The sequence below is a fragment of the Ylistrum balloti genome, unplaced genomic scaffold (assembly GCF_031769215.1).
Source record: "Ylistrum balloti isolate Yb309-2 unplaced genomic scaffold, AGI_CSIRO_Ybal_v1 Utg370198, whole genome shotgun sequence".
In the NCBI taxonomy this organism is placed as follows: domain Eukaryota; kingdom Metazoa; phylum Mollusca; class Bivalvia; order Pectinida; family Pectinidae; genus Ylistrum; species Ylistrum balloti.
In genome coordinates, this window is record NW_026782174.1 from 321,359 (window position 1) to 465,537 (window position 144,179).

At 34.9% G+C, this 144,179-nt stretch overlaps 4 protein-coding genes across 4 annotated transcripts in view; 1 reads left to right on the top strand and 3 right to left on the bottom strand.

Moving 5' to 3' along the window:
* Nucleotides 1-4,124, bottom strand: part of LOC132551444 (ferric-chelate reductase 1-like) — a 9,680-nt gene extending 5,556 nt beyond the window's left edge. Inside the window, exons 1-6 of the mRNA XM_060215582.1 lie at nt 4,070-4,124; nt 3,737-3,880; nt 1,511-1,659; nt 1,262-1,353; nt 837-987; nt 92-289 (exon numbers count right to left, since the gene is read on the bottom strand). Of these exons, the coding sequence (XP_060071565.1) occupies nt 92-289; nt 837-987; nt 1,262-1,353; nt 1,511-1,659; nt 3,737-3,880; nt 4,070-4,124 (789 nt within the window). The remainder of the gene's footprint in view (nt 1-91; nt 290-836; nt 988-1,261; nt 1,354-1,510; nt 1,660-3,736; nt 3,881-4,069) is intronic.
* Nucleotides 4,125-6,733: 2,609 nt separating this feature from the next.
* LOC132551445 (L-rhamnose-binding lectin CSL2-like) lies at nt 6,734-11,264 on the top strand. The gene is made up of 6 exons (XM_060215583.1): nt 6,734-6,791; nt 7,120-7,416; nt 8,452-8,587; nt 10,046-10,185; nt 10,704-10,909; nt 11,256-11,264. Exons 1-6 carry the CDS (start codon nt 6,734-6,736, stop codon nt 11,262-11,264), a joined length of 846 nt encoding a protein of 281 aa, XP_060071566.1.
* Nucleotides 11,265-11,303: 39 nt separating this feature from the next.
* LOC132551446 (uncharacterized) lies at nt 11,304-13,716 on the bottom strand. The gene is made up of 2 exons (XM_060215585.1): nt 13,251-13,716; nt 11,304-11,359 (listed from the first exon to the last, which is right to left on the bottom strand). The coding sequence occupies exons 1-2, from the start codon at nt 13,714-13,716 to the stop codon at nt 11,304-11,306; spliced, it is 522 nt and encodes a 173-aa protein (XP_060071568.1).
* Nucleotides 13,717-34,877: 21,161 nt separating this feature from the next.
* LOC132551460 (sodium/potassium/calcium exchanger 4-like) lies at nt 34,878-95,805 on the bottom strand. The gene is made up of 11 exons (XM_060215600.1): nt 95,649-95,805; nt 62,429-62,626; nt 52,898-52,998; nt 49,281-49,367; nt 48,719-48,819; nt 47,436-47,659; nt 46,243-46,308; nt 37,116-37,337; nt 36,674-36,775; nt 35,537-35,665; nt 34,878-35,077 (listed from the first exon to the last, which is right to left on the bottom strand). The coding sequence occupies exons 1-11, from the start codon at nt 95,803-95,805 to the stop codon at nt 34,878-34,880; spliced, it is 1,587 nt and encodes a 528-aa protein (XP_060071583.1).
* Nucleotides 95,806-144,179: the final 48,374 nt, after the last annotated feature.

Sequence of the window (144,179 nt, forward strand, 5' to 3'; positions counted from 1 at the left end):
CGATTGATCAATTAAAAGCGATTAAAGTTTCAAACTTGACATGAACTAACCATATCTATGTTATGACATCAATTACGAAAAACATCCGTACCATAGTCATATCTCCTGAAAAGCCGATGGAGACATAGTGTTCCGCATTGGCCCACATCTGAAAGGTGACATTGTCTTGGTCAGTGCTGAAGGTGACTCCCGCTGTACAGTCCGGTCCACTGCAGTAGATAGGGTACAATAGACACCCTAAGTTCACTCCGCACGCGACGTGGTCAATCGTGATTGGTTCAACAAGGATCTGACGTATATGTAAATTTAGATATTTTCAGTTAGCATAGCAAATGGTTTGCATGCATAAGACATAATTCAATGGCTGACGATCTTCCTATGATAATAATTTCTTAAAAATAATGTTGTATGTTAGTGGATCATAAACCAATTTTAAAGAATTAATCATGTTGATTATCATTTAATTGAATCATTAGAGTTTATCGTCAATTACAAATTGACATTACAAATTTGAATTGGTCTGCCAATAATAGCATGCTTTACAGTCCCCCAATACTAGCGTGTTTCAAAGTCTCTCAACAATAGCTTGTTTAACAGGATCACGATAATATCGTGTTTTACACTCTCACAACGGTAGCGTGTTTTACAGTCTAACGATTTTTACGTGTTTAACAGTGTCACGATTATGGCGAGTTTTATAGTCTCACGATAATAACGTGTTTTACTGTCTCATTATAATAGCGTGTTTTACACTTTCACAATGATAGCGTGTTTACATTGTTACGATAATAACATGTTTTACTGGCTCATGACAATAACGTGTTTTACAGTCTTACGATAACTTTGTGTTTTTCAGCCTCACGATAATATCGTGTTTTGCATTCTTTAGTTACCGGGTTACTTATTGGCTGCTGAATGAAAGTATCGGACGGCAGCTCTGTCGTGACATTCCACCAAAATACTCTGAATGATTCCAGAAATGTCGCCCTGAAGAAAATATCAAAAAGCACCAATGATTTAATTACTAAGACTAGTAAAATGATACATTATTATAATATTCCCTCGGTCTAAACGTTCTGTATGTTTATCTAAGTTGTCCATCAATGTTAATTCTATATTTGTGTTTTGCAAATTACATGTATAAACAAAGAAAGGAACACTAACTTATGACGTAGATATATAGAAAGTCATACTAGATAACTAGTAATACATAGAAAACATCTCTGTTATAATGATTTGTTATCGTTACCTATATACTTACCTAAACGTTACGTTTCCTATTTCTGAATCTGGTGCGTTCCATGTCAGTCGGATTACACTCACTGGGTCGTTGTTTTTGTGTGTGATGTAATTCTAGGAAAATAAAACCCGTTGATCCATTGTGACGATTTTAACGAATGAATACAAAAATATTTATATCATAAAATATAAAACACATTTACCCACAATATGCCGGATATATATAACCTTATACCAAACAGTAAGCAATAGTTTTCTATTTATCACTCACTGCCTCTCCGCCAAGGAAGTTCCCTGTCATAAGCTTATCCTGTGGGAAGTTGGTGAAGCTTCCCAACACCTCCTCCCTATCGCCGGACTGCCTGTGTACCACCAGAATGATCCCGATAAACTCTCGTCCATCAGAAGCGTGCAGACTAACTAAATTGAAAGATTTGCACGTCAGTAGCCTGTAGAATAACTAAAATGAAAGTTTAGGGTGCTAGTAGCCTACAGAATGATTTGAATAAAAGTTTAGGGCGCCAGTAGCCTGCAGAATAAGTAACATGAAGTGAAATATACGTTTATGACGTCCGGAGCTTGCAGAAAAACAAAAATAACAGGGACATCAGTAGCCTACAGAAAACAAAAATTAAAAGCATAGGGTGTCAGTAGCCTGCAGAATAACTACAGTAGAAGTCTAGGCACCAGTATGTTCCTGAGTCGCCTTGGTTTCAACTATTCAGGCCATTAGTAGCATCGATGGGAACCGGAAGAACGAAACAGCTGTTAATGGAGTTCGTTTTATTATTTCATACTATCATCTAATTCTTTATTTGAATTAAAAGTTGTTAATGGATGCCATTTGTGCAATCAGCGAATAATATTGTTTTCTTCTATATCAGGAAAATGTTTTGTTTGTTTCAACAACCAGCTATGCAGTAACGTTTCACGATCATACTTCGGAAATGCTTGAAATAAATACATTTTGAATATTAAGTATAGGCTACATTATCACGGATTGTTATTCTGTCGAACCAGAAACTGTAAAACACATCCCAATGTTTTGTTTTCAAATTCCACCTTTCAATCTTAATGTCAAAGCGTCATTAACTGATCTGTCCACAACGTAGTTGCTTCATAATAATGTTTTAATTATTGATTAATAATATTGATAAATTAGTGTAACATATGTGAGGGAGTAATAAAGCACGCCTTACATAGTCCCAAATGATATCTAAGAATTAAACTGCATCATACAGCTGTTTCGTCCTTCTAGGATTCGTTTGTGATACTAAAGGCCTAATTTTGAAATCAAGGAGACGACTGGTAAGGTGTCCTCGTTATCATTTACCGTATATATTTCTCTAATACCAAACGAACAACGATATATCAAGAAATAAATAAACAAAACATAACCTTTGTGCCATTTTAATTGTCCATTAGTTTGAAGCCAAATAGGCGACTGAGCAAAATCAGAAGTCAGAAGTCAAAATCTAGACGAGATGTACAATAGGATTTCATTTATTTTCATTTTTCAGATAGTGAATCACCAGTGTAATCTTCACCTTCCACGTTACAAATGTGTGATTTCAAAAAGGGTAATTGATTATAAAACTCCTTCAACTGTGATAAAACAATGGTCGTTGAAATACTATACCATCATGGGAGTTACAGTGACAGGAGGAAGTCATGGTAATGATCATGTGTGGACAATTATCCCAATATCACGTTACCGTCAAACATCCTTGTGTGTCAATAATTCCTCCTTATTTGTATGACAACAACACTGGGTGTGGTTCCCAGATAAAGTCAGGTAGTTTAAGTTATTTCGTCTGATGAGTACACTTTACCGAATTTGATTGATGTGTATTGTCAGTAAATTATCAAGTAAATAAATAAATAAAACAATAAATGAATAAATAGATAAAAATGAAAATAGCAATATATATATGAATAAAATCAATACGTCAAAATATGTTTGAGGTTTTTAAAGATACCTCTACTAAAAAAATACATTTTGTTTTCGTCATGCTTAAGATGTCTAGGATGTATTCATATAGATTATTATCCCTACTATCAGCGTTGTTTTGATTGGTCGTGGAACATCCTATGTGTAATGAACATTGGTTTATTATATCATTAAAAATAATGATAGTACTATGTCAACCTATACTATCACATTAAAAATGAAACCGGATATCTATCTACGTTAAACAATACTTTGACATACACAGTACTGTTCAATATATGGAATTTTACTTTTATATATAAACATACTTAAATATATTAAGCTTATACTTTGACATATAAAACACACCTTGATATGTTAATCATATACTTTGAAAATAACTATAAAACATTTCTGTTATATAAAAGCTGATATTTTGATAAATGAAACATAAAAATACTGATATTTGAACAGAATATATTCAGAAGATTTTATATTACAACAGTGTAAATCCTGCCCAATTAAGATAAATTTTAAAGACAAGAACTTTGGAAACTTTTAACTTACTGTTTACTTGATCTGAGGGACTGAATGAAGACTGATTCGTTTGTATAACAAACGGTGACGCAGACCTTTGTTGGTTAGCATTTTGATGTTTCGGGAACATTGTAAGGACGGTTCCAGCTGGCGCCCCTTGTGGATAACACTGGACTAAAATACCATACAAATTACAGGAATACAATTGTTCCATACACAATACCTATATCAGCTTATCTTATAACTAAGGATCGTTTGTTAATTTGAAAAATATTACAGATAATATTTTAGGCTTACCAGCTTTAATTTTCTACGTTTATCACACTGGTAAAAAATCTGACTAACTACTGCGATATCACTTACCTATTCCCATGCAAAACCCCAGAACCACAAATACCAGAAAGGATTTTATCGCCATGTCTGAAAGATAAAACTTTCAAGTCAAAACCGTTTTAACAGATTATATTTATTCCAGTATACATGGTTGGAATGAAAAAGTTATCAGAAGGATAAGAAAACACGATGTTGATGTTTTGTCATACGCTAAATTTATTACGAAAAAAGAAAATAACGTCGATCTTGACAATACATTCGCCTGTTGTGAATTATACACATAACAGTATCTGATTTAAGCAGATTCGTGTTTATCCAAACTTATTAAAATACTATCCAGTAATCAAAATGATATGCCACTGTTATTCAAACATAATTATGTTTATTAGTCCGACACCAATATAAAAATCTTAATCCAGACTAAAAACAAAACGTACCTTGTATCAGAATTAAACATCAGATCTTCGTTAAGGAAAGAGAAAGGTGTGCACAATAATACGCCTGTCGTTTAAACTTGTTACACTTCCTTGAAACGTCTTTTGTATAAAGAGAGGAATAAATGAAAAAAAAATCGTACCCACAGGTCATGTGACGTCTGGCAACATCCTCCGTCAGTCAAGCACAGTCTTATTTTTGATGATTTTGTAACTCTATATTTAATTAATTTCGTCTAGGGTGGTGGGTATACGGCGATGCTATCACTTCACAACAGAACATCATACTGATGATTCTGATCGGTGCAAATTCGTTAAACGAAGGGGAAAAGTGAACAAAATAAAGATATTTAAAAGGAATAACACAAATAAGCACAAAAATTAAAAAGAGAACAATTTTAACCAAGAAATTTTATGTTCTCGATCATACAACCAGTGTTCATGAAAGTAAAACAATCTAGCACACTATCTAACACTTATAAAACATCAAATTAACTAATTTCATCATTCCCGTGTTTTTTAGTGTGTACTTTGCTCATTCCTTTAGGTTTGGGTTTACTTTTGTTCTATTGTACCGTGTAGCTTCTTGACAGAACACAGAAAAAATCTTTTTGCAGGTGGTTTGGATTATTCATACTGGAAAACTACCTGGCCTGAACAGTAATGTAGTGGTTTAAAAGCTATCAGTTTTGTAAACTCTGGAATACCAAGAAGTATTCTAGCCTTCAAAGAAGCGCGATATTTCTGATTTGTGGGGTAATCAACCAATAAACATTATGATGTGGCGTCTCTTTAAAGTAGCCGACGAATACCTCATTGATAGTCATACGAAAGGCACGTCAAAAAAATCATACTCAGCATTTGGGGGAAAATTGGACGATCCGTTTGTCAGTGAGACTAACTCACTAACTACTGAGTTGTAGCGACCCCATGAGAGAGTAAGAACCATTAAGTGTAAATTCACCCATCTTACATATTACTGTTCATTTAATGAATCACATTTTAAACTAATGTCAATCACTTCATAAGTCATACTGCTCCATCATCACTTCTCTTTAATAAAACTGAGCACATTTATATGAAAATTAAGAGCAATTCTTCCTTATTTTCACACGAGTTTTACATTACGGTTTAATTGAAATTTCAGTGAATTAGATTATGTATTTGTTTATTCATTTTCTCATGTTTCAGCCAATTATGATGTTGTTGTCGAACTAACCTCTACTTTTTATTACCCTATTGAGGCTGTAAAACGCAGTTTATTTCGTGTTTTGACAAACTTTATTGATTAAAAAATGTTTATTTATTGTTCATTTGAATGTTTTGTTTTTATATTTACATGGTAACCTGGTATTATGTCCTCATTTAAACAGTTTCTCCACAAATTGACATTAGTTTCGTAAACACCTGGTCTTATTCCTTTTTTAAGGGAAATTACCTCGTAAATCTTTCTTTTTATCATAGTTTGCCTTAGTTTCATTGAATTTGACATTGAGTTGAGATTCTGCTTGATTTTCTCTGTGGATAAAAAAAACAACGACTAGGAAGGAGGCGTATTCATATTGAAACAATAAACAGGACCTGTCGTATTATACAAAACAGAAATATTTAATCCGTAGTAATTGCTAAGTATTATATTTTGGTCGAAATTAATTTTATAAGAAAAAAGATATATTAGTCGGGATCAATAATTTACGGACATCCTCTGCTATTTACTTAGCTGTAACACAGGGTGATACTTCAATACATATTTATTTACAGATGATACATCAAACACATAAATGTGTGATGACGATGATGATATTGCTTACACTATGTGAATACTTAAACAAAAGCCATGATCTCTCGTACAATTAGATGAGAATGCTGGTATGCATTATTTATGTAATATTGCCGTACAGAACTGTATAGGTTTTTTGTTGCCTTTCTCCTCTGCTACTTTCTATTAAATGCATGACCTCATCTATTTGATATGAACAAGTGTTTTACGTATATACCTGATATGTATGTATCTATTGCAGAGCTTTTTACTTTGCTGATATGTAGTACAAACATATGTTAAACTGAACGAGTGAAACGACCATGCTTTATCCAGGTGTCCCCCATACAGAAAACTTTCATATAATCGAGACATTATAGACAGGGTTAAAAGCATCAGGTGAACGATAACACGAAATGGTGGTCGGGAGAGTTAATTGCTAATGACACACACGTATATAAGAAGGAAACTGCTGTAATTTTCTGCAGGATTCGAACAAACATGGAGATATCTTCCATTGTGATTTTGCTAACCCTCCCGGAACTCGTTTATTCGCTGGGTTAGTATATTTATTGCTATATGGTAGGGAAACTGTGAGATATGAAGTTATTATTAAAACGTCCAATGTAACGTAACAATAGTATTTTTTATTGCCAAGATGAGATATATGTTAATTCTAACGTCCATAAAATAGTGCGTGGACAAACGGACCTCAATGGTAGGTATAAAGAGTATCAAAGTATAGGTTATGCAATTTAAAAAAGTGAATGCAACTTGGTAAAATCATTTATTACAGGTCATTGTGTTTTGAACATGCTGCATTTTAGAATATAACGATAGAATAGAATAATATATAAGATACCGTGTTCCTATATTTACTGATATAGGTTTGCCGAATCAGCACCAAGTGGCATGTGAACACTCGCTCAACAACGCAATTCACCTGAGGTGTCCGTGTGGGAAAGTCTTGTACGTACAAGCTGCAAATTACGGACGTCTGGACAGGAAAACATGTGGTTACCATGACAATGAACAATGCCGGGCAACACGGGCTGTAGATATTGTCAGAAACCATTGTAACGGAAAACCAAAATGTGACGTCAGAGCTCATAACGGAGTCTTCGGAGACCCCTGCCGAGGCGTTCCAAAGTATCTGGAAGTAGTTTACGACTGTGTGAGTCCAGGTGAGACGATACTTTACCTTATGTCAATTAATTGATTTTCAGGGTAGAAATTATTTGCACAAAAAAGGTACGTAACAAAAGTTTTAGGTTAATGTGATGTGATCGGCAAATGGTAGCCTTTCACAAAAAACTGTATCCACAAAAATATATTCATGGATAATCACTGTCAATTCAATGTTCTAATAGCCCTATTACTAACCCTGACATTTCTTGTACAATCAATATAACAATTAAGTTCGACCACAGTGAATTGATAACAAGAACATCCTACATTACATATAATATTTAAATAAACAATGTAGGAATTGCTGAATTTGACCGATTTCCATCCCGATACATATATCAGGATTACTTATAATTTCTTTATAAAAGTATTTTCCCCAGAAATACCTAAGAACAGTACATCACAAGTTGTTTCCGTCATTTTTTTCTTTTAATCATGTTAGTCATAATTTCTTGATCTGTTATTTACAAAATTTACTACATTTATTCAATATGTATTTGAGATTTGTTCATACAATATGAGGACACACAGGACATAGTACAGTGTTTCTCAGTATTAGTATGAAAAAGATCGTATTAGTGTTTCTGCCGAGAAAACTATTTTGTCAAAGAATTTACTGTTTTGCTCTCCTCTGGTGTCCATGCATCCTCGATATTTCAGGGGTTACGATCACTTTCGCTCTATGCACCCCTGGAACATGTCTTCGGAAAAATGAATGATTAGTTTGATCCTTTGATGTACATCAAACGAATATCGAGGCCGCACAACGGTATATTGTAATAGGTTTGAAGTTGGGTGTCGCTCCTTTGTAATCTCCAAAAGGAGCGTTTCAACCTCTAATTGGTCAGCTTTTCTTCTGCTGGAACCAATCAATTTACTTCACTTGTGCCTTTAAGGTGAACAGACAAGGGCAGACAGCGAAAGTGATTGTAATCCCTGGAGTATCAAGGATGGTGTCCCTGCAGATTGGTGAAACATGTTTTTTACCACTCGCTGATTATACTGGTATCCGTGTTCTTCACATTTGACAGGCATGAGGTCGGCGATTGTGTGCGAGAATCAAAAATCCAATATCCGCTGCCTACCAGGTCATAAACTGACACTGTTAGGTGTTGACTATGGTCGTCATGATGAAATCACCTGTCCTAGTCCAGCCATGCACAATTTGTAAGTTTGTTTCAAATCATATCATTAAACTTCATGTTATATAATTTTTATGTACTAAAACTCATAGACAAGAACAGAGATAGCAATGTTCCACTGGAAACCAGAATATAAAACCGACAAGAACTTGCAATGACAAATTATTGACTGTTTTACTGTCTATTTCCATCACACGTACGGCAACATTTGAAAATGTTAAAATCGATTTTATAAGGTTTGAGATAAACTGAAAATTATTTTATGTTGGTTTTATAATGTAATGTTTATTTCATTTTATTTGAAATGAAACGTATAATAACTGCAGTGTGTCTATCAACATTTGAATTTATTGATTTATTGAACTCGCGACCACTTACTACTTCAGTTAACTAGCACAACTAGATGTTACACTGCTGAAATATGCTTAGTCGCCATTTCCAAGTTTTTTTTTTTTGTTTTTTGTTTGTTTTTTGTTTTTTTTGTTTGTTTTGTTTTTGTCACAATTCTCCACAGTCAACAAAATTTGTTAAAATTTATCTTATGGCAGTAAGGTAACATGGAATCTTGTTTTGTTACACTGGAATCAAAAAAAGAACCAGAAGGTCCAGATGTTGCTTCCAAAGTACACAATTTTGAACTAATTTTAATATGGTGAATAATGAAACCAGTTTTACTTACAATGACGTCCATTAATAGGTAACAACAAAGTTGGCATACAAAAAACAGGTTGAAGACGATAAAAAGACAGCATAATGATGCAAATTAACCTGAGTCATCCGATGTGCCATTTTCCAGTTGCCCAATATTTCCATAGATTTCGTTATTTTCAAGTATGTGATAAGTACATGTGTATGTTCTGAAGTGTGCCACTATTCGAATTAACAATATTGGGGACTAAAAGTCCACTAGCACTGTCTACTACATGCAGCTTCAAAGACTGCACAATAGACACAAGTGAATAGCACATTTCAATACGAATTTAGAATTAGATACAGAAGAGCATAGAAATACATCAAACTGTATGTTTCGTCCTTCTGGGATAATGTATAGCGCATACCTTTACTAATTAACAGTCTGTGTCACGCAATCCTAGCCAGGAATGAGGCTGTACAAAGACTATCAAAAATTGAAATTAATCCATTAACATAAATACATATAGGACAGCAAGGTTTTGTTTCCAGAAACTAATGCTCATTTGTTACATTTTTCATCAATAAAAATGAATAAGATATCATTCTTGTTAAAGGTCATTTTATCAATTACATGCCTAAACATTGTGACGCTACAATTTCACATTTTTAACGTAACGTTGATATGGAGAATGAAATGCTACTTCGGTAACTATATATGGCAAGAAATTAAAGACGCGGTACAAAATGGACAAGAAGTAACATAATCACGATAACGTTATTACTGTGATGTAAAACGACCGGAGTCATCCCATCAATTATTGGCTTTTTAGTATATCTATTTATATTACAGGACATGCCATAGCAATGTAGCCATGAAGAAATTACTCCATTGTAATGGAAAAGAATCTTGCAATCTGGTTGCGAAAAATTCTGTGTTCGGAAACCCTTGTATGGGTACCTACAAATACATGGAAGTCAGATACAGATGTGGTGAGTTAGATAAAACAATCCGTCTCCAATTGTAATGACTACATTTAAAACATCAGGACGTATTTGAGAATTCCTTGATGTTGGTTAAAAGTCAGTATACGATTTTTTATATATGTATAAGGTTTCACACGTGATCCGAATTATTTCGTGTAGATATTCTGACATATTATCATCCGGAGGTGCATCATGACTTATTTTCCTTTCTCTCGTATTATGTCTTCTTGCTTTCCATAGATTCCATCGTCTTAGAATGTTAAGACTCGTGCATGTCCTCGCTTTGTGTAGATAATAGTATCTATCTGTTGATGTCCAGGTTTACTTTGTTTTGTCGATGATGTTTAGAATGGTTTCACTTCGTGTGTTTGTCCTTGTTCCGTAATATGGTATTTCTGTCATATTAAACTACTGCTATCGATTCGATTATTTACTATTGTTCTGAGACCTTTCGATTTACATATTGCTTTAATTTCAAATTTACTATGCACGTGTTGTTATCACAATTTTTTTTTGTTCTTCAGAAAAAACAAAGATCATTGTGTGTGAGAGCCACAATTCTAAATACCATGAGTGTGAGTTTGGAGGAGATTTCGATACAATCACACTTATACAACAGAAGTCACAGGCAAACTGCATACACGGTCTGAGATTTGGCATCAACGGTAACAGTGTATGGGTAGACCAAGCTTGCTATGGAACGTTCCGTCTCTCTAAGACGGTGTGTGACGTAAGTAACGTTGCTAGTTATGTTGTTTCTGTACACATTGTCTTCAAAAAACATGTAAGTAGACACATTGTATATAAACAAAGTGGTTTAAGGTCAAATAGAACCACCCGTTCATTGTTCATATACTTGCAACATAATGTCTAGTACAAAATATAGATATCAGTCTGGCTTGCTATATCTGATAAAAATAGTCATTTTATCATGTTTAAAATATTATCAACAATCCAAGGATGGTGACACATTTTTAAAAAGGTATTAACTATAGAGATTTTAATTTTATCGTTAAGGCATATTTTCTATTAGAAGGACTTTTTGTAAAATTGTGAAATTCGTATTATATTTTCAGAACGACTGACACTTTTTGGATTGACAAATATTACATCATCCTGTCAACCTACTGTTTTAGGCGATATTTTGTACCGCCAGATGACTCGGAAGAGATGTAATATTCTAAAATCGATCAATACATATGTTATGATTGAATTCTCAAATCAAGAAAAAAAAACCAATAAAGATGTATTTTAATTCTATGTATCATGCAAATTAAATAAAAGAATCCATTGATTTGATTGTTTATTAGTGTTGTTGTTGTAAACGTTATTTAGATAGGAAGGTTCAACACCTTCTTGTCTTGATTTTAACATCTCTCTTTTGTTTCCTTCTTTTTATGAATACTTGTCTCCGTGAAAAGAAAAATGAATTAACTTCAAAGTTATTGTTTAAAGACGGTATAAATGATTCACATAAAACTATAAAAAAAGGTATATCGCACAAGTTCAGATTTCATGTGATGCTTTTTTAAGAAAACTATACAAAATGATCTACTTATGTTCAAACATACAGTATTTCATTTGCAGATGTTTTTAGTTCTAACTAGATCGATTTACAAACGTTCGCGCGGCCATGATTTCGTCATAACAGGTTTGCGATGTTATAAGCCGAACAGAATTAGATATTTGTATAAATTAAGAAATAAATCCAATCAAGTAATAAAATTGCAAAAGTCAAGTGAACAGCATACACACTTGTGTATTTATCCTATAAAATATATGAACCAGTGACATGTCAGCTAAGGATTTCCCTATGCGCTATTTCCACCAATTTCGCCCGAAGAAACTGACCACAGGAGAGATATTTTAATGCAAACAATAGTTTAAAGGTCATGAGAATGAGCTCTTAGATATATCAGAACAGCCACAAGTTTTCCAACCTGAGCGAGCACAAGTCTGTATGAACAGCCGGTTGATTTATACTTCCCAGTACATTTCAATTATTAATTTTCTATCCTATATTCTTGGTCCGTTGATAAATAATTGGCAAGGGATAATTTTACACTTTATACAATCGATTTTAAAAGATCAACAACAAGTATTGTATATTTCCTCATTGAATCATGAACTATATTTAATTTTACTGCATCTTCCCGTCTGATTTTCGATATCTCTTTCAACCATTTTTATTTTTGCTGTCACCTTCTTGGTTCCAACGCTTAAAATTATTGACATCAAGAACGAGTCCTAAAAGGACTAAATAACTGTTTGATGCAGAACAATTCATATCTAGCTATTCTATTAGATTATACAAAAGAAACCCCAGCTAATAGCAAGTCTCAATACAGATTTAGAATTAAATAGGGCAGAGTGAGATGATGAATAAGCTGTTTCATACAGCTGTTTCGTCCTTCCAGGATTCGTTGGTGATACTAAGGGCCTAAATTTGGAAGCGAAGGAGACGTCTGGTTAGATGTTCCAAATATCATATAGACACCGTATATATTTCTCTACTCACAACACCGGGATATCAAAAATAAATCAACAAGGCATAATTTTCTATGCCATTTAATTGCCTATTACAAATTACAATTTCTACATTTTGTAAATGGTAAGATAGCGAGGTCGTGTTCTCCAAACGGGCCATCACTTGGTATTTTAGTAGCCGCCCATCTTTCGGTAAGACGATCCGTGGTATCCTGGAAAAGGGGGAAAGCTATGTTGAGCAAGCTTTATAGAAAAACATAAACAAGTCTTACATATAAACATATATTTAATTTACTTATCAAACTGGGGTAAAAGTTACAAATAGTAATTAAAAACTAGAATCACATACATATAGCACCAATGACGAACATTTTTTGAGTTATCCCATGTCCGGGGCTCGAACTCAAGGTCTACGACACCAAATTCACTAGACTTATATTTCATATATTCTAGGTACTACATTATCTTATCAGTAGTGAAGGACAAAATCTTTATAAAATGGCACAGATGGAGGGCGACAGCATTTACAGCTATATCTGTTATGTAATGATATCATAGAAAATCATGAAACATTTTATTCTTACCTCCGCCCATGCCTCCAGTGCCGCCCCAGCCACTCATCCCATTCATTCCTCCCCAACCGCCCATACCACTCATTCCGCCCATTCCACCCATTCCTCCCCAACCGCTCATGCCACCCATTCCGCCCATTCCTCCCCAACCACTCATGCCACCCATTCCGCCCATTCCTCCCCAACCACTCATGCCACCCATTCCGCCCATTCCACTCATTCCGCCCCAACCGCTCATGCCACCCATTCCGCCCATTCCTCCCATTCCGCCAATTCCACTCATTCCCCAGGGAGATCCAGAGCCGCTACTTCTGTATGATCTGTAGTAGTACGATCCGCCTGATGGCATGCTCATGCCGCTCATTCCACCCCAGCCGCTCATGCCGCCCATGCCGCTCATTCCGCCCGTTCCATACATGGGAAAGGTGCATACAGCAGCTCCGACCAGGCAGCTGAGCAAAATGGCGATGATCTTCATCTTTAAAAAAAAGATGGGAAGCTAGATGTTATAGATACATTTACAAAACGTGTATAAAGCATTTTACTATTTATTATTCAAGAAAATAGGAATAAGTCCGTCAACACCAGTATAGAATTCTGTTTCTCACTGGCTGCACTATCCAAAGGAGTATGTGGCCGGTAAATAATAACCTTATTTTCTTGATTTAAAATGAGAATTTACATAAGAGGTTTAAGAAAAGGTAAATTCAATCATTGGAGCATGCCATGATATTGCTTTGGTGTTTACAGCTTATATAAATGGTATAGCTTTGCAGGGAAACGGGAAAAATTACAAGTCAGAATATGCAAGAATGTCATTTTCATGCTTTTTGTAAAACGCTAGAATCTGTAACGGCATGAAATATATCCGAGACCATTCTTAAACAAAAGCAACAAAGAAAATACCACCATGTCAAGCGAATCTTAGATCAAAATAAAATTTTATGAAACTAGGTCAAAATTAGAGCGAAGGAAAGATTTGCACGAAGACTTCTGAATAAGAACAAGTAGGATAGGTCCGTCTTCATTAAACCGTGCTTACCCTCGAATACACACTTGTCCTCAGGCTCACAGGCTTTTGGAAATAAATGTGACATATAAATAAATACTATTTACAAAACTTGAAGGAATTCCGGAAGACCTTCAAGTGTAAAGTAAAAGTTGGGTTGAGCACAGACTTAATGATGGAGCATGAAAATTGCCTCTGTTGTTATAGAAGGGTAAGCGTCTGATGCTTCAACGACGACACCCGCCAAGTAAGCAATGACACGTTCCAAAATAAGAACAGGTTAAACAACAATGGAACCACCGGCCACGAGCACTAAACAATTACAGCTTTATATTGCATAAGAAAATGGAATATATTCTAGTGAGATCCTTGTTACAACCGTAAAACGTTCCCATAATCTTCACATATCTTCATCTTTAGTAACCCAGCGTTGTGTTTGTCAGGTGTCATGATATCTTGAACAGGCCTTAGAATATCGAATAAACTGCGACATGGCAACTATATATTCCAGGGATGCAGGCACGTTAAAAAATTCACAATAGGGAAATTTGAATTACCACGTTTCATACTGCTTAGTGGAAAGCTGTACCTGTTGGTTTCGTTATGGGAAAAACAACTGATTTAGAAGAGTCTATCGTGTTCTTGATTTCCAATCCTGATGGGTATGTATGACAGACATGGTCCATGAATCTCTTGTTATTGAAAGACAAGTCATTAATACGTAAAATAGTGAAATTTGTGGACTTCGCAAGATCTTTGTAACCTGTTTTGATAAGTTCTTCAGTAAACTCAAACTCGTACAAAAACAAGTCATCCAACAGAGAAGCTCAACTAGTTCCCATATATTGCAAATAGTGTTTTGGAAGATCTTACCACCAAGCTCGACGAAGACGTTGTCTATCAGAAATTTGAGCATGTTAATTATATTGCCCGCCGTATATTTCTTCTTTGATTGGGGCGTATTTTTCACGAAACACGCTTCAGTAAATTTCATCACTAAATATTTGTATCGCCTTTCACTTGTCTTCTCATAACGATAGAACAAAGGCGTTCTTTCAGTTGAGAATGGGGTCTAACTGTATTTGCTAAAGCATTTGATCAAATACTCGTTTATGAAGCCAGCTAATGAGGTACAAAATTGGTCATTGGTGATCAATCATTTGGACAAATTAGCGAATAATTGCCTTTTTAGATGTTAAATCAAAACATATATGTTATGACCCAGGGTCAACATTATACAATTATTGACTCTATATGAGATTAATACAAGGGTTTATCAACCCGAGTAAAGTAATATTCACTGAGAGCGAAGCATACAATAAATACACTGTATTGTTCTCGTTCTAATGTCAGGATGTGGCAGCCAGGGTCAAGGGATCGATGTTTGGGTGTAGCTACCAGGGTCAAAGGACAAAGGTCAGCAGATAATATTCTCGTTCTGATGTCTGGATGTGGCTGCAAACGTCAAGGGATCGATGTTTGGGTGTAGCTACCAGGGCCAAGGGACAAAGGTCAACAGATACTATTCTCGTTCTGATGTCTGGATGTGGCTGCAAACGTCAAGGGATCGATCTTTGAATGTGCCTACCAAAGGCAAGGGACAAAGGTCAACAGATAATATTCTCTTTCTGATGTCTGGATGTGGCAGCAAACGTCAAGGGATCGATGTTTGTGTGTAGCTACCAGGGCCAAGGAACAAAGGTCAACAGATAATATTCTCGTTCTGATGTCTGGATGTGGCTGCAAACATCAAGGGATCGATGTTTGGGTGTAGCTACCAGGGCCAAGGGACAAAGGTCAACAGATAATATTCTCTTTCTGATGTCTGGATGTGGCTGCAAACGTCAAGGGATCGATGTTTGAATGTGCCTACCAAAGTCAAGGGACCAAGGGTAGACATTGTCTTGATCGGGCACCCATGGCAAATCAGAACAGATTGTCTAAGTGACACAACACCTACTGTAGATGGATGTCAGAATATTGTAATAGTACCACTTTCTAATTATAATTTCGATTTACTTCATTCCTCTATTTGTGACATGCTATCATCATTTTCAGAGTATCGCTATCGGTTGTTGACATTAGAATTAAACATAAGATTGTATCAAACATGGAAACATAGGTATCGTTATAAGAAAAATAAACTCATATTCTAAATCCTGTGATATTTAATATGAAAACATTTATGATTTAAATGTGTGTCTACCAACTTAACGAAGTGTACACATTCAAATCTGGCCAGTTAAATATATATATATACACACCAATTTGTAATGTTCGAAAATGTTTTTAGAAAAAAAAATCTCCAATGAAGAAATATATTTTAAAGTACTTACCTTGATTTGAGAAGTGCTGCACAATGCTCTGTTACCAAGTCTCGTTTGAAATGAGTGATATATAGGGTCATTCTGTGACACAGTCAGGTATATATAGGATATGTGTTCGTTTGTTTCGCGTCAGTTTTACTTGTTGACAGGTAACATTCATGTGTGGTAAATCATTTAATGTAAACAAAAACATTGCTACCTTAACATTTGACAGAAACAACATCACAGTAAACATAAAAAATTAATTTGTCACAATTAAATTAATATAGTGTCAGGTACCAGACGCTTGTCTATCAACGAAAACAACCATTCTTAACATGGCCGGAAATGTAAAATACACGCAAAAACACGTTATTTTCAAAAAGGTCACAGCATTGATTGGTTGTCATATTGCAATAGAAACGGAAAATAAAAACAAAAATTACATGATAAACAACGAGAGTTCAACGTGACTTAGAACATCCTGACAATACACATGTGTAACTTACATATTATACATACTTACATACATGACGTCAGTATTCTTCTGTAAACATTGATAATAAACATTGCATAAAAGAAAATCTTTTCTAATGAATAAGTGACACTACTTGAAATTCCTAAAATATCAAAACGCTCTTTATAACTGAACAGAGAAACAGAACATAAAACATCCCATATTTTCGAGATGCAGTGTTGTTGCTATTCAGAATTGGAAAATTCGTACCAGGGAAAATAAAATCGTCATGTTTATCATATAATCCGAATATCGACTCAAGACCGATAAAAGAAAGTCGGTAGAAGAGCAGAATAATTCTGTTATTATACTCCTTGCAAAGTTTGGTGTTAAACTGTCCCAGTTAGTTACAAAAAAACTAGGACACCATGATTCATATCAAAGAGTATCGGATATGTATAACTGTTTTGAAATGAGATCGTAATAACGGATATGTTTCTACGCTTGTACTACTTTAATGATATTCGGAATTTCTAGAGTCTCTGTGTAAAATGTTTTACAATCTATATATACCAAGACAATAGTGACATTTGATAGATTAAGTCCAACATATCAATTCAACAACGTCACATAGATATAAAAATACATAAAACAAAATATATAGGAATATAGATAAGTGAAGCGCAAGGGTAACTTTTATTGCAAAATCGGTAATAAGGTAAAATGGTAAACGGAAAACAATTTGTCTCTTTGTTTCAAATTCGAATTCCTATCTCCACGAAATAGTATAAAGTTAAAACTAATATAAATTTTATTCCATTCAGATTTCGTGAACACGTCACAGTTCATCGACGAATTCAAGAGCTAACGAAATATTAATCATAAATTTCAGACCACAAATATACATATGTGTGTCTTTTTGTAGAGTCCAGAGAAAATCACCGATGTTCATGATATCAGTCTTGATGTTTTGTGGTGTTCATTGATTTTATCGTCTTTACTGTAATATTGATATTTCACCGTATCGACTTTTGTTTTCTAAGTTTCAATTACCATCACTCTCTAGATTAAGTTAAAACACAATTAGTGTCCATGTATTATTCTAAACCCTCCCTCCCCTTTATCTCCATTACATGATATGTATTGCTTAACCTGATGTTTCAAATACCTAGTTTGACCTTAATTCACTCACACGTGCTTGTTACGTGCAAGCGTACGCACAATATCCATTGGTTATTTAAATACAGTCACGTGATCATTTGTTTTACATAACCTTCAAAAGAAAGCTGGGTGTGACAGTCGTTGAGTTTGACAAGGAAGTAGAGACAAGGGGTAATTAAGCCCAAACAAGTCTGACCTAGGGGAATGGCCTTGATTTGTACAAACAAAAAAATAATTTAGTTTTTTTCTGATATTTTCATGATGTATTAATCATTCGAGGCTGTGATGACACATATGTCTGTTTTGTGTCAATCTTTAAAGATATATATTTAATAAACAGAAAGCTGAGCAGCTAGTATCGGCTTTGTAACATGCTTTTTCTCCATTTTCACAACCTTTGACTTGTTACTTTTCATCATGATCTTTATAATTGACAAGATTTCGATTTGTATACAATACAACATTTTCATCTGTATTCACTACATCTATTGATCTGTAAACAGCAAGAACAGTAAACAGTGGTAGGCCCAGTATCGCCCTTATAGTATCCTCTCAATGATAGTCCGATAACTAACACAGGCAGGTATCAAAAAATTGATTAATAAATTTTGTTTATCTTACACAAAAATACATTTAGAACTACAGGTAGGTTCAATGAACAGCTTATACCTATATTGACAATTACCACGCATTTTCATAGAAAAGTGAAACTGCTGTGAAATGTGCCGGAAACAGCATCCCATGTTATAAAGCTGATTTTAAGGAATTCACTATAATTTTAAATGTTTTTTTCTCACTTTTATAAATTAATGTAATCCGTTATGTTAGACATCAGTTAAAAATATTGTGGGCTTAACACAACATACTTGAAAAAAGACCTTCATAAGTTTATCTTTGCTGGCGGATATCAATTTACTCGTTCGCTGAAATGTCGAAAGGCCGTAATAGTGGACGTAAAATCCGTAAGATAGATAAATATCAATTGTCCAGTGTGAGATCAACCGCTTGGAACATTGCCGAGAATTTGTATTTCCTTGTTACGCACTTACAATTATAGCTGCTAGTATCAAGGGTATTTTTTCAGAATACAAGTATAAAAATGTAAATGTTTTCATATAGCAAAGGAAAGGAATGCCTAGAATATACTGAGAAAGAAAATCCGGAAAATTTACGTTTCAGCAAATATAATTCTACAAAGAAAAGTAAATTTCTTCGCCAGTATTATCTTCTCTTGCTTTTAATGACACCGTACAAATAAATACACCCTGTAATAAGGATAATCCAGAGTATTGATATGGTCATTTCGTGGATGTAACATATTAAAAATTGAAATATTCGCTCCAGATTAAAAAAAATCACGATATCAAAATACATGTATAAAGACACAAGATGTGTTTATGAAACTTAATGCTTCCGGTTGAAAAGAATGCTGAAGTAAGACATTAAAACTGTACAGTGTTAGCCATGTGCTAATTATATGCACACTTTGTGAAATATTTGTGTCTTCATTGAGGTAATTTTTTTTGTTTGTACTTTCAAATATAGGCCGAAGGTCAGGATCAATGTCACATGGTAAAAAAGAATGATACCACCTGCCAGATATGAAAGCCATACTTCTTATGATGCAATATGACCAATCTTTTTTTTTCAAATTTAGGTCAAAGATCACGGTCAAGGTCACACGGTGAAAATGTTTAGTACCACTGGTTAGGTCTTGTCACAGGGAACTCACATTTTAAATATGAAAACCCTACCTCTTACGGTGCAATAGTAATGGGCAAGGTTAAAGTTGACAACAGACAAATAGACAACACAAAAACAATATGTCCCCGATCTTTCGATCCGGGGGGGATATAAGTACTTCACATCATCTCTGTAAATTAGTTTTATTCCAGCTAAGATAGATAGTCATATCACACACAAGTGAAAATTTAAATAAAAGCCCAGAAAAATAGCTGAAACAGCATTATGTACATGTTTACAAAATTTTATGTATAAGACCTTCATTATGAATAAACTATTATATGGAGTCTTTGTTCAAAAGATATTCTTATGTTATGACGTTTAAATAGAAATAAGAACACAAGTCAAACATATATCACAAGGGGCTCTCAATGGTTCATAAGAAGTCTGACCCCTGTGACCTCGAATATAGGTCATTGGATTTTTCTTTTCGCAAACTGTGATTATGACGTCATCCTAGGAAATTTCCAATCAAATATGATGTATGTAAGCCTTTTGGTTAACCAGGAATTGTTTGAAAGTTTGACCGAATTGACCCCTGTTACCATGAATATGGGTCAAGGTCATTTATTTTCATCTTTGTCGGTTATTGTTCCAGGAACAGATCCAGCCAAATATCAAGATTCTAGGCTTTTTTATTCACAAAAAGGAGTTGTTTAAAAGTCAACACAACACTCCCACATCCCATACACACACTTAAGTAACTGGGGGATGGGGTGGAAGGAAGGGGTATATCCATGGTAACCATAGCATCATGCTACCAAAGTCTACATTGGGTTAAACTTTTTGTGGACATGACTAAAGGTTAAAAGTTAAAGGTCATCCTAGAACACTTTGATCCAAGGGTGAGGGTATTTGTATGTGAAATCACTTTTTGTGTACACACAGTCAAGGGTAGATAACTCGCGGTAGTTTTTGAAGTTAATATAAATCTGACGTGGAACGTTTCCTAATGATCAGTATCCTGTAACAAATGAAAATAATGTAGAAATTAAAATTAAAAAAACAAAAAAACAAAAACAAAGAATAGAATATGAGCATTAATTCAATACATTTTTATTTTTTTTCCAAATAAAAAATGCCAAGGGATTACTCGGTAAAGATTATCTGGGTAGTTTGATCGACATTCTAAACTTAAGTGTCTTTGTCTATAGATTATAGTAAATAAATACTTAACAACGATTTGTCAGGTTTAGTTAGTAGAGATAAATATAACATCTGAATTTATCAACATCCATTTGTAGTATTGAATCCTGAATATAGTGTTTCCCATAAATTGTATATCAGTATAGCTGGCAGATATCAGTAATTTGCTTCCACAACATCTCCCGCCGTGGCTATTTTGACCAATCCAGGTAAGTAATGTCACGCTTTCCGGTGAGAACAAGGTTAGCAACGAGGAATATGTTAGACAAACTAACGAGCACCGAACATTAAACCACAGGGTGAGATAGAATGCTTGTCTGTTCAAAGACAATGTAAAAGTAGAATTGAAAGAACTTGTGTGGTTTGTCTGATCTGTTTTGATAAGTTCTTCTTTAAAAATCAGCCTCATATGAAAACAAAAACAAGTCTGCCAAGAGCCTGGCAGTTAGTTTCAATAGGTATACAACTACTCCATTGGAAGATCTTACCACAAAACCCTTCAGTTTTGTTTGATTTTCTTGGCTTTATACTTGTTTGTTCTTTCCCTTGTTACCAATCTTTTTCTATTTCTATGTCACAATCTATGTACACTGCTATCCCTTCTAGTTCCTGTAGATTCTTAGTTTAAATTATTGTTATTAATATTCTTTTTCTGACACTCCAACACAGTGTTTGTCCTGGGGGAATTTGATTTCTGACACTCCAACACAGTGTTTGTCCTGGGGAAATTTGATTTCTGACACTCCAACACAGTGTTTGTCCTGGGGAAATTTGATTTCTGACACTCCAACACAGTGTTTGTCCTGGGGGAATTTGATTTCTGACACTCCACCAGTGTTTGTCCTTGAAGAACTTGATTTCTGACACTCCAACACAGTGTTTGTCCTGGGGGAATTTGATTTCTGACACTCCAACACAGTGTTTGTCCTGGGGGAATTTGATTTCTGACACTCCAACACAGTGTTTGTCCTGGGGGAATTTGATTTCTGACACTCCAACACAGTGTTTATCCTGGGGAAATTTGACTTCTGATACTCCACCACATAGTTTGTCCTGGTGGAACTTGATTTCTGACACTCCACCACAGTGTTTGTCCTTGAGGAATTTGATTTCTGACACTCCACCAGTGTTTGTCCTGGGGGAATTTGATTTCTGACACTCCACCAGTGTTTGTCCGCGGGGAATTTGATTTTTGTCGACATTACCACTGTCCTGTACCTGCTATGAAGTGGTCTTTTCAAGATGGCTAACGTAGACGGCCACAAAACGTAGGTGTTCATTGAATATTCTAGCAGAATAATGTTCTGTTAGGGTACCTATGTTCAAGATTGCGTAAAAGCTTTTCTGAATAAGATTGTAATCCTGGATTAATACAAGTAACAATGGAAGTAAGATGCCTGGATAAAGGTTTTGTAGGTACCCAGCAATGAAACATTGTTAATCCAATATAAACAAGGGAGGTCCATATTCTTATCATTAACCGGCATGTAGTAAGGAAATATGATCAGCTAGTATTTTGTCTTTAGAAAAATTTTTAGGTAGTAACATTACAGTTTTACTTTACAATATCCTCTCCTTTAAATGACCATATTTGAAAGTGCTTTGCTGCTTGACCTTAACATCAATTTTGTAAACATTTGAGCTTCTCCCAACTTGAGTATACAAATCATTTGGGATATTGTGTACTAAATTAAGTGTAAGGCTTAAAATAATTGCTTAGTGCATGTTTTCATTACAGAATGATTAGTAGAAAATAATTTGGGGAGATTTAAATTGATCTCTTTGTGGAAAGTAAGCAGTAAAAGTTATAATCAGTAAGAAATTAAAGTGCTTGTTGGGACTCGAGTTATACAGTTTGTACCATACAAAAGACTGTAAACATATCAAAATTAAATGGCCCTCAAATATTAAAATTGTACCAGTATACACAACACAAATCAAAGTCAAATTTCACCAATATTTTATTTCTGTGATATTCCAGATACTTTCTGATATTTGTGAATTGAAAGACATCTGATAATTCTCATAATGATACCAAACATGTATAGCAAAACACACGTATACCAACACACAACAACACTTGTTCAAACCTCTGGCCATTGACAAGGCAATCATAGCAATATCCTAACAGGAAAATATATTGTACATTTATGTTGTTTTAGTTTTTGTAAATATTTTTCAAATGTGGTTTCAAAACTTTTTTTTTCAATATTAAAAACACAAATTAGCAATATCAATAATTATTTAATGAAATCACTAATCAAAATTACTAATATCATTAATTCAAGTGATTATTATCAATAATTGGAATTAGTGAAATCAATTAATTATTCAACGATATCAATAATATGGATTAGTGATAACGCTAAATGAATTAATGATATTATAATTCAATTTAGTGATATTAATGAAAAATTTGAATTACTGATATCACATGTTGAAGATAAATACTATAATTGTGCCCCAAAAGTTACAGAACAAAGACAATTAACCACTCATATCATAGATAATTGCCCTTCTCTTTGACAAAATGATCAGAAATCCCCTCCCATAATATCCTGTACTTTGACGAAGACACAGACAGCAAGAACCTACATGTTATAGTGTAGATACAATATAACACATACATTATGTAAGAAGGAAAGATGTGATAAAGATTTCAGAATTTTAATCTCTCTCTCTCATCACACTTGTGCATGTTTCAAGAGGTCAGATTTAAAAAACAATACACATGGCAGACAGAGTAGAAAATTGATAATACAATGGTATATATTGAATACATAGTGGAATATAAATAATTATAATAAAAAAAAACAAAGATTAAACCTGTGCATTGATATTCATGTACTGTAGATGCTGTTATGTGCAAATTGTTATCAAATGATATTTGTGAAGGAATTATAAGGAATGCATCTTTAATGTCAGCTTTCATAAACAAGAAATTATATCTTGAATTAAGTCATTTTAAATAAAATGAAATTCTTAATAAACATTTTGTCATCAAATGATCAAATTTTTAGAAAAATCCTCTCAAAAGTTTGATAAATTTATACAAGTTTATAAAGTCTGTTAACCTGAATGAGAATTCTTATTCATGAGTGCACGCTATAAAACACAGATATATTTCTGAGATAAAAGTATGTGGAGATGCTTTACTTCACAGAGATATTTAATATCGTTGGTGAAGTAGTTACTTAAACACATTGAAATGGACATTTAGATATAAATCACATATTCTGACTAATATAGAAAAATATATTGAATATATTTATCTGTATACACCTAAACCATTCTACCTAAATGAAAAAATTTCAAAAATATGATTCAAATAACATCCGGTACACATTTATCTGTTAAGATTGAAATGTCTATCTATCACATCATCACATCTGATAAAAGCGAATTAGTTACAAATGATAGATTATATAATAAATCACATTAGTTAGATTTAAACTGAAGAGAAATTATATAAGATAGCTTGGTTGTTTTTGACTTTAAAACACAAAGCTGTACAGTTCCCATCAATTAATATTCAAACTAGAGAACAATGAGTTTGGTCTGGTTTATACTTCTTTTAACATCCTCTTAACAGCCAAAGTGATTGAAGTATCTGCCAGATTTTTGTGGTGGAGGAAATCCCAAAGGAAAACTACTGACCTGTGGTCAGTACATGGTGACTGCCCCTCATAGGCCTCCTACCTAGGACAAAGAGGTAGAAGGCTAGTGATAAAGATGCTCAGAAGCCTTGACCACTTGTCCCCTATGGCCATTCAACAATCAAACAATTAGAAATATAATGGACAATTTGTAAAATATGGTGTACTTTATTGTGAGAGATCTTCAGAACTCTATTAAAATAATTTTTATCTTACTCTCCAGTGTTGTGTATATTTTCTGAACTCAGCGTGGTTTTCTGTTACATTTACAAAACGATATGATTAAGTCCTTTATTAGGACTCAAAATTTCTGTCAGAAATACACAACCAAGTCAATTATTGTCTTTAAGGTAACACCTAACAAGTACTGGACTTATAATCTAAGGTATCATGTCACTAAATCAACGTCCATCACTGGCTCTCAAGTCTAGTCTTGGAGGAATCTTCGAATACTGAAGTAAAAAAAAAAATGTTTAATTGGTTAATCATCCCTTAACCAGCAAGACAATGTTAATTTTTCTATGGTGGGGTTCTCCTTGATGTAACTAGTAGCTACCTCACAGAACATCGTGCAGGAGGCCTGCCTTATGCTATCCTAGGCGATTAGGGGTAAAAGCTCTTGCCCAAGGACAAAATCAGCTTCCTCAGAAAATTAAACAGCTCTGAGTAAGGATCATCAAATCACACACTTCAGATTTTCATGTGATAAAGCCCTACTGACTGAGATATCCAGTTCACTTCTTACCACAGAAGTCTTTGCTGTAATATATTACATACATGTAGAAAATCACTTAATTTACTTTTTCTTTTCTATGGTTTCTCCAGACCAGGCTTGAATTAATACCTAAGATTTCTCGTAGACCAGACTGGAATAGGTAAGATTCGATCCTCTCAGACCAGACTGGAATACCTAAGATTCAATCCTCTCAGACCAGACTGGAATACGTAAGATTCAATCCTCTCAGACCAGACTGGAATACGTAAGATTCAATCCTCTCAGACCAGACTGGAATACGTAAGATTCAATCCTCTCAGACTAGACTTAAATACCTGAGTTTTCTCTTAACCAAACTCAAATAACTATGCTTTGTTAACACAACACTAAATCAATTGAAGGACAAAATTTAAGTAACCCACCACTCAGTCTTCTCTGTTTACGTATCACATTATGGACAAGGGATAAAGATCCCTTATTAAAATACACATCTTCAATCTGGCTAAAAGAGTCAGTTTCCTGAGGTAACATGCTTTCAAAAATTTGACTAGAAAACTTCTTAATATAATACACTGCCCTATAAACTATTGCACCGTTAGCACAATATCCAAATATTTAAGTTTTTTGGTTATAAACTTGTATTTATACTTAAAAGGAAAATGGTGGTTTAACTAGTAAAACTAAAAATATTCAAATTCACCCTGTTTTTCGAGTGTAAATCCAAGTAACCTTACAATAAATGTGATTTAGGAAACATCTAATAATTATCCTGATCTAAAGCACAGTTAAACATTTTCCAGTAAAATGTAAGTGACTTTCAGCAAGAGTTATTGGCCTTGATCCCAGACAAAAGAAGAACCCAACAAGTGCTTTAATGAATTACAGGGTGTCATATCAAATATCTGTTAAATAAATCCAATTATACAGATTAAACATCTCTTTAATCTAAGGTCAATGTTACTGAAGTGTACATACAGACTGATAAACATGCTACAAATTAATGTGTTCAGACTATCTATCCGCAATTTTATTTTTGTCTTGGTCACAACAAATATAAATAAAATTGCAGATAGATGACCTGAATCCTTTGGACTATGCTACATAATGAATACCTTATCTAACAGTTCTTATACTATATACTGACTATCAAGCATCCACTTACATTGTACATAAAAATCATGACTAGAACATGTAACATATAAAGAAAGAGGCGAGAAAAAAAGAAAAAATATACATTGATATGCTCAATACAAATTACAGACTTTTGTAATTGAATCATATGATCACTGACATATCAATATTTACATTGAACTTTGGACTTACTAATATCAACATAAAAATGAAAACTTTATGATTATGTATACAACAACACAACATCTGATGTTTCATGCCTGTCAAAGTCATGGTTTGGGAGAAGATGTAAAATTAAGATATTGGCAATGTTAGTATGACAGTAAAAACAACACTTGTATTAACCAGTTGTATATTCCCTGTGTAAAGTAAAACCTGAATACAATCATACAGTGTGAGGTGTTGTTCTATACCTGCCTGGTGGCTATTTAATATATGTCAGTCTGCAATGATACATATCCCTAAATGTCTAGAACCTTAAATTAAGATTTGATTGTGTTGAAATTGTAGGTATGACAACGATGTGATTGTATATTCCAGCAGTATTATATCTATATTACACACCTAAATAAATCACCATCCCATTCTACTGACATGTTCCTGTATAATTATATAGTGTGCTCACATTTCTCATCAAACACACACAGTATCATATGATATCACACACATACACATGATCATATCCTATTCTATTTTACATATATCTTAAGAGGTCTGACCCACTCATCGGTTCACTCTATTTGAGGAAGTTTGAGTGGCTTTCGGTGGGGGAAGTGGAGTGGGGAATCACAAATCTCTTGTTTTTCCCCCTATATCAACCAATTGTAGACTGATCTAACACAAGGGTTTGGTTCCAAAGGTTGAGGCAGAAAGTGGCATTTCATAGAATACCAATTTACTCTGTGTCTCATCACTGTCAATTATTCAGGTAATAGCCAGCATTTCTCACACAGACTCGACCTGTAACAGTCAGTGTATCTCACACAAGACTCCACCTCTAATATCCAGTGTATCTCACACAAGACTCCACCTCTAACAGTGTATCTCACACAAGACTCCACCTCTAACAGCCAGTGTATCTCACACAAGACTCCACCTCTAACAGCCAGTGTATCTCACACAAGACTCCACCTCTAACAGCCAGTGTATCTCACACAAACTCCACCTGTAACAGCCACTGTATCATACAGACTCCACCTGTAACAGCCACTGTATCTCACAGTCTCAAACTGTAACAGCCACTGTATCTCACACAGACTAACTGTAACAGCCACTGTATCTCACACAGACTACCTGTAACAGCCACTGTATCTCACAGACTCCACCTGTAACAGCCACTGTATCTCACACAGACTACCTGTAACAGCCACTGTATCTCACACAGACTACCTGTAACAGCCACTTTATCTCACAGACTCCAAATGTAAATGCCACAGTGTATCTCACACAGACTCAACCTTTAATAGACACAGTGTATCTCACACAGACTCAACCTTTAATAGACACAGTGTATCTCACACAAACTCAACCTGTAACAGCCAGTGTGTCTCACACAGACTCTACCTCTAACAGCCAAAGCGTATCTTACAAAGACTCCAAATGTAACAGCCACTGTATCATACAGACTCTACCTGTAACAGCCACTGTATCTCACAGACTCGACCTTTAACAGCCAGTGTATCTCACACAGACTACCTGCAACAGCCACTGTATCTCACACAGACTCCACCTGTAACAGCCACTGTATCTCACAGACTCCACCTGTAACAGCCACTGTATCTCACAGACTCGAACTGTAACAGCCACTGTATCTCACAGACTCGAACTGTAACAGCCAGTGTATCTCACACAGACTACCTGCAACAGCCACTGTATCTCACACAGACTACCTGCAACAGCCACTGTATCTCACACAGACTCCACCTGTAACAGCCACTGTATCTCACACAGACTCCACCTGTAACAGCCACTGTATCTCACAGACTCGAACTGTAGCAGCCACTGTATCTCACAGACTCGAACTGTAACAGCCAGTGTATCTCACAGACTCGAACTGTAACAGCCACTGTATCTCACAGACTCGAACTGTAACAGCCAGTGTATCTCACAGACTCGAACTGTAACAGCCACTGTATCTCACAGACTCCACCTGTAACAGCCAGTGTATCTCACAGACTCCACCTGTAACAGCCAGTGTATCTCACAGTCTCGAACTGTAACAGCCAGTGTATCTCAGAGACTCGAACTGTAACAGCCACTGTATCTCACAGACTCCACCTGTAACAGCCAGTGTATCTCACAGACTCGAACTGTAACAGCCACTGTATCTCAGACTCCACCTGTAACAGCCACTGTATCTCACAGACTCCACCTGTAACAGCCAGTGTATCTCACAGACTCCACCTGTAACAGCCAGTGTATCTCACAAACTTGAACTGTAACAGCCACTGTATCTCACAGACTCCACCTGTAACAGCCACTGTATCTCACAGACTCCACCTGTAACAGCCACTGTATCTCACAGACTCCACCTGTAACAGCCAGTGTATCTCACAGACTCGAACTGTAACAGCCACTGTATCTCACAGACTCCACCTGTAACAGCCATAGTGTATCTCTCACAACTACATGGTAATGATATGAACATTAAAATTTTATAAAACTACCTGATGAGTCACATTATTAAGTATAAAATAAATGTAAACAATCCCCTCAGCATAAATTACCAACAATGATATAAGCAGTCTCTAATAGCTCAGCATAAATTACATGATAAATTATGTACCTCAGTATTACTTATGTTAAATAATTACATAATAAATAGCGTTAATTACAAACAGTGATATAGATACTCCGACAAACAGCTCAGCATGAATTAAATTTTGCTGTTGTAAAATAAATAAATTTTATTATTTATTAAATTTAATTTCTCAGCATTAATTACAAACATTGATATAGGCAGTCTCTGACAGTACAGCCTAAATTCTATAAATAATTGTTTATTTCAGCATAAGGTACGAAAACTTGTGAACAACCTTTCATGTCACAGTATTACTCACACAACATATAAATGTATACCAGGCAAACTCACTTTTATTAATAACTTCTTATTGAAAAACTTGAAAAAGTGTTATGACCTTAAAGGATATCTTAATGAAATTTGACGCATTTTTTATAAAAAAAAGAAAAAAAAATACAGAGGTATTGTAATGGATAAAAATGACAAATTATGAGTTGCCTAGAACACTCAAAAAAATTGCTCAAGATTGAACTGCAGATATGTAATATATTGTTGCAGCACCCCACTCTATGACCCTAACCCTTGACCCTAACCCCTAACCTCAACTCCTGCAACCTTTGCCTTAACCCCTACCTCTGACCTCAACCAACAGCCTAAATCCCTGAACTTTATACCCTGATCCCAACCTCTGACCTCAACCACTGGCTTCAATCTCTGCAAACCTGACCTCGATAGCTGACCTTTACCCCTGACCTACACTCATTTAGGATGATGAATGTTGGTATGGTTGTAATAACCTGGCAGGCATAATAGCAAGTGTGATAGCTAATTGAAATTGTAATTTATAAATCTCTTCCATAGGTCAAACTGGCAATATAAAGTAAACAAGAGACCCAAGGACATTTACGGTCACCTAAGTTCTATAAATAATTTTGTTGCAAATATGTAAGTAGTAGAAATCATTATGTTAATAAAATCAAATATGTTGATTGATATTGTACATCTAATGCAAATATTAAATCTGTATAATTTTAACTGCCATCCCACGTAATTAAACAAATTATGCTCAAAACAGTAATTTTCCAATATACCAATAGCAAACTTTTCCCCTTCCACAGGGGAGAATATGAGAAATCTGGGGTCATAAAATTTACATTTTTGGTAAAGCACCTTAGGAACCTCCAGCCCATGTAGATTATTTGATTCTACCATACCTGGATCTTCAGAGGAATAATTTGAAACTTGAGCAAAATTCACAATTTTGGTTCACATTGAATCAAAATTAGTTCAGAGGTTTTTGAGAGATCAAAAACTTCCAATGACTATGGACAAAAAGCCATCACAATAGGATACCTAAGATTTCATTAAACTGACCTAAAAAAACTAATTGTGGGAAAAACTGGTGGAAAGTATCACTTCCTCTCATAAATTATTTCACAATCAACATTCATCATACACCCTATTTATGACAACAATATTTCATAACTACTGGTGGGAATATTTCAAAACATTTTCAAAGCTTACTTAAGCTAACAAATGAAGTAACAAATTTAAATAAACTACCATCATTTCCGACAAATCCATAGGAATAATTACGAAATTGTACTTTTCGCTTATCAGTTCGAGAATTGGACTGTGAAGAACAGATATAGGTTCTTGGATGGACCAAGGTTTAAAAGGCGAGTGTTGTCGATGAAGCTTATTCTTCCGGAACACCTGGTCTTATTCTCCTTGTATTTTTGCAGGAATCTGAAGTTTGGGTTACGATTGTGTTGTGATGTTGGTATTTTCTTTATGTTTTTTATACCGATGAATCATAGACAATGTTGTGCATCGTTAGTAACAAGGAAATGTAATATTAAAAGGAATGTTACATTAAGAAAAATATCTAATTTGGTAAAACAAATGACACGTAGTATCAGCACAAATTAAACCATTGTGTTATATTATGATTACTAATTATCAAAAATCAACAAAGATTTCTTTTTACATTATTTGTATCTGTTGCTATACATGTAGACGTTAAAACTGACCTCACACTTATTTCAATAAAAAGCTTCATCACAGGTGTAATCCTTTAGAAGGAGGAAATAAAATTAGAAATCAAATTTCAATCAATCAACTGAAAGAAGATTATCTAAAACGTCAAGATCAAACATTGTTTAAATTAAGACACAATCATGACATCAGACAATGTGACGAAAGAAAGGAACCCATGCTTACATCAACATATAACAATAAAAAACAATTAAAAATAAATACATGGAGACAACATCTGATTAGCACTCGGGTCATAGCACTTACAGAGAGGAAAATAACAGTTAATGATACAAACATAATCTTTACAGATTCAATTATTTGATAGAAAAAGCAGTATTTTAAAGCAATGATTTTTTGAAAATTTGGTGAATTGTGTAACAAGAGCTAAAATTGAATTTATGGTGATGAACATCAACCAATTTGTGACAGAAAAAAAAAGTGGTTTGAGTGAGAAAGTCAATATCAATCTAACATACTGTATATACAGGGATTTAAAACTACCATTAATGCACAGGTAAATAATATGAGGTAACATAAATCAACATTAAACGAGAAAAAACTTATATCTATGATGTATTCATTTAAGCATGACTAAAAAGGGAATGACAAACTAGTAAACACATCTGGACAAGCACTCGCACTGACTCACCTGACAAGTGCTGACAACGACTCACCTGACAAGTACTGACAACGACTCGCCTGACAAGTACTGACAACGACTCGCCTGACAAGTACTGACAACGACTCACCTGACAAGTACTGACAACGACTCACCTGACAAGTACTGACAATGCCTCACCTGACAAGTACTGACAATGACTCACCTGACAAGTACTGACAACGACTCACCTGACAAGTACTGACAACGACTCACCTAACAAGTACTGACAACGACTCACCTAACAAGTACTGACAACGACTCGCCTGACAAGTACTGACAACGACTCACCTGACAAGTACTGACAACGACTCGCCTGACAAGTACTGACAATGACTCACCTGACAATGACTCACCTGACAAGTACTGACAATGACTCACCTGACAAGTACTGACAATGACTAACTTGAAAAGTACTGACAATGACTCACCTGACAAGTACTGACAATGACTCACCAGACAAGTACTGACAACGACTCACCTGACAAGTACTGACAATAATGACCTGACATGTACTAACAATGACTCACCTGACAAGTACTGACAATGACTCACATGAAAAGTACTGACAACGACTCACCTGACAAGTACTGACAACGACTCACATGAAAAGTACTGACGACTCACCAGACAAGTACTGACAATGACTCACCTGACAAGTACTGACAACGACTCACCTGACAAGTACTGACAACGACTCACCTAACAAGTACTGACAACGACTCGCCTGACAAGTACTGACAACGACTCACCTGACAAGTACTGACAACGACTCACATGAAAAGTACTGACGACTCACCAGACAAGTACTGACAATGACTCACCAGACAAGTACTGACAATGACTCACCAGACATGTACTGACAATGACTCACCAGACAAGTACTGACAATGACTCACCAGACAAGTACTGACAATGACTCACCTAACAAGTACTGACAATGACTCACCTGACAAGTACTGACAATGACTCACCAGACAAGTACTGACAATGACTTGGGCCCAAGAGTCACAACATTTCTATTTATCAAGCCCTAGAGTCAAAGCATTTCTTCCAGTTGTCAGTAATCAATCAAATTAATATAGCACTGCATTTGAGTAAAAAAAGAAAAAAGTTTTTTCGAGTTAAAATCCTCAAGCAATTTGATATAGTATTTGTCCTTCTGGTTACAACTCAATCCTGAGACATATTTATATAGAACCATGATGATGACCGACATAACACAGTGATATATCATATACACTGACAGGTTAAATAATTCTTGTAACCATCAATATCTTCAAATATACTGAAATACATACCTGTATCTATGTTACAGATTCATGATACTTTATCATGATCATTTGTTAGCAGTTCTCTCCCTTAGATTGTCGTTGACATTTTGCTTTAACACTTACACATTTTCTGCATTATCCGATACCTAACATGTATTATCCGTAACTGAACAAGCACAAGAACACATTTTACCAATATATTCAATATTTGTCTACTTCAAAGGAAATTAAATATGCTTCTATGAGGTGGAGTAAATACAGAGTCAGGAGTAAATACAGAGTCAGGAGTAAATACAGAGTCAGGAGTAAATACAGAGTCAAAGAACAAATAAAGAAAGGAAAAGATAAGAAATGGAAAAGGATAAAAAACAGTGTAATGTGTCATGATTTTTTTTTCTTTTCTAACATGATCAATAAATGAGTAAATGATAAAACAACAACATTTGACAAACAAACCTTAAAAAAATTCACATCATTTTCTCTCAATATTTCATAGAGCAATTATACAGAACTTCAATAAAATAGAAATGAATTAAATCAATCATAACTTGGTGAATACACTAAAAGAAGATGATGAACCGATTTATAACACATAAAACTAGACACACAGCACAGTACATTCACACATCTGTAATGATATCATTTTTTAAGGAATGTTTGGGTAACCATGGAGACTACAATGAAGACCATATTAGGAAGTCAGCTTTCATGTGAATAAGTACTAATTAAGAGTAATCTACATGAAGCAAAAATGTCAATATACAGTAAACTTTAAATCATATCTGTCATGTATGTTATTAAACTTAAAAAGATTATCCCTCCAGTAAAATACGAATGTATAGATAGAGAAACACAAAAACTTTTGAAATAAAATATGTGTAAAACAAAACAAAAATGAACACTCCTTAAACCATCACTTCAGAATAAACATGTTACCTAACATCAAAACGTCTGGTAATATAAGCTTCTTATATGTATGTACATATACATAAAAATCTCATTTCTCATCAGTATCTTCATCTTTTGTGTCATTCATCAATACCAATCAACATATTTTCTAATAAAAATATCAAACCCATTTAAAATTCAAACTTCCTGAATTTTTATTTGTACCTAAAATGATGCCCCATCAACTAAAACTCCCACAGTTTTGTGATAATCAGAGCAACAGGAATTTGTAGATTGAAATATTAGCATCCACCACGAACAGTTTTGAGGTATCAGCAGTAGCCACGTGAAACCAGGTTTCAAGTAACGTCTTCATTCTGATCACAAAATCTAATGCAAATTTTTATATCAGTGATACTCATCACGAAATTCAACTATTAAGTGGATCATCCAGAGAAACCAGCACTTATCAGAATATCCACAGTTTCATGAAGGACATAAGAAGTAGACATTTTTTTGACATCCTATGGTTTCTGTGATATAATCACTACCAAAATGTCCTTCAGTATTGTGAATGTCATCAGAAGCAACCTTGACATCAATGATGTCATCAACACCTGCAGGACGCCCAGCAGTAACGACTCTGACATCAGGTATTTCTATGATGTCATCAGTCGTTAGCAGATGTCGACAATCACCAGTTTCTAGGTTTCCCTCAGTAGTTGCTAGGGCATTCCTTAGGATGGACATAACCAAAGATGTTTAGTTCGTAAAGGGAGGTAAGCACAGTGAAAAACACATAGATGATGAGGAGCACTATCCCATATGCTTTGGTTAAACGCCACTTGTTGAGGTGGGTAATCAAGAGAAGTAAAAATACTGTGGCTAGCAGAGTGAATGAGGAGTACAAGAGACCTGTAAATCAAACAACAAGGTAGTATATACATATATGATACAATTGTCTGTGCAAACATAATATATACAAAATCATTACAAACCTGCATTTAACATAATATAAAAATCATTAACAGCCTGCATTTAATATAAAATTAACGAAAATCATTAACAGCCTGTACTGAAACAATGCAACACATAATAACATTATAAATGGCAGTCTACACGAATTAATGTACCAACATCACAAACATTGCTATAGCAACAAAACCCGGAATTAGAGATGATGACATGATTTCAGTTCAATTTGTATTTCTACTCATCTCTGATCTCCAAGTCAATAAATTTACTGTTTTTAATTATCTCAAGTTCTGAAGAATTTGTTTTTATTTTTTGGCTGATAAAAGCTGATTTGCTTGCAGGATAATATCTTATGATTAAATTGTTTAGTGACACCTTCAGAGTTTGACCTTGACTCACCTTCACTGTAAACCTCAACAGGTTTTCCCTTGTTGATGATGATCTGTAGTAACCATGGTACCCCCATACATATAAGTATATCAAAAACGTTACTTCCTACAGCATTAGAAACAGCCATATCTCCATGACCTATGGAAACAATGTTAATCTACTGATTACAAGTGACATTAGAGCCATGTATACATACATAAACAAAAGATCTAGAGGATGTTGGTGTCCATCATTGTTCTTCATTTGTTCTTTAAAAGCTGGACTTTTTCCTTCCTTTATCTCCTTTTCTCTGATTGTGTTCTACAATGATAATCTTTATCAGCCAAATCCAAGAAGTTCCAAAATCAGTAACACATAACTATGGATAAAGGGGAACTTGCAAAAAAAATTTGAGAAATATCTATGCAGACTTTTCAAGAAATAGTGAAAACCAACTTTCATAAACAAAATCCAAGATGGCCACCTATCAGTAAGTTATTTTTTCTGATCAGTCCCACAATTAAATGGGCATATTTAGGGACCAAAAGGGGCCTATAAATGAAATCTCATAGTATTTCTTAAGAAATAACGATAACAAACGATTACAGTCAAAATCAAGATGGCCACCTGCCATCCGTTTTGTTTTCAGGATTAGTCTGAAAGTGGGATAATGCATCAAAAAAGACCAAACAGAGCCTACAAATGAAATTTGAAAAATAATAGTCCAGGGCTTCTCAATAGAGAGCGGTAACCAAAATTGTTCATGGAGAGACAGATGAAAGACAGATGCCAAATGATGGACAAAGGGCAATGTGAATCTCTATCTGATGATGGTAGGCTAACAATGAACATATACAACCAAACCTTGTTAACACTGGGTCTTGTAACACATTGTACTTGTGCTGATAAGATCATGCTATGATAACGATGGTGATATATATATAATATTATCTAACATATTGTTATATAACTTGTGCATGCATGTATACATTTATGTAGAAATTGAAATGCTGCATTCAAATCGTATATATATATATGAAACTATTGTTCTTAGTTTTGAGTTTCTGTGAGTGAACCTGGTTTTAGCAGCCACCTGTCTTAAGCACCCAATTACTGTTGGGCCCTTGGGCGACCTCTTAATGTAGGTTTAACTGTATGTATACTTACCCTCTCGTACTACAATTAGACTAGCTATTACATCTGGCATGCTGACCCCAAAAGCAATGAAAGTGAGGCCCATGACTGTATCAGGGATGTCTGCAGTGTATCCTGTAATATTAGAAAGTTTACATTGTATCAAACAACTGAAGCTCATTTCTGAAGATATTGAATACTATCAACAAAATAGGATTTTACAGGCCTTTACTTCGTCTCCAACATAAACTGGTCTAGTCTCCAGTTCTGAAAACTTGAATACATTTCAGTAAAAATTAGTATGAAACTAGATATATTTGTAAATAAAGTCTGTTATTTTTACCTAAATAGATATAAGATATATTTTTTATTCTTAAACTGAGTTAATTACAGTAAATTAGACTTGCAATAGATTTATTTAATACAAAAAGTTGTTGGCAACTGCCAAAGTCCTAGACCCTGAGTTAATACTCACCTATAACGGTTATCATCCAAACCATTATATATGATAGGATAGTTAACCAAATGAGACACATGATGAAAGTGACGATAAACCAGCGCCTCCATCGTGGTTGACGACAGTCGGGTATAGATATAAATAACACTACTTTCAGTGGTACAGCTATAACCCACAAAGTTTTTTTCCACCAGACATCTGGCCATGCGAACACAGACTCTGGTTCTTCATTGTAATTAGCTAAATTGGTAAAAAGAAAAGTGTCAGTATCAGTCATTCATACCTATGCTTAAACATGTTTAAAATTACAACAGGTAACACTGCTAAACTACAACAGGTAACACTGCTTAATTACAACAGGTAACACTGCTAAACTACAACAGGTAACACTGCTTAATTACAACAGGTAACACTGCTAAACTACAACAGGTAACACTGCTAAATTACAACAGGTAACACTGCTAAATTACAACAGGTAACAGTGCTAAATTACAACAGGTAACAGTGCTAAATTACAACAGGTAACACTGCTAAATTACAACAGGTAACAGTGCTAAATTACAACAGGCAACGCTGCTAAATTACAATAGGTAACACTGCTAAATTACAATAGGTACCACTGCTAAATTACAATAGGTAACACTGCTGTTTTGGAAATTATACTTTAATTTATTAAGTCCATTCCTGGTAATTAGTCTACCCATACATATTGCAGTTTCAGAAGAAACACCCATGAAATTATAGCATGGCACCATAGTAAGCCTACATTCAGTTAATGATAGTGTGTTGCCTGGGCTTACGGACCCGGGCTTACAGACCCATAAACATGATAAAATAAATTTACTTTTATCTGACTTTTCTCTGTCTTTGGTGGGGACTTTACATAACACTGTATCAGAGAGAAAATTTTGGACAATGCTTCTTTTTCTAATATTGTTGAAGATTCATTAAAAAGTAAATGTGGGATACAAGAATCAGTTTTATAACTTCAACTATTATTACAGTAATCTACAGCAATAACATCCTGACAAATTGTCTTGACATTTAATACAATATATACAGAACAGGCAAACACGAACAAAGATATTTAATCGGCGGTCAAAGTTGTAGAAATAGAGATATGATAAAATATTAATTGATGCCATGTAATATTATCAAACAACACTAGTTACAGTTATCATTTTCCACACTGACATTTTATATATGATTTTCAAATTTCAAACCAATAGGAAAATAAGGCTCATGCTACAAATATGAAGTTAGTTTTTGGAGAGTTTTTGAAATTTTTGGAGAGGAAAATGTTATGCTATATCTAGTAAATCTACTGGAAAGGTGAATACACATATACACTGTACAAAGACACCAGTTCCAGAAAGAAAATTATTATTAGCTCAAAATTGGGGGGGAAATTAAAAATTAGCACCTGGAACCAAGATTAACATGCACAAAAAATACTATTAAGAGACTTACATTACAGAAAGTCAGAATAGTTTCAAGATATTTTCAAATTTTTTTAGTTATGGTTAAAAACAGAAGAGTGACAGTACAAAATATCAAAAGGTGAACTACAAAGATTATCTCCCCTGATAGGAGTGCGTACATTTTTTGATAGAACAGTCAAAAAATAATAATACATTTTGGAGTATAAGAATGTTATGATATCTAAACCTTTTTTCAACACTTTTGACTTGATTTATTGTCACCGTTTCCTTTCATCCAAATTCCTGCAGGGTACTTGTGCTACAAGCATTTAAAAATATAGAAATATGAAATAACTGTCATACAGATAATACGAAAATGAAATATGAAATTCCAAGCTAAGTAAGCTTAGCTACGAAAAGTATTAGTTTTATTTAGATAATCTTTAATGTAAGGACAAATAAATTCTTTACGTTGTTGTTTAGTATCACAGACTTGTTTATATAAACTGTAGACGGACCTGGGGTTTTGTACAACTGTTTATACTGAGCTTTTGTTGGTATAGTGTATTATATATCATTACACAACACTTCACACTGTAAGTATAAGAGAGTTAAAAAAAAAACATGATTCAGAATACTTTGAGGAGTACAGTTGAACTTTCTGGAGATAAAGACCTTGTGCTATACACTCTAATACGGACAGACTAATGCACACAAAAAGAAAATGGCACAAAATAAATAAGAAAACTGGATGTCAAGATTAAAATTGAAGTAACTACAAGTACTGGAATTGAATAAAATATAAACTTTATTTCTATCTTAACAATTGGGAAACAAGCTTTAAGCTTATATTAATCATTCAGTGCAGACGAGAAGTCTTCTTGTATGAGGAAACCAGACTACCCAGGGAAAACCTATGTGGTCAGACAGGTGACTCCAAACGTATTCACCATCCTGCTGGGAATTGAACCCCAGACACCTAGTTGAAAGACATGTGTGTTACCACTGCACCAACCCGGAATAGTCCATGTGTTTTATATTTTGTATTGTTACACCAGGTCAAGTCTAGCACCTACTGCAAAGTTCTGTCCAATAAGTCACTGGGTACACAGTAGATCAGTCCTACATGGTTTTATCACACAATTAACATTCACAGTATATAGTATAACTATGATTGAAATCATGCAGGACTTTGTATATTACATTTCTGATAACACAGTACTCTGGTAGTAGTGACTACAAATAGGCAGCTTTTTTACACAGAATTTCATCAATAAAACTTAAGCAGATTTTATGATTGCTAAATCAATGAAGTTGTCCAACAGATGTAACAATGTACAAAATAAAGTAGCAGATGGCAAAAGGTATGAAAGTACAATATGAAGAAATTCTACAGCTGGAACATCTGTGCAGCTACATTTTCACATTCAATATATGCGGAGTTATGTCCCCTTGAAGTAACAGATTGTTTTTCTTATTAACAGTACTCTGTATACTCAGATCACTATCGGAGAGCATGATGGTAAAATCTGCTGACATCAGATATTTCTTGAAACGTATCATTTCAAAGGGATATAAGACTTTAAAAAAAGGTGATATAGAACTGATTGTTTGTCAACAGCCAAGATCTTTTTGAGGCACGGTCTCCTTATAGCAGCTGGTTGTTACCTCTTTGAATAACATTATCTGAGGCCCATCACAAACCAATTAGTGTTTTGCCCAAGGACACAATCACAAAAGTACATACTGGTTCATTTTCTAGTTTCCTGAAAAACACAAACCACGATGGGTAGGAAGCATTGAACAACACTTTCAAACCTTCACCTAAGGTTGCTTAGGCAGGCGCTCTACCAAATGAGCTATCATGGTCCCAGATAAGGAATTGAATCTTAAACCTTTATCTTCAACTGGTAACAATAAAGCTGTATACCAAATATAAATCAATTATTGGTATAGGAATAACAGCAAAAAGGAAAACCTGAGGTGGAGACAAAAGAGATATAGACAGAAAGAAAACCTTCAGTCCTCTGCAATATCACTAGTAAGACCAATAGCTCTGTCACATCAGACCAAATATCACTAATAAGGCCCATAGCTCTGTCACATCAGACCAAATATCACAAGTAAGACCCATAGCTCTGTCACATCAGACCAAATATCACTAATAAGGCCCATAGCTCTGTCACATCAGACCAAATATCACAAGTAAGACCCATAGCTCTGTCACATCAGACCAAATTTCACTAGTATGACCCATAGATCTGACATCAGACCAAATATCACTAGTAAGACCCATAGCTCTGCCACATCAGACCAAATTTCACTAGTATGACCCATAGATCTGACATCAGACCAAATATCACCAGTAAGACCCATAGCTCTGTCACATCAGACCAAATATATAGTAAGACCCATAGCTCTGTCACATCAGACCAAATATCACTATTAAGACCCATAGCTCTGTCACATCTTATCAAATATCACTAGTAAGGCCCATAGCTCTGTCACATCTTATCAAATATCACTAGTAAGACCCATAGCTCTGTCACATCAGACCAAATATCACAAGTAAGACCCATAGCTCTGTCACATCAGACCAAATATCACTAATAAGGCCCATAGCTCTGTCACATCAGATCAAATATCACTAGTAAGACCAATAGCTCTGTCACATCAGACCAAATATCACTAATAAGGCCCATAGCTCTGTCACATCAGATCAAATATCACTAGTAAGACCAATAGCTCTGTCACATCAGATCAAATATCACTAGTAAGACCAATAGCTCTGTCACATCAGACCAGATATCACTAGTAAGACCCATAGCTCTGTCACATCAGACCAAATATCACTAGTAAGACCCATAGCTCTGCCACATCAGACCAAATTTCACTAGTATGACCCATAGATCTGACATCAGACCAAATATCACTAGTAAGACCCATAGCTCTGTCACATCAGACCAAATATCACAAGTAAGACCCATAGCTCTGTCACATCAGACCAAATATCACTAATAAGGCCCATAGCTCTGTCACATCAGATCAAATATCACTAGTAAGACCAATAGCTCTGTCACATCAGACCAAATATCACTAATAAGGCCCATAGCTCTGTCACATCAGATCAAATATCACTAGTAAGACCAATAGCTCTGTCACATCAGACCAGATATCACTAGTAAGACCCATAGCTCTGTCAAATCAGACCAAATATCACTAATAAGGCCCATAGCTCTGTCACATCAGACCAAATATCACTAATAAGGCCCATAGCTCTGTCACATCAGACCAAATATCACTAATAAGGCCCATAGCTCTGTCAGATCAGATCAAATATCACTAGTAAGACCCATAGCTCTGTCACATCAGACCAAATATCACTAGTAAGACCCATAGCTCTGTCAAATCAGACCAAATATCACTAATAAGGCCCATAGATCTGTCACATCAGACCAAATATCACTAATAAGGCCCATCTGTCAGATAGACCAAATATCACTAATCATAGCTCTGTCACATCAGATCAAATATCACTAGTAAGACCCATAGCTCTGTCACAGTTTAAATATCACTAGTAAACCCATCACTCTGTAAGACCAAATATCACCCATAGCTCTGTCACATCAGACCAAATATCACTAGTAAGACCCATAGCTCTGTCACATCAGACCAAATATCACTAGTAAGACCCATAGCTCTGTCACATCAGACCAAATATCACTAGTATGACCCATAGATCTGACATCAGACCAAATATCACTAGTATGACCCATAGCACTGTCACATCAGACCAAATATATAGTAAGACCCATAGCTCTGTCACATCTTATCAAATATCACTAGTAAGACCCATAGCTCTGTCACATCTTATCAAATATCACTAGTAAGACCCATAGCTCTGTCACATCAGACCAAATATCACTAGTAAGACCCATAGCTCTGTCACATCTTATCAAATATCACTAGTAAGACCCATAGCTCTGTCACATCAGACCAAATATCACTAGTAAGGCCCATAGCTCTGTCACATCTTATCAAATATCACTAGTAAGACCCATAGCTCTGTCACATCTTATCAAATATCACTAGTAAGGCCCATAGCTCTGTCACATCTTATCAAATATCACTAGTAAGACCCATAGCTCTGTCACATCTTATCAAATATCACTAGTAAGACCCATAGCTCTGTCACATCTTATCAAATATCACTAGTAAGGCCCATAGCTCTGTCACATCTTATCAAATATCACTAGTAAGACCCATAGCTCTGTCACATCTTATCAAATATCACTAGTAAGGCCCATAGCTCTGTCACATCTTATCAAATATCACTAGTAAGACCCATAGCTCTGTCACATCTTATCAAATATCACTAGTAAGACCCATAGCTCTGTCACATCTTATCAAATATCACTAGTAAGACCCATAGCTCTGTCACATCTTATCAAATATCACTAGTAAGGCCCATAGCTCTGTCACATCTTATCAAATATCACTAGTAAGACCCATAGCTCTGTCACATCAGATCAAATACCACTAGTAATAATATCACAGCTTTAATAAGCCAATACCGGGTATTAATCTGAATATTATGTGTTGGTCCACTGGATCTGACAAGGTTTTCTTTGGACATTTAATCCAAGCAAGTTTAGTTAATGTACCACACCAGGAATGTTATGCTCCAGATCTGTTCCAGACCAGTCATGCAGCCAACTAATGTTATTCTCAAATACATTTCATTAAAAATGCCCATGATAAAGATTAGTTTTCAGAAAAACATACAGTTTAATTAAAAGTTTGTGTATTTCAATTTCAAACTCTTCCCAGATAAAAAGAACATTAAGTTGAATATTGCAAGTCTTAAAGTCTAATAGGATAGCATCTGACTGAAGAGCAACATTCATCTTCAAACAGAAAGGATGAGGAATTATGTAACTCAGGATCAACTCAATATATCTTCTAGTAAATTGTTCTGGCAGTAACAGTAATTACCTGTTTCTGAAAACGTCTACAACTTTTTCAATGCTGACTGCTGTCTCTCCTTTTAATAAGATATAAATGGGTTCCTTTCAGAGACTTTAAACAAAACTTTCAACAAGAGGCTCACAGGGCCTGTATAACATTGATTCATCCAAACTGAAGGAAAAGGATTTTAAGGTGTCAACTAAATTTGTTTAAAATACTTTCATCTAAAGAGAAAGATATTAAAGTTACAATCCCCCCTCCTTCACCTCCCTTCTACTGAGTCCACCCCTGTGACCTGTGACCCTAACAGGGTCAGACCTACAACTTACACAAAATTGAGTTCCTTTCACCCAAGGTAATTGACCAATTTTTAATGAAATCTAGTCATTTCTGGAAAAGAAAACTTCAAAGAATTTGGTAAATTTCCCCTATCCATCCCTGTCACTGCTGTCCCTGACCTCCCATTTATACAAAATTTAATCCTCTTCTTTGACAAATGCTGCTGCCCAATTCTGGTAAAAACAAAACATCTTCAGTCCAACAACAGAAAAATTTCAATTCTTCTCCTCTATACCACTTATGTGGACTACGTCCTCTCATCCCTGGGGTGGGTGAGGTTAGACCTATCTTTTATACAAAACTGTGCCAGTATCATCGAAGTTCAACTAAAGATGGTTCTGACCAAACCTGGTCAAAATACCTTCATCTCAACCCCAACAGCAGAAGGATATGAGGCTTTTCCATTATTTTTGCTCCATTATGAGAAACAACCCATAATATAACAGATAACACAGCATTGTAACAAAAGGCACATAATACCAATATACAAAACACACACATATACCATATTTTACCGCAAATAAGCCCCCCCACCCAGTTCAAGAAGACTTGTCAAAAGAGGGGAGGGGGCTTATTCGCGGGCAATCTCCCTGTTCTTGGATTTTTCGTCATAAGGAACGATAACTTGGTCTATCTGTCATCAAAAATAACCCAAAGACGAAAAAAGGATCAGTAATTTTATTAACAATATAACAAAATACATTTTATTTTCATCATCGTATTCCAACGCTGAAACATTGTTTCCACCGGCGTAACCATCCATTGGAGGCTATAAAGTTGTCAATGCAGAGTTGGCTGGCGAGTTTTCTCCCCTTAGAATGCAGCTGATAATTGAAGACGGCTCGACCCTTGGCGTGTTCCTCATCGAACCAGTCGAACACAGCATCATCAAGCTTAATGGACCAGGGCGCTGGGTTGGTGCCAAGCTTCTTCTTCTTGGAGTCTGTTCCTTTCCCATGGCCAAAGAGTTTCTCAAAGTCTCTGTCCCACTGTCTGACGAGTTTCCTGTCGACGGAGAAATCTCTTGCTGTCTGATGGAGATTTCGGCCATTGTCACAGAACCAGTTACGATGTCCAACTTCTCCTTAACTGTGTAACGTCTTCGTGTAGCATGCATGATGATTTGAGTCATGGTTGGATTTTTACTCTCTAATTAACGACACTGATATGGCTTGGGACTCAACGTTTCAAAGTCGTCAAAGCGACACTGTGTTGTTTTAGCGTGTTTTGAGCATGGCCCTCTCGCTGTGATTGTTAGCTAATTATCACAAGTTGAAATAAAAAATAAGTGGACACCTGTGAACACTAAAAAACAAGCCCCTAATGATAACACCTGGCAATTAAATGTAAGTACTGCTTTATCGTTGTAAGTGTTGATTTTTTGTCAAAAAAACGGGAGGGGGGGGGGTGGCTTAATTGGGAATACCCCCCTATTCCTGGCAAATTGGAAAAAGTGGTGGGGGGTGGGGGGGGCTTATTTGCGGGAGGGGGCTTAATTGCTGTGAAATACAGCAACACAACACATAACGCCATAACACACAACACATATATCACAACAAATATAATAACACACAACACATAACACACACAACACATACAACACAAAAACAAATATAATAACACATATAACACAACAACTATAATAACACACAACACATATAACACAACAACTATAATAACACACAACACATATAACACAACAACTATAATAACACACAACACATATAACACAACAACTATAATAACACACAACACATATAACACAACAACTATAATAACACACAACACATATAACACAACAACTATAATAACACACAACACATATAACACAACAACTATAATAACACACAACACATATAACACAACAACTATAATAACACACAACACATATAACACAACAACTATAATAACACACAATGCATATAACACAACAACTATAATAACACACAACGCATATAACACAACAACTATAATAACACACAACACATATAACACAACAACTATAATAACACACAACACATATAACACAACAACTATAATAACACACAATGCATATAACACAACAACTATAATAACACACAACACATATAACACAACACATATAACACAACAACTATAATAACACACAACACATATAACACAACAACTATAATAACACACAACACATATAACACAACAACTATAATAACACACAACACATATAACACAACAACTATAATAACACACAACGCATATAACACAACAACTATAATAACACACAACACCTAACAGACACAACAAATCTTCGTAACAAACAACATTAAGATCATTACTATGCCAAATATAATTTACATTTTAGTATGAATCCAGCAAAGCCAAGCACAAAATATTAACCAAGCCCTTAAAAATAAAATCAAATACAATATATGAATATTTACCCATTTTCACAGCATGACCTTCACCGGGATCATCTGAATCAGAATCTGTTAGAGCTGTCAATTCATCTGCTTAAAAAAGAAATGCACCACAACATTAACCATAATTAAGAATTTTAAAAACCAAACTTACATAGATGATTGGAATACAATTTTTACACCATGATAATTTAGGCTCTGACTCTCCTGATCCATTGTTTGTACAGATGTAAATATGTCTGATTGTAAACCCTATACGTATACCTGTACTCCAAGGCTTTGTTTTGTACTTTGTTTTGTTTTTGTTTTATCCATTACAAAAGTCCTTTGTTTACATTAATGACTTGGACAATGGATATTATTTGGTAGTGCAATTTCAGTAACGATTTGAGTTTTATTTCTTCAGTCATTTAAAGTCAAACTTTATGTGATGGATATTTTCTATTGAAGATAGCAACAATGTGTCATTTTTCATGTTAAGAGATGAAAAAAGAAGTAAATCTGTACCCAATTGATTATTTCCTTGTATTTTTCAAGATATTTACATCTTCAATAAGACCTGCAAATATAGAGGACCAGACAACATCCCTAGGAAGAATTAAAGCTGTGTAATAGTTGACATGTTTCGGCATACTAGGTATGCTGTCCTCAGAATTCTTCCTACCAATGTTGTCTCGTCCTCTATATTTGCTGTTTACATATCTTTGAACCGGACTCCTGTATTCCACTAGGAATCCATCCTAGGAAGACTGCTGATATTACTGAATCTACCAGACCGGATCTCATTTTCTTTGTATTTTGTGTTCTTCTATTAGAACTGTAAGTCAGAGGCTGAATTAAACCTGATCATGCCTGTACATGACAGGTGATGCTAAGAAATAAATAAAGGGGCATAACTCCCTGGATAATTGCACTAGTTGTGGATTTTGTGTATTACTTTCTTTGAAATATATTGTAGGGCAATAAGTTCACATAATCAAATGATCTGTTAAACAGTTTGATTGTGTATTGAATTATAGTGTACAAATATATGCACACTTACAAGATAAAATATTTTGAAAAATAAAACAAGGATGTAGTAATTCATGTCAACCATCAAAGAACAGAGATGAAACATTTGAAAAGGAGAGTTAAGTTTTGGAAAAAAAAAATAAAATGAAAATTCAACAACAGAAATTGGCACTAAACTAACTTCAAAATAGAAGCTCTGTATATACCTGATAAAGTCTCTGACATACTATTGGCATTTTGTATTACAGCCCCATTGCTATTGGCATCTCGCAACTTGTCATAAAGGACGATGGATTCTGGTTCTTTCTTGCGTACTGCTGCCTGACCACACCAGTTCATCTTTGGCACAATCCATGCCTCTAGCCTACTATTGTAGTACATTATCACTATATACACGAAGTAGAAAAGCACCAGGCCTAATGCCTCATACCTGTAAGTAACAAGCAACACAGAGAAATATTCAAAACAAGCCAAACAAGCCACAGAAATCAGACATTCTGTAGAAGGAACAGATATTTTATTACTAAAATAGCAGGAATGAGAGATTAAAAGCACAAGAAATTAAATACAAAAAGAGCAGGTCAGATAGGGTACCTCCACTTCCTCCGTTTGTTTTGTTAAATCATTGCATCTTATTAAAAATACATCACATTTGTCCGGGAAGATGATTATTGCTGGATGGTTGAACTACAAAAAATCTAAAGGACACAGTTTGGTGTTCAAGTTCCGGTGTACTGAAGGTCATTCATAATTAGCTTTAAAAAGTCTGCAACAAAAGTCTCCCCCAGCACAGACCTGTGAAAATGTGTGACATCATCAATACTATTTCATTATCCTGTGATAGTCCCCTTTAATCATGATTTTTAATTCAATACATAATAGAATCAGAAATCAAGGAGATATGCTAACAATCTCTTCTATATCAGGTTTTTACCTTCATCTTTTCCTACATCAAAACAAACCTGAACACATCCAAGTGGTATTGATAAGCAAGGTGATTTTGATTTAACTATTGTGGTTTTTTCCCTTTCTAGATAGTAAACAACCTCACTCCTAAACAGAGAGTGTTTATGTCACAAATGATTTTTTTGATTTTTTTCCCCAATATCAAGATTTCTGTGAAGGATGTCATCAGTTGACAGGTCACAGAGTTTCAAGAAATGTGTATGTACAGTGATGAAAATTCCTGGTCATCATCATTAAGATTTCATTTAGAAATGTTCTATTTCTATGCTAATTTTTGGTACCTTATGATGTTTTATGTGCTTAGCAATCTATAGCCTTACCTGCCAAATCAACAATATAAATCATCATACTTATCAAATATGAGCCATTCTAATTACTAGTACTGATCCTCAGGTGTATGTGCTTGCAATAGGTACATTTTACAGGTCTGGCTCAGGTGATTTAGAAAGTAAGAGATATCTTTTTTTCACACACAGTAGAATAATGTATCAATATGAGAGAAAATTATAGATAGTAGAATTACCAGTAGATGTTTTCATCGAATATCACGAGCGCTAGGGCAGCAATACTGAGTAAGTAGAAGACACAGTCCCTGACTAACGGCCACCAGGTCAGGTAAACTACCTAAAACATAGGTAAAAACATTCATAAAATCAGGTGTTCAGATGTAAGGAAATACATTTTAATGTAAATGATTAATGACACAGCACACAATACAAACAAGAGATCCAGGAGGGATTTTGGCATCCATCATTGTTTGATCTTTATTTGTTCTTTAAAAGTTTTATCTTTTCCCTTCTTCTCTCTTCTCTTTGCTGTTTTTGCTTTTAATGAAGAGAGATTTGAACATTTCTTTGCAGACTAATCGCGATAATAATTCTAAACTTCCAAATCCATGATGGTCACCTGGAAGCCATTTTGTTTTTTTGGTCAGTCCCTAATTGAAAAGGACACAACTAGGGATCCAAGTGAACTTATAAATTAATACCAGGGAAGGTAATTATAGTATGTAATTCTTAATCATTAGTTGTTATGCTTTAATTGAGCACAAATAATGATGACATCACTGCTAGTGTCACACTTACCATACCAGCCAGTAGTGCACACACACTGATGACAAACATCACATTATACACAGCTGATCCGACAACTGTTCCCAGTCCAATGTCATCCTGTAACCAAGAAACAAGCAGTCAACAATTATAACACACTGTAATTTTTTGTCAATTATTTCTAAGTAAATGTTCAACATTTAATAGCTCATGGAGATACTTGTTATTGACCAATTAAACTTATTAAGTTGAAAATTGAATGAAATAGGATTACTATTTAAATAAGTTTTCACATTCAGCAGAACATTGTAAATGAAAATTGAAGATATTCATCATAAAATATTAAAAGTTCATAAACAATTACTGCATGAATGCAAACAGACATTAAGATATGACAGGCAATAAATATGTACACAGGTGTAATGATTATTTTGTACAGGTGAGAACACACCAGGTGTATAATCACAGGTACCCATTACAGACAGACAAGATCTTACAATATAATAAAATGACCCATGTCAGAGATATGAATGAACGCTGCATGTGCAACTATCCCTATCTCTCTTTATTTTTACAAGTATTTATTGAGTGCTCATCAATATTATACAGACATAACGTGCACAGTGTCAATCCTTCATATCTTTTGCTAATTCAGTATACAGGAAGAGGACGACAAAACCTCAATGATCTGTATAAGAAATTGGGACCCATAGGACTTGTATTGAAAACCTGGATCTTAAAGCCCAGCAATGGTATACATGCCTATAGGTTGGTCAGTCACTTTACCTCTTTGATGGGGCAAAGTCCAATAGGTAATGTTTTATATCATGACCGTCTTTCTTGATGCCCAGTAAGAGCTTACACGGTTATGTGGTTGGCTAACTATGTCAAAAATATGACCAGAGATGATGTCCCTAGCGGTGTACCACACCCAAGGGTCAATTCTTGATTAACAAATACATTTACCTCTTGATGCCAAGCAATTATATATATATCGTTATGGGGTGGGGATTTCAAGTGTTCCAAAAGATAACCCATAAATTAAGTCAAGAGGAGCGAGGCCATACCGAAAAGCCAGTTCTTACATCCTGATTTTGTTTATCTCAAGATCCCCAACAAGCAGCATATAGCTGTAGGGTGGTGATCTAAACAGCTTCAATGATGTAACAAGGGAACTAAGCCCCTGGGGATGGGGTGCCAGATCCCAGTGCCAATTCTTACATCATGACTGTGTTTATCACCTGATACCCATTGTTGCTATATAGTAATGTTGCGAGGATCTCAACTGCTTCAAAGATATTACCTAGAAACTAAGTCCTATGGGGTGGGCCACACCCAAGGGCCAATCTTTCCATCATAAATGAGTTTATCTGTTGATGCCTAACAATGCTACACATGGCCATGGGGTGGAGATTTCAACAAATTGAAAGATACAACCTAGAAATTAATTCCAGAGAGGTGGAGCCATACCATAGTGCCAGTTATTACATCATGAATATGTTTATCTCTTGATGGCCATCATTGCTGTATATGGTTATTGGTGTTTCAACTGTTTCAAAGATGCAACATATTTCACTTTTGAGCCCATCCTACCCTCAAACATGCTACAGACCAAATTTGGGAAAAATCCGACCATTCCTACAAGAGAATTTGCCCTAATTCCCTTATTAGGCTCACCCCTCCCAACCCAGGGGGCCATGATACCCCAAAACTAATTCCCATTCACCCAAAGATACATCTGACTAAATTTGGGCAAAATCAAATCATTCCTACAGGAGGACAAGGATTTCAAAGAATTTGCTCTACTTCACTTACAGGGCCCAATCCCTCCTCAACAGGAACAGGAGGCCAAGACCAACTATTAATACAAAACTGATCTCTCTCCATCCAAACATACTTCAGACTAAATTTGGACAAAATCCAATCACTCCTACTAGAGGAGTAGGCTTTTAAATACCTTTCAAAACCTCACATTTTGGGCCCTGACCCTTAGACCCTTGAGGGCGAGGACACACCATTTATACAAAATATTTTTACTTTCCCTAAGGATTCTTCTGATTAAATTTGGTCAAAATCCCTTTAGCTATTCATGACTAGTAGCGTTTTGTAGAAAAAGTTAACAGACGAACACCCTTTGGGCTAGGTAAGCTAAAGAAAAGACAATTTTGCGAATCAGACTCCCCAACTGACAAATCATCTTGCTAACAGTATGAAGATCAAGTAACAAAGTAGTGTGGTACATACAGTGTTTGATGTAGGTCAAAGGTCAAAATTTAGGTAAGATTGACCTACTTTTGATACACAATACACTGCCTCATCAAGGTGAACTCATACCCCTGGTATAAAACTCAAGTGAAAAGTAATATTGGAGATAGAACCTGGGCAAGTTAGTTAAACAATGGATAGGTGACATAAGGAAGGACAGACAGACACAACCAGGTTTGTGTGGGAAAATAATAAGCTAGAGTAGATTGCTTACTATATAAAATTATGAAAAGTTATCCTCATGCAAATATGTGTACAATCCAAAAAATGCTTGCACTTGCGCACTATTTAAGAAAATAAGCCACATCTTATTTTTGAGTTTCCAGTGCATGTATCACACAAATGAAGTATTAGTATCTTCACAGTGCATATCGCTTAGAAATGAAAAAAAATATCATATTCTCAAGCAATTTTCATCAAAAACAAGCCCTGAAGTCTTAATAATGATTGAAATCTTTTATCAACTGGATCTTGTATAAAGAGAAATTTAATTACAACCCTGACTCAAAATTGTTCAAAGTTAATTTGCATAATTCTTGTGGTTATCAAGTGTAGATACACCATGTTTAACTGGCTTCCGTTTATAAACCAATCAAGAAATCTTTAATTAAATAAGTTTTGAACACTCAACTTTCAAATTTCATAATTACTGAAAATGTTTGACAAATATTTCTTTTTAATGAAATTATATGAGAAAGATGGCATTATAATTGAATATAAAACACGAGACATTCATGTAATTGCATGTTTCACTTGTTATGCTTTGTTATTTCAAAGGAAAATACAAAATACACAGAAATTTATGTCCCCCTCCACCTCCGGCCCCCCCTAATATCAAATTTTTCCAAGTTCATCTTAATTAATTGTTTGATTTATTGTTGCTTTACATCCTAATAACAGCCAGGGTCATTTAAAGATATGTTAGGTTTGGTTGGGAGAGAGAAGCAAGAGTTACCGGAGAAAAACCACCGACCTGCAGGCAGTACCAGCCCCACATAAACCTCCAACTCATGACCATGAGGTGGAGGGCTAGTGATAAAGGTACCCAGAGGTCTAAAGCACTTGGCCACGATGGCCCCTTTTAAATTAAAAATACGATGGATTTGGTGTTTCCTTGTTTATACAGACGCGTTGTACAGTCGTTACATTTGTACAATTCAAAAAAGCCTGAAACAGATGCATTCAAATTTACCGAATTTAATACCAAACAAACCTAAATTCCCACAACTTTGAGAAATTGTGAAAACTGAGGTGTGATCATTGAGCCAACACCAAGAAAACATATTGAGAAAAAAGATAATGATCTTGAAACTTTATCCCACCTCTTGATTAAAATTCATATTTTAGAATACTTAAAGAGCTAATGAACAAAAAAACAAGCAAACCTTGGCGATGAACACAGCAATAATGGCTGTAGCAAGCTCAGGGGCTGAGCTGCCTGCTGCCATGAAGGTCGCCCCGGCAACGTCAGACTGGATCTGTAAAGCTACCACACAAAATTTTACAAAATAGTGAGAAATCTTTAAGGAACTTGTTAGGACTAGTATAAGGCTACATTTGGACATTAATATCATTTATACCTTATATCAATCATGTGATATGCAACAGTTTTGTTGGTGTTCTAATGGATTCATTCACTTTCACTAACATGCCTGAAAAAATGTAGGCCACTCTGGAAATATTATGATCTTCTGTAATGTTTTTTCTCAGGTCACCTACCCAATATCTGGGTTTTTTCCAAGTACTCTGGTTTCCTCCTACTAAAAGACTTCTTGCATCTTTACATCAAGCTGATTGATAAGGAGGTCCATGGGCCTTAACAGTCACCTGAGGTCTTCAGGTTTTTGGACAGTTTTAGATCCTGTTTATCAGTCCAAGATTATGGGCAGATAGATCAGAAATGACATATGCATACTTACAAAGTTTTTCTTGTTTCTAAGTTTGAAGGCTTAATTATCAATTAAACGGAACTGATAACACTCTCTTTTGTTGTAGTTTAGCATACCTGATCCCTGTGACCTTGAATGAAGGTCAAGGTAATTCATTTGAACAAATATGATAGCCCTTCATCCCAGTATGCTACTGGCCCAATATCATGTCCTTGGATCTTTTCGTTATTGAGAAGAAGCTGTTTAAAGTGTACCCTGAGAGGTCAGCTATGTTGACCTTAAAAAATGGTTCTGCACATAAAATACACATTGCCATAAACGTGAATGCCGTGGAATGTTTCGTTACTGAAAAATTGTGACTTTTCTGAAAAACACACCTTTGGATGAGAGGTGTTGACCTTGTTTTTGGGCACCCACACTATGACGTCATAAGTTCAATGCTTTTGCTGATGCAGCCATATTGTCTTTACTGTGCTACATGTGAGTAATTTCTTTGTTTATTTACGTGAAAGTACTTCACATCTTCGCAATATTTAAGGTAGTGAACGAGGGGTTGGTGAATTAGCACTTAAATCTGCTAAAATGGCTTCCTATTGAGGGGGGAAGCGGTGTGCAGCGGTCCTGGGAATGTTCGTACCGAAGAATTTTCGTTCCGGGTATTTTCGTCCTGAGAATTTTTGTACTACTATTATATAGTAGTACTATAGAATAGGTTATATGGGTATAAGGAGTGTATGTTGTGTGTATAAGGCTAGGTAATTAGCGTCTCTGTGGCTTGAAAAAACAATGGTGACACGTGTGAGGTGACACGCCTGTCGGCTAACAACAGACGCCTACCAGTACTTGGGTAAAAACGAGTCAAATCATTGTATAAACTTCTAAAACATCAAATTTTTATTATCAACACAGCGGAGGGTGTTATAATTTGTTGTTGACACCTTATCTATATATATCCATAGTGCTATGAAAATTCCCTGGAACGAAAATTCCCCTCAGACGAAAATTCTTTGGTACAAAAATTTCTGACACCTGTGCAGCGTACGGTTGTCCTAACACTAACACTGATGGGGTGTCAATGCATGCCTTCCTATTAAATACCGTAAATTTGCGGGTATAGTGCGCACTCGGGTATAGTGCGCAGGTACTTTTTTGGGGTCAGATTAAAAAAAAAAAAAAAAAGATTTTCTACAGAAACATTAATTGATTACTGGTTACCGCGATGAAACAGTTGTGGTTTGATCCATTGATAATTAGGAAACTACAATCATCATGACCCTAACATATTTAATTACCTTATGTAAACAAATTCATACAGGTGCCTGACTTAACAAGCATGAAAGGCTTGGCTAACAGGATAATTAACGGTTCTTAACAGGTAACAAACACGTTGAGTATGAGGAGATTGATGACACCCGGCTTCGGCTGAACGCGTACTAATGCTCAGAAAACGATGTTGTTTTAACTGTCTGAAAAGTTTCAATCATACCTTGTCCCCATACCTGTACCTACCACGGTATCCGAAGGTACTTAGTTATAGATTGTTTACACCGACTTCGACGTGGGGAAACAGAGAACACCATTGGACTACGCCGAGAGACTTGAGTTTCCTGCCGCCAGTCGCCACTTCGACATTCCAGAGTGAAATATCATGGCACAAAAGAAAAAAGAAGACCGTCTAAAATCCCAACCACTGACCAGAAGGGCTAACATTGAAGGGCTAAAATTGATCTTATTTTATTTTTTGTTGTTGTTGTTTTTATCTCCAGACTATCATATAAGACCGACGACTTTTACATAAAACTATGTGAAGGGAGGTAATCCAATATGGCGGACGCAGAACTCAGGAATGATAACAACAAGAATAGCATGTTCCTGCATATAATGTGCACCCCCTTTTTGACACGACAGTTTTAGCTTGAAAAAGTGCGCAAACAATGGATTCAGTTTGTCAGGAAGAAGAGAGACATGTGGAAAGGTTCAATGAAATATTCATATTTATGTTCAAAACACTTCAACGGAACTTCATTTTGAATTCGGTATAGTGAAATGAAAGCAATGGATCGTACTCCACTGAAACGATCGTCACTTTCCAAAGGGTTAGTTTCCTCCTCACTGTATACATCATCTTGTAATTCTGGTTCAAATTGGTAGGGCTGGATTTCGTCTTCAGAAATATCATCCACACCATAATCAGACTCCTCAAAAATTCAAATCGCTATCAGGTGCGGAGTCATTGTGACTGTCAGTCATGTTGGCTGCCATTTCTGTTGACTGATGACATCACGAGTAGAAGTGCCACGATTCCGCAAAAATGATGATTACGCTGATTAGATCTGAGCGGACAGGTGAAAATTGACAACTTTGAGCTTTAATAACTCAACACTGGGGCGATGGATTTTGACGGGGTTTTCGCTATTATTATTTTATGGCATTCTAACATTATAATTAAATATAGAATTAACACTCAGAGTACACTTTAAAGATTTTGACATATCTGATACATGTGACCTTGTAAGTAGGTCAAGGTCAATAATATAAGCAAACTTGGTAGCACTTTATCACATAATAATACTGGCTCCATATCAGCAATCTGTGCCTTTCTTTATTGATAAGAAGACATTTAAACTTATTTCATCCCTGTGACCTTGAAAATGGGTCAAGGTCATTAATTTTATTGAACTTGGTAGCCCTTCATCCTAGCATGCTACAGGCCCTATTTCATCACTCTGGGCCTTTTGATTATTGAAAAGATGTTTTTTAAAAGATTTCAACATATTTGACCTGGTGACCTTGAATGTGGATTAAGGTAATTTATTTTGACAAACTTGGTAGTCCTTTATCCCAGCATGCTATATGCTCAATATCAACACCCTAGGCCTTTTAATTAGTTTAGTTAATTCAGTCTCAGGTGACCAAATAAGCTTTCTCAATTGATGTAAAATAAATAAAATTTATCTTTTGATAATGAGCTAGCAAATGATTCTTGACTTAAATAGCTCTTCCTTGAAAATTATTTTTAAAAAAATGGAGTAGGAAAATTATCTCGGAGATGGTGAAAACTTGAGACTCTTGTGAATGAAGCATGAAAACTGTGGCAGAGTATACATCCCATGTGTGACCAGGAATCAAGAATAGATATAATACATAAATAATGTCTACTTATTAGATTAGTACAGAGTGGTCATGTCAGGTATTGAGGCCACAGAAAAACAGGGAAGGTTAATGCAATGGCATAATCTGAAGAGTGGGGTGGGACAGGGGAGGTAACTGTGGAATAGGCAAAGGAGGTAAGTATAAATAAGGAAGTTATTAATACATTAAATATTGTGAAGTAGTAGATTAAGTGTAATTTGGCTACTTGTAAGGTTCTATAAATCATTTTGTGAAACTGATTTACCTATTGCTTTGTATTCAATGCCTTCAAATTTTCATCTTTAGAATAAAACAAAAAAATGTCTGGTGGACAAGTATGCCACTACCCCAATAATATAAATATCATTTTTTGATGAATATACAAGTCCCTGATTACCAGGGCTATATCATGCTGTAAGAACAAGGACAATACCATACAGTGAGTACCAGGACAATACAATACAGTGAGTACCAGGACAATACCATACTGTGAGTACCAGGACAATACCATACAGTGAGTACCAGGACAATACCATACTGTGAGTACCAGGACAATACCATACAGTGAGTACCAGGACAATACCATACAGTGAGTACCAGGACAATACCATACAGTGAGTACCAGGACAATACCATACAGTGAGTACCAGGGCTATACCATACAGTGTGTAGCAGGACAATACCATACTGCGAGTACCAGGGCTATACCATACAGTGAGTACCAGGTCAATATCATACTGTGAATACCAGGACAATACCATACAGTGAGTACCAGGACAATACCATACAGTGAGTACCAGGACAATACCATACAGTGAGTACCAGGACAATACCATACTGTGAGTACCAGGACAATACCATACTGTGAGTACCAGGACAATACCATACCGTGAGTACCAGGACAATACCATACAGCGAGTACCAGGACAATACCATACAGCGAGTACCAGGCGAGTACCAGGACAATACCATACAGTGAGTACCAGGACAATACCATACAGTGAGTACCAGGACAATACCATACAGTGAGTACCAGGACAATACCATACAGTGAGTACCAGGACAATACCATACAGTGAGTACCAGGACAATACCATACCGTGAATACCAGGACAATACCATACAGTGAGTACCAGGACAATACCATACAGTGAGTACCAGGACAATACCATACAGTGAGTACCAGGACAATACCATACTGTGAGTACCAGGACAATACCATACAGTGAGTACCAGGACAATACCATACCGTGAGTACCAGGACAATACCATACCGTGAGTACCAGGACAATACCATACCGTGAGTACCAGGACAATACCATACAGTGAGTACCAGGGCTATATCATACTGTGAATACCAGGACAATATCATACAGTAAGTACCAGGACCATACAGTGAGTACCAGGACAATACCATACAGTGAGTACCATGACTATACCATACAGTGAGTACCAGGACAATACCATACCGTGAGTACCAGGGCTATACCATACAGTGAGTACCAGGACAATACCATACTGTGAGTACCAGGGCTATACCATACAGTGTGTAGCAGGACAATACCATACAGTGAGTACCAGGACAAGACCATACTGTGAGTACCAGGACAATACCATACAGTGAGTACCAGGACAATACCATACAGTGAGTACCAGGACAATACCATACTGTGAGTACCAGGACAATACCATACAGTGAGTACCAGGACAATACCATACTGTGAGTACCAGGGCTATACCATACAGTGTGTAGCAGGACAATACCATACAGTGAGTACCAGGACAATACAATACAGTGAGTACCAGGACAATACCATACTGTGAGTACCAGGACAATACCATACTGCGAGTACCAGGGCTATACCATACAGTGTGTAGCAGGACAATACCATACAGTGAGTACCAGGACTATATCATACTGTGAGTACCAGGACAATACCATACAGTGAGCACCAGGACAATACCATACAGTGAGTACATGGACTATACATACTATGAGTACCATGGTTAAACCATACTGTGAACACCAGGACTATATCAATTATCTAAGTACAAACTGTACCCATTAATTATAAGCAGGAATGTAATCCTAGAATTCTAGGGCTATACATTAACCATCCACCCCCACAAGACCAGTATTCAGAATTGTTGTTTTCATCATTGGCTATGACATTTAGCTGGTATCATAATCCAACATCTTATTGTCAGCTGCAAACAGTAATAAATATAAAACCTCTCTCTAACACGATTCCATCTGCCACCCCCACAACTTTATAGCACATTACTCTCACCATTGATCTGGACCAGTTTAATATTACTGAAAGTTGAAACAGATGACAGAACGACAAAAATATGCTGCTCTTGGGTATATTGATATCAAAATGTATGAGGCAGACTGAATCTCATTACATTGCTGTCCTTGTCATCATTTGAGGTCATAGTCCAGTACCTACGCAGGTGATAAATATGGTTATGTAGTCTTTGGCCATCTCTAATTATCTGTAATGATCTGTATATGATCTGCTAGCCAAGTCTGCATCCTGTGTTATTTTATGACGGTGTTGGGTAAACCATATAATAGCCATTGTTTAACTACAGCGAGGAAAGCTCAACATTGTTTTTAGAGAATCTAGAAGACACCAAAATATTATTCATCATAATAATAAAAAAATCTTGATTTCAGAATTGCTTTAATTTAACATTTGCAGAGTATTTTTCATTATCATATTTTCATATTGTCATTTTTCTTTTCTTTTTAAACAATCGTTTTGGAGAATCTAGAAGATATCAAAATATTACTCGTCATAACAATAAAAAATTCAGATTTCAGAATTTCTTTTAATTTACTATCTGCAGAATTAAAAAATAAAATGTTTTTATTATCTTTTTTTTCTATGTCAAGCTTTGAAATGTGTTTATATAAAAAAAAAACGAAAGTTGATATATATAAATTAATAGGCTGTGTTGTGACAACAGACTAACTAAATCAGGTGTGATTCCCTGAGATAAGGATCTGAGCCTGGGGATACACAATAATTGTGTTATAAAGATATAGCAATGGTTTGTATGTATACAGTACATGTGTTTGCATTGTTAGGATACAAACAATGATGAATAATATAACCAAAATTAATTAAATCAATGGGGAGATTTTTACTTGCCTTCGTTAGTAAGTAAGGGAAACAAAATGCCTGATCAGATTACTGTAAATGTTGAAATTTACGTGTGGGGAAATTTACAATGAATATCCAGAAGTCATTCAGCCGCATACATTTCACACATGCATATGAATTTGTGGTGTATTACATACATACTGAATTATAAATTAAATATGCAAAGGTGTAATGATCATAAAAATAACCTCCATACATTCACTTTGCCTTATGTAATTGCAGAACTAAATCCCAGCGGAAATAAGCACATTTACACTACCTGACTCAATGTGAATAATCTTATACTAAATACAAAGCATCTTTATTGATCTAGTGATTGATAATTCAGTATTTAATCAATTGTTTTGAATATTCCTGTCTTTAATGACCCAGCTTGAATAACCAGTGTTAAATGACGAAGTGTGACTAACACATTATCATAATGATCTAGTACTTAATATTAATCTAATGTCTGATGACAAGATATTTAAAGACAAAGTTTAAAAGCATTTGCATAGCAGTTAATGACCAAAGTTTAATGAACCTTTGTTATTTATCAAGAATTGGATGACTTAGCATATAATGGCCCAAAGTGCAACACCCAGTGTTTAATGACCACTGTTTAATGACCATGTGATAAATTACCCAGTTCTCTTTAAAAGAATCTGTGTGACTAACCCAGACTTAATGACACAGACTTAATGACACAGAGTTTAATGACACAGAGATTAAAAACCCTAAATTTAATGATCTAGAGTTAAATGATCCAGTGTTTAATGACCCAGAGTTAAGTGACCCAGAGTTAAATGACTCAGATTAAATGACCCTGAGTTACATGACCCAATTTTTATAGACCCACAGTTTAGTGACCGAGAGTTTAGTGACCTAGAATCTAATGGCCTTTTGTTAAATGACACTGAGTTCGATAAAACGGAATTAAATGACAATCATTTTAATGACCTAGATTTGAACAGATTTCTTAATGACCTTTTGATCATAAATGCTGTTAGGCTGACCTTTTGTGAATAAACAATTGTACTTACTGTCTAAAGTGACTGAACTTACTGATCTAAAGTGTAATAACCAAGTGTTTAATGACCCAGAGTGTAATAACAAAATGTTTAATGACCCAGAGTGTAATAACCAAGTGTTTAATGACCCAGAGTGTAATAACTGTAAGTGTTTAATGACCCAGAGTGTAATAACCAATTGTTTAATGATCCAGAGTGTAATAACCAAGTGTTGAATGACCCAGAGTGTAATAACTGTAAGTGTTTAATGACCCAGAGTGTAATAACTGTAAGTGTTTAATGACCCAGAGTGTAATACCTGTAAGTGTTTGATGACCCAGAGTGTAATACCTGTAAGTGTTTAATGACCCAGAGTGTTTAATGACCCAGAGTGTAATACCTGTAAGTGTTTAATGACCCAGAGTGTAATAACTGTAAGTGTTTAATTACCCAGAGTGTAATACCTGTAAGTGTTTAATGACCCAGAGTGTAATAACTGTAAGTGTTTAATGACCCAGAGTGTAATAACTGTAAGTGTTTAATGACCCAGAGTGTAATAACTGTAATAAATGTAAGTGTTTAATGACCCAGAGTGTAATAACTGTAAGTGTTTAATGACCCAGAGTGTAATAATTATAAGTGTTTAATGACCCAGAGTGTAATACCTGTAAGTGTTTAATGACCCAGAGTGTAATACCTGTAAGTGTTTAATGACCCAGTGTGTAATACCTGTAAGTGTTTAATGACCCAGAGTGTAATACCTGTAAGTGTTTAATGACCCAGAGTGTAATAAATGTAAGTGTTTAATGACCCAGAGTGTAATACCTGTAAGTGTTTAATGACCCAGAGTGAAATACCTGTAAGTGTTTAATGACCCAGAGTGTAATACTTGTAAGTGTTTAATGACCCAGAGTGTAATACCTGTAAGTGTTTAATGACCCAGAGTGTAATAACTGTAAGTGTTTAATGACCCAGAGTGAAATAATTGTAAGTGTTTAATGACCCAGAGTGTAATAACTGTAATAAATGTAAGTGTTTAATGACCCAGAGTGTAATAATTATAAGTGTTTAATGACCCAGAGTGTAATAATTGTAAGTGTTTAATGACCCAGAGTGTAATAACTGTAATAAATGTAAGTGTTTAATGACCCAGAGTGTAACAACTGTAAGTGTTTAATGACCCAGAGTGTAATACCTGTAAGTGTTTAATGACCCAGAGTGTAATACCTGTAAGTGTTTAATGACCCAGAGTGTAATACCTGTAAGTGTTTAATGACCCAGAGTGTAATAACTGTAAGTGTTTAATGACCCAGAGTGTAATAACTGTAAGTGTTTAATGACCCAGAGTGTAATACCTGTAAGTGTTTAATGACCCAGAGTGTAATAACTGTAAGTGTTTAATGACCCAGAGTGTAATAACTGTAAGTGTTTAATGACCCAGAGTGTAATAACCAATTGTTTAATGATCCAGAGTGTAATAACCAAGTGTTTAATGATCCAGAGTGTAATAACCAAGTGTTTAATGACCCAGAGTGTAATAACTGTAAGTGTTTAATGACCCAGAGTGTAATAATTGTAAGTGTTTAATGACCCAGAGTGTAATAATTGTAAGTGTTTAATGACCCAGAGTGTAATAACTTTAAGTGTTTGATGACCCTCTTTATTTAATGACTCTGTGTGTAATAATGTTGTGTGATTGACCCAGATTTTAATTTTAAAAAAGCAGTACTTACTATCACAGATAATTTCAAGAGAAGGCACAAAGTAGTCATCACAAAGATAGGCAAAACCCAGGAACATGTAGAGTGACACAAGGATGTGAATGGTGATTCCACCCCTTAACCGCTGCTCCTGGTTAAACAGCCCCCGAGGAAACTGCTCCACAGCCCGTGGGGTACAGTTTTCCAGGCCAGTCAAGTGACGAGATTCCACTGAAAGACACAAAAACATAATAAGAAGGGTATCATACTGATGAAAGTTTATACTAGAGCGATGTTGGGATATTTTCTGTTATATGTGAAATTTTTATGGTAACAGACTTAAGAATTATCACATTTCATTTACTGTAAAGTCCTATATTTTCATGGGAATCTATTTTCATGGTTTTTCCATTAGGATTTTATTTCACAGAAACTTGATTATGGGGATATATCCACTTACACAGATATTAAAATCACACGGATTTATGAGTTTGAGGATTAAGAGTATTCAGGAAATCGATCAATATTAATCTTACAACAAAAAGTTTATATGTTATATTTCTGAGTGCATGTATAATGAAAAAAATGCTTTTAGCATTGTATATTATGGATGGCATGCCTGAAAATCTAAAATCACATCGCATGAAAAGTTAGTAAAATGTAATTCATTTATCAGTTGTAACTAGAATATTTCATTGCTATTTCTGTGAATTTCCTTCATACTGATCTGCCTACATTCTATATACCACTGTTGAATAGATAATTTATGGATTTTTCCATAGTTTTTAATTGTGTCTTGGGAGTGTTTTGTACTATTTCGCCCTTATAATTCTACAATCTTTTGATATTTGACAATTAAATACCACCCATCTAATCTGTGATCAGGAGTATTAGGAAGATCAAATGTGACATTTCAAAATATCAGTAAAAATTGTTGTTGCCGAGATCCATGCAATAATCTGTAATGTTTGATCTTTACTCTAATCCATAACATGTAAATTAACACTCAGAAATCCCAATAACAAACTTCATTAAATATCTCATTTTTCCAATTAATTCAAAACATTTTGAAAAAAAATCTTTGAAATCCAATAACTTGTAAAAAAATGAAAAAAAAGCAGTTTTTCAGAATTGATGTATTCTACAAGACAAATTAAAAAACATATGTCTGTGAAGATGATCAGTTTGAAGATATTAAATCCGAAGCATGTAATATCCATATGTTTGATTGTTCCTTATTGTCAGGATAAGATAATGACTTGTAGGAATTGTATCTGATACCAAGAGGTAGGTGACAATGCAAAGAACCAATTCATTATGTCTGCATATGAAATTTCAGTGATATTGATTCCAACATAGAAGACATTCGATTATATAGTTATTTCCTGTCCATTAAAAATGTTACATGAAGAAAAGTCTTTAGCTACAGAATACAGGAAGTTGAATCTAGACTTCACATTAAATCTACAGCACACACATGAAAAAGTAACATTCATACGCAATGTGAGACAAAATCATGACCATTATTGATTTTGTGGGGCAAGAAATCACTATCAAATACAACCGTCGATACCAACATCTTAAGACAAGCCTTGTTTAATTGAATACGTGGTGCCTTCGCGATATGCTGCCTAGTTGTATTACCAGATTCTACTTGGAATTTTTTGCCACTTTCTTTTATAATCTTTCTCTTCATGTTCACAAGTGTTATGGTAGATATTGACAGCTATACAGACACATTAATTCACGAAGCTTATTCGTATGAGACAACATTTTCAGAATAATTCTGTATTCAAAGACCCGTATAGATTAGGTAACAATGCGAAACGGCAACATCTGCGAATAAAGTGTCTCCATTACTGCCAGAAATCATGCTCCATTCATTTAATGAAAGTAACCTTTAGTTCATTGAAATTCAAAACAAGACGCCCTAAATCATGGTATTATCTTGCATTCTGCGCTCTTAAAGGAAGCAGCTCAGACATTCATACTGTCGCTAAATTAAAAGCCATAGTAGTCTCTCATTCTAATGATATTTTGATGTAGATTCTCTGTGTTTTTCACCGTTCGGGATGTTAATCTGTCCATGAGTAAATGAATTCTTTCTTTAGGTAAATCATTTACACTACATATTGGGTCAGGTGGGGAAAAAACATTTCTCTTTCGTCAAAAGGATATCTGTACATCTAAATTAAAACTGTTTATCATTTTCTAAAAAGGTAAGGATACAAGTACAGGACCTAATTTATGAATGATCCTTAACTTAAGGAAATTTTAACTATCAAAGAAAAGCATTTAAAAGTTCAGGGAAAACTTCAATTTAAGGAAATTTCCTTAATTTAAGTAACACTTTCCTATGGTCAATTTCAAGTTAAGAAAAATTTCTTAGTTAAGGAAGATTCATGATGCTGGGGCCAGCTCTCTTACCAGTCATTAAGTAATATACACTGCATGTAGTAACTTCAGAAATGAACAATCAACCAAACATACTGTATTTAATGTACATTTATATTCCATTCTGTCTTTATAATGCAGATTATTAAAAACATCAAGAAATACCAACATGGCAATATAATCACAATTCAAACTCAAATTCTATAAAACTAGGGCAAAATATGAACAAAAGAAAGATTTACACAGAGACACTCCTGAAAAATCTAAAAGAGAATAAGACCAGGTGTTCCAGAAGAGTAAGCAACTTCTGCTTCATTAAAAACACCCACCATGCAAACTTTGGTCAATCCAAGTAAGTAATGTCACATTATCAAATGAGAACAAGGTATAGAACAATGGAACTCATAGGCAAACTAAAGAGCATCAAATATGTCCAGCTTCATGTCACACAAAGAAATAGAGTATTACGTTGATTTCAACTAAAACAAAATAATTCATAAATGACTCTAATCTGCCAAGTGGATTAGCTATTGTGTACATCCACTCTGTAATCTGCCAAGTGGATTAGCTATTTTGTACATCAACTCTGTAATCTGCCAAGTGGATTAGCTATTTTGTACATCAACTCTGTAATCTGCCTAGTGGATTAGCTATTTTGTATATCCATCCTGTAATCTGCCTAGTGGATTAGCTATTTTGTATATCCACTCTGTAATCTGCCTAGTGGATTAGCTATTTTGTACATCAACTCTGTAATCTGCCTAGTGGATTAGCTATTTTGTACATCAACTCTGTAATTTGCCAAGTGGATTAGCTATTTTGTACATCAACTCTGTAATCTGCCAAGTGGATTAGCTATTTTGTACATCAACTCTGTAATCTGCCAAGTGGATTAGCTATTTTGTACATCAACTCTGTAATCTGCCTAGTGGATTAGCTATTTTGTATATCCATCCTGTAATCTGCCTAGTGGATTAGCTATTTTGTATATCCACTCTGTAATCTGCCTAGTGGATTAGCTATTTTGTATATCCATCCTGTAATCTGCCAAGTGGATTAGCTATTTTGTATATCCACCCTGTAATCTGCCTAGTGGATTAGCCATTTTGTATATCCACCCTGTAATCTGCCTAGTGGATTAGCTATTTTGTATATCCACCCTGTAATCTGCCTAGTGGATTAGCTATTTTGTATATCCACCCTGTAATCTGCCAAGTGGATTAGCTATTTTGTATATCCACCCTGTAATCTGCCTAGTGGATTAGCTATTTTGTATATCCACCCTGTAATCTGCCAAGTGGATTAGCTATTTTGTATATCCACCCTGTAATCTGCCTAGTGGATTAGCCATTTTGTATATCCACCCATCCCTGTAATCTGCCAAGTGGATTAGCTATTTTGTACATCCACTCTGTAATCCGTCAAGTGGATTAGCTATTTTGTACATCCACTCTGTAATCCGTCAAGTGGATTAGCTATTTTGTACATCCACTCTTTAATCTACCAAGTGGTTAAGCTATTTTGTACATCAACTCTGTAATTTGCCAAGTGGATTAGCTATTTTGTACATCAACTCTGTAATCTGCCTAGTGGATTAGCTATTTTGTACATCAACTCTGTAATTTGCCAAGTGGATTAGCTATTTTGTATATCCACTCTTTAATCTACCAAGTGGTTAAGCTATTTTGTACATCAACTCTGTAATTTGCCAAGTGGATTAGCTATTTTGTATATCCACCCTGTAATCTGCCTAGTGGATTAGCCATTTTGTATATCCACCCTGTAATCTGCCTAGTGGATTAGCTATTTTGTATATCCACCCTGTAATCTGCCTAGTGGATTAGCTATTTTGTATATCCACCCTGTAATCTGCCTAGTGGATTAGCTATTTTGTATATCCACCCTGTAATCTGCCAAGTGGATTAGCTATTTTGTATATCCACCCTGTAATCTGCCTAGTGGATTAGCTATTTTGTATATCCACCCTGTAATCTGCCAAGTGGATTAGCTATTTTGTATATCCACCCTGTAATCTGCCTAGTGGATTAGCCATTTTGTATATCCACCCTGTAATCTGCCAAGTGGATTAGCTATTTTGTACATCAACTCTGTAATCTGCCAAGTGGATTAGCTATTTTGTACATCAACTCTGTAATCTGCCAAGTGGATTAGCTATTTTGTACATCAACTCTGTAATCTGCCAAGTGGATTAGCTATTTTGTACATCAACTCTGTAATCTGCCAAGTGGATTAGCTATTTTGTACATCAACTCTGTAATCTGCCTAGTGGATTAGCTATTTTGTATATCCATCCTGTAATCTGCCTAGTGGATTAGCTATTTTGTATATCCATCCTGTAATCTGCCAAGTGGATTAGCTATTTTGTATATCCACCCTGTAATCTGCCTAGTGGATTAGCCATTTTGTATATCCACCCTGTAATCTGCCTAGTGGATTAGCTATTTTGTATATCCACTCTGTAATCTGCCTAGTGGATTAGCTATTTTGTATATCCACCCTGTAATCTGCCTAGTGGATTAGCCATTTTGACAATGTGCCTTTACCATTTTTTATGCCTATAACACTTCAACATTGTAATTCATATACTGGATGATATTTACTGTATCACACAGTTTTCTGGTTGGGTTATACATAAAGCCTCATAAGTAGTGTGTAATGCTAAATACACTGTATAACCAACAAACAATTCCTGTTGAAAGTGACAAGAACAGGAAATTTAAGCTGTTGTTTCATATCTTATTCCTGAATTTTAAAATTGTTTAATTTTCACGTTTATTTTAAACGAAACGATGTGCTACAATGTAACACATCGGTATGAGTTTGATTCTTTGATATATTGCTTTAATTATCTGTTGTTCTCTGTGCTAAAAAAGGCACAGTTAACTTATATTTCAATGTTCAAATGACTTAATACGGCAAATAACTTGAATTTGTCAAATGATAAATTCCTATATTCCTTTGTCAAGTTACCAGTCAAAAATATAGCCCTCTATCCCACTGTGACAACCACAAGATATCTCCCTATATCCCACTGTGACAACCACAAGATATCTCCCTATCTCCCACTGTGACAACCAAAAGATATCTCTCTATATCCCACTGTGACAACCACAAGATATCTCCCTATATCTTACTGTGACAACCAAAAGATATCTCCCTATATCCCACTGTGACAACCACAAGATATCTCCCTATATCTCACTGTGACAACCAAAAGATATCTCTCTATATCCCACTGTGACAACCACAAGATATCTCCCAATATTCCACTGTGACAATCAAAAGATATCTCCCTATACCACACTGTGACATCCACAAGATATCTCCCTATATCCCACTGTGACAACCAAATGATATCTCCCTATATCCCACTGTGACAACCAAATGATATCTCCCTATATCCCACTGTGACAACCAAATGATATCTCCCTATATCCCACTGTGACAATCAAATGATATCTCCCTATATCCCACTGTGACGACCAAAAGATATCTCTCTATATCCCACTGTGACAACCAAAAGATTTCTCCCTATATCCCAATTTGAAGTCACCAATGTCAAGCTAAGTCAAGTTGCCATCAAGTTATTCCACATGAAAGTTGATAGAACTACAGATGAAGAAGGACCTGTTTTTGTTTAACTCAGATAGGAAGTATGTCAGCGTTATTAGCTGACCATACTGTCACATCTGGGATTGTGTAAGGCTACATTGACAGGCTGTGGGCATGGAAATTATTGTAAGACTTCAGATGATGAAAGTTTTTTCTGCTTGGACAGAAATCTAGCAGGGTTAGCTGCATCAGCAAATCAGATTTTTATTCTGTGGGTGGATATTTACATTTATTGTGATCTACTGACTCAAAGTGAAATCACTATGTATACAGCCAATGCCAAGAAACCTTACATAACTTATACCAAGTTCTGCACAAACATGCAACAAGTATGTGTACATTTGACAACTCAAATGATATTAGACATAATAGAAGACTTCATGTTTCGAAGATCTTCCTATCTATTACAACATTTAATTATCTTTAATTTCTTCAAAGTGTCATTATGTTACAAAGACTAGTACTGCTTTGTGATTGAGGACAAAAAATCTACACAGCTAGCCTTCTTATCACTGTCACAAGTATCATCTGAATTTTTTTTTTTTTTTGCAGAAAACCACACATTTTCAGAGCAACAAAACCTGGAGTTTCCCCACTTATAAGTAGTTTTAAGTATAGTGCTTGGTATGATGGACAAACACAGTATGTTTCAACTAAGTGTTAAATCACAAAAATCAATATTTGGTATTTTTGACATGTTTTGAATTAAAAAAATATATATCACAAATGAGAAATCCTTGAAAGCAAGAGACACTACATTAAGTTTCATACAGAAACATGAAGCTATTTTTGGAGATACACTATAGACACTTAAGTCCCAGCCTGGAGGAAATCTTGAAAGAGAGGTATACAGGTATATTTTTTTCTTGTAAAACAGACATTAGACCAAAAATCTGTAACAAGCGAGGCTCACAGAGGGGGTAAAAACATGCAAGTCTGTAACAAGCGAGGCTCACAGAGGGGGTAAAAACATGCAAATCTGTAACAATCAAGGCTCACAGAGGGTAAAAACATGCAAATCTGTAACAAGTGAGGGTCAGAATGGGGGTAAAAACATGCAAATCTGTAACAAGTGAGGGTCAGAATGGGGGTAAAAACATGCAAATCTGTAACAAGTGAGTGTCAGAGTGGGGATAAAAATATGCAAATCTGTAACAATTGACGCTCATAGAGGGGTTCAAATGTTGAAAACTCTTTTGCTGTAAAGTTGATCTGTTGTCATGTTGTAAGTTTCACATCCTTCATACTAAACGTGATGTAGTCCATATCTAACAACTTTGCATAATTACTACAGTGCCTTTATTGGAGGAAAAACTGGGCTAAATCCATCACTAATACTCATCGCTTATGAGAGTCATTGATTTATTTCAAAGATTGGTTTTTGGAGACAGTTTTGTATAACGATAAAACAGAAATAATTTGTAACTTGTGTTATCTAACCATTAAGTCAATCAAAATGTATGCAACAAACTCAGTGTTGCGGACTTATCTGATTTTGACAGTTCCAATTTATATAGGCTATACAATATATAACACTGACCTGTTCAAATGGTGAAAATTCCAGAACCTCCCACTTCATCTAACTTTTGATCAACAAATTCAAATTCAATTTTTGGATCCAATAAATTCAATAAAAACAACAACCAAATAAAACATAAAACATCATCTCAATACAAACAAATAGCTATATGTAACAGAGTTCATAACGTTTATTTCAATACTATCTGATTTGAACCCAGAACTTCTGGTGTACTAGTCTAATGCTCTGACTGATCAAGCAGAAGAAAAGTTGTCTCGAACCATACAGAATGTATTGCAGCTAGTATTTACCAAGGTTACATAAACAATAGAACTGATTATAAGGTCTTTTCCTACATGACCCTTTAAAACATCCTGTTACCCTTGATTATAAGGGTCATAACCAATAATTATTTGACAACGGGATGGCAACACTACAATAGCATTATTGCTATCCCAGTAAAGTATTAACTAGCATGAATCCTGGTCAAGAAAATTTCTTACAGTAAAATAGAATCTTTTCAATTTTTAACTAGAAAATGTCTGTAAGACATGAATACATATGTTACAATCATATGGATTCAGTTTGTTTAATCAAATTTTCATGATGACAATCCTTGCTTGGTTATTGTATGGTGAAAACATTTTTCTTCCACATTCATTGATCTGTTCAGATTGTTTAGGTTCACAGACCATAAATTGCGAAGTTTTTCTTGCTACTGTGTGTATATTTCTTTATCAGCTAAATATGTCACTTTACCTAGTGGAAAATAGATGTTGTTAACCTGATAACAGATACTGTAAACTTGATAACAGGTGAAAAACATACAGAGAATTCATTAGCCGAGGATTACCTGAGGCACAGACACCGGTGTACAATGGATTAATGTAAAAATCATTAATTTATTAAATCATTCAGAATTCTAGACACAATGTACTGTAATTCTAGTTTTTACATAAAACTGAGTAAAACCTGACATTTTTTTTTTCAATATCAAGAATTATGGAGGTCTGTGGTAAAATGTTACAGACCTATTGACTCCAATATATCACAGGTATAAACAACAATACTAGGATACAATAACATTACACCACAATTTCTTGAAATATGTCTCAACTCCCAGCCTCCACCACCAACACCATCTAAAAACAAGCATCGTCCTCAACTTCCAGCCTCCACCACCAACACCATCTAGAAACAATCATCGTCCTCAACTCCCAGCCTCCACCACCAACACCATCTAGAAACAATCATCGTCCTCAACTCCCAGCCTCCACCACCAACACCATCTAGAAACAATCATCGTCCTCAACTCCCAGCCTCCACCACCAACACCATCTAGAAACAATCATCGTCCTCAACTCCCAGCCTCCACCACCAACACCATCTAGAAACAAGCATCGTCCTCAACTTCCAGCCTCCACCACCAACACCATCTAGAAACAATCATCGTCCTCAACTCCCAGCCTCCACCACCAACATCATCTAGAAACAATCATCGTCCTCAACTCCCAGCCTCCACCACCAACACCATCTAGAAACAATCATCGTCCTCAACTCCCAGCCTCCACCACCAACACCATCTAGAAACAATCATCGTCCTCAACTCCCAGCCTCCACCACCAACACCATCTAGAAACAAGCATCATCCTCAACTTCCAGCCTCCACCACCAACACCATCTAAAAACAATCATCGTCCTCAACTCCCAGCCTCCACCACCAACACCATCTAGAAACAAGCATAGTCTTGTTTTTCTATTAACTCCCAAAAATGTGAAACCTATGTAACTAGTAAAATGCTAGTCACAATATACCACTCGGCTAGAGAGAACTTCTCTTTAGCTTGATTGGTTGAGTGTCTGACTAGTACGCCAGGGGTCCTGGGTTAGAATTCTTGAGGAGGCATTGAAATAAATACTGAACTTTGTTACATAAGCCTTGAGGAAAACTTCACTATCTCAGACTGGATATAGTGGTTTGAATCATAAATAGTATACACATGTTATGATATTATATTGATGGTTCTAAAGATGGAGATGTTTAATGTGATATTTGATTAGTCAACTGAAATAATTTGCAACAGTATAACCACAATATACCATTTTCGTTTGCATATCTAGCCCAGAAGATGATTGTTCATATTCTAAGATGTCATTGAACACTATTGATCCTAAGTACAACAAGAAAAGTTGCATGACCCAGAAAGCCAGAAATGAAATGAAATTTTGTTTGACTTTAAATGTCCCTCGGGTGTCCCAACTCCTGTGTTAAAAAACTCTGTGTTCTGAAATTTTGAAGCTATGTTTTTGTTAAATCTACATGAATAAGAAACTGGCTTATCCTCCTATGTTTTGAAATATGCAGCCATATCATCTTAATTATACTGTGCAAATATATGTATTAATTTCTGTGCTAAGTATGCATCACCAGTAAAATTTAATTTGTGACATCACAACATATCATTCTGTATAACCTCAATGTTATACAATGTTACCTCCTCTGGGTTTGAGTTTCCTTCCCCCCACCTCTTCCTGACCTATTATGCAATACTTAAGAAAACAAAATTTCTAAATAGCAGAAACATAAATTAAGGCTGTGTTGAGAGAAACCAGTAAAAATCTAGTATACAACTTGCCTCCTGAAAGACCAACTGTAATACTGTAATATACTAAAAATAAAACATATCATTGTAGGGCCCAGCAAAAAGCTAAAACAAACCAAAAAGCTGAAAAATACTGTCATGATGCAACCAATGAACTACCCGGACAGAACCACTCAATCAAGGACGTAATGTAGCTGACGCACCATATACATTAACAGATATGCTTATTCGTTCAGTTTTTGGTTGTGACCTTTTAAATTGTAGACAACATTTTGGCCCTACAATCTATTATTGATGGAATAGTCAGAGGTTTATTGTTTGCCATCTATAAAAAAAAAAGACTTTAACACTGTGGAATGACCCATCTACAGATGAAATCCTTCCAGCTATCGGAAAGAAACATAACAATACATTCAGTACTGTACAAAATCCTTTGTGGAGAACAAGTTTATACAGAACTATAAAAAATACGAAAAATACCAAAATACCTTAGTATTAACTAAAAAACAATTTTAATTCACAGAAATTTTAGTAATTCTTCTTTATAAAACACCTCCATTAACTTTGCTTGCTAGTGATAACTAAAGCTATGTTATAATTAAGTAACCTATTAAAGAGAAGTCAATAGGTCCATTACACACAGTGCAGTTTTGTTTACAGTGAAAAGAAGAGAAATATGCAGAATATCCAGTGTTATACACCATGTATCATCCAGTGTGTCAAAATTTAAATTAATTTAAATTTCTGAAAATATCATTTATTTTTATTGCAATTATGAATTATAAATTTGAATTTTATTATGAAAAATACTTTTCATTGAAACAATCCACCATCAACTGAGAAAAGTAAATCCTATCCCGATGGCAGTATGTCGGCCATTCACTAATGTCAATACTTAACATCATATCTAGCTTAATTATAACAAGAGTCAAAATGGGCCTGCAGCGCTCACCTTGTGTATATATACCAACCACACATCATGTCTCTAGGCGCTTTAGTTATAAGAAGAAGTCATTTAAATGTTTTAATACATTTAACCCCTGTGACCTTGAATGTAAGTCAAAGTCAATTTTTCACATCGTTTGTGAGAGGTTCTCTTTAGCTCAATTTATTGAAAGTTAGACTGGTAAGCCAGGGTCCCAGACTTAAGTCTTAGTGGAGGCATTAAAATAACAATGGTAATTTACATTGGCGCCCATGTAGGGACTTGGGAATAATAATACTTAGCATTGTCCCACAGACATTGTTGTAGCCCCTGGAAACTTGAGGATGAGTTCTTTCCTGGAGGGGGAGTATGTAACCCTGGTAAAATACTAGCTGCAAGTTGAAAGTCAGGCTTAAGCCAGAGGTCTCAGGTTCGAGTCCTTGTTGAGGCATTTAGGTAACATAATGACTTCATTTACAATCTGATAGGTCTAACTCCTGTCAACTTAAGCTACATGTTGTACAGCAGCAATTTTCAATTTATATTGATCGACCTTGACTTCTGACCTTCAGACCTGAAAAGCAATTACAAGCATGTGTTGGAGCTCCACAGGCAAAATGGAACTCCTTTTATCACACGGAAATCTTTGTTTGGACAATGCAAACATTAATCAAACTGACTGATGTTCAATGTCAACATTGTTATGCTGCCTTTTAAGGAGACAAAATAAAATAAGAGATTTTCTCTGTCTATCAACCAAGACTTACAATCCATCAAAAACACACTGATACCTCATATAGGATTATATTTATAGGCAGTAATAGACTGCATAATAGTATGAAAATCTTCAACAAAAAATGAAATTTTATGTCATAAATTTAGGGTTTAGTTGTCTTCAACAGAAATTTAAATTTTATGTCATAAATTAAGGGTTTAGTTGTCTTCAACAGAAATTTAAATTTTATGTCATAAATTTAGGGTTTAGATGTCTTCAACAAAAAATGAAATTTTACGTCATAAAATTTATGGTTTAGTTGTCTTCAACAAAAAATGAGATTTTATGTCATAAATTTAGGGTTTAGTTGTCTTCAACAAAAAATGAAATTTTATGTCATAAATTTAGGGTTAACCATATTTTCTGGGATATAAGCTGCACCAGAATATAAGCTGGATCCTTTCTTACGAAGTGGTAACAGTTACGCTGACCAACATTGGCTGATATAACAGGCAATGGAGGGCAATTTATTAAGGTCACCAAAGAAACGTCTAATAATGTTTGCAAATGAATTATACACAGATAATCCTTTATTTTATTGATATATTTAAAAAAAAATATATAAAATATCAAACATTGAACTCATTTGGCTTGTCTTTGCACAGATAGAGGGCTTGATGTTATCTACTGTTTACTTAACAATCTCTCCATAGATGTCTATACTGTTAAAGATTACAGAAGGCCCTTGCATGCTCACCAAATTCTTATAGTTGCATATTCTTTCTTCTTGTAAGTTACATGATGCTATTCATATCGTAAACAAGCACGGTGGCTGATCTTGAATTTGTCCGATAACCTGACGACCTATCAATCCCAGGATGCAAAGTGCTATTGTAAACTTCCACTATGGCTTCGAAGTAAGCGAGAAAGTCCAGAAGATCTTATTATGATTCATAGTAAAAGTTATGATTAATTAAATCTCTGAGAATGTTATTTTTATCTTAATCTTCAATCTAGACAATCTGTTTCAGTCACAAACACGTGACAGGAAGGTACTTGTGAAAAAACTCCGTCTGAAACTGGTGTACCTGTACACTTCCTGGTTGTTTTTATCCTGTCAATTTTTTTCATCCACATATAAGCAACAGCAGTATATAAGCCACACCCCTGACTCACGAGGAATAAAGGTGAATAAAATAGGACTATCTATAGGAAATATTTCTACATTTCTCTGAGATAAACACAGCTGTTGAGGTATTAAACTTATCGTCATAATAACTATTATAACAGAATAATGTGAAATCTAATCCAAATTGCTGTTCTTTGTGATATCACACAAAAATTTCATTGTTGTTACACTAAAAAGTTCTTCGATAAATCAATTCAATGTATAAATATAAAGGTAGTAAAACTAAATAGAAATACCTGCTTAAAATATAAAATTGAACATGTGGTAATCATTTACCCGAGATATTTAATGAGTTACGTTACATGAAATTGTTTTCCTATGCTAAAGAAAAAATGGCTCACAATAATCAGTCAAGTAAATTCCATTGACTAACCGCTAATTAACAATTTTAAGTCGCCATTAATAAGTTTCGCTGTTACAGATTTATCTGGGTTGAGTTTACTTCCTCAGTAATTAGTCGTTCGTGTGACATTTATGTTATGTGGAAACGTGCTTTCTGACAGAATCTAACTCTGACATGACAAAGACTATAATAAACAGAAGAACATAGAAATTTTACTTGTAAAAATATGCTAATATTTGCCATGGTTGTGCTGTCAGTCACCATGAAAATATTGGTGGACTAGGAGCCAGGTACAAAGTCATAACAATTCTAAAACAACAGAATGCATGAATGACATAGTTTTGAAAGATAGCGGCATTGTTTATAACATACGCCTGCCACCAGAGGTCAGTGATAATCTGTTGGAATATTTCTACCATGCATGACACTGTTTTGAAAGATGGTGGCGTATAACATACACCTGCCACCAGAGGTCACTGATAATCTGTTGGAATATTACTACCAATCAAAAAGCTAATATTGGTAGTACTAGGCTGAAACTGTAACAGTGTTACATTAAGCCTAATCAGATTTTCTTTTAGATTTCCTCTTTATGGTTAAAATTCACATGACCTTCTATACCTGTAGTGCCTAACATATCTCATGGTAGTGGTCAGGTGAGAATGAGAGATCCTTTGATGCTGTTCAGGGCCTTCAGTACAATTACATTTGTATGTTACCAATCAATTCCCTGTCCATTAGACCTGAATGACAACATCAAAGAAAAAACTTCTTTTTTTTTTAACAAATTGTGTTTTCATGACCCTGAAACTTGTGTAATTTATCTGCTAGCAATAACAAAACTTAAAAAAATGATAGGTTTTTCTGTTCCTAGATGTAATTGGGTTATATATTTATTACTACATGTTACTTAGTTACACAGTACTATTTCAACTCCTTAATAATATTTAGTTAATTCCAACTCCACCATGTTACTTAGTTAATTCCAACTCCTACATGTTACTTTGTTACATTTCAACTCATATATGTTACTTTGTTACATTTCAACTCCTACATGTTACTTTGTTACATATTAACTCCTACATGTTACTTTGTTACATTTCAACTCCTACATATTACTTATTTACATTTCAACTCCTACATGTCACTTAGTTACATTTCAACTCCCACATGTTACTTTGTTACATTTCAACTCCTACATGTTACTTTGTTACATTTTAACTCCTACATGTTACTTTGTTACATTTCAACTCCTACATATTACTTATTTACATTTCAACTCCTACATGTCACTTAGTTACATTTACACTCCCACATGTTACTTTGTTACATTTCAACTCCTACATGTTACTTTGTTACATTTTAACTCCTACATGTTACTTTGTTACATTTCAACTCCTACATGTCACTTAGTTACATTTCAACTTCCACATGTTATTTAATTACATAGTACCAATTTAACTCCTAGAAATCTTACCCTTTTTGACACCGATGGAGATTGTTATTTTGAAGTGGAACATGTTTGAACTGTATATAATTTCTATATGACAGGATGTCACATCTGTGTTTGGTAATTTCCTGCGGGAGGTTGTTGTATGAAAAAGGAATAAATACCCATCTTTATATTAATAACCACTAATACACCACAAAAGGCTTATCTCACCATAAATATTGAGGGAATAATGAAAATATCAGACTTGGTCATCTTGTCCAAAGCATGGACACAGCTCAGCTATATACCTGATCCACAGCACAGGAAACCATGTATAATTACTTTGGTGGTGTTGTTGTTGTTGTGATTACAAGTTAAACTCAGTTCTTTGATACGCACATAAAATAAGGATAATTCCCATGTGATGAACTTGCAAGATTAGAAGATATCTACTATATAGGATACCAACGTAATTAACTGGCCGTGTTCTATCCATGATTCATCCTGATTATCCCAGCTCTAATCATCATTTACAAAAATATAAGTACACTGTACTAATAAGCTTTGAACATTTTGGGAGCAGTTCTTCAAGCTTATTCAGCTTCAAATATATATGGATATATATATTTTTTTTCAAAATATATTTAAAAAATGGTTAATATAACAGAGTACAAGTAGAACTGTTGAATTTAAAATTTCCAAAAAAAATCACAACATTATTGGAAACTTTTCCTGTTTTTAAAATTATCTGGTAATGTAATATTAATAATACAAGTCTGTAAAAATTTGTTACATTTGAGAGATTTGAAGTGGAAAAATGTCTCAACATGTTACATACATATATTTATGCTTGACACATACTTATGCTTTAATTACGAAAGTAAAGGTATATTTCACAATAATACTTAATGTACATGTCCACTACAGCCACTGATTGTTATCAACATTTGTAGGTTTCAGTATGTTTGATAATTATGAGTTTAAAGTTTATAGGTTTTGAAAATATTTTCAAAAAATGTACTTCCTACATGTGTGAAAAGTTACCAGTTTGATAAGTGTCCGTTCAAACTGCAGCTATGCACTGCTTACTTGCCAACTTTTCAAAATTTTTGTGAGGGAGAAAAGTGTGTGAACCATATCTTTGACTTGACATGAAACCTTGCATGTCACAATATTTGTCACAAAGGAAATAAAGGAGACAATTAATCAAATTTGAGTTAATAATGTGCATGCTTCATTATACAATAACAATAAAATTTGCTGTTGTTTTGACAAGTCGTGAACAGGATTAAGTTTGGATTTACAGATAATGTGAATTCTTTACAAAATGAAATTTATTTAAATATCCTTTTCTTGTTGAAGTTGTTATATGACTGGAAAGGTATTTTGTAGCTTGTATATAACATTTATGACCTCATCTTAACAAGTTGCCACGGCAAACTCCTGCGTCTTAACCAATGGTCTACCTTGGGAACACTGGGCCATGTGCACAAGTGTGCTCCCAAGCATAGCGGTCAGCAAGGATAAACTCAGGTGACACCAATTAGATAACTGGACATCATGTGGCTGGGTGGTCAGTTTTACCTGTTACTGTTCTTACTTGATCAATACAAGAAATAGGGTTACTCATGATCTACCTAGCAGATCTCAGAAATTGGGAGATTCCCCAATTTTCTACAATCAGAAGGCCAGACTAGGGAGTGAAAATCAGGAAACTCCCAACTGAATTGGAAAGTTGGCAAGTATATCTCTTGACATGAAATTCTAACAAAGGGCAATAATTCTGTAATCAATGGGTTGTTGGTCTTAATTTTTGCAAAATGCACATTGCCTTAGTATGACTAATATATATATCATGTTTCATTATCTTAGTTTAAATGATAGCAACATCAAGGTTCAGACACAAATTTTTTAACAAAGGGCAATAACTCTTTAAACAAGTCAATCACTCAGCTGTTCTACTACTTACATAGAGGACTTTGTCCATTTGTTATGTCCACTTGTGGAAACTTGAATGCCTATTCCCCAATCTAGTTACTACACATATACCATGACTAATGTTTATTGAAAAGAAGAAATATTTAGCTCTAAGGAAAGTTGACCCTTGTGACCATAAAGTGAGTCAAGATCATTCAATTGAACAAAAAATTAGTAACCCTACATCCAATTGTCATAGAGAATCAAGATCAGTACAAAAGATGTTAAATGATTTTACCACATTTTACTCTTGTGACCTTGAAATGGGGTTTAGTTCAATAATTTGAAAAAAAAGTTAAAAGTCCTAGGCCTTCATCACAGCATGCTACTGGCCCAATGTCAGCACCCATTCCATCTTGATTATGGAGAAGAAAGATTTTTACATATTTGACACCTGTGACCTTGAAAGTAGACCAAGTTCATCCATATGAACAAACCTTGTACACCTTCATCCTACAGGCCCAATATCTGTAACCCTTTTTTATGATGGTTTAAAAGAGTTGTATGAAGGGAAAAATTGACAAAGATAGTTAAATTTATGTTCCTTGCTTCATGAACCTCAGATAGTATAAAAATCATTGACCCAAGTGTACCAATCCTCGATTAAAAATTGTTTAATCAATCAAAGCATTCAAGAAATATACAATAGGCAATTATCATGACCGCAATGAGGATAAGCTTCAGATCTTGGAGACTTCGAAAAAGAAATACAGGGATTAAGCAAGTAACTCAAAAATAGCAAGGAAACTGGGACTCTCTTTAGTATGGACAATAATGCATTTGCAGATACTGAATTTTGTAATTTCTGCAACACAACAAATTTATGCCAATCAACTTTTTTGACTAGACTCTGTTATACAAAACAGGTAATATAACTGTTAATTTTGGGAACACTTCATGTAAATTTGAGCTAAATCCCACCATGGAAATTGAGAAATTTAAAATAGCCACTGTGAAGGAAAATCATCATGGTGCAGTCAGGTAACAAAATGGCCACAAGTTTTGACAAGGCAGAAAAATAATTTGCCAACTGACATTCTCATCAGCTCAATGATTCCAGTGGAACTGGAGAAGAAGTTTGAAGTGCTTGTTTTTCAGGTCAGTCTTTATCCACCTCAGGGCCATTCAAGGCAAGTTTGTGCTTAAAACTCAACTGTGTCCAAAAAAACATGAGAAGAAGTTTACAGAAGAGCCAAGAGGGATCCTGATGCTCGCCATTGTTTGATCTTCTTTTGTTATCTAAAAGATGAATCTTTCCCTTCTTTTCTCTGTTTTTCTTCTATATTACCCTGTTTTCTGGATTATATGAAGTTTCAAAAAGCCTTTTATTACAAACAGTGAAGTTCATCTCTATCTTAGGTACAACTAAGGGTCAAGGAGTCCAAAACTTACATATAAAACCTGAGACAGATTCACTAAATACTTCTCCAGAAATAGCGATCACACAAACTTCCCCACTTAAAATCCAAGATGGCCACCTGTCAGCCAATGAAAGAGGCAGAAAAGAATGAAAAGAAACCTACATATTAATTTAGGAAAGAGCTATTCAATGCATTTCCAGAAAATTTAATTTGAGAAAGATCCATTACAGACAGTCAGAGCTGTAAAATTTCATCTCTTTATCAACTTTTAACAAATTAGCATAATGATACAGTGGGACTTTCACAATAATTATTATCAATACAATTGCAGAATCAGGAAATTAGCATAATACTTTGTACACAAAAAAAATCCTAAAATAAGATTATCCTTAGATATGTTTGTTTACAGTTTTAGTCTACCAATCTACGGCTGAAAATTGTTATTTCATAAATATGATCAATAAAAAATTGGTTTGAAGCTAAATACTTAAAGTAACATGACGTTAGAACATATATGTGAGGCCTTCGATCAGATTTCGAAAGAGGAGACTTGTGGCCTTATAAATCATTGTAACAGAGACACTGTAGCAGAATTCAATTAATAGCAGACAGAATGAACTTTCTCAGAGTACAAATTTAGTGCCTAAAGGTGAACTCTATCATTAAAATAATGTGCTTGATTATAAAATGTTTGACATTCACGCCAAGGAACATGGGTTAGTAACTTACCCTGGGGCTCACAGAAACCTTAACACTAAGTAAGTATTGTAGTAATCTAATATGTGAAATGACACATATTAAATAAACAAAATATTATCAGTTACCATTGGAAATATAACAGAATATCTGATAGGATTTGAACTTGTATGATTCAAAATGTCATCACCTAACATTTATATAATGGATGTGATTTTATAATTGCTCAGCTAGTACATTAGAACAAAAGGATTTATTTGTTATTTATTCTCTGTATTTTCTGCCATATAACGATAGGGTTTACACAAAGAAATAGAGCATGACAAGGTCCATGGTCTCAACATAGTTGACTTCACATTGTTTCAGAACAATTTTTGTCTTTATTATCACTATCAGTAAGAAATGTTTGTGCAATTCTCTGATGACTATATGCTTTCACCTTCATCAGACCTCACAACAAAGCAAAATGTTGACTGAGACCATTCCAAAGAAAAGGATAGCGAAAAGAACTTTTACAAGAGGAAGTTCAAGACACAATCTGTATACACAATTATGGTTCTGGTATAAACAGGGATGAGGGGGCCATAGACTCATGCATATTTATGAACAGAATTTGAAAAAAAGCACAGTCAAATTTCTTGGGATAGTACATGATTACCTGACTAACAATAGATGTATGTAAGATCATCAATTAAAGCAGTTTTTGCCATGACCTTTAATAACCATTTTCCAACCTCAGTGTGTATAGAATTATATATTAAAAGTCATTTCATTACTATCTAATACTCTGAACACCTGTAATACTGTAGTATCAAATCTTCACACAAAAATTTCTTCTTACTTGTTGTTATACGTAAGAATTTTCTACATATTTACCAACCAGAAGAAATGTTTCACAATAACTTTACGTAACCTTCTTTAATAACAGTACCTGGCATTGCAATTCTACATATCAATTAGTATACCAGATGCAGTCCAGATAATCACTGACTTGGCATAGATTACAATGAAACCACTAATCACAGAAACCTAAATTTTATTTGCAATATTTTCTTATACAAACACATGTGCCTGTCTACTTTGAATAATCGAATCTGAGACAAAAGCAGGGATAATATTATAAGGAGACAGGAGAGCTAAAGCATTATAAAGAGGTAGTACCCAGTGGAACAAAAAAGTAGTCCCTAGTGGAACAAAGATGCAGACCCCAGTGGAACAAAGTTGAAGTCCACAGTGGAAAAAGAAGTAATCCCCAGTGGAACAAAGATGTAGTCACTAGTGGAACAAAGAAGTAGTCACTAGTGACCAAAGAAGTAGTCCCCACTGGAATGAAGAAGTAGTCCCTAGTGAAACAAAAATGTAGTCCCCTGTGGAAAAAGAAGTCCCAAGTGGAACAAAGAAGTAGTCCCTAGTGGAACAATGAAGTAGTCCCTAGTGGAACAATGAAGTAGTCTCCTGTGGAAGGAAGGAGTATTCCCAAGTGGAACAAAGAAGTAGTCACTAGTGACCAAAGAAATAGTCCCCACTGGAATGAAGAAGTACTCCCTAGTGAAACAAAAAAGTAGTCCCCTGTGGAAAAAGAAGTCCCAAGTGGAACGAAGAAGTAGTCCCTAGTGGAACAATGAAGTAGTCCCTAGTGGAACAAAGAAGTAAACCCTAGTGGAACAATGAAGTAGTCTCCTGTGGAAGGAAGGAGTATTCCCAAGTGGAACAAAGAAGTAGTCACTAGTGACCAAAGAAGTAGTCCCCACTGGAATGAAGAAGTAGTCCCTAGTGAAACAAAAAAGTAGTCCCCTGTGGAAAAAGAAGTCCCAAGTGGAACAAAGAAGTAGTCCCTAGTGGAACAATGAAGTAGTCTCCTGTGGAAGGAAGGAGTATTCCCAAGTGGAACAAAGAAGTAAACCCTAGTGGAACAAAGAAGTAGTCCCTAGTGGAACAAAGAAGTAGTCCCCATTGGAATGAAGAAGTAGTCCCAAGTGGAACAAAGAAGTAGTCCCTAGTGGAACAAAGAAGTAGTCCCCATTGGAATGAAGAAGTAGTCCCAAGTGGAACAAAGAAGTAGTCCCTAGTGGAACAAAGAAGTAGTCTCCATTGGAATGAAGAAGTAGTCCCCTGTGGAAGGAAGAAGTAGTCCCTAGTGGAACAATGAAGTAGTCCCTAGTGGAACAATGAAGTAGTCTCCTGTGGAAGGAAGGAGTAGTCCCAAGTGGAACAAAGAAGTAGTCCCTAGTGGAACAAAGAAGTAGTCCCCATTGGAAGGAAGAAGTAGTCCCCTGTGGAAGGAAGTAGTCCACAGTGGAATGAAGAATTAGTCCCCTGTGGAAGGAAGAAGTAGTCCACAGTGGAATGAAGAAGATGTTCCCAGCGGTGTTCTAGAAGACTGCAAAGTGAATGTGATACTGATCTAGAAATTATCACTCTATATGAATAATTTAAAAATATACGTAATAAAATATGTTTTACTACAAGACCACCTGTCACATTGATCATCGATAGAATGTTGATATTAATGACACTTAACATATGGTGACAGTTTAAAAACCACTTATCAGAACAGTGTAACATTAAACTGCGGTTATAACGATGTAATATATCTAGATGTCACATTAAAAGTTTATTTAATTGAATGATAAGAAAATACACACATATATCACTATGGATATACAGGTACAACAAAAGAAGTAATAATGTTTTATCTTTATTACATATTAGGGCCCAGGGTTCACTCGTCATGAGTGTTTGCATCAGCATGACAAAACTCTGTGATTACATCATATATTATATATATATATATGCATTATATCTCTTCATTACACATTTGAACTGGGACTGGTTGTGAAAAGATAAAAGATTGGAAATGAAAATTGCTTCCATCATGTATAATCTTCTGTTATATTACTATAAAAACAAAAGGCCTAAAGGACTAAACAAACACATGAGTTCTATAAAAGCTATCATTTTCATTGTTGTAACAGATAACAAAATAAGAAAACTTGCTATATTGTAGATGTAATGCACAGTGTAAACTTTCTTTTTATTAATTAGTAATTAATCAATTAATTATTAGTAATCTTTCCCTACTCCCTAGATGGTAATTTGAGACACTGGGATTATGAAATTAAAAATTTCAGTAAAGCTTCTTAATTTCTTTCAAGATTTTGAAAATTTGAGTGATCTTAATCCGTTTTTTGGCCCTTACCATCAAACTGTCATCCAAAAGTAATATTTCTGCCAGGTGACTAAGTTTGAATGATAATCAAACAAATTATGCTCAAAAATGCAATTTTCCTATATAAACTACTGCCAGAATATAAGGATATGAGATTCACAATCTTGACAAGATGTTTTTTCAACTTCGAGTCAATTTGAACCGTTTTGGTCTCAACTCTCAACCATCTAGTGGGTTAAGGACCATATTATTCACAAGATTTCTAGGAAGTTGGAAATCTAATATCAATTGTTTACAGACGACAGACATAAGGTAATTGCAGTAAGTCACTTGAAACTTTGTCCCAGGTAACCTAAAAACTTCAAATGATTGGCATCCAGACTCAAAGTTTCAAAAAGAATCTTCTTGTCCACCTAATTTGACTCTATATAACTTTATTACATGAAATGGAGATGTGTACAACTAAATTCTGTTGTGTTTGAGTTTTAAATCTTAATAACTTTTCCATTCCTATAACCAAAATTTGTTGGAGCTCTCTGCTCCTGAGTAAAGTCTAACAGCTTAAGAGTTGTCTGCTCCTGAATATAATCTTATATTGTTTGAGTAATTATCTGCTCTTGAGTATAATCTTATTGTTCTAGAGTTGTCTGCTCCTGATATAATATTATGTTTGAGTTATCTGCTCTTGACTATAAACTGTTTTTGTAACTGTTTAGGTTGTCTCCCCCTAGGAATTAAACATATTTTATTTAGACCTTCTGCCTCTGGGAATAATGTTTGTGTAAAAATTATCAGCCTCTAAGACAATTTTTTATTTACATTGCCTCCCACAAGGAAGAAACTTTTTAGGTTGTCATTCCCTAAGAATTATACTTATCTGCTGGTGCCATGTTTTCTGCTGCAATAAAAAATGTCCATGAATGGATAATCTATGGTTGGATGATCTTCTCCTTATTTGTCCATATTTAAAACAGATTCATGCTTGTCTTTGGTCTAGAGAACAAGTTTTTTTCCCCTGTTACTAATGTTTCAGTGTGTGCAGATTTTACATAATACTATCATATCTCCAATTTCAAATGTTTGTAATTGATTAAACAATAATTGATACCTTAGTGTACCTTAGTATTCCTGACATATCTCCTGCTGGAGCCAGCTGCCATTTCATAACCCCTCCTCCAATAAAAGTTCTCTTCCTAATCTTGACATCAATGAATTATTCACTCACATGCAATATTGTAGAAGAGAAAACTGAACACAAATGGTTTGGTATCACAAACTTATTATCCAGATGTTGGAAACCATTTTTGGTCACCATTCTACTGACCTGAAATTATTACTTTAAGTAATCCTAGTATATCAGAAAGCGCAGTTTAAATATTCCAATACATTTGTCCTTCATAACCTATGAAAGAGGATCAAAATCTTTCACTCTATAGAATTTGGTATCAGCATGCTGAATACCACGTTTTGATAAAAGTTCATTGGTAATTAAATAAGTCAAATTGAGAAAAAATACACGAAGGAGCTCAATTTCAGAATTCTTGAGCTAAGTATAAAAATATGAAATAATTGAAACCAGGATATAATAGTTTACTAGGTAAATGTGTACGGTATATACTGTGGATTCATTTATTTTCGTTGGGTTCAATTTTCGTTGTTTCTACAAATTAGACAGTTTCGTGGACTCATAAATTCGTGGATTTTTGATTCTGTGGGAAAAAAATAAAAACGTTAGAATTTTCTCTTTTTGCTTCCAGTCGAAATTTTTTCTGTTTGTATTAAGGCTATGTTCACAGGAATTAACACTGATGACAAGAATAAAAGAACGTTTTTTTTCAAGATGGCGTCCTGTGTTTTTATAACGCTGGTCTCGCATTAATATCAAACCACAAATCAGTATATATCCTGGCGTGTAATCAATCGGTAATTATCAGAAACAATTGTTTTCAGTGGATAAACATTGTGCGCTGATCAGTCGGTGTACCGCAGTCATATGAAAACACCACGCGTATCAATTGGACCATGTGTGTAAACAGGTGTGTAAACAAGATCTGCATTATTAATAATTATTGTGAACCTGTAGTCGGATAGATATACGGATCCAATCTTCAATCGACAGGATGGTCCGATCAAGCCTAGTGTCCACAGTGTCGCTAACGACTGCGATCCACATCATACTTAGCATCACAATGGGTACTTACCCTTTGTTATGTTTAATAATATATAATTATATATCGTTGACACCAATTTAGCGTATCCATGTCGAGCCTCAGACTACCCGACTCCCGACTAATTACGGGGCTTCTGTCATTACCGGTGGACGTTTCCGGTGTCGGCAAAGATTACTTGGTCAAATTTCAAAATTACTTTAGTAAGTAGTTCATATTTCGTTGTGTTTTTAAATTCGTGGATTTGCTCATCCACGAAAACAACGAAAATTGGACCCCCACGAAATAAAATGAATCCACAGTATACTCTCTATTCTAAGGGTGGAATATTGAGAGGAGAATTTCTATATTTATGTGGTTTCAATTTTGTGAAGCACTATGAATTGTGCTACAATACTACAAATGAATTGAAAATAAAACAGGATTGAAATGTGAGTGTTGTATATTTCTAAAATCTTTCATATACATCATGATTTTCTTTATTTTATCAAAACCCTGGAGAATTTATGATGAAGCTGACGTACAATTGGAGAGAAAAGTTGTAAAAGACAACCATCTTAAGTCTCCTGCCATGAAATATTGATCTCAAAGACAGTATAAAACAGGATACATGAGACTAGAAGTTACAAACACATGTTCATCAACTGATACTTATATAATCCTCCACGACAATGTAGCAAAACTGACACCAAGCCAGCATATCAAGCAACAGATGTTCTTGTCTGTAATATGATCCTGCTGGGCCTGTGTTTGTGATGGTGTTGAAAATATTGCTGGGATCAGGGTAAAGATAACATATACAAATTTTAATTCGTGTTAATTTCCTTTGCAATAACGGTGATTCGGAGGCGAAACAAAACACCTCATTTAGATATTCAGATGACAAGTTTTGTAAAACATTAGCCAGTATCACCATGAACAGGGTAGCTATTGTTAGATACAGAAATCATATACAATTGGTCCCCTGTTAAGAGGCTTGGCCCTTTCACAATTAACTGCCAGATTTTTATTGTGTTACCCAGAGAATTTGATTTTCTGAAATGAATGTTGTTAATTTTTTGGTAAATATATTTATCAGTCAGATTTCAATTTTTATACTTGAAATACTCACAGAGCACAAAGCAGCAGAAACCATTAAAACATTATTAGACAACACACACACTAAACATATATACAGTCATAATAAATACGCTTTTTTGACACTTTCATAACAGTATGATGTTATATACATATTTTATTTGGCATTAATAAATTCATTGAATTAAACATAGGCCCTATGTTAAGCTACCACCTACTTTGCTTCAAACATACAACCAGGAAATAAATTGTGTTGTCCTGACTAATAATATAAATTGCTTACAATTGCTCCACTGAGTGCTGTGAATTTAAATATGTATCTGACATTGAAAAGAAATAAGAAGATCAAAAAGGGATCTTGTCACAAACCATCTTCTGGATATTTATTTGTTCTTTAAAAGCTAGATCTTTTCTCTTCTTTTCTATCCTCTCCTAAATTCCAATTTTAAATTATATGTTGTCTTCACCAACACAGATAAATCCACTACTCCGCATCTGTTTTACAAGTCCTAGATCTATTACTGTCGTCCATTCCTATCTCACTCTAGTCACTACAGTTGTAACTGGAATCTGACCCTGCGTTAATATCTTTTATATCAAATGACATTGTTGGCTTAGAATACAAATGGTCATGATGCTACTACTTTTGTTACAATCATTTTCAAAAGTTGTAAACTGTCCTCTCTTGTCTCTTCTTGTCTTTGTTGAGATTGCAACATCCTCTATATACAGAAGAGTTCTCTTTCATGCACCATGAAATCACACCCCACTGCAAAATGCCCGATACACAAACAGGAAGTTACATCAGCACAATACAGGAAACATTACTTGTGTATCATGTAGGGTCGAGTCTCCTTAAGTCAGCCAGACTATATTATCAAAAGAAATGCCCAAACTTTACCCATATTTAGAATCAAATATATTAAAATAGACAAAACCAATTAAGTGGCTTTTTCAAAATCACTTCCAGCCAAGAAATGTGCTATTTAGCTGTTACATTTTCAAGGGGCGAAGTTTGTGAAAAAACCAACCATGACTCGAATTAAAAGGAATCTTCCAATTAAGTTAGGGTTTCATGAGATACTTTTGAAGAACACTGTACAAAATCATCATATGTTGTTATGGAAATCGTACACCCTAAATTCTATTTTACTAACATATTGATGGAACAAAGCATGACAAATTCAGATGAAATACATTACGATTACCCATATTTAATGTTGCAAGGGTCAAGCACACTTAAAACTTTCTAAACATCTTCCACTTAATTACAGTGTCATACAATACCAATACCTGGCTGGTATGTTTCAGGGCCAGTGTATGACAAAGACTAATAAAAAGAAATGACTTTACCTCTACAGAAAGTCACAAAGGTCAAATAAAGGCCTAGTATGATGACGATAATGATGATGATAAACAGCTGTTTTTTGGGGGGGTTGGGGGGAGTGGGGAGAGGGGGGAGGGGGCTTATATCACTGAACAATATGAAATAGTATCATTGATCCTACACTTGATCCCAGGACAGAGGTTGAATCTCAATACATAACATATTAAGATTACAGTAAAATCATCACTTATTTTTCTATCACCTTAAACATGTTGTTCAGAGGCTCTGTAGACAAGCTCAGATAGTATGAATTTATTTATAAACAGCACATACTGATGCATAATACTGAATTTTCCAGAGAAGTATGTTCTTCAGTTAGAAATATGCTATTTCTCAATTTTTTAACAATGTTGTCACTTCCTCAAACATAACTTTATGGTGCATTACAACAAATTAAGTTGAAATTGGACTAATCTTTAAAGAGAGTTGACATTTTGAATGACAAATGTGACAGATCACCAGGCATGATGAATCAACACAACAAAGAATATATACCATAGCATCATATTCAGATCACCTGTTTTTAAGATATAAAACATTTACTGTAATAAATTAGGACGTATCTTCTTTTTTCTACTGCAAGACTCCCATAATACATGTAAACAATATTTACCTGTCTGTTTTTATAAACAATTACAACACTTTATTCTCAAAAGCTGTTTATCACCTGGTCCCAGTTCATCAGATCTCAATGTTAGGGTAATAATTCTGGGAGTCATGAGACAATGATATAAATTACTTCTAGTTGGCATAATATTAACATAGATTCCTGAAAGTTAACAACTGTGAACACAGCAGACACAGGACACAAAATGTGGCACAGCTATCTAGTACCTAATCAGATAATAACTTACACAGCTTGAGATCAAAAACTGCTATTTGTATATCATATACCGGTATGTGTATAAACTTACCTAAACTTCACAAACAAAGGTAAGACCTTCTTAAATATTACTTTTACGTCATGTCATATTAGTGAAAGCATTAACAGAGAGCAACAGAAATTTCTAGCTCTGGGGCATAGGAAATGTATGCATACTGTATTTATCATGCAAGTGCAGTGCTGGACAGAAATATTACTTCTGATTTTCAAAAGAAGAGAATTTCAGCCACATGACAGAATGGATTTGCAGGGATCTTAAGTTATATCTCGTTCGCTATTTTACAGGATGGAATAAATTTACTAAATAGAAATGCCTCCAATATAAAATTAAAACAGAAGAAATACCTTCAAAATAAAACCACTTGAAAGAAATACCTCCAAAATAAAACTGCTTGAAAAAGATACCTCCAAAATAAAATTGCTGAAAACAGATACCTCCAAAATAAAATTCCTAAAAACAGATACCTTTCAAATAGAATTTCTAAAAATAGAAACCTCCAAAATAAAATTTCTTAAAACAGGTACCTACAAAAGAAAAATGTGAAAAAGAAATACTGGTAATACCTACAAAACAATTGTTTTAAGAATCACTATTGTCAAGGCTTCTACGAAAAATACATCCTTATTTACTTCGGTCAAACCAGGAATAAACTGAATCATCAAAAAACAACTGTACATGTATACAGATGAACTTATACTGCCAGGCTTATCACTGGACTCATTCAGTTATACATGTATATACTTATATCATAACATAAAATGTAATCTTTTGTTGAATAAAAAAGACGACATACTTTGGGGCTATATTTTGTTCAAAACTTACCGAAAATAACTGAATAGTATGTTGTTATCTGTATTTATGTGTACTTATTATTTACGAGATTATAAACCAATTAGTCATCTCTACGGGAGACAGGGCTGACAGGCTGTCACCAACAATATCATTACCATATATGTAATTATCTGTGTCCTAATGACAGGTTGAAAAAAGACATCCCAGTTTCATGAATGTAATTGACACAAGTTTCATGTCTCAAATAGTGTCTGTATAACCATGGTAAATATACACAGAGAATCACGATTTCACAGTTAAGTGTCATTTCTTAATAAAATATGAATAATTACTAATGAAAGTCTGTATATTTTGTCTGAGTGAGATGATCCATTTATTAAGATTATTCAATTAACAAATAGGACATGCCATATTTTATTCTTGATGGCTAATGATGGAACATAAAAACAGCCCAACCTGAGTGTACAGTTGTATGAATAGAAAAATCACAATTGTCATCTAGTAAGTAAATCATAATGTCTACCTGCAAAAAAAACCCCATCTAGGCCACGGCAACAAAAAAACTTGTTTCTTACATTCATCATTAAATGAATTAATATTACTGATACAAGGAAACAGATAATTATCCAGCAGTTTTGCCAGAATAAAAGGATTTTAATAGTACATATATCAGTGATTTCAGAAAAGTAAGAGGCCTATTGGGCCTTTACGATCAGCAGAGTTCACTGTAAAGACCCCAGAACATGTAGCTACAATAGTAGTAGTGAGAAAAGTTTGCTCACATCAATTTGAGTTCTTAGCAAGTTTAAAGTGAGTTACTCGAATAAAAAGCAAATGATAAATGTGACAAAGAATGTACTGTTTTGATTTGAGTTTCTGAATATTTCTACAAGTTTCAGCTCAATGGCACCAGTATAATTGCAAGAAGTAGGTATTACAGCTATTTTGACTTAGAACACACCTAAAAAATAACAACACTTGGTCTCGACCATCTCATGATCATTACAGTCAAGTTTCACCAAAATCCCGACGCTGAAGCTTGAGAAGTTTGAAATGTGCATTATTCAAGCAAACCGTGAAGGTGCAATCATGTTACAAAATAGCGGATGAAGAGTTTTTAAAGCAGGCTCAAAAATATTAAACTTTAAAGGCATTTTTAAATATCTGATCTCTACAAAGTCTCAACTCAATGGCACCCGTGACACTGAATCAGTTTTGAAAATGTGTTTTTTTTCAAATAGTGGCTGTCAAGGATTTCAGGCAAACCTATAACACAACAATGACCATTTTCAAAACATTCCTGGCACTAACTTTGTCTATGATATCCCACTAGTGGAACTTGGTAAGAAATTTAAAACATGGAAACAGCTCACATGGCAGATGGTACATGCAACAGGAGCACATGTGTATAGAAATGTGACGTGTTCCTTCCCAATTGACATCATCACATGATACAATGTATACACACATTAGAACAAGTAGTATTTTGCAGTGTTTATATTTTGTTTCATTTTTAGGGGAAATTTTTTTTGCCAAATCTAGATACCGAGAATTCATTTTCTATGTCAATTTGTTGATTATTTGCATAATAAACGATATGATTTTCATGTAATATGGCATCCTTTGTAGTACATCGTCAACATATTAAACTATTTTTTTTCTAAAATTTAGAATATGAAATGGGAGAAAAATACCCTCTAATAGCTTTGGGTGAAGGATGGGATATTTCATCCTTGAGATTAAAAAATGTGGTAAAACCCATGATAAAGCCTTGGATTTTATGACATTTTGTGACTTCCCAGGTGTAATATCTCTAACCTACACCCTGGTATATGAAATAGTTTTATATATATATATATATTCTTTGTTCATTATCCATACTTTCTATATAATCCAACTGGAAATGATTTCAAAATACCTATCATATTCAGTTTTGTTTGAGCACTGGCATTTGACCCCATTTTCACTTTAAAAAAATATCTTTTTCAACCTTTTATTCTACTGAACAAAGGAAGTAAACATGGGTGACTTTTATCGAACATAGTAGCAATCCCAGTATACAGTAGAAGGAATACATTCTAAGCAAAACACATCCATATACGACATAAAAACTTACATCAGTACAAAAAAATTATTACAAATGAATAATTTCAATCTTTAAGGCAAAATATACTTGTTACAAATACATAATTTCAATCTTCAAGGCAAAATATACATTATATTTTGTAATCTTCGATGTTAAAATAATCGTAAAGTATTTGTGAACGTCCTTAACAGTAGGTTAAAACATACAGTTCTTCTGAACATTGTCAATGGCAGGTTTAAAGATAAAGGGCGGGTGTATGTCATAAATAATAGGTTTAAAATACAATAATTGTGGACATCACAAATCATCAGTTTTAAGGTACGGTACTCGTGCACGTCACAAGTAGTAGGTTTAAAGATACCATATTTAGAATTCACAAATACACAAAGTTAGTTGAATGTAAAACTAAATACAGACATAAATTAAGTATACTGAACCAGCTTATAACTCCTGTATATATATATATATATATATATGTATCAAATCCATGTTTCACTGTCAGATATGGTCAACAAGCATTGATGATCACTTTACAATGGAGACACATAGGTGCTCAGGAATCTTCTGATCTAGCCGTGTTAAAGTTGTCATATTCATTTTAAATTCTCAATCAATACAAATATCAAATTTTAGAGTCTTCTGGCTTCTTTGTTTCATGTTCAATGCATAACACTAAAGAGAAATATTTTGTTTTGTAAAAATAATAGTGATGCTTTAAAATCATGGCTGAGTATTCCCATCGATGTCATTATTTAGACCCATGCATCTGCTAGAGACGGAACCAGTGACCTCTGGCTCCTTATCAAGCCAATGGATAATATATTCAGCTAGTGTTTACCAGGGTTACATATACTTTTAAGCACAGAAAGTAAGGTGGTGCAAGGATAACACACTTGCCTTTCACCTAGACGTTCAGGGTTCAATTCCGCGAGCTGATCTGAAAAGGTATTGGGGTTACCTACTCTACCAAATGGGTTTTCCCAGGTACACCTCACACACTTCCATTTGGGCCAAGAAGAGTGATAATAAAAGCTGAGAGCTTGTTTCGCAATTGTTGTAAAATAAATAAAGTTCATATCTTATAAGTACAGATATTATCTGAATCGCCCTCTGAATTTGAATCATATTTACTGTGACTTCTCGCCATTCAAAAACAGTAATTCAAGCAACAAAACAGTACGGCATTGTCATATAAAATCACCTTTATATTCAAATTAGAGAATATAATGTAAAAAAAAAAATGCTGATGTGGCAAGTAATTTGATAAATCTTTGAAAGGGTCAATAAAGTATCAGCATATCTGTTATTTTATTACAAAAAGTACTTAAAAACCAACTGATGCAACAGCTGATAGGGGTATTGGCCTATCATAATTTTGTACAATAATGATGTTTTTTCTACCTGAATTTCATAGCTGCCAGTGACTGAATCAATATCTGGAAATATGGTAATGTTATTATATTCCAGATTTGTCCTTAATTTGGGAAAAAAATAACACAAAATTTCATAATTATGAAAAACAATACTCATTAAGGCACTTTCCTGATAAAACATTTTCCAGTTAGACTGATAAAGACTCATCACTGCTTGAACATATTCTTTTGTTGTATTTATCTGAATACTTGTCAACAATTTTGGTTATCGTTATGTAAATTTAGAAGAGCCATGTCATGAAACATTTTTCAGCTGCATTAGAATCACATACTGTTGTTCATTAAGTTATCAGCAGTTGGTCAAACAACATCGTTGTGTGTGCGGATATTGATGGCAGTCGGAACCTATGATCAAACACTCCATCAAAATATCAAATATTTACAAAGTTGTTGTGATGTCATTCAATATAATAACATTCAAACTAACGTTTCCTGCACAAAAACCACAAAAGACTATTTTCTAAATGGATAAAGTTGTAAAAATATGCGATATGGCTTTGATCATTATCAGTGACTGAAATCAGGAATCAGAAAGAGGATAATGTGGACCAATATTTAAATTTGCAATGTATTTTGTAAAATACTTCAAATCCACGTCTGATGCAATTTTTTTCTTTTACATAAGATATTTTATTTGGATTATTTCAGAATAAGCAAAAAATTAAGTACACAAACTTTTCAGGAGACAATGTTTACTTTGACAGTTGTTGCATGCAGCAGGATCGGCTGCACAGATTACCAGATTAGTTAAAGAGGTTTTCTTATTAGAGGTAGAGAGTGTCAAAACACCCCATAATTATCATGCATCGTGTGAAGACAATTCGCATGTTTCATGGAATGAGACCTGAAAATATAAAAATTATTCGAGGACTGTTCCAAGTCAAGCACTGATCATCATAGTGTTGCTTTTCGTATGGTGAAGCTTGACGGGACAATTGCAAATTTTCAAGTTCGGAATAGGATGCAACATGTTACACCAGGCCATTCTTGTTCTTTCAGTGATCTGTCTCATCATAATTAAGTATATTGTAACACATTCTCTCCACAATACCATGCAAAAGATATGTGATTCATCTATCAACACAAGACGACCAGTCCAACTGGTGCTACCTAACTGTATTACATGACACAACCACCAACTTGCTTTTTGAATTAAACCCACAGGGATCAATCCCATTTCAAACGGGATTTTAAACATTGAATCAGAATTTTCATTATTATATCAACAAGTTTGTGAGAGTAATCGGACAACCAAACCATTGTGAAGGTCTGATTACAATGTGATGGATAACACACATTAATGTCGATTGGTGCTCTACGCAATTTTGTGTAATTACCTTAATTGTGTAACTACAGTAGGCTAATGGTTATCATCATACAAGAGACATCTTCGTTCTGAAGCCATACAATTATTGTCATCATCACCTTCTCCGAGTGGGTTTTTATGTTTTCATTATTAATATCGCTTACCTCGACTGATCCACGTGTCCGCGACTTGTTCTGAAAGTCGTTGGTCATCCTCGGACCTGTCAAACTTGAGAAGCCCAAGTCGGTCCCAGCCATACAGACATAGCAGACCAACCAAACATACTGCTCCTTGCACACATCGTAATTCTCGTCGTTTCATCGCCGGGTCATATAAAATGGAGATCAGTGAAGCAGTTTCCTTAACTATGTATCCAACATTCGCGATCAACCATTCATGGTATTTACCGGTGTCGTGTTGTCTCCGTTGTCGACTGTTTACACAGCCCTACTTTCGGTATATACAAACCTCTATGATGGACGAGTCCATTATTTATCAACCGAAGGTGATTGCGTCGTAGCTACTAAATCATACTTAACATGGATATTCCATGATGGCTGCATATGTATATGTTTTCGTCTCAGTGCTTTAAGAGAGTTATTTTAGAAAAGTTTACCATCAAAAATTACAAACGCCTTTTCACGTTACGAAACCTAACTAATACGTAGTCGATTCCATATTTGGAAAATAACAGGTGCGGCCTTTCGGAACATCTCGAGACTTTTCTCCGTACAATATTTATAGTATATGTTGCTATGCGAGTGAGGGAGGATGCAGTTGCTGCACCCGCACAAACATTTATTATCGTTTCTTCAAACCCGCCTTTGTTCTATCATATAGACATGAACAATCAGAATAAACTTATTAGTTCCCTACCAATGAAACCAGGATGGGGGAATGGGCTACAGTTTTCCTTTACGTCAGTCCTTCTCTGACAGCAGTTTGTCAGCTCTCTAGCGGTATCACTCAATTGGGGGATTCCCATCAAATTAACACACTTTAAAAACATTAAAATATCTTGGACAGTATCCAGTTGCAGGATTTTGTTTCAAGGTCAAGATCAGCTTTATTTTTTTAGAATATCGTTATATACTTGCGATATTGGTTCACCTTTGGCGATGTGTCTTTGTAATAAATTTTGACTGCAGCGGATGGAAGATATGTTAAATACACAGGCGTGATCACTAAATGGGGAAAATAACTATGTTTTAAAGGACATTTTTTTCTGAATGCTTTGTTTTGCTTGTTTGGGTTTTTTCTCAAACTGCAAAAAGAAAAGTGAAGAAAAAAAATCTGCTCACCGTCCTTGCACAATTCACATTTATCGCTAGAAAACAACCACGGACTTAAATATAAATATCGTAATGTCCGAATAGAAATGTCAATATTTCAAGATGCAATATGTTATTGTTTTGATATCCGTTCTACTAACCCGAACCACCATTAGTTTTCCAATGTGTGATTTTAAGGGTCAACATCAATATCCGATCAGTGCGAGTATTACAGCGCCACTAACTACGTCTACGCGCTTTCAAATGACAAGTCACTTACAATAACAAATGAAAACGGCCTCAAGAAATCGACACACACTATTTGGAACGAAGTTCAGAGGACACAGATTCAACGACCGAGCGACAGAACTGCATATTTTTAAATAACAAAAACGTTTGATCAAACTTTACACACTAATTCGCACTTCATGGTTATTGGGTACATGTCAGTCTGTGGAGGATTTTTCTGTCCTCTTTTAATGACTGCACGTCACTTAGTGTTGAATTCTGACGCTATTTTATCACATGCAATGTCCTTTTTGTCATATGTAAAACTGTTAAAAATGTAAACGTGATTCTTTTAAGCTATATCGTATTTGTATTGTTTCCTGTACCTGAAAACGTGGCCCACGCGTTTTGATCATGTTTAGCATACACGTGGACATGGGATCTATATATCTAAGTCAGTGGATACTTTACTGTCGAAATGCTTTTTGTCATGGGAATTTTAAAATTTATGATAATGTTATACCGAAATGTAAGCTGTGCTGAACCATTCTTGATATCATCTATATAAAGTTTTTAATCCCTTTCGTCAATGATAAGAAATATCGGATGAATTCTGAGATTAGGAAAGCCATGCGACTACGAGACTTCAGAAAGAATTTCAACGTGTTAAGTCCATTTCCAATCCAGCAAAAGATAAATTAAAAAAAAAAAAACAAACAAACAAATAAACAAGGTTGACAACACAAAAAGGATGCAAGGGATTTGTTTTTGATAACGATATTGATGAATGATTGACAAACTTGATACCATTATCCCTGAATCTTATTGGAGAGACTTGTTCGTAAATTATATAAGCAGTCTACATCACAGGAAGTTATCCCACTGTTAGTAAACCCTAATACTGGAAATGTTGAACTTGGCGATGCCGAAAAGTAAAATACACTAAATGATTTTTGTTCTTAATTGAACCACATAAAAACGCAAGTACATTTTCACGAAAAAATATTTAATTGTGATCTTTTGTATACTACTGTTAATATCAATCATATAAAGTTGTGAACACAAATGATGAAATGGCGTGCTTTTTGTTTACTCCCGACACTGTTCACACTGACACATGCGCAATGCGTAAAATCGTGAATCCTGCTCGTGCAATCACGGGCGTTGCCAATACAGGTAAGTTTTCACTGAGACGTGTCTTTTATGGAGTGGCCCATCCCAAAAACATCAATTCAGTGAAGGTAGCCCGAATAATGCTCATGAAACACAATGCCACGATTAATATGTCATAGGAAGGAGTAATGAAAATCACCCTGCCACCGCCTGGGCTCGAACCAGCGACCTTTCGGTCTCTAGCCGGACACTACCGCTCCACTTAACGGAAATTTCACTAGCCGAAGCTAGTAAGGCGACTTCTGCTCTCAACTCCTACACTACCCCCTCCTTCACAAAGTCTTCGACCCTGAATACATCAATGTCCCATGTTCAAGATCTCAAAGGCAGCATCTAATTCTCCTATAGCCTCTACCCTTGGAGTGGTCAACGGTACGAAATATGTCATAGGAAGGAGAAATAAAAATACCTGGCACTGTTTAGGTTTGAACTGGCGACCATTCGTTCTCTAGCCGAACACTCTACCGCTCGACTAAAGGGAAATTGCCACTAACCGTTGCTAGTTAGGCGACCTGTACTATCAACTGCTACAATGGCAGAGAGAATGACTCTCCGAAGTTTGCAGGCGGGTACCTCCGCCACTATTGCGCCAGGCGTTTTGGATGTCATGTTAGCACTATCACCAGGCTTGCTGGATGCTTCCAACATACGGGTAACTCACCTTTGTAACCGAACCCAGCCTACAACCAAAACAGCAGTTGCCATAAGAGTTAGAAGACGTCCAGTGTCCACCGAGGTCGTCCGGCGTTGCTTACATGAACATGACATTAACTGCCGACGTCCTCACGTAGCGCTTATTCTCACTTAGTGCCATCGACAGCAACGTCTTCAATGGGCAAGACATCATCAACGATGGCGTCTTGTTGACTGGCGACGAGTTCTCTTCTCAGACGAGTCTCGATTCCATCTTTCCCATGCTGATGGCCGATTGCGTGTGTGGCGTGAACGTAACGAACGTTACGCCGATTGTTGTGTCCTGCAGGATAACAGATGGTGTTGCGGCAGCGTGATGGTATAGGAAGCCTTAAGTTACCACCATCGGACACCTCTTTGCGTCTTCCGTCAACATGTAACAGGAGTGGTGTACAGGGATGACGTTCTCAAGCCTTGTTTGCTGCACAGCCGCAACTACAGTTTTACCAGCAGGACAACGCCCGTTCACACACTGCCCCAGTACCTATGGGTTTCCTTGTACATAATAATGTGAATGTCCTTCCTTGCTTGTCCCTTTCACCGGATATGACATCGATAGGACATGTGTGCGATGATATTGAGAGTAAAATAGCTGTAGGTGGAGCTCCGTTGACATTGGCACAGCTGGAACAGAGATTCCTCCAGGAATGAAACAATTTGACTCAGACATTCTTCCAGACTCTCAGCAATTCCACGAGACGACGTTGCACAGCCTGTATCAATGCCCAAGGCAGACACAAGCATTATTGATTGATTTGTGATTTTCCTTTCATGGAGATACCTTCATCAAACAGACAAAAGAAATCTTGTGAAATGAAATCTAGTCACATTTTGGTCAATTGCAATTTTAACAAACTATTAAATAAATCAGTAACAATTCAGTTCCTGTTTTTGATTTCTTACAAAAACGTATCTTAAGTCGGACTTGCGTTTCTTTTGGGATTCAGTATATTTCAAATATAAACGATAAGGACATTCCATTACCCATTTTTAATGATAAAACCAATCCTCTCACTGACTCTCTTTTAGTCAGATTTGATGAATTTTGTGATATTTTGAAAATTTCAAAATTAAGAAAAGCATCCTTCATTACCATGTTATCGGTAATAAGAATGTTTTGTTGAGTAGAAAAACGTTATTGAGGACATACAAAGTATTTGCCTGTATAAGAATATGCTTGTGAGTTATGGGTTGTCCTCTGACGTTAACAAGCTGGAACAAGTGCAGTTTGAAGCAGTATCAATTATTACCTGCATGCCTTCTTCATCAAGTAAACAATCCTTATATAACGAATCCCAATTACAACCATTAACGAAAAGAAGGACACTTAAAAAAACTTTCACTATTCTGTTCCTAATTTTAGATTGTCCAATATTTGTGAATCTTTCGTTTCATCTTCTATTAGATGATGGACTGGTTTACCAATCAATGTCAGAGAACAGCCATCGATTGTTTTAAACCTAAAATTCAACAAAATCCTGATTTATTACTTATCTATAATCATGTTGGAAACAGAAAATTGGACGTTTTACATACAAGATTGCGACAATCTTCCAGTAGCCTAAGATAGTATTCGTTCAGAGTTAATATTATCAATAACCCCGCTTAAGAATGTGGTAACGAATGTGAAAATACTTTGTATTATTTTTTATTATAAATTATATAAGACAACGTGAAAATTTATTTGATAACGTTTCTCCTTAATGTAACGTCATAATTCATGTTCTTTTCTGCGGTTCTCGAAACCAGTCCGATGAGCGAAATGCGAATAGTTTTCAGTCCGTTCATACTTTTATTAAAACCAATAATCGGTTTTAAGGTCATCTGTCATCTTCACTTCAGTAGTACATGTCTCTATATCCTTCTCTCCTTGCTTCTTTCCTTGCTTTACTCAATTTCTATTGTTTTCATCTCTTCTCTTCTAAGACATGTAACAAATCAAATCTGATGAAAGTGTATAATATTATAGATATATAAAATTGATGTGAAATATATTTTTGGAGAAGGCGTTTCTCAAAGTTGTGATAAATTGTGCCCAATTTCATTTGTTTTATTAAACAAATAAGATATATTTAAAATATCGAAATATCGTAAAAACAGTCGATTAAGCACCATACAAAGACTTCTTAAATGACTGATTTGTCACAGTCAAAAATTGTTTTAACATTAAATTTAAATGTTTTGTGATACAGTTGAAAGGTGTACAACCACGTGTACTGTATGTCTGTGATTTGACTATTTACCTGTATGTATATCACAGGTGTCATAAAATCGTATATTTTGATCACGCTTACAGACATAATTTTTGGTTTAACAAATTATAAGAATGTGATAACCAGATAGGAGCCACATATTTAAGTGATGATGACCTTGTAAGGTGATCACGAAAGTTGTATATTATTGATAATGTTTACAAATACCGTTGTAATCCTTCGTAATTATCTATACCATTATACGCCGCGGATTGATATGACGTTATGAATGCAGGACGACCTCGTGACGTCCTCGTGACGTCCTCGTATCACAAGCTGGGATTTGATGTCGCACATTTTCAAATGCCTCAAAGAAATTAAGTCTATTTATAATATGGTCTTTATGCCAAAAATTGTCGATTTTTTTCTTTTACTGAATCTCAATGGAATAAAAGTTATAATTGTGTAGTTAGCATAAGATATATGAACATATGTGAAATGTAAAAAAAGTAAACAAACAACACCCCGGATGACTGTAGTTTGTTTTATAGCTGTGGTAGCAGAAAGACTGGAGCAATAAATGTCCCATGATGGTAGTTTTTAAGCCGATAAAGAAAATACTTTCGTTATTTTTGTTTCTGTAAACTGTAAATATTAAGATTATTAAGATTTTGTTAAGATTATTGGAAAATAATTTTAATTTGACTTGGGTAAAATTTAACTGGCTCTCCTTGACCGGACAGATGATGTAAGCAAGTGGTTTTATTTATTTATTTATTTATTTATTCATTGTTGTTTTTTCCCGGGCAAAAATGCTCCCCTGTTAATAAGAACATATTTCCTGTTCACTACTAAATATATACTTAAAAGCTTATCAGTTTTACTAACATGACCCATCGTGACTTCTTAATAAATCTAAATAATGTTTTATTCATTATTCATTTAATTTTAACAAGTATATTACTTGGGTTTGACGATAGAGAAAATATGTTTACCTTGGCCCTAAACCTTGACCTTCGATTACTGTTGTGTACGTTGTCCTGAGGGACATTCCGAAATGGTAATACTGACATTCTATATGATCCCGTTTCAAGTGGATAGGGTAAGAAAAGGAAATAGTTTTTTTCTGCTAGTTTCCTTGACCTTATGTTACACCAGTCATATCGACACTTGCATCTTATTTATCTTATCTAAGAGCATTTTACATCTTATTTATACAGTTCATATTCAAACCTGTGAAATAGCTACTAGTATTGACGGAAGGGACATTTCAAGGGAAATTTCATATGTTGCTAGATTATGTTTGTCTCCTTCCGTTGACCTGGTTTCATCTCATTACAAAGAATTAGCATAAAATGGTTTGAATAAATACATTAAACATACTCAGGGTTAATTACGCAACCTTTAATTTGATTGGTGTATGTTTATTGTTCCTTTACGTCCTCTTAACAGCCATTTAAGGACGCACCAGGCCTGGTTGGTGGACGAAGTTCCCGGAGAGAAACCACTGACCTGTGGCAAGTACATGGAGACTGCCCCTCGTATATAGCGCTACTATTTTATGTTTACATTCTGAGCGTCGTTTCTCTTAATGAATCTACCTTCTGAAACACCACACCTTTAAAACACTAAGAACACGTCATCCACGTGAAACGATCAGCTGATCTAATAAGCCGAAAACGGTTTTTTTTGTAGTAAGAGTAAGCTCCCCTTGTCCAACAGCACCACAAGTGATGAAATCACTAGCGGGCACTATGGAATATATCGATGGATAAAAATGAAATAAATCCGTTTAATTCTTATAAAAAATCAGTATTATTCCTTTTCAAATATAACACCAATTGCATGGACAGTCACACACATACACATGTTGACATAATAATTTGTAAAGCTGTATACAATTATTTTTAAATCACCTTTCAATAACACATTATTTGTGTGTTTATCTCATGCCAAAAGTTCAAGATTCATTTTACAATTTTAGGCCCATAGCGATATGATACAGACATACTTCCGCTCAGCATTCAATGATAAATGTATTAACATGAAAACGCAGTGTAAATAGCCATACACAAAACTATCACAGACAATGCTTATGTACGATCAAATCACAACAGACCAATGTATTGAAGAATTTGTTTGTTCTAAAATCATATCAGTTCATATGGAGATAAATCAAAGATAAGAATACCACCAAGAAGAACATGGAGTAAACGACAATTAGACATTGAGTGAAGATAAGATATGAAATTTATGTTTTTTTACTTTGCTAAGTACACACCAGACCTGACCACGTAACATCTGGTGTGTGGACTTGAAGTTCGCTACGCATGATAACATCTATGTACATATCACCACAATAGTAGCATAAGAGCATATATTCACTGTCACGCATTTGCACACACATTTTAGATCAAATTGCGGAAAACGCAAAGCAAGTTTCCATATAGCATTCAGGTTGTATCTCGTTATGTAGAAGAATGAAGTGAGAGAAGTCTACATCACCGCTCATTCTTTCAACACAGCTGTTCAAGAGTTCTTACTTCATAGTTGACTAAACACTTTCATTAACATTTGTTGGGGAAAACACCACCCTTCAAAAAATGGCTAAATGCACAATACAAGTTGTATTTCTGTATAATAGTAATACTATCAGGAACAAAACCTCTGTTGTAAGGGGACAGATTGAAAACGAGTAGACGTTTAGTAAAAAAAATCACTGTTTGACCGTCAGATTCAAGCATATATATCCTAGCGAGATATAACATGTTCTTACTAACGGATTAGCGATGTTCACACATCTGTTCTTATTATTGCAGTAAAACCTTGGACTGATTTTACAATGAAGTTTTGAGCTTTTTCTAACCTGTAAATTTTATTTTGTTTTAATTGCCAAAATTTTCACGCCCGTATACTTTACACTTAACAATGTTTGCAATAGTAACAGGATTAAGGGCACACGAGTGTGCCCCGTAACGATTTGAAGATATAACGTTCAGGCCCCACTTGTATAAAACATCTCAACTTGAGATTTCCTCAAGTCGAGATTTTCCTCAGCTAATATCTCCTTGAAAATGTCGTTCAACATTGTTTTGGCTACTGTTCAATATGACCAGCTAGAATAGTACACCTGTATTGCAGAATGTATGGAAACACTAAATAGTGGTACTGACGTACGTACTCCCTTAATAGGGGATGAAAACAAGAAAAAATACAGGGCCCTGTTACCTATACTGGCATCATTGGAGCAGAAACTGACGAAACAAACTGACATTACAGTTAGCAATTTGAATAGAGTTTTACTAGTAAAAAAAGAATATGAAGAAGAATGATAATCACTGTGAGAGAGAATAATTAATTTTTGTTTTTTGTGCCGAAAATGTAGCGTTCTGGTTCATCGATTTTTTTCTTTTCATTTCTCGATGAAAAAAAACTAGCTCCTCCCACCTGAAATTGATTAGAGGAGTTAATGGCAACACGCCATCTTTCGGCGGGTATTTCTGGAACACCTATTTTTTGCATGACTGGAATATCTGTTTTCATTCAATGAAGTTAAAAATAAGGACTACAACATCATGAAGTATTCCAATATCTTACAAAGTATACAACATTAAACAACGAAGAAATAACGGATTTATCAGAAGAAATATTTACTTTTCTCGGGCTTCATCTTAGGAACATAACAACCAAATATCGTGCATCCAGGCCTGTTTTTCCTTTTTTTACTTCTCGAGAAGAAGTCATTTAAATGTTTTCCCCCATGACCTTGAAAATAGGCCCAGGTCGTTTCTTTTTCCGAACTATTAGTTCCTGAATAGAAGTTGTTTAAAGGTTTTAACAAATTTGGCTCCTGAGACCTTGAATATTAGACAAGATAATTTCTTTTCGCAAACTTTATAGGACTCCATCTTGGGAACATATCAGCCAAATATCATGCCTTTAGGCCTTTCAGTTCTCGTGTTTCTCAGTACACGAGAAGAAGTCGACTAAATGTTTTAACACATTTGTCCCCTGTCACCTTGGGTATAGAACAAGGTCATTTTTTCGCAAACGCTGTCGGGCTTCATCCTTGAGACATACAAGTCAAATAGCATGCCGCTAGGCCTTTTAGTGCATGGGAAGAAGTCGTTTAAATGTTATTAACAAATTTGATCCTTGTGACTGTGAATGTTAGTCAAGGTCTTTTCTTTCGGCAAACTTTGTCAGGCTTCATCCTAGAAACATACCAGCCCAGTATCAAAACATTTGGTCCATTGGTTATTGAAAAGGCAAAAGTTGTCGCCGAACGACGGACGCTTCGCATCATAAGCTCTCTTGGTTCTTCAGGCCAGTTGTGCTAAAAATCCGTCTTCCGTGACAAAATAACTAATCCACATCCGATGCGCCCAAATTACCAATATACAGTGACTGTACAAATGTATTAGTTCTTCTCCATTCAAACTAGTGTCGAATTCTGACTATCATTACGGCGCGTGATCGCCAATACAATTGGCAAACAATAATTTTGCAACAAGTATGCCATGGCTTTCCCAACTTGATAAAGAACGGGCTCTCGTGATGCTCAAGGGAGGTAGCACTCAACAACAGGTACTAATCACTTCAGAGACAACAAATCGACTTTTAGTTTGATAGTTTTACTTCACAACGCCCTTGAAGAGTTGATGGCAGACGGATATCCGGACGTCCACGTGTAACGTCCCGACGTCAATACCGGTTCATTTGGCTTACCCACTGTGACAGGAGATTAACGTCAGCCGACACGGTTAGGAATACCATTGGCAAAAGAAACCGTCGAATCCACCCAAAAACTGAGAAAAAGACAGAGAGAGGCAAATTTTCACCAACGTCACCAGTACGGTGGTTTATCACTGACGCCTCAACGTCGAGCACGTCGTATGCGTCGTTACCGATACCGATCCTTTAGGTCTCGTTACCTTTACGGACCCTTTGGGTCTCGTTACCTTTACGGACCAATAAGGCCTCGTTACCGACACCGACCCTTTAGGTCTCGTTACCTTTACGAGCCCTTTAGGTCTCGTTACCGATACGGACCCTTTAGGCCTCGTTACCTTTACGGACCCTTCAGACCTCGTTACTGATACCAACCCTTTAGGACTCTTTTCATTATTTTCATGTTTCTCTCCAACTACATTCCATATATTGACAACAGCCCCGTGATACGAAAGCAATATTATCCGTGATAAGTAAAAACACGTTGGTGTTTTTTTATTTTTCTAAAACAACGCGTGAACGTTACCTGGGCGGATATTCTAAGGTATTTACAATTCGTTCAACAATCAGCTGCTGGCCTAGATAAACATTTTTGTTATCCGTTTAATGGGATTTGAAATGATTTTTCGCATCAGGGGTTGTTTACGAGGTTCTTTCATTCTCTCATCGTGATGCAACACCAGGTATTCAAGTCGTGATAACGAAATACCAGCATCAATGCGCGAATATATTTTTACCTCTATGTAAGTAAGAGTTACCTCCCTTGAATCAATGACTAGATTTTAAAATCGTTTTCCAGAAAAAAATAGTATCGCTATGCACAAGAGTCTCGTAATTGCTTGTATATTTATTACAAGATGTTTGGATGTAATATTCTAACAGTAAAATTGATGCACTGATCAATGTTAATCATTTTCAGGCATTAAAACTTTGATAAGTAAACACTTGTGTAAATACAAGTAAAGAGCTCAGTGAGTTCTTGTACCGTTTTATTACAAGATATTTGAATGTAAGTCATGTCATTGATGCTTTCATCAGTCCCCATAAATCACGTGGGCATTTGTTTAATTTATGATTAAAGTGATTCTATTCGTTCTTTGATCATACAATACTTTTACAATTCGGAACTAGAATTGTCTTTGTAAAGAGACAATATGAAGTTACTTAGATAAACCAAGGCTGGAGATTGTTTCATCTAGCCTTAGATATGGTGTCAGTTTGGAGTATCATATCACACTGGCTATCGTACACAATGTACCGAGATTCTAAAGGGAAAAACTAGAACCACAGTATTTCATACAACAGCTTAAGATGTTCTAATGCACCTTATAGCGGCCTTCGGCGTTCATTGGCTGAAAGATTATCGAGACACTTAAATTTACACTACCGCTCTTGATTGTAGTTTAAAATTTTGTTTTTAATGTTCTTGGTATGTAATGTAATTTATGTAATATTTGTGTCTTGGTAAAGGGCCAGGTTGCCTAAAAAACTGACAATTCACTGGTCGTTATTACTTCATTTATCATATATCTTTTTCGGTAATACACATCCAACGAACATCTGTTTGTTCGGATTCTGTACCGATATTGGACCATGAAGTCGACGATATTACTTAATATACAATATGTGTATATGCATATATTAGAAAATTAAAATTCGCAGTGTCTGGTAAATGTTCATGCATTACCAATTAGAAGTATTTCCCAATTTAAAAAAATCGATATATTGTGTTTTTATGTAATAATATTTGCAGTTTGCTCTAGATTTTTAACATTTCGGTAATAGCTAGGACCTGACGGGAACAGTTTCGTTCCTGTTTGACAATGAATTATTTCGAATTATGACAAATACCGACCCTTTAGGTCTCATTACAGATACGGACCCTTTAGATCCCGTTACCGATACCGACCCTTAAGGCCTCGTTACCAATACCGACCCTTTAGACCTCGTTAACGATACCGACCCTTTAGACCTCGTTAACGATACCGACCCTTTAAGCCTCGTCACTGATACCGATCCTTAAGTTCCCGTTACCGATTCCGACCCTTTAGTTCCCGTTACCGATACTGACCCTTTAGTCCTCGTTACCAATACCGACCCTTTAGGCCCTGTTACCGATACTGACCCTTTAGTCCTCGTTACCAAAACCGACCCTTTAGGCCCTGTTACCGATACCGACCCTTTAAGCCTCGTCATGGATACCGATCCTTAATTTCCCGTTACCGATACCGACCCTTTAAGCCTCGTTACCAATACCGACCCTTTAGGCCCTGTTACCGATACCGACCCTTTAAGCCTCGTCATGGATACCGATCCTTAATTTCCCGTTACCGATACCGACCCTTTAGTCCTCGTTACCAATACCGACCCTTTAGGCCCTGTTACCGATACCGACCCTTTAAGCCTCGTCATGGATACCGATCCTTAATTTCCCGTTAACGATACCGACCCTTTAGTCCTCGTTACCAATACCGACCCTTTAGGCCCTGTTACCGATACCGACCCTTTAAGCCTCGTCATGGATACCGATCCTTAATTTCCCGTTACCGATACCGACCCTTTAGGCCTCGTTACCAATACCGACCCTTTAGGTCTTTTTTCATTCTTTTTATGTTTCTCTCCAGCTACATCCCATATACTGATTGACTAAAGCCTCGTGATACGATAGTAACACCATCCGCGTCAACTCGTGAACGTCAATCGTTTCCTAATTGAATATTCTACAGGTATTTTCACTTCACGCAACAATCACCTGCTCACATAGACGTATTTGTAATTCATTTAATGGGATTTAAAATAATTTCTATCGTCAGGAGTTGTTTATGAACTCGTCATAACACAAAATGCTTTTATCATGATGCAACACCAGGTAATCAAGTCGTGATGATGAAATACCACGAAACCGATTCGTGATAGCCACGTCATAGTAACCTACATCATAGGAGAACGGTGTTATTTTTACCGATTGATGTCTGATCTGTAATCCCTTTTAAATCTCTTAAGTTATTTTCATAAAGGACATGCTCATCCTAAACTTGCCAAATTCTCAGGCCCCTGTGGATGATGAAATACCAGCAATAATTGATCTTACCCCGGTTTCTCAGGCCCCTGTGGATGATGAAATACCAGCAATAATTTATCTTACCCCGGTTTCTCAGGCCCCTGTGGATGACGAAATACCAGCAATAATTGATCTTACCCCGGTTTCTCAGGCCCCTGTGGATGATGAAATACCAGCAATAAATGATTTTACACTAGTGCTTCAGGCCCCTGTGGATGATGAAATACCAGCAATAATTTATCTTACCCCGGTTTCTCAGGCCCCTGTGGATGATGAAATACCAGCAATAAATTATTTTACACTAGTGTCTCAGGCCCCTGTGGATGATGAAATACCAGCAATAATTGATCTTACCCTTGTTTCTCAGGCCTCTGTGAGTGATGAAATACGTGGGTGACTAAAACCTGACTGTTATATTTCACAGAGAGTGTTTCCTTATTAATCATTTTCACCGAATTTACATCGAAGCCTCCAAAACGTCAAATATCAAAATTAATACAATTCAGGATAAGTCTGTGTCTAACCTTGACCTTAAGTAATTCTGAAGTCCCTGTGTCTAACGCATTAAGCGTATTCGTGATAATAATCACAGGGACATGTCACATAATCCAAACCCTTGTAAACTGTGTAAGATTCTGTTTTTCATGCATCCACCATGTCGTGTTGAGATAAATCTGTCCACGTGTAAACCGTGTAAGATTCTGTTTTTCATGCATCCACCATGTCGTGTTGAGATAAATCTGTCCACGTGTAAACCGTGTAAGATTCTGTTTTTCATGTATCTACCATGTCGTGTTGAGATAACTCTGTCCACGTGTAAACCGTGTAAGATTCTGTTTTTCATGTATCCACCATGTCGTGTTGAGATAACTCTGTCCACGTGTAAACCGTGTAAGATTCCGCTATTCTACATCGACCGCTTTTGACAGAGTCAACTTTTACCAAGCTGTATTAAAAGCCTAGTTTTCCTATTTTTTTCCCTAGCGGGTGTCGTCGACAAAGCAAAAGACGCTTACGATTCCGGAGCATCTGTTTTATTGAAGCCGAACGAAATCGTGCATTGCTGTATGATAAACGCAATGACATCAGTTACCCTATTGCGATTTTTTTTTCACTTTTAGATAGCAATATTCCGGCACTCCCAATCTATGGTGTTCAAATGATTAAATCGTCGGCAAGTGACAAACAAATTCACAAGAAATGGTTTCGAGATATGCAGTTCGATGATAGAGTATGTAGAAGCTTTGCGGTTATCATAATAATCTCATGATATTCTGTTCCCTTGTGCGATATGAAGTTGTTTGATGTTCGTTAGTGTGCCTAGTGTTTGTTCTCATATGAGACATTATTTACTTGGATTGACCAAGGTTTACATAGCGATAAAGCATCAGACGCTTATCCTTCCGGAATACCAGGTATTGATATTCACTTCATGGGGAGTCATCCTGCACATCTTTCTTTTGTTCTGAGTCTGTCCTAGTCTCATTAAATTTTAGTTTAAATAAAGTTCCTATTGAAATCTCGGTATTTTCACCGGTCCTTTTTATTTGTGCCATTTCGTTATTTCGTCATGCTCTACGCTGTCTTTTAGCAGCTCCAGAACGATAATATGAGGTTGCTCTTTATCGATCTAAGTACGGCGCTACGTTGTTTAATGTTACGTTAATCTTTATTATTTCGTCTCGTGTGGAGAAAACGACGTCACGGAATGATACCTATCAAACATAATACGATAACATAAAGACCGTTCTTATAATAATACTATATGGGCACAATGTCTTACCCGGAATTAAATGTTAAAAATCTGATGCGCCTATTAACGAATGCATTTCACATTTAGGCATATACAGAGAACTGGTCCCAGTCGATTGGACATCATCATCATTTAGGCATATTGCTCATAGTTGTTAATTTATTAAACCGTAAACCGTAAAGTCCTGTTTCTTTTTACTCGTAGTATCTAATTTCAACCGTTTGATTAGCTGGAATTAAGCTGAAATTATATTTTATGCTATTCGTCACCAATAGGTGGCGTGACGATCTGAGATTTGAACGTGCAAATTCATACCGCGTGTTACCTGTGCGTGTCATTCAGGCGACTCAGGAAGCGGCAAACAGACGTAAAAATGACATATTTTCATTGATTCATTTTTACTGAAAGTGATGAGCAAATGATAATGATATGGATTCAAAGTTAATTCTCCCTCATAAAAAGTTAGTTACTTACTGTTGATAAGTTTAAGGTTAATGCATTATTCAAGAGTTGTTTACGTAACATCTCATAATTTAAGCTAATACATACTGTTTATTTAGATAATGTTTACGTATCTGTTCACTTACTGTGTATTTATTTCTCCGGTCATGACGAAGCAGGTGTAGAGATAATTACCTGTCTTAACCAATCGTAACACAGTCTGGGGTAATTGATAAAGTAATCGGAATCAGAAACGGATCGTTTACTTTTATGTCACATCCTGTTATACATCTTAGTTTTTTAGCATTATTTCATTTTATGTAAAATGTATACGAAAAAGATATAGAACATAATATGATCGTTCTATTCTTCAGTGGATCAATTATTCACTTTACTCGCAAACAGTACAATGTTCTATTTATCACCAGAGCATCGATTTATCAAATGATAATGATTTTAAGGACGACGACTACGATGATGATCGTTCTGATTTTCCAGAGTTATTGCCCTTCGTTTTATTCTCTCGTGATATAGCGATCAGCTTGACAACTGGCCGATGATGATGATGATGATGATGATGATGATGATGATGATGATGATGATGATGATGATGATGATGATGATGATGATGATGATGATGATTTGCTTCATTAATGGCGTCAGTGAATTTAGTGTTCGTGATTTGACTTGATTCTACTCGGGGTGTTTGCCTCCGACCATAATTTTATCAAGTAGGCCCAAAACTGGTTCATGAAATTAGTTTATCGTGATTTTCACAAATAAGTTTCAAATGGATAATCAGGCCTACTTCGCATTTATAAAGACGCTCTATTCATCATCCATTTTGCTGCATTTTTTTAAAAACGTTTGCTAGATGTAGCGTCCCGTCAACAATCAGAGTCATTTTAGAGTTGTCGTTTTGACAAATTAAGTGTTGGAACTGGAATGATTTTTAAGTTGTCGTCAACCTCTCCCAAATCTTATTTGCATACTATGTACTTTCCCATTTAGAAACCCAAAGAGATTTGAAAATTATCCACCTACACTCTGTAAATTCTTCTCGAACCCACAACAATGCAGATCCTGGTTATCGTTTTAAATCTACGGTTCTCCTATTTCTTTCGCTGTAGTATCCCAGACATTAGTTCAGACATAAAAAAAACAAAAACAAAAAACAAAGAAACGGATAATGCCAACCTTGAGCTGTGTATTTTTGGGGTTCAGGTACCGATCCTTAAACTTGTCTAAAAATCGAAACACCCACGTCGATATACCTGGTGACCTATTGACCCGGAGTGCCAACACTCCTCAATACCTGTATGGGGGATTAAGAGTCTGTAAGCTGGCCATTGTTCTCACCCCAGTGTTTCCTATGTACCTGTATATTACCAGTAGCTCAACCGTCGCCTTCCGCATGTCAACACATATAATCACGGTACCGCCAGTTGTACCGTTAGCCATAGTTCCACACTCGCTTCAGTTGTACCGTTAGCCATAGTTCCACACTCGCTTGAGCTAGCACTGTCTCTTATCAATTATTTTGAGAAAGGAGATTGCACGGTCCATTCCCATTTTCCAGTAAACAACAGCAGGACGTAAGGATAAAAGCTACGTCATTCACACGCGTCCCATTTCATTGAGTTCAAATAAATAAATAAATAAATAAAATTAATAAATAATGTGGACGCTGCTACTTGAATCAGATGAGTTGATGACAAAAAAGACAGGAAAAAAGCTGATGGCGATGACTTTTAAAAGTAAATTCCATCGTCTTTAAGGTAGCATATAACCTTATACTGGCCCTTTTCTCATCATCATCATAATCACTCCTCAAAATTGAGATTACAAAATGAAATATACTTAAGTCTGTGGTTCACGATGAAATTACGTCAAAATAAAACAAATGAGAGCCAATCCGTTCAACATTTATTCGTCAACGTGTTGTGTTTGAGCGAAATTATGACAATTTTTGTAGTTTAAATAATATTACGGAGGAGAACGAATGTATATAAAATATGTATACCGTCATAATTTGTGTTTATGAATTTCGAGCGTCTCTGATACTGACATTCTGTTGGGTGTGTCAACAAATATAAATCCTTGTATTTTGGAGGTAGAAAGATAAACGTAATCACAAATACTTAATGTCTTTAGAGATTGTACAAAAGACACACTGGAATAGTAAAGTTAAATAAAACAATGTAAAAAATACACACTTGAGATATTGACGTAACAAAGTTTGGCAGATTCAGTACTAGTCAATATATTGGACGTCTGCCTAGTTCTTGACCTTCAAACAAGTTCAGAAAACAGACCATATTCAGCAGTGTATTTGTATTACGAAATGACAATGTTTATAATGACTTAGCGAATTTTTAAGACAAGACCGGATTCCTAAATATAAAAATGTCACTCACGTAATATCTTTCATACATCTACACATGTGTTTACACGATCGATTGATCTACTCGGGCGTGCGAAAAATCCATTCATCCTCCAACTACCCACTCATGGTCATTATCTTTATTATATTTCGCTGTTGTACGTATGTCAGTCTGTCTGTATTGCGGTGCAAATATGTCAGGATTGTATATACATTTGATAAAAATAGAACGAAAAACGCACCTGCCTCGCCCACAGGCTCGGAATCAGGTTTGTTTACAGGCTTTTTTCCCGTAAATACATACAATGTGCATGTAATATACACATTCACTGTATCATGTGAAAATGCCAGTGATCTGTTTTTCGTAGATACTAGGCAGACAGACACTCTACAGTTGCTTCCCCTTATCGTCTACCATCTGACCTTGGCGCACCATGTAATTGCGTATCAGCAGATGGGGCCATTCGACTTTAAGTCATGTGAACAAAGTATTTGTTTAAAAAAGTTTGTCTAGTTTTTATACGTGAATTACATTGTGTAACATGATATATTTTAATCCCAAATAAATCATGAACTAGTTTTACACAGGGACAGAAAAATAGTGAACCGGTAACACTTTTTTTAAAAAGTTTTCATGCCAAGTTAAACAGTTTGAATAAGGTCATTTTATCTTGTTCTTCGTTATAAGCAAGTTTTCAAATACGCCTTCTTTGTACTAAATCAAATGGATCTCTCACTGCTAGTTCATGTTCACGTGTCCGTCCGTCTGTCCCATTGTCGCGTCAGGTCCCATTCGGAATCAAGTTAAGAATCTCTCAACAGATCTGGTTCATATTTGCCCCATAGTATCATTACAACAATTTTTACATGTTGTCATATAATGGATCATCAATTTAGATTAAAGAATGCAATGTCACATTTGACAATTTCAGCAAATTCTTCGAAGCAATGATAATTTTATGCATAGGAGCGGGTGCATCCGTGTCTTACATTTATTCACTAGTTTAATTACCTTATTGTACGCATGTAACAAGTCGATCTCTTTTCGCTAAAAGCACATTGTTCAAAACAAGACAGCTTTGATGACAAAGTTGAAAAAAAATCTTTTCGATCGCCATTTATATTAAGTCTGTATTTTATGTCCTTATTCTTCGGGATCATTTGAAATCATTATATATACGTATTTTCATTTTATTATTTTTCGTTTCATTTTATCACCCCTATATCTAGTATCTTTTTTCTTCAATATGTTGGTCAATAGGGACGGCTAATGCCAATAAATATTTAATACAAAAACTTTTTCTCAGCAAGTCGTTTCAATGTTTAAATTAGTCACTCAAGGTATATTAATCTAATAGGTGTCTGTATATATATCTTTATGTATTAATTCTGAATCGATGTTGTGGGAATTAAAAAATATCTTCGTGTTAATTCATGATAACCAATATAATAGGTTTTAAGATAATCGTTATACATAAAAAAACCCCATTATTTTATATCTACCAACAAAAGCACGTGTTTTAATTGATATCAAATATTGTAATATGTTATCAGGATTCATTATTTACTTATTGTGAAGAATGTGATCCTACTTAGTATAGATAGATATTAAAACCATACACGTGTGGTGTTTGTTAAATGCACTGATGTCCTTGACGTTTATAATACAATAGTATTTGTATACATACAATGATGACGAAATATTTTGGCTGGCAGTTCGGCCCACTGACCTAGCGATTTATGAGGCCAAAAGGGGGGTAATTTAAGTTAATATTCACTTCCATAAAGAAAAATAAGATACAAATGTACCGTTAATATAAACACTTAACGTTTTCTCTCATAGGTGAGTGGTATTTGAGAAGTATCGTTTGAGTTTAAACCATAAGCTAATGTTTTTACTAACCACTGAAAGAAAGTCTGAAGTTATGAATGGAGACGTATGATGCAATTCCGATCACATGACGTGAATCGAGATTTTTGCATATCAAATGTAACCAATCATCACGACTCTCGTGCTTTACCGCGAAACAGAGTACTACTCCAGATATGGACGACCAAAACACACTCGTGTTGATCGCATTGGTCCTTGTTTTAGGTGAATGTCTAAATAATATTGTACACGCAAGGATAAGTTCACATCGATTACAAGACAAAGATGAGTATTTTTCAGTTTTGGATTGGAAACCGATCTCAGAGTTGAACCTTGACAGATTTAAACGAAACATCAACAGTGCGAATAGACACCGCCGGAGTGGAACACCTAACGGGAATTCTAGTGACGAAGAATCCAATGCACTAATATCGTCAACATTTTATATTCCCGACGAAGCTCATTTTCAAGCTCTTGTATCCTGGTCAGGGAGGAATAGTAGTGTAAGTAAACACCAATTGTAAATATTGTCAGTGGCCAGGTGGCGAAATCGTTTACAAAACATGCTGTTCACTACGTAACAATTCGTACTACAATGTACAAGTTTTTATGTAAACATTGATTACGGACGACGGAATTCCACTAATTTACCCGTGGTATTTTATTTTCAGGACACTTTTTACGACTGTGAATCACTTGTACACAATTTAACATTTTATGTTCCATGTTGTTAGTTTTTTTTCTACGGGTGGTGTGTTTTGGATTATCTTTTGCCTAGTTTCTCGTCTATTATTAAAGTTCACACATGCCGCGCATGGAAAAGTACCAGAACTTACTACGTCAGAGTGTATGCACGGTAAATAGGAATGTCTTTAACACACATTATTCACTCCAAAGCCTGAAGCTACCTTAATATAAATGTTTTGCTTTGTTTTCGTCTCTCTTTAACAAATGATACGCCGAATGAAGATCTTCACATCAGCTTTAACACGTTCAATTGGCCGGTATCAAAGACAAAAATAGTATATGCTTTATGTGAACATTTTTTTTGTAAGTTTGCAGGTTGATTGTTGATGCACTTACATAAAACTTAATCTCAAGTGCAATACCTTCGACTTTCAAGAAACACATTTTTGTTCTCTATACATTTAACTATTTTTAAATCACTTCAAATTTTGAAATCCTCTTCAATCACTTCTTCATACATGTGATTTGTAATATACGTGTATATAAATTTTTGTTTTATTTTTCAGAAAGATATAAATAAAAAAAATTAAAGTAACTATTTAAAAAGAATAATTTATAAAGAAAATTTAAGACTTGCTTTAAAATTAAAAACAACTGAAAGTAAAGTTGACAATGCTTTATAAACACATGAAACAGTCATAAGATGCATAAGTTATCATAGCAGACAGTTCAGAAGCAAACAATGCTTTATAAACAAATTTCGTGAGTAAGGTTACCATAGACTATGTGGTATTAACAGGAGCTCTGATGATAATTAACAATTGCTTTAATCTTACCAATGATATATAAGAAATAAAACTTGTCAGAAAGCTTTGTCATCTAAATCTTATAATTGGATATAATGGATAGTTAACTGTTGTGAGATGATGAAGCTGTCATGCTTGGCTGATCGCCTGCTTATGTGATCGTGGTAACAGGTGTCTGTTGTTTAAGTCCTGTAGGAACGTATCTTAAATTAGTAGGTTAAGGTATGTGATGGCATCTTTAACAATATAACACATAAAGTGCAGTCTATTAAGTTGGTTGATATTTAACAATATAACAGAGTTGGTCAATATTTAACAATATAACAAAGTTGGTCAATATTTAACAATATAACAAAGTTGGTCAACATTTAACAATATAACACATATAGTACAGCTGATTAAGTTGGTCAATATTTAACAATATAACAAAGTTGGTCAATATTTAACAATATATCAAAGTTGGTCAACATTTAACAATATAACACATATAGTACAGCTGATTAAGTTGGTCAATATTTAACAATATAACAAAGTTGGTCAATATTTAACAATATAACAAAGTTGGTCAATATTTAACAATATAGCAAAGTTGGTCAATATTTGACAATATAACAAAGCTGGTCAATATTTAACAATATAACAAAGTTGGTCGATATTTAACAATATAATAAAGTTGGTCAATATTTGACAATATAACAAAGTTGGTCAATATTTGACAATATAACAAAGTTGGTCAATATTTAACAATAAAACAAAGTTGGTCAACATTTAACAATATAACACATATAGTACAGCTGATTAAGTTGGTCAGTATTTGACAATATAACAAAGTTGGTCGATATTTAACAATATAACACTTATAGTACAGCTGATTAAGTTGGTCAATATTTAACAATATAACAAAGTTGGTCAGTATTTAACAATATAACACATATAGTACAGCTGATTAAGTTGGTCAATATTTAACAATATAACAAAGTTGGTCAATATTTAACAATATAACAAAGTTGGTCAGTATTTAACAATATAACACATATAGTACAGCTGATTAAGTTGGTCAATATTTAACAATATAACAAAGTTGGTCAATATTTAACAATATAACAAAGTTGGTCAATATTTAACAATATAACAAAGTTGGTCAATATTTAACAATATAACACATATAGTACAGCTGATTAAGTTGGTCAATATTTAACAATATAACACATGTAGTACAGCTGATTAAGTTGGTCAATATTTAACAATATAACAAAGTTGGTCAATATTTAACAATATAACAAAGTTGGTCAATATTTAACAATATAACAAAGTTGGTCAATTTTTGACAATATAACAAAGTTGGTCAATATTTGACAATATAACATGTAGTACAGCCGATTAAGTTGGTTGATTCCTTACCATATCATACACTGTTCTTCAGTGCTAGTATGCACCACACTGGTCATTGGTCATTTGTCTTATGAAAGTGACCATGTAGTCATCAATATGTTCTTACAGTTGAAAGAACTTACATTCTGTTCAATCCCTGCCTTGAGTTGCCTTTATGTTTACAGAGTTATGACCCTTTGTTTACTAATCATTGATCTGGATATATATTGTGTCACACATACTGCTGCCAAATGTTTGAAATATTATTTCCTGATTCAATGACAACGTAACATGTTTAGTACAACTAGACTACTCTTCCACAATGCCCTCCCAAGTGATTAAAACATATGTGATGGGGAAACAAACTTCATAGCTTATATAAATAGGATATGAACTGTTATTGTCCACAATGATAGAAAGATATGGTCCTAGAAGATAGTATGATATGGTCTCAATAGATAGGAGTGGAATATGATCATACATTATGATCCAGGATGATATAGTTAAAGGTATCCTGGTACACTGACATACAACATAAGTTTGATGTATCCTGGTACACTGACATATAGCATCTTGGTACACTGACGTACAATATCCTGGTACACTGACATACAACATCCCGGTACACTAACATATAACATTCCGGTACACTGACATACAACATCCCGGTACACTGACATACAACATCTTGGTACACTGACGTACAACATCCTGGTACACTGATGTACAACATCCCAGTACACTGACATACAACATCCTGGTACACTGACATACAACATCCTGGTACACTGACATACAACATCCCGGTACACTAACATATAACATTCCGGTACACTGACATACAACATCCCGGTACACTGACATACAACATCTTGGTACACTGACGTACAACATCCTGGTACACTGATGTACAACATCCCAGTACACTGACATACAACATCCCGGTACACTGACATACAACATCCTGGTACACTGACATACAACATCCTGGTACACTAACATATAACATTCCGGTACACTGACATACAACATCCCGGTACACTGACATACAACATCTTGGTACACTGACGTACAACATCCTGGTACACTGATGTACAACATCCCAGTACACTGACATACAACATCCTGGTACACTGACATACAACATCCTAGTACATTGACATACAACATAAGTTTGATGTATCCTGGTACACTGACGTACAAAGCAAGTTTGATGTATCCTGGTACACTGACTTACAACATCCTGGTACACTGACATACAACATCCTGGTACACTGACTTACAACATCCTGGTACACTGACATACAACATCCTTGTACACTGACATACAAAGCAAGTTTTATGTATCCTGGTACACTGACATACAAAGCAAGTATAATGTATCCTGGTACACTGACATACAATATAAGTTTGTTTTATCCTGGTACACTGACGTACATGGCAAGAAATAAGGTTTATTAAGTTTATTTTTAGGTCATCTTACCCCAAGGGTCTGATGACCTTTTGTGATTGCCTTTTGTCCAGTGTTGTCCGTTGTCTGTTGTCCGTTGTCCGTTGTCCGTTGTCTGTCATAACATTTTCAACTTCTTCTCAAGTTCTACATGTCTCATTGAGCTTACCTGAAATGATCGTGACATGATCCTTTTCAAAGTTTGTCAATTTTGAGTTGGTCTGAAATCCAAGATGGTCACCATCTTGAAAAAACATTTTCGACTTCTTCTTAAGTTCCACCAGTGTAATTGAGCGAAAATTGCATGAAATGATCATGACATGGCACTAATAAAAATTTGTTAATTTCGGGTCAGTCCAAAATTCAACATGGCCGCCATTTTGAAAATACATTGAAAACACATTTTCAACTTCTTCTCAAGTTCTACTTGTGACAATGAGCTGAAACTTACCTGAAATGATCATGACATGGTCCTGACCAAAGTAGGTTAATTTCAGATTCGTCCGAAATCCAAGATGGCCGTCATGGCCGCCATCTTGAAAACACATTTTCGACTTCTTCTTAAGTTCCACCAGTGCGATTGAGGCAAAACTTGCATGAAATGATCATGACTTGGCACTGACCAAAGTTTGTTACTTCAAACATCCTCTGAATAACCAGAACACCCAGGGTGATAATATTTGGCCTGTAGCATGCTGGGATGAAGGTTTATGAAGTTTGTTGAAATGAATAACCTTAATCCACTTTCAAGGTGGTGGCTTAGTGCCCTTGTTTCTTAAATCCAGGTGAAATAAGTTCAAAATGTGAAGTCTTGTATTTTATGTCAGATGACATGGCCCATAGGCCTCTTGTTATCTATTTGAGACATGTGGTTTGACATCTTGACATGGTATGTCTGGAGGTTACTATGTTTCATTTTAAGCATTCAGACATGATAAACAGTACAAAAGTACTAAGATATTAAGGTAAATGGTAAATCAAGACTTTATATGAGGAAGTTTGAATTGATTCATTGTAAGATTGGAGGTAGTTGAACTTATTGAAACATTATACAGTACATGTATCTTGATACAATGTAAGTTTGGAGATTGTTGAACAAGAAATTTTTTGTCCACATCAGTCTTATATACCCACCAGAATTAGAAATAAAAGACATGACAGACTCTTCTACATCAGCTGCTGATCTAGATCTTTTCCTACAACAAAATCAACACGGATAGCTTTCCACCAAACTATATGTCACAGTTGATTTGACATTTAAGGGACTGTTTCCATTATCATGATTTTTGTGAAAGAAGTCCTCATCTGGCAGATAAACTTATATCACAGTGATTCAAAAGATGCAGGTTGATGAAAATTATAGGGAAGTTATATAGTCACCATGATGATCTCATTGAGAAATAATCTATTTTTCTTTGTGTGATATGAAGCTTGTCAATTACATGGCAGAGGTTGTCGATGAAGCAGAATACACTTACTCTTGCGGAAAACCTGGTCTTATTCTCATACTATTTCAAGAGTCTGTAAATCTTCCTTTTGTTCATATTTTGCCTTAGTTTTATGGAATTTTGAGTTTGGATTATGATTATGTTGACATGTTGACATTTAATTATGAGTATGTTGACATGTTGGTAATGGATTATGTTGACATGTTGATATTAGTATTTGATTATGTTGACCTGTTGGTATTGGATTATGTTGACATGTTGGTATTGGATTATTATGTTGACATGTTGGTATTGGATTATGATTATGTTGACATGTTGGTATTGGATTATGATTATGTTGACATATTGGTATTGGATTATGATTATGTTGACATGTTGGTATTGGATTATGTTGACATGTTGGTATTGGATTATGTTGACATGTTGGTATTGGATTATGTTGACATGTTTGTATTGGATTATGTTGACATGTTGGTATTGTATTATGATTATTATGATTATGTTGACATGTTGGTATTGGATTATGTTGACATGTTGGTATTGGATTATGTTGACCTGTTGGTATTGGATTATGTTGACATGTTGGTATTGTATTATGATTATGTTGACCTGTTGGTATTGTATTATGATTATGTTGACATGTTGGTATTGGATTATGTTGACATGTTGGTATTGGATTATGATTATGTTGACATGTTGGTATTGTATTATGTTGACATGTTGGTATTGGATTATGATTATGTTGACATGTTGGTATTGGATTATGTTGACATGTTGGTATTGGATTATGTTGACATGTTGGTATTGTATTATGATTATGTTGACATGTTGGTATTGGATTATGATTATGTTGACATGTTGGTATTGGATTATGATTATGTTGACATGTTGGTATTGGATTATGATTATGTTGACATGTTGGTATTGGATTATGACATGTTGAAATGTTGGTATTGGATTATTATGTTGACATGTTGGTATTGGATTATGATTATGTTGACATGTTGGTATTGGATTATGATTATGTTGACATGTTGGTATTGGATTATGACATGTTGACATGTTGGTATTGGATTATGATTATGTTGACATGTTGGTATTGAATTATGATTATGTTGACATGTTGGTATTGAATTATGTTGACATGTTGGTATTGGATTATGACATGTTGAAATGTTGGTATTGGATTATTATGTTGACATGTTGGTATTGGATTATGATTATGTTGACATGTTGGTATTGGATTATGATTATGTTGACATGTTGGTATTGGATTATGTTGACATGTTGGTATTGGATTATGTTGACATGTTGGTATTGGATTATGTTGACATGTTGGTATTGGATTATGATTATGTTGACATGTTGGTATTGGATTATGACATGTTGACATGTTGGTATTGGATTATGACATGTTGGTATTGGATTATGTTGACATGTTGGTATTGGATTATGTTGACATGTTGGTATTGGATTATGATTATGTTGACATGTTGGTATTGGATTATGACATGTTGACATGTTGGTATTGGATTATGACATGTTGGTATTGTATTATGATTATGTTGACATGTTGGTATTGGATTATGTTGACATGTTGGTATTGGATTATGATTATGTTGACATGTTGGTATTGGATTATGTTGACATGTTGGTATTGTATTATGATTATGTTGACATGTTGGTATTGGATTATGTTGACATGTTGGTATTGGATTATGATTATGTTGACATGTTGGTATTGGATTATGATTATGTTGACATGTTGATTTTTTCTGGTTGTTTTTAATAAGATTTATACAGTGTATGTATCTTGGTAGAATGTAAGATTGGAGGTTGTAGAACTTTTTGAAACATTATATAGTACATGTATTTTTAATTACCTTAGAGTAAATATGGTACCCAGTATATTGACATAAACAAGAGAATTTTTACACATATGTTGGCCAGCTGTTAACACTATACCTTTCCCAGCTATTTGTGAACCAGCAGGTCACAAGGGATGAAGCTAAATCATATTGACTTCTGTTTTGAGAGAATTTGTACTGGTAGAAGCAAGTAATAATCATAAAAATGTAGGTTTGTTCTTTTTCTGTTTTCATAGGGGTGTGTTTCAAATATACGTTGTAAAACAAACTATTTACGATCATGTCAAGTCTTGATATCTAAAGGTATAATACACATGTACAATTATGTAACATTACAATCATTAGCACTTCAGTTTAATTCCAAAGTTTGACTTATGCATTGAAATGGATTTTTAGATGAAAATTTGGATGAGATATTGAAATACAAATGCAAAGAACATATGTTATTATGTAAAATGTCTTTCAAAAACCTTCTTTTAATCTTTATAATTAAATTGTATATTTCAGATAAATAATCATTGATCAAAGTTTGTCAACTTGAAATTTGACGAGTAAAATTTTATTCCATCCATCGCAGCTTAAGACAATGGGTGCTAAAATGTAAAGAAATTCCCCAGAATTTTGAGTACAGGACTGTGGATTCGTACGTAAATTTGTCACTGTAGTTGTACATGGTGTGAAATCCAGTGAGTATTTTCTTGTTGAATTCTCATGAAAAATCAACGATGAAATGATAATTCTGTCTGATCATTATATAACTGTACCCAAGACTTTGTTACAGTAACATGAACTTATTTGTTCTTAATTGATTATCATTCAATAAAAAATCTCAATCCTCTGTGCCCTAATCAGTTCGAACGATAGAAAACTCACTTTATCCTCAATAAATAATAGACAATATGAATACGAACAACTATATCAAATTCTGTGAAGAAAAGGTAAAATATACTTAAAACAGAAACACTAGATTAGGTCTGAAAATTATTATCAAATCATACAATAGTATGGGCATGGCGAGGGGATTGTTAGTGCATGGCTAAGGTATATTTAGGGCATGGCTAGGGGATGATAAGTACATGGCTAAGGGATGATAAGTACATGGCTAGGGCATGGTTAGTGCATGGCTAAAGTATATTTAGGGCATGGCTAGGGGATGATAAGTACATGGCTAAGGCTTGTCTAGGTCATGGTTAGTGCATGGCTAGGGCATGTCTAGGTCATGGTTAGTGCATGGCTAGGGCATGGCTAGGGCATGGCTAGGGCATGGCTAGGGCATGGTTAGTGCATGTCTAGGGCATGGCTAGGGCATGACTAGGGCATGGTTAATAAATGGCTAGGGCATGGCTTGGGTATGGTTAGTGCGTGGCTAGGGCAAGGCTAGGTCATGGCTAGGGCATGACTAGGGCATGGTTAATACATGGCTAGGGCATGGCTTGGGTATGGTTAGTGCATGGCTAGGGCAAGGCTAGGGCATGACTAGGGCATGGTTAATAAATGGCTAGGGCATGGCTTGGGTATGGTTAGTGCGTGGCTAGGGCAAGGCTAGGTCATGGCTAGGGCATGACTAGGGCATGGTTAATACATGGCTAGGGCATGGCTTGGGTATGGTTAGTGCATGGCTAGGGCAAGGCTAGGTCATGGGTAGGGTATATAGTGTTGCCACTCACCATAATTTGGTTTCCAGTCTTTGACAGAAGGGGATAATTTTATTGTACTGAAATTTACTTGTTTGACTTATTTCTATATTCTATGTCCCCCTCCCTCCAATATTGGAGAGAGAGGATTGGGGCAATGATCCATCCCACCCCATTGGTCCCATTGTGTCTGTCCAGTCCAGTTTGGATTCAATGTAAGCACCTAGCAACTTCATTCTCTGAAAGATTTTTGTCAAACTTTATACAAAGTCTGTTATGAGTATATATATGTTGGACATCATTGTGTTTTAAGGGCTAAGGTCATGGTAAAGGTCATTGTTGCTCAACTGATTCAATTTAAATACTGAACAACTGAATTCTTTTATGGAATTTTGTCAAACTTTATGCAACAATCAAGTATGAGTATGCTTTGGACATTGTTGTGTTTCAAGAGTCAAAGGTCACGGCCAAGGTCAGTGATGCTCTACATATAGAAAATATTAACTAGTTCAGTTAAAACACTGTATGGCTTCATTCTTTCATGGATTATAGTTGTTGTTCTGATGACGACGTTACTTTGAGTTAAAACATGTAACAGATATTTGGCCTTAACTTTTTGACCTATGAAGAAGTTGGACTTACTCCTTTATTTTTGCACCATAAAACCCATTATCGGTGAATGGTCTCCATGCTATAGTGACAACCACCGAGACAAAATTGTCCTTGCCCGTCTTCAGATGGGCCATACATACCTTACACATTCATATATGTTGAAAGGCGAAGATAATCCTCGGTGCATAGGATGTGATGAACCATTCACAGTGTTTAATTGGACTGCATTGACCTTTTGCCTTCTCGAGAAATTTTTTATTGTAACGTTTCAAGTCTTAAGACCCTTTTTGAAACTGTTGAGATTTATAAAATTCGAGGTTATTTCAAAGATGTTGGCCTGTATTATAGACTTTGACTTACCATTTTAATCTTTTGTGATAATATAACCATTTAAGATTTTTAGCATTTGTCTTTAACCTTTTATTTTGTTTATTATTTCCTTTTGGATGGCTGTGTCTTTCAATGGCTGATGGCCCTAATGACCTTTTGTATGTGGATGGGCCGTTAAGATTGTCATGATAATAATTCATCTATTGCAGAGTCAGGGCCCTTAAACTGACAAAATGTCAGGAAATGATTTTTTCATATGTTCTTTTTTGGGTTGATTGGGGATGTTGAACTGAAATTAGATATTTAGATATATTATTTTTCCCTACTCAGCCTTTGACAATTGTGATTATCAGCCTTTGTCAACAATTTACTGTTGGTTAACTATAATTAACAGCCATTGTCAACAATTTGCTGTTGGTTAACTATAATGATCAGCCATTGTCAACAATTTGCTGTTGGTTAACTATAATGATCAGCCTTTGTCAACAATTTGCTGTTGGTTAACTATAATGATCAGCCATTGTCAACAATTTACTGATGGTTAGCTATAATTAACAGCCATTGTCAACAATTTGCTGTTGGTTAACTATAATGATCAGCCATTGTCAACAATTTACTGATGGTTAGCTACAATTAACAGCCATTGTCAACAATTTGCTGTTGGTTAACTATAATGATCAGCCATTGTCAACAATTTGCTGTTGGTTAACTATAATGATCAGCCTTTGTCAACAATTTGCTGTTGGTTAACTATAATGATCAGCCATTGTCAACAATTTACTGTTGGTTAACTATAATGATCAGCCTTTGTCAACAATTTACTGTTGGTTAACTATAATGATCAGCCATTGTCAACAATTTACTGATGGTTAGCTACAATTAACAGCCATTGTCAACAATTTACTGTTGGTTAACTATAATGATCAGCCATTGTCAACAATTTACTGATGGTTAGCTACAATTAACAGCCATTGTCAACAATTTGCTGTTGGTTAACTATAATGATCAGCCATTGTCAACAATTTGCTGTTGGTTAACTATAATGATCAGCCTTTGTCAACAATTTGCTGTTGGTTAACTATAATGATCAGCCTTTGTCAACAATTTACTGATGGTTAGCTACAATTAACAGCCATTGTCAACAATTTACTGTTGGTTAACTATAATGATCAGCCATTGTCAACAATTTACTGATGGTTAGCTACAATTAACAGCCATTGTCAACAATTTGCTGTTGGTTAACTATAATGATCAGCCATTGTCAACAATTTGCTGTTGGTTAACTATAATGATCAGCCTTTGTCAACAATTTGCTGTTGGTTAACTATAATGATCAGCCATTGTCAACAATTTGCTGTTGGTTAACTATAATTATCAGCCTTTGTCAACAATTTGCTGTTGGTTGATTATAATTATCAGCCATTGTCAACAATTTGCTGTTGGTTAACTATAATGATCAGCCTTTGTCAACAATTTGCTGTTGGTTAACTATAATGATCAGCCTTTGTCAACAATTTGCTGTTGGTTAACTATAATTATCAGCCTTTGTCAACAATTTGCTGTTGGTTAACTATAATTATCAGCCTTTGTCAACAATTTGCTGTTGGTTAACTATAATTATCAGCCTTTGTCATCCAATACCAGACATGGTCTCAGAAATCATAAATAAACATGTTAAAAAGCTAATTATACTAAAATGTTACCGAACTTTCATTGTTGCAAGCAGGAAACACATCTTGTTTTCATCTAAATTTATTCATCAATCTGTCACTCTTCAAAATAAAAAAAAAAGAAATCCAAGCATAAACAGTAAACCATGACCTTGAGGTACCCCCAACCCACCTTCAATATAGGGAATGTTTATTTTTTGTTCTACCGACTCTGGCACAAGAAAACTGATGTTAACTCTGTTTTGCTCTAGTAGTTCTGATTATAATAAGCCTTGAATAAAAAAATAACCAAACAGATTTCACAGAAACCTTAACGCTGTTAAAAAAAAAATATAAGCTTAAGGTCAACACTTTCTCACCACAAGTTAAGTATTTTGTTGTGAATGATGTTTATATGGGGGTTAATGCTTTGTTTTGTTGAACTAGTTTTTCCATATGTCCTAGTTAAGCAGGGAAAGTGTCCCCCAAATGGCCCATTGTTGAAATTACTATATATTTTCCTTCCTTAGCCCACCATCACCAAAACCTACTTTTTCAAGGGAAACCAACAAATGAAATTTGTGCAAAAACCCTAGCACTTCTCAAGAAATAGCGATAACAAGTTGTATTATTTTGTTGGGCTGACAGACAGATTATGGACATAGTGGGATTTGAATAACCCTCCATCTGATGGTTTGCACAAATTTCATTTGAATGTTTTCCTTGGTATTGGGACTGATCAGAAAAACAAAACGAGTGAAAAATGCCCATCTTTTTCATTTTGATGATTAAAGTTTTTTATCACTATTTCTTCAAAAGTACTTGATTAACAGTCTCCTGAATATTTGAAATATATTGACGTTACATATACTTCTTTTACATATACACATGTTTGTAAATAAATTGTTGAAACCCTAACATTCACTTGATGTTTATACAAAATAACAAAATGTAAATAACATTTTTTAGTCAACCACAATTATTTGTTTTGAAATCTGCAAGTTTTGGATTAATAGCATTATGTATTAATTGTCCTGGAATTTGTCCAATACAAAAGTACATAACATAATACAGACTATAATACAGACTTACTATTAAAATGTTCGTACAGCTCACAGAATGATCAGTCTCTTTAAAATGTTTCTTATATTTATCTTTAAAACAATAAAAGAATATCAGTATTTGTTTATCATCAAAGGAATGATTGAAGTCACAAGGTCATTTAAGGGCATGGCATATATAAAACGTTGGTAGTAAGATATTGACCTATATAAATTCTGTGTAAAAGGACTGGGTCAATGTGACTTCATATAGATACCATTAAAATCCCAATTGTTTTGGCCAAGTTGGAAGAGACACATCTTATCCATGTCGAATACCCTGTTGGGTGTTGTTTAAGAATGTGTTGTTGTGTTACATCATACCTAGGTTTCTGATACATTTCATTTGAGATGATAAATAATGTTGTTATGTCATGTTTATTCTACTTGTAGGAGACCGACAGTATACACTAAATATAAAACAGAAGAAATATAAAACAGTTAGTGGTCTTGAATGTTCCACCATTTTTACTACAGTATGTATCTTTACAAAAAGTACAGTCTTCGATGACCAAGTGGTTAAGGACTCATTATCACAAGCCCTTCACCTCTAGGTGGCAGGTTTGAGGCCTGTGTGGGGCAGTTGCCAGTTACTGGATGTAGGTCAGTGGTTTTTCTCTGGGAACTCCTCCACCAACCAAACCTGGCACATCCTTAAATGACCCTGGCTGTTAATAGGACGTAAGGCAATAATAAATCAAACCAAATATGATAATAACATATTTTATAGGCCATGAAAAATTATAAATTCATATTTTCATGAACAAGAAATTTCTTATAAATTCCTATTTTAGGCAATGATTAGAAGACCAGTATTATTTATACGGTGGGTGGGCATTCTGCCTTATAATATATACAGATTTGTAAGTGACTAATGATGATGATAGCTTGGTTCACACAAAAGGCAGAAAATCTTTTGATTTATGTCAGAAGTACTAACCCATCTTCACCTTTCCATGTCATTGTAGGACGATCCCCCCCGCACAACTGTATAATAAACAATAAATTAGAGACCAGTCTCACAGGGCTTAATTTTGCCAGACTCAGGTGGCTGAGTGTTATCAGCCCATGGGGCTGAATGTTGCTGGTCTCATGGAGTGAATGTTGCCTGCCTTATGTGGCTGAATGTTGCCAGCCCCTTGGGACTAAATGTTGTCGGCCCATGGGGTTAAGTGTAGTCGTCTCTTAAGCCTAAGTGTTGTCAGCCTCATGGGTCTAAGTGTTATTGGCCCATGGGGCTGAATGTTACCAGTTGCATGGGGCCTAATGCTGCTATCGTCATGGGGCATTATGTTGCCGCCCTCATGGGGCATTATGTTGCCGGAAACACTGAATATAATACCTGTTACAGTGTTAAGATAAGACATTCCTGTAGTACTTGGCAAGACTCCACATTTTCAAAATATTTCAATTGCAAATTCATTTTGTTAAATTTGGGTCAAGAAATATATACATAACGAAATATTACAAAAGGAATTTGTGAGAGGTGTTGGCCATGTATCAATACATGTGGCCTTGATATGATTGTCAATCATATATGGATGAGTCTACTGATTTTTGTATGATTAAACATTTTGCATATGGTATGATTTGAATTTTTATGTAATTATGATGTATAAGCCTAGCAAATATAAGATTGACAGCAGTTATGAAATTGGAAATCTTGGGGTAAAAATAGTTTCTTCTTGTACAAAATGAACTGATAAGAAATGATAAGATAACAACTTACTATAACTTATTGTAATTGGTCAGACATTACACCTTACTATAACTTTCTGTAATTGGTCAGAGATTACACCTTACTATAACTTTCTGTAATTGGTCAGAGATTACACCTTACTATAACTTTCTGTGATTGGTCAGAGATTACACCTTACTATAACTTTCTGTAATTGGTCAGAGATTACACCTTACTATAACTTTCTGTAATTGGTCAGAGATTACACCTTACTATAACTTTCTGTAATTGGTCAGAGATTACACCTTACTATAACTTATCATAATTGGTCAGAGATTACACCTTACTATAACTTTCTGTAATTGGTCAGAGATTACACCTTACTATAACTTTCTGTAATTGGTCAGAGATTACACCTTACTATAACTTTCTGTAATTGGTCAGAGATTACACCTTACTATAACTTTCTGTGATTGGTCAGAGATTACACCTTACTATAACTTTCTGTAATTGGTCAGAGATTACACCTTACTATAACTTTCTGTAATTGGTCAGAGATTACACCTTACTATAACTTTCTGTAATTGGTCAGAGATTACACCTTACTATAACTTATCATAATTGGTCAGAGATTACACCTTACTATAACTTTCTGTAATTGGTCAGAGATTACACCTTACTATAACTTTCTGTAATTGGTCAGAGATTACACCTTACTATAACTTTCTGTAATTGGTCAGAGATTACACCTTACTATAACTTTCTGTAATTGGTCAGAGATTACACCTTACTATAACTTTCTGTAATTGGTCAGAGATTACACCTTACTATAACTTATCATAATTGGTCAGAGATTACACCTTACTATAACTTTCCAGAGATTACACCTTACTAGAACTTTCTGTAATTGGTCAGACATTACACCTTACTATAACTTTCTGTAATTGGTCAGAGATTACACCTTACTATAACTTTCTGTAATTGGTCAGAGATTACACCTTACTATAACTTTCTGTAATTGGTCAGAGATTACACCTTACTATAACTTTCTGTAATTGGTCAGAGATTACACCTTACTATAACTTATCATAATTGGTCAGAGATTACACCTTACTATAACTTATCATAATTGGTCAGAGATTACACCTTACTATAACTTTCTGTAATTGGTCAGAGATTACACCTTACTAGAACTTTCTGTAATTGGTCAGACATTACACCTTACTATAACTTTCTGTAATTGGTCAGACATTACACCTTACTATAACTTTCTGTAATTGGTCAGAGATTACACCTTACTATAACTTTCTGTAATTGGTCAGAGATTACACCTTACTATAACTTTCTGTAATTGGTCAGAGATTACACCTTACTATAACTTTCTGTAATTGGTCAGAGATTACACCTTACTATAACTTTCTGTAATTGGTCAGAGATTACACCTTACTATAACTTTCTGTAATTGGTCAGAGATTACACCTTACTATAACTTATCATAATTGGTCAGAGATTACACCTTACTATAACTTATCATAATTGGTCAGAGATTACACCTTACTATAACTTATCATAATTGGTCAGAGATTACACCTTACTATAACTTTCTGTAATTGGTCAGAGATTACACCTTACTAGAACTTTCTGTAATTGGTCAGAGATTACACCTTACTATAACTTTCTGTAATTGGTCAGAGATTACACCTTACTATAACTTTCTGTAATTGGTCAGACATTACACCTTACTATAACTTTCTGTAATTGGTCAGAGATTACACCTTACTATAACTTTCTGTAATTGGTCAGAGATTACACCTTACTATAACTTTCTGTAATTGGTCAGAGATTACACCTTACTATAACTTATCATAATTGGTCAGAGATTACACCTTACTATAACTTATCATAATTGGTCAGAGATTACACCTTACTATAACTTATCATAATTGGTCAGAGATTACACCTTACTATAACTTTCTGTAATTGGTCAGAGATTACACCTTACTATAACTTTCTGTAATTGGTCAGAGATTACACCTTACTATAACTTTCTGTAATTGATCAGAGATTACACCTTACTATAACTTTCTGTAATTGGTCAGAGATTACACCTTACTATAACTTTCTGTAATTGGTCAGAGATTACACCTTACTATAACTTTCTGTAATTGGTCAGAGATTACACCTTACTATAACTTTCTGTAATTGGTCAGAGATTACACCTTACTATAACTTATCATAATTGGTCAGAGATTACACCTTACTATAACTTATCATAATTGGTCAGAGATTACACCTTACTATAACTTTCTGTAATTGGTCAGAGATTACACCTTACTATAACTTTCTGTAATTGGTCAGAGATTACACCTTACTATAACTTTCTGTAATTGGTCAGAGATTACACCTTACTATAACTTTCTGTAATTGGTCAGAGATTACACCTTACTATAACTTTCTGTAATTGGTCAGAGATTACACCTTACTATAACTTTCTGTAATTGGTAACTTTCTTGTAATCTGTAATTGGTCAGACATTACACCTTACTATAACTTTCTGTAATTGGTCAGAGATTACACCTTACTATAACTTTCTGTAATTGGTCAGAGATTACACCTTACTATAACTTTCTGTAATTGGTCAGAGATTACACCTTACTATAACTTTCTGTAATTGGTAACTTTCTGTAATTGGTTAGAGATTACACCTTACTATAACTTTCTGTAATTGGTCAGAGATTACACCTTACTATAACTTTCTGTAATTGGTCAGAGAGATTAGAGATTACACCTTACTATAACTTTCTGTAATTGGTCAGAGATTACACCTTACTATAACTTTCTGTAATTGGTCAGAGATTACACCTTACTATAACTTTCTGTAATTGGTCAGAGATTACACCTTACTATAACTTTCTGTAATTGGTCAGAGATTACACCTTACTATAACTTTCTGTAATTGGTCAGAGATTACACCTTACTATAACTTTCTGTAATTGGTCAGAGATTACACCTTACTATAACTTTCTGTAATTGGTCAGAGATTACACCTTACTATAACTTTCTGTAATTGGTCAGAGATTACACCTTACTATAACTTTCTGTAATTGGTCAGAGATTACACCTTACTATAAATATCTGTGATTGGTCCGAGATTACACCTTACTATAACTTTCTGTAATTGGTCAGAGATTACACCTTACTATAACTTTCTGTAATTGGTCAGAGATTACACCTTACTATAACTTTCTGTAATTGGTCAGAGATTACACCTTACTATAACTTTCTGTAATTGGTAACTTTCTGTAATTGGTCAGAGATTACACCTTACTATAACTTTCTGTAATTGGTCAGAGATTACACCTTACTATAACTTATTGTAATTGGTCAGAGATTACACCTTACTATAACTTTCTGTAATTGGTCAGAGATTACACCTTACTATAACTTTCTGTAATTGGTCAGAGATTACACCTTACTATAACTTTCTGTAATTGGTCAGAGATTACACCTTACTATAACTTTCTGTAATTGGTCAGAGATTACACCTTACTATAACTTTCTGTAATTGGTCAGAGATTACACCTTACTATAACTTTCTGTAATTGGTCAGAGATTACACCTTACTATAACTTTCTGTAATTGGTCAGAGATTACATTACACCTTACTATAACTTTCTGTAATTGGTCAGAGATTACACCTTACTATAACTTTCTGTAATTGGTCAGAGATTACACCTTACTATAACTTTCTGTAATTGGTCAGACATTACACCTTACTATAACTTTCTGTAATTGGTCAGAGATTACACCTTACTATAACTTTCTGTAATTGGTCAGAGATTACACCTTACTATAACTTTCTGTAATTGGTCAGAGATTACACCTTACTATAACTTTCTGTAATTGGTCAGAGATTACACCTTACTATAACTTTCTGTAATTGGTCAGACATTACACCTTACTATAACTTTCTGTAATTGGTCAGAGATTACACCTTACTATAACTTTCTGTAATTGGTCAGAGATTACACCTTACTATAACTTTCTGTAATTGGTCAGACATTACACCTTACTATAACTTTCTGTAATTGGTCAGAGATTACACTATAACCTGTAATTGGTCAGAGATTACACCTTACTATAACTTTCTGTAATTGGTCAGAGATTACACCTTACTATAACTTTCTGTAATTGGTCAGAGATTACACCTTACTATAACTTTCTGTAATTGGTCAGAGATTACACCTTACTATAACTTTCTGTAATTGGTCAGAGATTACACCTTACTATAACTTTCTGTAATTGGTCAGAGATTACACCTTACTATAACTTTCTGTAATTGGTCAGACATTACACCTTACTATAACTTTCTGTAATTGGTCAGAGATTACACCTTACTATAACTTTCTGTAATTGGTCAGACATTACACCTTAATAACTTTCTGTAATTGGTCAGATTACACCTTACTATAACTTTCTGTAATTGGTCAGAGATTACACCTTACTATAACTTTCTGTAATTGGTCAGAGATTACACCTTACTATAACTTTCTGTAATTGGTCAGAGATTACACCTTACTATAACTTTCTGTAATTGGTCAGAGATTACACCTTACTATAACTTTCTGTAATTGGTCAGAGATTACACCTTACTATAACTTTCTGTAATTGGTCAGACATTACACCTTACTATAACTTTCTGTAATTGGTCAGAGATTACACCTTACTATAACTTTCTGTAATTGGTCAGAGATTACACCTTACTATAACTTTCTGTAATTGGTCAGAGATTACACCTTACTATAACTTTCTGTAATTGGTCAGAGATTACACCTTACTATAACTTTCTGTAATTGGTCAGAGATTACACCTTACTATAACTTTCTGTAATTGGTCAGAGATTACACCTTACTATAACTTTCTGTAATTGGTCAGAGATTACACCTTACTATAACTTTCTGTAATTGGTCAGAGATTACACCTTACTATAACTTTCTGTAATTGGTCAGAGATTACACCTTACTATAACTTTCTGTAATTGGTGACATTACACCTTACTATAACTTTCTGTAATTGGTCAGAGATTACACCTTACTATAACTTTCTGTAATTGGTCAGAGATTACACCTTACTATAACTTTCTGTAATTGGTCAGAGATTACACCTTACTTACTATAACTTTCTGTAATTGGTCAGAGATTACACCTTACTATAACTTTCTGTAATTGGTCAGAGATTACACCTTACTATAACTTTCTGTAATTGGTCAGAGATTACACCTTACTATAACTTTCTGTAATTGGTCAGACATTACACCTTACTATAACTTTCTGTAATTGGTCAGAGATTACACCTTACTATAACTTTCTGTAATTGGTCAGACATTACACCTTACTATAACTTTCTGTAATTGGTCAGAGATTACACCTTACTATAACTTTCTGTAATTGGTCAGAGATTACACCTTACTATAACTTTCTGTAATTGGTCAGAGATTACACCTTACTATAACTTTCTGTAATTGGTCAGAGATTACACCTTACTATAACTTTCTGTAATTGGTCAGAGATTACACCTTACTATAACTTTCTGTAATTGGTCAGACATTACACCTTACTATAACTTATCGTAATTGGTCATGGATATTAAGAATATAGAAATATATGCCTCTGTTTTCCTATACTTACTGTTGAATTAAAAAATTATATGTATTTAAGAAATGTTAGTTCTGAAAGATTTACATAAAGATTGATATACAAACGTCAGAATACATTGTTGTATAAGGTATTATGTAATATCTGTCCATGTCCCACCCATCACTGTATTCGCATGGGAATATATTGCCCTCTATGTCTTTTATACACTAATGAAAAACCAAATATACGAATGAGAAACCTGGTTCTGCAAAGGAAAAGCCTTTGAGAAGATGAGAAATATCTTGCTTGGCGATTCAATTTTGTTTGAAATAAAAAGTAGTTGGAGATAATTTTCATCTTGACCCTGATACTGGTTCCTGCCAATTGTTCTCTGCTTCTAGTTGTGACTGCATAGACTAACTGTATACAATATGACCACAGCAGAATGTCTCGGTTTTACGAATTATTCATCTGTCTATTTATTTATTTATTTATTTATTTATTTATTTATTTATTTATTCATTTTTGTTAAAAACTTAGTGACAGTCATTTGTTGTTATACAGCTAAAACTGATAAATAGATATTCACGATCCTACCAAGAAGTGATATTTCTGGGTGAAAGTTGTTTTAGAAATTAGAAGATTTGTAGTTGTTTTGAAGCTGATTAGCTGTGACAGCAGAGTGCCACAAAGCTTGTAAATAACTCCAGTGGTATTTATCACTACTCTGGTTTGACCTGGGAACTACAGGGTTGTAACCTTTGTCATATTGTAAATATAAAAACAAATATGTTTGTGAAACAATGGAACATACCACACTTACCTGAATTAATGCACTGTCTTTTTTCTGGAGTGATCACTGGTCCACCCAATCACTAAACTTAACACCTTACTGACTATAAGTATCAAATCGTTAACAGTGATCTTTATACATTAATGGTCCATACATACACAGCTAAAATGGTTGTTATACAGTGCTTGTTGCACCTATTAGGCATCATTTTCTCACTGAACTGAAAAAAATATTTGTCATGTTTGTTCAAATATCTTGGTTGGTTGGTTTTCCTGCTTTGTTTTAAAAACATATATATAATAAATCACTTATTAGAAAGTCTATTTTAAGGCTGATTTGAAAATATTTTGTTGCATAAATGAAGCCAATGGTTTGACAAAAGTTGATTTTTTTTCAGTTTTCTAAATTCCATTATTGATTTCTTATTTCTTATTTTCTTTGCCAGGTTGTGTTTTTACTGACAAGGGACACCTATCTTTATGATTATGTGAAAAACTCGACATTTTGGAGGTAAGACTTCGCACTGGTTATGAATATTTCTTTTTTATGTGTGTACTTTCATGTTAAAGTTTCACTAAGAACGAGGACTAATGTTGAAAATATTTTATCATGTGAATGAAAATTGTTTGAATAATTCCATCGTCAGGAATGATAATGAAGTATTTGTGCATTGTGCTATTAAACTGCACAGCATTATACAAGTCCATAATGTATTCCAGGATGTAAGGGATGTGTTTAGTGAAAAGATGACAATGGATTCTAGTTTATTAAATTTCTGCCTTGACAATGAAGTTTCCTGTAGTGGTCCTTGCAGGTGAAATCTGCTGGTTTGATGGATAATAACGTAATGAAGAAGTCTTAAAACAGTTCATTTTTAATCAAGATTATGGTGCTGAAGTTAAATCTTTATTTGATTTGATGAACCCCAATCAGATTTAATCCATAGTGAGTCAAGGGTGTCTCTGATATATTGCTATCATTACAATAGTTTAAGTTACATAATTATAAAGTCACTGATCTGTTCTCGCCAATATACATATTTCACCAGTAGATCATAATATTTCTGCTGGCACATTTTTCAAGAAAGAAATACCCACTTTAAATTTTTTTTAGAAAAATTGGTAAGTTATGTGCAATTAAACAAACGTCTCCCTTTGGCATTGACAGGTGTGAATACTTTGTAAAATTTAACAATAGGCCAAAGGCGAGTACCATTGTAGCCTTTTTTGTAATAATTTTTCTCCCAAAGGTCGAAATATGTGTCAATTCATTTACAGATTAATTCATTTATGAATAGGTTAACTTTGATAGATTTACTGTTTATAAAGTTAAAAGTGATAAACCAGAGCTTAATTTGTGCTGTACATTACTGATGCTGATGTAGACAAAAGACTTTATGCATATCTTTGTTATCCTTTATCCATCCACTGACAAATCCTGGATCCACCTCAGATATATATATCTGACGAAAAAACAATATACTGGGTATATCGCCAACATTTCAATCATTTAAATAGATTATTTCATGAAAAGATATTTTATACTGATTAAAAGCAGAGGTTAATTCAGTTTTACTACTGGATAAGGGGTAGTGCTCCCCAAATGGTATGTCTTCCTGTCTGAATATGAACAATTTCATTATCAAGAAAATGAACTGAAAACATAGGAAATTTCCCCTAAATAAGGAAAATTTTCCTCAAAACAAAGTTAATGAGTTTATTTTTACTTTATATTTTTCAAGTCATGCCATGTTGAAGAAATATCATTCTAACCTCATCATTATCCTTTTTAATTCATGTAATCTACATGTTTGCCATTTATTTTTATCCTAGCTCTCTTTTGAATTATGACTTAAAAGGAATTTCTCCATTTCTCAAAATAGCCAAAACATTTCCAAAATTAAGTCCTACGTTAACCCATGAGAAGACAGTGTACCATTGACCTTGGTATGTAAACTCGCAGAAGCCAGTACACACAAACCACACACTACAGAGAATACTACAGTATGCAAATGTATGCAAATTAGCTTAAGTTCCAATTGGAAAGCTTAAGAACTTTGACATGTGAATAGTGTGGTTTACTGACCTAGTGACCTAGTTGCTCTCCCCAGTGTAGGTGGTGTACTCTGCTGTTCTAATGAACCTCTGATTACAGCTAGAAATAAAATCCTGACGGCCAGTCTTATCTGGGACTTATTCCAGAGAAGTTTAATTTATAAACTTTTCCAATCTTGTATAACAGTGTATTTCACCAAAATTTCCCATTGCATTAAAATAAAAACATAGAAATATACAAGGAAAGAAAAGTAGGTTTATAATATTATGGTATCGTTTTCAAAATTTTTAAAATAACTGTTTTCTTATTTAAAGCAGTAAATTTTCTCTTCTATCTGTTATTTCATTCAATTTTATCACTGTGTCAGTTGTTTGGCTCAGAGTGCATCTACAATGGTAAAAGTTTGTATTTTGAGTACCATATTTAACTGATAAAAAGCCCTTGTGTGATAATAATCCCACTTACACCTGTGGCAAATTAAATACAGATGCTTAAGACTATATATTACTTTTTTGTATAAGACCCACCCCCAGACTTAGTGTCAGAGTAATGTATACATACAGATTTTGTGTTTTTTTGTTTTTCCTGGTTTTAGTTTAAGAGAAATATGTTATTTTTCTCACTTTACGCCCATGGTGTCAAGGGTATATAAGTACATACCCACTTAAGTAAACACGCACTTAGCAACAGGCGAATACTTCCAAGCCTTGACTTTTCTTCTTCATATCCTTGGGAACACTTGGAGAAGGGATTACATTATCAGGGATGATGGATTACCTACTGAAATCTGGTCATATAGGTTTATCACTGTGTTCACTAGAACGAAATGATGTGCACGTGTAATTTAATTGCCTAGTTATTTGTAATATAGGTATTTTTGGATGTCGGTAATAATGTTTGTGCTGATGAACCTTAGAAAGACATTTTTTATGATGTAGATAAACACATTTATAATCACTTTTATGATTTATTTTTGCTACCAGTTAATGAGCTTACAAATTTTAAATGCTTCATAAAATCACGATTCTCTCAAATCTGACATTTTAAAGTCATTTTGACAAAATAATTATAGAGTGAAACATGATCTATAAGCTGTGTATGACTAGTAGGGGTACATCAATACACAGGTGGTTGGGAGAGGAAGGGTGGGTGGTATATCAATATACAGGAGGTTGGGAGAGGAGGGGTGGTATATCAATATACAGGAGGTTGGGAGAGGAGGGGTAGGGATTATCAATATACAGGAGGTTGGGAGAGGAAGGTTGGGAGAGGAGGGGGGGTACATCAATACACAGGAGGTTGGGAGAGTAGGGGGAGGTATATCAATATACAGGAGGTTTGGAGAGGAGGGGGTATATCAATACACAGGAGGTTGGGAGAGGAGGGGGAGGTATATCAATATACAGGAGGTTGGGAGTGGAAGGGGGGTACATCAATACACAGGAGGTTGGGAGAGGAGGGGGGGGGGTTACATCAATATACAGGAGGTTGGGATAGGAGGGTTGGTATATCAATATACAGGAGGTTGGGAGAGGAGAGGGGAGGTATATCAATATACAGGAGGTTGGGAGAGGAGTGGGGGGTATATCAATAAACAGGAGGTTGGGAGAGGAGGGGGGACGTATATCAATAAACAGGAGGTTGTGAGAGGAGAGGGGACGTATATCAATATACAGGAGGTTGGGAGAGGAAGGGGTGGTATATCAATATACAGGAGGTTGGGAGAGGAAGGGGTGGTATATCAATATACAGGAGGTTGGGAGAGGAGGGGGGAGGTATATCAATATACAGAAGTTGGGAGAGGAGGGTTGGTATATCAATATACAGGAGGTTGGGAGAGGAGAGGGGAGGTATATCAATATACAGGAGGTTGGGAGAGGAAAGTTTGGAGAGGAAGGGGGGGTACATCAATACACAGGAGGTTGGGAGAGGAGGGGTGGTATATCAATATACAGGAGGTTGGGAGAGGAAGGTTAGGAGAGGAAGGGGGGTACATCAATACACAGGAGGTTTGGAGAGGAGGGGGTGGGGTACATCAATATACAAACATACATGTATACTTATTGTTGTGTCTGTAAGTAAACATGTGTGATATACACTAACATGTGTCATGTCTGGAAGTAAATGTGTAAGCAATTATACAGTGTTTAAAGTAGTAAACAATAAATGCAGACTGAAACAAACAATAATAGTGTCTGGAAATAACCTTGAAAGTCATCCAAAATTACTGATTCAGTTATCATTAAGCACAAAGAATATCAGTCAATTTGCATGCTCTGTACAAAGAAATTTTCACCAGCATTTAACTTTTGTCCTTTTCATCCGTCAATTAGTAAGTGCAAATTTACGATAGGGGCAAAAAATTGTTACACCTGCAGATGCCGTTTAATATAAGGGGCAAAATTAACATGAGGCGAATTTATGTATAGTGATTTAAGAACAATAATGACCAGAGGTGAAAATATCATGGTTTATGTTATATCACATAATTGTATATGTTCATTAGCGATTCAGCCTTCGAGGTTTTAATATATATAGGATCTTTCGTGAGTTTTTCATTTCATACCAGATTTTATGAAGTGATTGTTTTCGAAGTTTTTATTTTCATGAGTCATTGTTAGTCATTTGAAATGAAAAGAAATTTTGAGATACTTCATCAAAAATATTTTTATTGCTTAACTTAGAAAAGTTACATTTTGACATCACAAACAATCTCTGACTGGCATATCCATTGAAACATGGCCCTGAGTATATTACACTACTGACATCTACACAAAATTATTACATGGGCGAACTCTCGGGATTAAAAGGCATATTATATGATAAATCTGCTAAAACATGAAATTGGTTATATGATATTTTACATGTGTAATTCAAGTTTCCCAACGATGTAGGATTACCTAGACATGTGTTGATATACATACGTATATTGTATGTTGGGCTTGTTAAAAAACCAGCTGCTTTATATAAGCGGATTATTGATTTTGGCTTTATATGTGTTTTTGCAGTGTTCCTAATGAATATCTTCAGTGATTAATATAATAACTGAAATTGGTTATATACTTATAAAATTATCTAAAAAAATTGAAACTTAATATTCTTCCCACATATAAACTTTTCCATGACTTGGAGTGAGTAGGATTGGTTTGTCATTCAAATATTACAGCACATATGCTGACATTTAGTGTTCTTTAAGATTGTGTACATGTGTATATGGTGTCAGTCTTATACTTTTATCAGATAAGGCTGATCATAAAGCATAATAACTGTAGAAAGAAAAACTGACAGATGTTGTAAGGTGAAAGTTGGAGTTCCTGTCAGCTGTAAAATTACATGTCCCATCAGTGGGTGGTGTTGATAGCAGGGTTGTAAGAATCTTATACAATAATACTCAAGATTGATGAAGCAGGGCGGTAACAGGCGTACCTTGGTCGGAATCTGATTCACAAAATAGGATTATAACTATTCATCTGCATATACACCTCTTAACAGAAATTTTTTATTAGACTGAAAATTTGTCGTCATATGTATTATTACATAATCCGAGTATCTTACATTGAAAAAAAGGTATTCATTTCATATTGAATAATCCTACCTATGGTCACCAGGTATAAACCCAGTTTTGTACTTTCTGACTATGAATATGTGTGGTGCTTGTACATCTAGAATATCTGCAGTGCTTGTGTGATTTTACTTTGTGTGGTGCTAGTACAGATCAAATTTGTGTGGTGCCATTACGGATAAAATTTGTGTGGTGTCCACACAGTTTGAATCTGTGTAATGCCTGTATGGGAGAAATTTGTGTGGTGTCAGTATGTTTAGAATTTGTGTGGTGTCATTACTGTTAGAATTTTTGTGGCACCACACAAAGTAAAACCACACAAGCACTGCAGATATTCTAGATGTACAAGCACCACACAAATTCATAGTCAGTACTGTTCGAATTTGTGTGGTGTCAGTACTGTCATAATTTGTGTGGGGTCAGTACTGTTAGAATTTGTGTTGTGTCACTACTGTTAGAATTTGTGTGGTGTCACTACTGTTAGAATTTGTGTGGAGCCCGTACGATTAGAATTTGTGTGGTGTCAGTACTTCTAAAATTTGTGTGGAGCCCGTATGGTTAGAATTTGTGTGGTGTCAGTACTGTTAGAATTTGTGTGGTGTCAGTATGGTTAGAATTTGTGTGGTGTCAGTATGGTTAGAATTTGTGTGGTGTCAGTATTTTTTGTGGTGTCAGTATGGTTAGAATTTGTGTGGTGTCAGTATGGTTAAAATTTGTGTGGTGTCAGTACTGTTAGAATTTGTGTAGTGTCAGTATGGTTAGAATTTGTGTGGTGTCAGTATGGTTAAAATTTGTGTAGTGTCAGTACTGTTAGAATTTGTGTGGTGTCAGTATGGTTAGAATTTGTGTGGTGTCAGTATGGTTAGAATTTGTGTGGTGTCAGTATGGTTAGAATTTGTGTGGTGTCAGTACTGTTATAATTTGTGTGGTGTCAGTATGGTTAGAATTTGTGTGGTGTCAGTATGGTTAAAATTTGTGTGGTGTCAGTACTGTTAGAATTTGTGTAGTGTCAGTATGGTTAGAATGTGGTGTCAGTATGGTTAAAATTTGTGTAGTGTCAGTACTGTTAGAATTTGTGTGGTGTCAGTATGGTTAGAATTTGTGTGGTGTCAGTATGGTTAAAATTTGTGTGATGTCAGTACTGTTAGAATTTGTGTGGGGTCAGTACTGTTAGAATTTGTGTTGTGCCCATATGGTTAGAATTTGTGTGGTGTCAGTACTGTTAGAATTTGTGTGGAGCCCGTACGATTATAATTTGTGTGGTGTCAGTACTGTTATAATTTGTGTGGAGCCCGTACGATTAGAATTTGTGTGGTGTCAGTACTGTTAGAATTTGTGTTGTGCCCATATGGTTAGAATTTGTGTGGTGTCAGTACTGTTAGAATTTGTGTGGAGCCTGTACGATTATAATTTGTGTGGTGTCAGTACTGTTATAATTTGTGTGGTGTCAGTACTGTTAGAATTTATGTGGTGTCAGTAGTGTTAGAATTTGTGTGGAGCCCGTACGATTAGAATTTGTGTGGTGTCAGTACTGTTAGAATTTGTGTGGAGCCCGTACGATTAGAATTTGTGTGGTGTCAGTACTGTTAGAATTTGTGTGGTGTTAGTACTGTTAGAATTTGTGTGGAGCCCGTACGATTAGAATTTGTGTGGTGTCAGTACTGTTAAAATTTGTGTGGTGTCAGTACTGTTAGAATTTGTGTGGTGTCACTACTGTTATAATTTGTGTGGTGTCAGTGCTGTTAGAATTTGTGTGATGTCAGTACTGTTAGAATTTGTGTGATGTCAGTACTGTTAGAATTTGTGTGGTGTCAGTGCTGTTAGAATTTGTGTGGAGCCTGTACGATTATAATTTGTGTGGTGTGGGTACTGTTAGAATTTGTGTGGTGTCAGTACTGTTATAATTTGTGTGGAGCCCGTACGATTAGAATTTGTGTGGTGTCAGTACTGTTAGAATTTGTGTTGTGCCCATATGGTTAGAATTTGTGTGGTGTTAGTACTGTTAGAATTTGTGTGGAGCCCGTACGATTAGAATTTGTGTGGTGTCAGTACTGTTAAAATTTGTGTGGTGTCAGTACTGTTAGAATTTGTGTGGTGTCACTACTGTTATAATTTGTGTGGTGTCAGTGCTGTTAGAATTTGTGTGATGTCAGTATGGTTAGAATTTGTGTGGTGTCAGTACTGTTAGAATTTGTGTGGTGTCACTACTGTTATAATTTG

Coding starts and splice junctions, on each gene's coding strand:
- LOC132551445 (XM_060215583.1), top strand. CDS start 6,734: ATGGAGATATCTTCCATTGTGATTTTGCTAACCCTCCCGGAACTCGTT. Junction 8,588..10,045: donor AGTCCAGCCATGCACAATTT/GTAAGTTTGTTT, acceptor TTTATATTACAG/GACATGCCATAGCAATGTAG. Junction 10,186..10,703: donor GGAAGTCAGATACAGATGTG/GTGAGTTAGATA, acceptor TTTGTTCTTCAG/AAAAAACAAAGATCATTGTG.
- LOC132551460 (XM_060215600.1), bottom strand. CDS start 95,805: ATGAAACGACGAGAATTACGATGTGTGCAAGGAGCAGTATGTTTGGTT. Junction 46,309..47,435: donor TATGTCAGAGACTTTATCAG/GTATATACAGAG, acceptor TTTTTTAAGCAG/ATGAATTGACAGCTCTAACA. Junction 35,078..35,536: donor TGTTGAGGTTTACAGTGAAG/GTGAGTCAAGGT, acceptor TTTGATTTACAG/GTCTCTTGTACTCCTCATTC.
- LOC132551446 (XM_060215585.1), bottom strand. CDS start 13,716: ATGAAGATCATCGCCATTTTGCTCAGCTGCCTGGTCGGAGCTGCTGTA. Junction 11,360..13,250: donor CACTGGAGGCATGGGCGGAG/GTAAGAATAAAA, acceptor GATCGATTTTAG/AATATTACATCTCTTCCGAG.